Raw genomic sequence first — 142,902 nt, forward strand, 5'->3', positions numbered from 1 at the left:
TAAATCAATTGGGTCGGTGAGAAGGTTCAGCAGATAAAGGTGCCTCTTAGGACCCACATGGTGGAAGCAAAGAGTCAACTCCCATAATTTGTCCTCTGATCTCCACACATGCACTGTGGCACATATTCAAATGTACACACACACACTCTCTCCACATGTGCACTGTGGCACATCAAATGTACACACAAACTCTCCACATGTGCACTGTGGCACATCAAATGTACACACACACTCTCTCTCCACATGTGTACTGTGGCACATCAAATGTACACACACTCTCTCCACATGTGCACTATGGCACATCAAATGTACACACACACACATGATTTTTTTAATTTAAAAAAGATTAAATCACCTAAGATTTAATCAGACAACCCACATGAGGTACTTAGCATATTGCATGCCAGCCATCGTGACACAATTAGGAACTTCTTATCCACCCACTAATGTGCATGAGCAGAGACGTATTTTGGAGATGGAACAGTGATGGCTTATGGTTTATTCCTGTTTTCACAGATCTTCACATTTAGTCTAAGAACCAGTAATTAGGAAAAAAAGGAACGTGTTAAGTATGTAATTATAAACTGTGAAAGGAAATACTGGGAGCTGTAAGATTTTATAAAAAGAGCTGGAGAGATCATGGCTCAGTAGTTAAGAGCATTTGCTGCTCATCCAGAGGACCCAAACTGGATACCCAGGACTCACACGGGACTCACACGGCAGCTCACAACCATCTGTAATTCCAGTTCCAGGGGACAGCATACCCTTTTCCAGCCTCCACGCACACCAAGCACTGCGTGCACATGTTACATAGACAGCCATACATGCAGGCAAAACACTCATACACATAAAATATATATTTAAAAGCATCTATAGAAGGAATACTATGTTGAACTGGGGAAAGAGTAAGTACCTGTGGGCTGAGGAAAAGGAAAACTACGAATTTCAATTCTGTAACATAGCAAAGGTTTCATCTTGGTCTCTTACCCAGTCTGAAGTGGAGTCATTCCAATACAGCGGCCAAACACCAGTTCACAGCCTATAGGATACGCTCGCCGCTTTCAACTGTACAATAGTAACTAGCGCAGCTGCCCCCACGGTCCAGTTTTGGGATATTTACATCCCACCAAAACGATCCATGGTCCATTCCCAAACCACCAGACCCCGGTATACCTAGTTATTCACATGTACTTTATTGAGACAAAACGACCTTGCAAACTCAGGATAACTCAAATGAAAGCCAGGCTAGACTCCCAGTACACGTTTGTTCGGTAGTGCGTCAGGGTCAAACCCGGCTCGGCTTTTCTCATTCCCTGGACAAAAAGCAGCAGGCGCCTCTGTTCTCTGAGCAACTAGCACCTGAGGACCAGGCGAAGCCATGTGCGCACGCGCAGCCCCGGGGAGCCGATAAACGCAACCGAAATCTTCTCCAGACCTGTCGGGTCAACCGTTGGAACGCTGCCATTTGGAATCTGGATACCCACGCGTGATACCTACAGAACCCACACCTGGAAGGAGGCCCCTCCTCTTCTCCCCCAACTGCTGTCCCCGAGACCCCCAGGCTGCGAAGACGCTCAGGATCGCTGCCACCCTTGGCCACACCCCTAGCTGCTATATTGCATCTGGTTGGCTGAGAAAAGCTTCGGTCCCGCCCACTTGAGACAACGCCAACAGCCACGTACGCCTTTTTACGTGTCTCGCCCCCGAAAGCGGAAGTTGCGCAGTCCTGGCTAGCGCTGCGGCGGCGCCGGGCGTGTGTGTTTATATATACACACTCATATATGTCCTGTAGTCAGCTGCAGCGCGGGGGCGGCACACGGCATTAGAAGGCGCCGGAAGTGTCCGTGTCGAGGGGCGGCGGGAGAGGGGCCACCAAGGCAAGCCAGTCAGCGGAGCTGGGCGCAGCGGCGAGACTCGAGTCCGCCGCGTCCCGAGTCCCCGGCCCAGCCGGGCTTTTCTCTTCGGCCAGACATGGACTTCAGGGAAATCCTCCTGATCGCTTCCAAAGGACAGGGTGTCAACCACGTACCGGTGAGTCTCCGGGCTTGCAGTAGGAATCCCGGGCGTCAAGTTCGTATATGACGGGTGGAACTTCTAGGCGAGCGCCTATCGGTCTCGAAACTTGGACTACGCCCTCTTCTGGAGTTTATCTGGGGATGCTAAAGGGAAGCTTTTTTGGGGTTAGTTTCCGCCAAACCGTGTTCCCCCGAAAGGTGGACTTTGCGGCTTGGGGGATTTTAGAGTTGCGCAAAGTGGGTGAGTGAGCCGCGCCTGGCAGAATGCTGTCTAGCAGTAGTAACGCCTGGCTTCGAAAAAAACTTCAGCCCCTATATTGAAGACCAATATAGCCAGGAAGCTCGGGCACTTTAAGGACTTAGCACGATACAGCCTTTTGGGTCTTTTTGGTGAGTCTTATACCTAGGTTTTAGCGTATTTCTTGGAAAGGTTCTCTGGTTCGTGGCCCCACCCACTGAGCCAAAGATGTTATCACCTGCCCCAGAGAGGTCTTACGTCGGGAAGAGACGTTAGGGCCATTCAGGAAACCCAAGGCCAACTGTGAGGTGACCACGTGGGCTGCGGGTGTGTGGTAGACCTTTTATTTGCCTAAGGTGCGTGATGGATTTCCTGTTCGAGCGGGTTAAGCAAAGCCAATTTCAGCTTTCGTTTCCTAGTGGACTTCCAGATTTATAGATTCCGTTTGCACAGTTCCAGAGCAAAATGCTGAAGAGGTCCGACATCTGGTTTCTGGGGTTACAGCTGTTTTGCATAAACTAATCATTTCTGGATCATCAGAAGGTCCCTCCAACACAACTGTAAACCGATATTTCGCGTTTTGGTATTTGCGGTTTGATCATTGAAGTGCCCAACTCAAAACACCTCTCTTAGAGTCAGTCAGCTGGAATTTGAGATCTCACGTGGACTCTTCATTTCCTAGTTTTGTATATTGCAGTATTTTTTCCCCTCTCTTGCCACTTCTGGTCTAATCCAGCCTATTTTTTTACTCGTTTGAATATGTTAATCTAAAATGATTAATCTAAAAAATATTTGTATGTGTGCATATACACACATATGTTTTATATATAATATGTATATATATGAACAGCCATCTCTTATCCCGATAATAATCACTCAGAATAAGCATTCCTCTATGCCACAACTCATAAGCCTTGCAGGTTGAAACTGTGGGCACAAGCCTTTGAAACCTGGAGCAACAATACTTCATCCTTTTGTAGATTTTCAAGTCAGTGTTAGGTCCATTCATCTTTGCATAATTATTTCATCTTAGATCTTCCTGAATTTCGAAAAAGGTTTAAAAAAAGAAAAGATACTAGCTTTAATGCCCAGGATTTTGTCTTGTGGAAAAATCAGAACCTAGATTTTAAAAGCCAATAGCCGGGTGGGGGTGGCTCACCCCTTTAGTTACAAAACTGGCAGAGGCAGAGCTCAGTGAGTTCAAGACCATCCTGGTCTACATCATGAGCTCCAGGACAGCCAGAGCTATAGAGAGAGACACTGTCTCAAAAAATTAAATTTAATTAATTAAAAGCCAGTAGCTACAGGGAGAGAAGCAGACAAATAATCCAAAAATTTCAAAATACGTGGTATTTGTTGCTGTGATTGCACTAACAGGAAATAAAGAAAGGTAAATTGGTGAAGTAATTTAAAATTTAATAATTAAATAAGACACATTTTATGAATCATCTTTCTTTTCTCCCAAGTCGTAGTAAATAGAAGTTTGACTCTGTTTGCAACATTAGCTTCTTTATCTTTTATGTGGAATTAAAGTCGTAAAAAGCAGTTGGAATAAAACTAGCTAAATAGTATTAAATTTAATCCATGATTTTTCATAAACTGATTCATCTATGCATCTTAATTTTATCAGCTCAAAATAATTTGGACAATTATTAACACAGAATATTTACAAATCCATATGTACCATGCTTTCTATTTAACATCCATTAACAAGAGTTATATTTCATATGTGTATTGTTTTCATATTATTGTTTTCTCAGTGGTGGGACTGGGCTTGGGACCTCTCATGTAAGTACTCTGCAACTGAGCTTCAATTTCTGGGCTCCGTCCCCAAATCCTTTACCTGTTTCTGAAAGATGTAGCTAATATGATGAGTCTCCAAATTTGTATTTCCCTTGTTTAAGTGTTTCTTTTACTTAAACAGGTAACAATGCTTTACTTAAACAGGTAACAAGTGTAACAAATTTTTGCAAAATAAGTACCTTATCAGCTACCCCTAACCTGTGGACCACTGAAAGCCTGGACTCTTAGCACTTGGGAGGTACAAGATGATGTTCTCACCAGGTGTTCAAGATCCTTAACTACAAAGCAGTTGTAAGCCAGCCTAAGCTACATGAGCCCATGTCTCTAAATAGCTAAATAAATGCTACCGTGCAGCTCAAGAAGCATTTTGATAAACACACACACTCACACACACACACTCCACTGTGTGTCATGCATAATATGATCTACTTGGCCTAAACCTGATTAGGGACTCAAAGGACTTTGAGTAACTGACAGCATCCCTTTGTGTGCTTGGTCCTTTCCCCCCTTTAGCTATTTCTCCCCTCACCTTCTTGGATCCTATCAGAGCTTTAGAGTTCTTAGACCTACTTTTTCTGAGGAAAGCTGACCAGATTAATGATGGGTAAAAGCCAATAGGTTAACATATTGACCTGTCACAGATGTAGGTGTCTGTTGTATCTGGCTGCAGAGCTACAGTTATATATACCCTTTTCCTGGAGTACTTGGTTCTAAAAGTATTCTGCGTGTCAGATTTTTCCCCAGAATTTTGTGATATTTATATAAATATAATGAGATTTGAGGATAGGAATGGGGTCTAAACATAAAATTAATCTATGTTACATATGTATGTATATAATTATGTATTTTGGAGATATTTTTAGTTTTTTTATTCTTTGACAATTTCATACACAAATAATAATTATTGTTACCCTCCATTATCCTCTCACCCCTCTCCCACTATACCTCTTCCTCCCAAGTCCCTCTCCTACTTTCATGACGTGTGTGAGTGAGACAGAGAGAGAGAGAAAAAAAGAGAGAGATTCATTGGGTTTGAATAGGGTCACTTGCATGAGCATGGGCAGTTTACCAGAGACTCGACGTTTATTTACTACTTCAAGGAGCAATGAGCCCTGTCTTAAGTTACTTTCCTGTTGCTGTGATAAGACACGTGACCGGGCAACTTATAGAGCAGTTTATTGGTTTACAGGGTTAGAGTTCATGACCATCATGGCACAAAGCATGGCAGCAGGCAGGCAGGCAGGAATGGTGCTGGAGTAGTAGCTGAGAGCTAACTGGAAATGTCATCTTATGAAACCCCAAAGCCTAGTGACACAGCCCCACCAACTGGGGACCAAATATTCAAACATGTGAACTCATGGAGGCCATTATCATTCGAAATATCACAGATCTCATGAGCCACTCTCCTATACATGATGTTGGGTATGTCAGTTCTATCTTGTGTAGACTTTGTTCAGGTAACCAGAGCTTGAAGACTACTTTCATACAATATTTTTAAAATTTTTCCTTTTTGTTAACTTACTTTATGTGGGTGTTTTGCCTGCATGTATATTTGTGTAGATGTGCAGTGCAGTGCCCCAGAGTCTAGAAAAGGGCATTAGATCCAGTTGGTCCACGGGGATCGTGGAAAGATGGGGACAGACCACCGAAGTCTAGTAAACCAGAAGCAAACTTTATTTCAAGGAAAAAAATTAAAAAACTAAATCTCCATGGAGCACAAAAAGCTTACCAGCTAGCTGAGACCACAGCCAGAGTTCACTCTTGCACGGCTGTGACAAAGGACAGCTTCCCAACTCCTCCTTTTATAGCAAGCACTAGGCCATAATAAAAGAATTTTTACAGTCTCAAGGTAAAACTCAGATACAAATTGCCCTTCTTTGCAAATTCCATTAACAGAATTTTTCAGTTAAACTAGTGTTTGTATTTAGCCCATTGTTTTCCCTGGCATTCCCTGATGGTGTTTACCAAGGCTCTGCACCTCCCCTGACACTGCCAGTTTCTCATGGCAGGGAAGGGTATGGGAAAAACATAAAACCAAAAAGTCAAAAGTCACGTACATCTCATCATTTAAAAGTTACCTCAGCTCACATCATTGCTGGTCATGAGTGGCCAGGGGGATCTAAAAGCTGATCCTCAGTCTGCAGAGCGACCCTGAATGTGCAGAGGGCAGCTGCAGCCTCACAAATAGAGCTATGGGTTGTAAAGCGGAGTAACCCACTATTAAAAGTTAATCCTTAAGCTGCTGAGAAAGCTGCCGACAGCCTGCTCTTATTCTCCTGGGCTTACAACTTTATTTCTACTTATTTTTGGAATCTGCATTTTTATATTTTTTATTCTTATACTCTTCAGTCTCCTGGAACTGGAGTTACAGAGGGTTGTGATCCTCTGTATGTGTGCTAGGAACTGCACCTCGGTCCTTCGCAAGAGCATTAGCTATTCTTAAGCACGGAGCACCTTCGAGTGCCTCTGCATTGACTGTAACCCATGGTGTGACATTTTCACCTTGTGGTGTCCTGTTGTTAGAGGAATCAGAGTTCGAGTTGGGTGTTTTCAGATCCTTGGCCTCTTATCCAAAGAGTTGAAAATAAGGGCATGCACATACATTTGCAAAAGAAACATAATAGTTTTATTTAGCACAAAGCAATAAGATAATACTTGACAGAATAAGAGTAAAGGTACCCAGGGCCCCAGAATGCAGCCTGGGGAAAAGGGACCTGGTTTACTATGAATACAGTTAGGGTAGGTCTTTATTTTGATTGATGGATGGGTTATATAGTCATTTCTTTGCTATGCACATCCCTCCCCCTAATGCATCTAATTTTAATTCTGTCCATTCCTCCAATTATGCATAGGCATAAGATGGTAAATAGAGATTCTCCCTGGGTTACAAGACAATGCAGTTTTTCCTTACTGTGCATGCTCTCAAAACCGGTTTAAGCCCAATTGGCCCTTCTAATTGCCATACCTGGTAAACTGGAAATACTTTTAAATAAAAATTGTAAATTTGATTGTTACCAGGGGCCGGGAAAGTATACTATTGTTCAGAGTTGGGAGATTGTGTAACCCATACAAGTGAGGGATTGTGTGGTTCTGAGGTTGCTAGGTACATTGTTTGCAGTGGATATGTGTGCATAGTATGTGCAAGTAATGGAAGCAGGCTGCCAAGGGTTTGAGAATGAGCCACAACTGAGTGGGGTCTCAAATCAAGCTGTCTCCTGTGATTTTTACCTGACTTCACTATCAGTCCTCAAAACATCTCAGATTTTGGATCATGTTGGATTCTGAATTTTTGTATTAAGGATGCTCAGCTTGTACTAACATTTCTTTCCTTTACTGTTCTTGTTTTGAAATGAAACAATCATCCTAATGTTTTAGTTAAAACAAAGGTAAGATTGCACTAGGTGTGTAAGTATTAGGCACACTTCTCAGTGGAATTCTGAATACAAAAATAACAGCTGAACAAGATGATGTAACCAGTCATTGTCACTGGCTTTTTTTTTTTAAGACAGGATTTCACTCTGTAGCCTTGGTGGGCCTGTGGTACTCAATATGTAAGCCAGGCTAGCCTCAGACAGATCTGCCAACTTCTGCCTCCCAAGTGCTGGGATGGTTCCTTGTGAAGAACGGTGTGGGTTAGCAAAAGTTTTTGCTGCAGTAGTGATTGCTCTACAGAAACTGGATCTTGGCCTTCTGGTAGAGCTGACAAGACATCCCTGGTGTCTCAGACAGCTGCTCTCTAGGGTAGAGCAGTACTTCTGAACCAGTGCTTTAAGGACAGAAGCTGTCTTTAGAAACTAGGGTTCATGCTTCCCCGCAGGGGTTCTGTTGTCTCTTCTCCATAACACCTTAGAGAATCTCTTTCTAAATAATGGTGATAGCAATTAATATTCATTGTGCTGAGCCTTTGCCAGATATTGTTCTAAGCACTTCATATGTTAATTAATTCAGTCACCGTAATGAGCATATAAAAGAGATTTTACAGATGACAAACAGGCCTAGTGAGGTGAAGAAATTGCCCAAAGCCACGCAGTGAGATTTAGGATTGATTATACTGGAGGAGGAGGATCTAATCCCGCACTGTGCTTCGTAGTTCCTGCTCTTAACCCAGACTCTGTTGATTGAAGAGAATGTATTGAGTTTGTCATCTTCTGTCATAGATAGAACTCAAGTTCCTTCCTCAGCTCTTCTTTAATACAGCTTTAAGCGATAATACTGTTGGATATTTATGACGTTCTCAGTAGAAAGATGGAAAGATAATATAAAGGTCAAACCAATAGCATTTAGTAACTGGTGGACAGACCACTTGAATGGGCCCACCTGATCTTATCTGATCTCTAAAGCTAAGCAAGACTGGTACTGGTTAGTACATGAATGGAAAACTGGCTGACGAGTGATAATGGAAGTCTGTTCTAAAAGAGTAATCACTCCCCTAAAGGATGGGAAAAGAAAAGACTATAGGGAAGATCAGTTGTAGACCTACCTGTCTGGGGTAGATATGCATGGAAATTAGGGAATTCTGTTTAAGATTGAGCTGCGGGCCTGAGAAAAACAGTGTTGGAGTTAAATAGAAAGTGAAGTGTGAAAACATGTTTGGTCCTGAGTCGGAAGACCTGCATTCAACATGCATTCAGCTACAAAGCCTGTGCCTGAGCACCAAGAGAACAACTCTCCTTTTTGAAGGCCGTTTCTAACAAAGAACTCATTTGCTGTGCTGTTTATGGTAGATTTGAATAATGCACCAAGGGTTGAACCAGGGCCTCCAGCATGCCGGCAAGTTTCCTACCGAGTGTTTTATAAACCTTGTGATGGTTGATTTTGACGTTTTACATAGCCAACCTGAATAGATGCTCTGGATGTCTTATTCCCTTTTCACCATCCTGCTGAGCTAGCTTAATGCAGAGAGCCGGTTTCCTGCATTCATTCTTGACTAATGTCTTGAAAAGGTGTATAAAATTTTGTGGTGTTGATTAAAGTTAAGAATATATTGTTTGGGGGCTGGAGAGATGGCTCAGTTGTTAAGAGTACCGCCTACCCTTCCGGAGGACCTGGGTTCAATTCCCAGCACCCACATGGCAGCTAACAGTTGTCTATAACTCCAAGATATGATATGTGTGTATCACACAGAGATACATGCAGGCAAAATACCAATGTACTTAAAATAAATTATTTTTTTAAAAAAAGAATATATTGTTTGACTACTCTAACCAATAATAAGTGTTGTAAAATCATCAGAAAATTTCTATTTTCTATTACAACAGTCTTGTTTCTCCTAAGCAGTAGTTTGGGGAATGAGGGGGAGTAACCTGCTGGTCCTGACTGTGCACTTGCTGAGCAAGACTTCCAGACTGCATGCTGCTTCTTAATCTGATCTCCACAGGATGGTTTCAATGGGAGGAGTATGTTTTTAAATGGCTTGATGTTTTCTTAGCCTGTTTGTGGGCTTTAGAATTACAAAATCTTGACAAAGTCTCTGTTGCTATACTAAATGACAGTAATGCCACCAATGTGGATCATTCATGGGGTCCTACAGAGTGATGAAGTTGGCATTGCAGGATGGTAAAATGGATATGTCTAGGATAAAAGAAACGTGTCTTGCTGCTTCTCATGAAACCCAGACAATGAAGCGGTTTGGTGCCTTGGAATCAAGAGTCAGAATTAATGCGTACATCTTGGTGTGCTGTTGCTGCAGCCATCTACGACCATCTGATCAGGGAACGGGCCAAATGACTCTTCTGTCTTAAAGAGAACACAGTGTGCTCCAGCCTCAGGCTTTTTTGTTTTGTTTTCATTCTTTACTGTGAGGTGGGGAGAAATTGTCTATCAAAACAAAACATATCTTTGATCTGCTTGCATCCCTTAATTTGGATAGGTCTACTTAGTTTAGTGTTAAAATATATGATCATAGCCATGTGGTGGTGTACACCTTTAATCTCAGCACGTGGGAGGCAGAGGCAGATGGATCTCTGTGAGTTCGAGGCCAGGCTGGTCTACAGAATGAGTTCCAGGACAGCCAGGGCTACACAGATAAACCCTGTCTCCAAAAAAAAAAATACCCAAGAGAAGTTTAAACGTACATCTGCCTAAAACTGCATACAAATGTCCCAGAAGCATTTTTTATGAAGGCAAAAACAAATGGAAATCATCCAGATGGCCAACTGGTGAACAGATAAGTAATAATAGGATATGGATCTATGACCTGCAATATTGCTCAGCTATTGAAGGAGATGGAGATAGGAAGTTCACTAATGGTTGCCAGACCCATCACTTACGTGATTTCTTTTTTAGGTGGTTGCGATATCCTGAAAACCAGTGATGATTGCTGTGAAACTCTGAATATAACAAAAATCATTTCAGTTGTGGTGCTGCCTATGAGCTGTGTGACACTTGAATCAGGGGTTGTTCATATTCTTAGTATCCTGCAGGGAAAGAGCTTTCAATTCAGTTTGCGGAGATGTGGACTAACTAGGGGATCTGATTGTGTCCTAGCTTAGGTGACTAGAAAATAACTGGAACTGTTGGGATTTCTCCGTCAGGAATGAGTCAGTTGTCAACACTGCCATCATGCAGGATTTTCAGGTTGGATGAGGCCTGCCGTCTTGGCCAGCTGCTTTTTTAGTTGCCTGATTTAGTTGCAACTTGAGCTTATTTTAAGATACATTGTATCAAGATACATTGTATCAAAAGGGTGTGAAAAGGAGGGGAAGATACATTGTATCAATAGAGGAAAGAAAAGGAAAAAGATATATTGTATCTGGCAGCCCGATAGTAAGCAGATTCTTCGGCTTCCCTCTAAGGGTGGCATACACAGGATGGGAGAGCATGGGGTTAACAAACTCTCATAAGCTGGATGGGGAGATGTTGGAGTTTACAGACTGCAGGCTTTTCCCACACAGAGGACTTTCTTTTACTATCATCACAGACAAGATTTAGTACATAAAAAGGATGTCTGCCTCATTTAACAGAGGAGGGGGAACACTTTAAGACTCTTGTTTTCAGGGATGGAATGAAGTCTAGTAGTAGAGCACCTGTATGAGTGAGACTGTGTCTTCTTCAGTTCTGTAATTTAAATAAAAAAAATAGCTGGCCCATAGATTTATGTCCTATGGTCCCAGACATGGAGGATTAGCTGCTTACCGGGCTTCCTTAGTAGATACTTAAGAAATTGAAGTATTTTTTCTTTCAGGGCTCAATCATTCATTTTTCTTTATGCAGTTACTTAAAAACCAAAGTCCAGGAAAACACCATCTGTGCCTGTGATTGGTGATCTTGGTAATACGGAAACCAGTCTAATGGAACTTGTGTAGCAAATTAATATTTCACAAATTTAAATACTACAGTTAAAGATTACAGAGAACTGGGCTCTTTGTTTAGATTTCTTGTTTTTCTTACCCTTTCCTCCCTCATTTTCTGCAATACTGAGAATTGAACTCAGAGCTGGCGCACAAGCACTGGCAGACAAGCACTGAGCCACATAGACTGTATGTTGTTGGGTCCAGGGGGGTCGCACAAAGATGGGAACACCACCAAGTCTAATGAACCAGAAGCAAACTTTATTTGAGAAACTAGATTCCAGAAAAACCAGAAGCAAACTTAAAAATAAAAAAAAAAAACAAATAAAAAAAACACTGCGGGGCACAGAAGCTTATCCGCTAGCTGAGACCACAGCCAGAGATGGTGTTTGTTAGGCTGTGGCAAAAGGCCGGTTTCTGAACCCACCTTTTATAGTTGGGGCACCAAGCATTAGGTCTGAACAAAGGAATTTTTACCCCAACCCGTGGGTCAGTCAATGTAGACCCTAAGGAGGGGAGTGAGTTCTAACGGTAATGGGTAACTAGGCAGCTATCATGAAATATGTTTTAGAGTAGATTACAGTGGAAGTCACTAATTGCAAGAAAATAGGTATCTTTAGCAATTATTCAGAAAAGGGACTGCTAGTAATAGCAGAAGGTTAATAAATTAGAATTAATTGGTTCTTAGGCTGGGAACTTAGAAGATAGCAGAAAGCTTTTCATACTGTCTCTAGGTAAAACTCAGACACAGACTGCCATACTTTACATCCTCCATTATCAGAGCTCATTAGTCAAACCAGGTGTTTGCACCTTGGTCACTGTTTCTCCTGGTATCTCCAGGCAGTGTATACTGGAGCCCCATGCCTCCCCTTTAACAGTGCCAGTTTCCCATAACAGAGACAGTACCTAACCCAGAAGTCACGCATCTCTGTCTCCTAAAGGTTGACTCAGTTCATATCTATCGTTCATCAAGGATGGCCAAGACACTGCTCTCAGTTTGCAGAGAGAAGCTCAGGCCTTGTAAGTAGAACAGCCAGTTTTAAAATGAAATGACCTAAAGTGATGGAGGCTTCTTAAACCTCTGAGAAAATAGCTCACTGTGAACCATTGATCCTTGACCTGCTGAGAACTACTGACAGTCTGTTCTTATTCTCCTAGACTTATAATTTTATATTTATTTTTACATTCTTATTTCTGGAATCTACATTTTTATTTTTTTATTCTTGGACTCTTCGTATATCCTTAAAGTTGAATTGCTTATAGCTCCTATACTGCTTTTGTTTTTAGAAAAGGTACAGTTTGGCAGTGGGGCCTCCCAAGAAAGACCCAAAAGTGAAAGGTGTTCAGTCGGCAGCTGTGCAGGCTTTCCTCCGGAGGAAGGAAGAGGAGCTTAGACGGAAAGGTATGTGCTTGTGTTGTGTCGCTTCTCAGTCTCAGTGTCTGCCACCAAAGCCATCCTCAACTCAACAGTGTGTGTTTGTAAAAATGTCGAAACAGACTAATAAATTTGGGGATGATGTATGTGTGTCTCTAAGTTACCTTTCTGGACATATACATAAGTGCCTATTCATAGGTTAACTATTTGTATTGTTTTATCTACCCCTGTCCCACCCACCCTCGAGGCTTCATGGAGCCAGGCATAGTGATATTCATCTGTTGCCTCAAGTATTCACTGGGCTGAGGCATGCTGATGGTTCCTTGAGCCCATGAGCTTGAAAGCAGCCCAGACAACATAGCAAGGCCTTATGTCTTAAGGGGAGAGGTGAAAAGGCCTGGTGTAGCGACCAACTAACTCTCCATAACAAGTCTTCGTTCTTTACCTTGGTCCTGACATTGGTTTAGGTATTCATTGGTTCATTCTTAACTTCAGTGGGTGCTGGTGTTCTATTAACTTGGTGTATTTATGAGACTTTTTTACATATAAATTAAAACCAAGTCCCTTACTTGCTTACAAATAAAGAGAAGCTCATATATGACCCACTTGTGTAAAAATTTCTCAGTTTTGTTAGATGACTTCCTCATTTGACTCCTAGATATCTCAACGTTGTCTGTGTTTTGACTGTCAACGGGTGTCACATGAGCTGTCCTGAGACTTTGCAACAGTATGTTCTTGTTTTATTCCTTTCAGCCTTAGAAGAGAAAAGGAGGAAAGAAGAACTAGTGAGAAAACGAATTGAGCTCAAACATGACAAGAAAGCCAGAGCTATGGCCAAGAGGACAAAGGACAATTTTCATGGCTACGATGGGATTCCTGTGGAGGAAAAGACAAAGAAGAAGCAGATAGCAGAGAGCCGCCCGAACCCGGGAACGGACCTGGAGTATGAGGTGGAGGAGGAAGAGTTCCTAGACTACAGTCAGGATGAGTTGGAGCAGGAATTCGAGGAGGAGCAAGAGCCTCTCAAAGCTGAAAGCAAACCAAAGGCCCCCCTTAAAAGTGCCCCTCCACCCATGAACTTCACTGACTTATTGAGGTTAGCTGAGAAGAAGCAGTTCGAACCAGTGGAGATCAAGGTAGCGAAGAAAGCCGAAGAGCGGCCCATGACTGCAGAGGAACTTAGGGAGCGAGAGTTTCTTGAACGAAAGCATAAGAAAAAGAAACCTGAGATGGACGCCAAACTACCTCCGCCCGTGTCCAAAAAGACACCCTCTCATAGAGACGGTATGGGCACAAGACCCAGCAAGGGTTCTGGGGACAGGCAGCCTTCTTCCAAAGGATTGCTGTCCCCTCATGCTGAGAAGAAATCCAGACCCAGCACAGCCAGTGAAAAGCAAGTAGCTTTGTCTTCATCCAAATCCATGCCAGGAGAGAGAACCAAGGCAGGATCTGGCAGTAGCTCCCAGGCCTCACACAATAGACCTGTCTTCAATGGGGCTGGAAAGCCCCACCCCAGCACCTGTTCCCCAAGTGTCCAAAAGACTGCTGCTAGTGGGACTCAGAAACCTGCTTCTGAGCACAAAGCCAAAAAACCTCTTCCTTCTCATCCTAGCCATTCCAAACCAGGGCCCACAGTCTTCTCACACAACAAAACTAAGAGTCCAGGTCTCAGACAGACAGGCAGCAACACCGACTCAGCTTCTGGACGACCTAGCCCAGGAACAGCTCGGCCCACAGTCAGTTCTGGTGCTATGCCCAGGCGCCAGAATGGCAGCTCCAGCTCAGGACCCGAGCAATCCGTCAGTGGGATCAGAAAGCTGGCCAGCAGTCTGCATCCCTCTGGACGGACAGTCAATGGCACAAATGGTCCTGGACGACCTGCCAGCAGCTCTACTGGCTCTGGGCGACCCATCAGTGGCCCTGGTGCTTCTGGAAGACCTTTGAGCAGTTCTGGAGGTCCTAGGCGGCCTGTAAACAGTCCACATGACATTAGACGACCAGTGAGCAGCCTAGGTCCCCCTGGGCGGTCAGTCAGTGGCCCTGGGAGATCTCTAAGTGGTTCTGTTCCAGCTGGACGGACTGTCAGTTCAGGCCCTGGAAGACCAGTGAGCAGCTTAGGACCTGGACGAACAGTTAGTAGCCCAGGCCTCCCCACAAAACCCAAGTGCACTGTTGTCTCAGAAACAATTTCTTCAAAGAATATTATTAGTCGGTCAAGCAATGGACAGATAAATGGAATGAAGCCTCCCATGTCTGGCTACAGATCTGCCCCAGGTAAAATATCACCATGCCATTGGGAAAGTACCTAACTTTATATGACCAGGAACCCTGCAACCACGTCCTCGTGCCCTGTAATGTACTGACTGTTGATAGTAGAAAAGAGGCTTGTCTGGGATCCGTTGTTTACACCCCCACCTTGTTCTCTCACATGTAGCAAATTTGGCTCTGGTTTCTGAGAGAAATGGCTGGTGGTTTGGTGGATAGGATAGTGTTTTACTTGAAGACCATGAGGCTTAAAGATGAGAGAATAATTGTGAGCGTGAGCCTTGGTGCTCTGCTCAGCAGCAGATGGTCGTTGGCACCTGTTGTGCCCCAGCAGCTATTTTAGGCTGTCCTGAGTTCTGTCCTGTAGTAGGCACGGTGAAGAGCCTTGCCTCTGGTGCTTTAGGAATCTGCCATCTCCAAGTCTGGAGTCACTGATGGGCCTGCCAGCTGCTTCCTGTAGATACCGCATGCTGCATAGGTACTTGTTAAAGTCTTTGTTGGGATCCATAGAGAGGATAAAAAGAAACCAGTGCCCAAATCCCTTGCTTTAGATTCCAGAGACTAGAAGGTTGTTCTCAGACACTCTCTGTTAAGTGTCTTCTGCAAAGTTGTTCTTTAGGGGTTTTTTTTCTTTGTTGTTTTTGTTGAGGGACTGTAGAAATTAATGTTTTAGCTTGCTTTTTTTTTTTTTTTTTTTAAAGAAAGTAGCCCATGTTGGCTTGGAACTTATTGTATAGCTGAGGGTGACCTTTGATGTCTGATACCCTGTCTCTACCTCCTGAGTGCTGGGATTACAAGTGTATACCACCAGACTGGTCTTCTGTAGAGCTAGGACACAAGCCCAGGGCTTCATATATCCTGGCAGCCCTCTGCTGAGCTACATCCCCAGGTCATTTTTTTACTTTCAGTCATTAGATAAAAATACAATAATAAAATGAGTTTTTCTTGCAGTCATACTTTTAACTCTCTTTGAACAATTATAATTCTGAAAATGTTTTATACTTTGGACTTTTTCTTTTCTCAGGTATGATCTTGCTCTGTTGCCTAGAGCTTCTTTAATTAAACTGCTGGCTCAGGCTCCAAGCCCAGAAAGCTGTAGCTAAGGCATGTGCAGGACTTTGAATTTTTAAGAGAAATACAGGAAAAATAGGGAACTACTTTCAGTATCTTTATTTGGTAAAATTAAAAACTGATTCTGTGGCAGTTTGTAACAACCCAGTTCCAGAAATATTACTGATCTTTGAAGTACCAGAAGTATGTATAACTAAGTTAGAAAACGTGACAAGCAACAAGGCTCAGTCCCTCCAGATACTTCATCCAACAGGGATGTGCAACCTGTGCTGAGTGCCAACTGGATGCTCTGCTTTCAGCCGCATCTCTATTTTGGTTTTCCATGACAGGGTTTCTCTGTGTAGCCCTGACTGTCCTGGAACTCGCTCTGTAAACCAGGCTGGCCTTAAACTCACAGAGATCTGCTCATCACTGCCTCCTGAGTGTTGGGGTTAAAGGTATTGGCCACCACTACCCTGCCAAGGGTGCCATCTTACTGTTTCTCTGAACTCCAGGTGATATAGTCCACTGCAAGAAATACTTTGCCATACAATGTTCTTATAAGTCATGGCTTTGTGCTTAGGTCCTCAAAGGCTCCCCTTCCCGACTGGCTACAAAAGACCTCGAGAGTATGAAGATGATGATGATGATGATGAATATGACTCAGAAATGGATGATTTCATCGAAGATGAAGGAGAACCTCAGGAAGAAATATCCAAGCACATTCGGGAAATCTTTGGCTATGACCGAAAAAAGTAAGCTGAAGGTTTACCTAAATATCAACTTTTTGTCATTTGTAGGATTAAAAGCATGCACCACCACTGCCCAGCAACACCTTCTTTTCTTGGGTGTAATATTTTGCTACCCAGGAATGTGGACCCTGGTCACTAGTATGGGACTATCACTATTATTGATGTGTCTAGGAGCTTATGAAAACCGCAGGGTCTCGGGCCCCAACCTTAGTCCTGCTGAATGCACGTGTGTTTTATAAAGTCCCCAAGTAAGGCTTTGTGAGCCATTAATGTAAAGAAATAAAGCTTCACCATGTACACGTGCAGTAAAACACTTTGAAAATATTATCGTATGTGCATAGGACAGATGAGACCTGTCACATTTCCTCTGCCATCTTTAGAAGCCCCTCTGAGAAGCTCGGCCATCTGCATGGCATTAACATCTGGGGCACTTAGTGGGCTGAAGGTGGAGCTGGTGAGCTCAGGGCAGCCCGAGAAGCAGTGACACGTGCTTACATTTCTGGTCACACTGTTGACTGACGTGTTTACTGTTGGAAGTTCTCCTCTCCACTGGGTCATAACGGTCTGCTGAGATTAATATGTATCGATTTTCATATTGTGCTTTCAGGATTTTAACATAAGGTATTGAATGTAGCTGGTTGAAGCAGCCTTGTTAGGTTGAGTGCTTTTGTTAATGCTGGGCTCAGGAAGAGTTGCCTTGTAAGGATCTAGGGATTATTTAATGTTTTTACTGAAAAACCAACTTCTACCCATTGTCTGGCCTTCTCATTCCCAAACAAGATTGGAGGAATGCTAAAACCGAGTTGTTTAGTGTTAAGTATGTTTGGTTTGGTTTGGTTTGGTTTGGTTTGGTTTGGTTTAATGAGGATATAACTCTTTAAGAAAATTGAATTTCTTGCCAGGCGATGGTGGCACACACATGTCTTTAATCCCACCACTCAGGAGGCAGAGAAAGGTGGATCTCTGTGAGTTCAAGGCCAGCATGGTCTATAAGAACTAGTTCCAGGACAGGCTCCAAAACTACAAAGAAACCCTGTCTCAAAAAAAAAGAGAAAAGGAAAGAAAGAAAATTGATTTTTCTGTTCATTTTTTACTCTGCTTTCTTGCCAGATATAAAGATGAAAGTGACTATGCCTTACGTTATATGGAGAGCAGCTGGAAGGAGCAGCAGAAGGAGGAAGCCAAGAGGTGAGCGGGAGACTTGGTACACTATGTAATTTTATGTAAAAATGTCTGAAAGCTTGCAGCTGCGGGGTTTGGAATGGGGGCCAGACCACATGGTTCTCTGGATGACATTGCTCCTGGCTGGCTGTGAAAGCCGTAGACAAATTCCTTTGCCTTTCTAAGGTTTTCTCATTTGTAGGGATTAATATGTAGTCAAGGCGGTTGCAGTGTCTCATGTGTAATGTACACTGAAATCAGAGGCCTCTGAATCTGCCATGGACTCTGTTTTCTTGCCCATCAGACTTATCTCAGTCTTGGAACTTGTAATTTTGCTGCCTCAGGAACCTAGGGGCAGCAGATTAGATTCCCTCTACCTCTTTCTTGTGTAGCTGCCCAGTCATGAACTCCGAGAGTTTCTTGGGTAAGGATAATAAAGGATTACTTTGCTTGTAGTGTTAGTGGTTTCCTATTACAGAGAAATAATTCACCTCAGTCCCAACACAAAACAAACAGCTTTCTTTCTTTTGACCCTCCCTCCTGTAACTACATAAAATGTCAAAATAGGTATTAAGAAAGAAGAATTTGATTATTACTAATGAATGGATGTTTTCTGGGTTTTTGTACTGTGTATGTGTAGGTCAGTTATTTTTTCTTTATGTGGGTGCCAAGGACAAACTCAGATCATGAGTCTTCTTTATTTTTAAATGTTTTTAAAAAGGATAGAAAGATGACTTAGTGCTTAAGAAGGAGAACCTGCTTGCTCTTGTAGAGAACGTGAGTTCAGTTTTCAACACCCACATCAGCTGACTCAGTACTGCCTATGACTCCAGCTTCATAGAATCTGCCCAGTTCTGGCTTAGACAGGTGTCTGCATTCACGTACACAGACCTACACCTTTTTTAAACTTAAAAGATAAACAGGATCTCTGTATGTAGTCCTGGCTGTCCTGGAACTCAGAGATTCACTGCCCAAGTGCTGGGATTGAAGGTGTACACCACCTTGCCTAACTTCACAATCTTTTTTTTTTAATTTGAGATAAATTTATATTTTATTATTTTAAATGTGGATGTTAAGGCTTTTGTCATTTCTGTTGTAAAAATCTTTATTCTACATTTTGTGTCTGTAACCCCATTTTAAATTGTGTGTTGCATGTGTGTGTGTGTATGTGTATATAAATGTCTCCCTTTTACATGAGCAAACTCAGCAGCACAATCCACACGAAAGATACCAGTCTTGCTTTTTAAGGTTGTAATTTTGTGTGTATTAACAAATACCCTTTAAAACAATTTCTCCATAGTTTAAGACTAGGTATGCAAGAGGACTTAGAGGAAATGAGACGTGAAGAGGAAGAAATGAAACGTCGAAAGGCCAAGAAGCTGAAGCGACATTAGCTACTGCTGAATGTGTGAATCTGGGACCCTGCTGCAAGGATTCCTGCCTTCAGACTGAGCAAGTCCTTCCCCGTTTAGATGGACACCCGGGCACTCAGGAAGGAATGCCTACTGTCCTGCCATCTAAGTGTACAGTGCTCTCAAACAGTCCGGGGTGGGATCTGTAGTGCAGATGATACGATGCTTGCCGTGTGTGCTGATGACGGCTTTGATCATGACGAGCTATGCACGCTACTGTGGGCCATTACCAGTCAGCTGGTCTTTTATGTTCCTTTGCTACTTTAAAAGGAGGAAAAGATTGATGTGTGAGTGGGCACGACCCAGATCTCAGTCATACTTTGTCTTTAGGAAGGGCCTAGCACTTCTGTGAATGCTGCCAGCAATAAAGTGACCTGTCCCAGTCTATGTTTGAACTGAAAACCCAGGAAAAGAGTAGGCTTTATAATTATTACATGAATGTCACCCTTGTGACTTTGACATGCAAAATAGAATTATATTGTATTCAGCATTATTTGTGGATTGGATGCTAAGCATTCTTATTTATATGATTAGGTGATAAAATTTTTCTAAGTTAAAATATAAATTTTTCCAGAATAAGAAATATTCTTTTCCAGTTTTCCTTTCAGGCTTCCTGTCACATTGACCTTAGTATGAAGTAGATGAGGCCCTTACTATTCTGTTGATTGTTTTGTCTTCTTTTCTTTCTTCCTTTTATTAAAGAAAGATGGCTATTTGGATATTAGATTTGAAAGAGTAATGGTTTAAAAAATCAACAAGTGACATGTGTTGTGCCCTCTGCTCTACTCCCCATTCAAAAAGATATTGTGGGACCCTAAGGTGCCCCTGTCCCTCTTGATGTTAATAACATTGCATTTGTAGCTTAAATTTCTTAGAAAATGTTAATGACCAAAAAACCAGAAACTTGGGTATTTAGTGTATCAAGAAGAGTACCGCCTTCTCCTTTGTCCATATTGCACTTTGATTTCTAACTATGCACTGTGGTGAAAGTTTTTCCTGTTGTTGGTGATTTAGTGAGCTGTGAAACTTCTGTCCTTCTCACAAGTCAGGCCTACAGACTTTATGTCACTTAAGCCTGGAGTCCATCCAGGCTGATCTAGGGTCTGGCTGGAAGGAAGCCATGTCTCAAGGATAGTCAGCAACAGAAAAAGAGATGGGATGCTAGAGACCTGAGGGTTGGAGGCAGTCAGAATTTGCTCTGTGGGGCAATTCCACAGTGAATCTGGCTTCTTCAGCTCTTAAGCCATGAGGGATGGGGTGCTGGAGAGGCTGGTCTACAAAGAGCTCTTGCTTTTCAACAGGTCCAGACTTTATGTCTTTTGTCTATGATGTCTTCATTCTTTAAGCTTGAATATTATGAGTGATCATTTTTAGCCTTCCTTTGTGGGACCATTTGACCCAGTCCTTAAAACTTACTAGTTTTGAATTGAGTTTCAAATCAATTCAAAAGTGCAAGGATTAAATTTTAGAGGGTATATGACATCCTAACTCACCATGTAGATTTGGTTTTTTGGCTTTGTTGTTGTTGGGGTTTTTTGTGGGGGGGGGGGGGGCGGGTGTTCAAGACAGGGTTTCTCTGTGAAGCTTTGGAGCCTGTCCTGGCACTAGCTCTTGTAGACCAGGCTGGCCTCGAACTCACAAAGATCTGCCCACCTCTGCCTCCCGAGTGCCGGGATTAAAGGCGTGTGCCACCAGCACCCTATCCCACTGTTAAAGCGAGTATGATATTCTTCTTGGAACGTTATTTTACTTGCTGTCACGTGTGTGCTTTCCCCTCCATGATTTTTTTTTGGATCACCTTTCCATATTCATACTCTGGAAGCTATTACTGCAGTCCAGGTTTCTGGTGACTGAAAGCACTGCACTCAGTCACAGGGTGCAGCTTTTTGCACAGAAAGGAGCCATTACGCTAAAGTTTCAAAGCTTGGTAAAGAGTCAGGTTGTGATGTCTGTCGTGTCTGAATGCATTTCTGTTAACAGATATGCATCGACTTTTATGTTGAAAAAACACAGGAAAGAAAGACTGTAAGTCCAAATTGTGTCTTCCATTTTGCTCTTCTGTATTTCCTGACCACTGAGAAAAGCTTACAAAGCCTGGGAGGAGACAGAAGCAGGCTATTCTTTTTTCAAGGTTTACAAATTAAGTGCTTGATTTTTAATGTATGCTCTCTACTGTCTTGATTTTCAGATTTGATTCACTATTTGAAGATGTGCCTTTTATTGGGTGATGTTAATTCTCGAATGTAGTAATGTTCCACAATTGTAATGTTACATGATCATGGGTGTGGCATTCTCTAACAAATTATGTGACAAGAAAGTAGTTTTCATAAAACTTGTGGCTCTGATTGCACAGTCCCACTTGCTAAAGCAAAGGGCACTTTGTTTTAAGGCTACTTCAGAACTGGTCTTTGTACTTTCTCTGTGCAATGGACGCAGGCATGTCCATGTAGAGGCAGGGTACCACATGTCACAGGCAGCCCTGTGTGTGTGCCATGAGAAAGTTCAAAGACTTAACACAAAGTCTAAGGGAACACGGAATTTCATTTTTGTAATGGTAACCCCAAGATTTTCTCCAAGAAATAAATTATTTTGTATTTTATAACTTAGAAGCAGCTAGCAGTACATTTCTGAGATATAGCAGAAGACCAAAACATTTTGGAAAGAGAATAAATATATGCAGAGAGATTGGTTGTTTTATTTTCAGTGTGCTGATTAGACTATTTATTTTGTGAGTGGATGTGATGAAATACATATTCAGGTGTTTAGTGTATGATTAAGAGTGAAATATAGATTTCTTTGGAGTTATTAAATCCATGATGTCTTTTACATAATGGACAAATCAAATGTAAAAGAAGAAAACTTGGACATAGCTTAGCTTGTTTTCTGGTGCTGTTGACCTGCAGAAGAATATACTTTTGCATATACAGGTGAATGTTTTGCAATTTATGTATACAAGAAATTGTAGGCATTAAAATATTTTATTGATATTTTACTGGTTTTCATTCATTGATCAAAACTTGAAGCTACTCCTTATCACCTGGAACATTGTGTTAGCTGGAAACCTCTGTAGACTTGTTAGGGCCAGAGATCAGGCATGTCCCTTATACCCTTGTGACTGTTCAAGCTACACTGATTTCTCTTCCACCACCACCTAGAGGACATCAAGTTAAACTGGAAATGTGCGCGGGGCAGTGGTGACAGATGCCTTTAATCCCAGCACGTGGGAGGCAGAGGCAGGAGGATCTCAGTGAGTTCGAAGCCAGCCTGGTCTACAAAGTGAGTTCCAGGACACCCAGGGCTACACAAAGAACCCTGTTTCGAGAAAAAATAAAACAAGCATGACAAGTGAGAACTGGAGAGGTTGCCCAGTGGTTAAGAGCACTTGTTGCTCTTGCAAAGGATTCATAAATTTTAAAAAGTAACTGAAAGTGGTTAGAGCAATGAGATCTAGTTTTGTGGCTCAGGACTTTGAAGGTTTATTGAAATGGAAGAGAAACAGCAGAGCTGTATGTGATTTTCTCTTGTCAGAATTATCAGGTTCAAATCCCCTATAACAAATGAGCTTGAGGAGCTGGAGAATGGCTCAGTGGTTAGAGTACTCAGGGTACAGCCATGAAGATGGGAGTGACATATAGCACACACAACAAAATAAGTACCCCACACCCACTTGTAAGCCCAGCTCCAAGAGTGGCAGAGACAGGATTACTAGGGCTTCCAGCCTTGCCTGGAAGGAATAGGCAGAGTGATAAAGGATACCCGATACCTTCTGACCTCCCTCAGTACATGCGCTCACAGAGACACACATGGACGATGGATGTGCCCTCAGTGACGCACATGAGGTGAGGAGGGAGACTATTTAACGACCCACTGCAATGTGCTGGGTTGAGGTCATGGGAGAACAGGAAATACTAATAGTGTCTAGTTCCAAATTCCTCAGTACTGCATTTGCATTTTGGATTCATTTTCCTTTCCCTAGGAAAGATAATCTTACAGTCCAGGAGGTGGATTGATGTGTAAAGTGCTTGCCACACAAATGAGTCTGCGATCAGAGTTGCGGGTCCCCCATAAAAGGGGGGCATGGTGGCATACATCTGTAACTCCAGCACTTGGCAGCGCAGAGATGGGTGGATTCCCATGGCTCGCTGGCCGGCCAGTCTAATCAAAGTGGCAAATAACAGGTTCAGTGGGAGACTGTCTCAAAAACTAGGCTGGAGGATGCTAGAAGACACCAGACACTGACCTTTGGTCTCCACGCAGGTGAGCTCACAAACACAGTAACTGCTGCTGTAGAATCTCTTAACAAATGGTAAGAGTAAGTGTTTTCTGTGTAAACGACAGGAATGCTTTGCTGGGTACGTCTGTTCTCTTGAACAGTGGAACCATCAGTCACTGAAATACTTCTCCCCACCACCACCTCCCTCATCTCAGTTTTAGAGGGCTTAAGATATCGAAGCTCAGACTCCTGATTTATTAACTGCTTATTTTATGCTTAGGCTCCTAGCCCTGGACTTAAATTGACTGCATTCAATGTTGAGAGCTGCAGTTAGGTTTTGTTTATACGTATGTTGTCTTTAAAAAGGATCATCAGAAGTCTGAAGAGGTGGCTTGGCTTAAGAGCACAAACTACCCAAAAGCTCCTGGGGAGGACCTGAGCCCATTCCCTGCACCCGCATTGGCAGCTCACAATCACCTATAACTCACTCACTCCAGGAGAAACAGAGGCATCTGGCCTCTAAGGGCACTTGCATTCCAATGCAGACCTACACATACACCTACCTATAATTAAAAATAATTTTAAAAATCTTTTAAAAGGATCATTAGATAACTCCTTTGCTTTTAGGGTGAGGGAGATACTTAGCAAGACCGTGCTTTGACCGTTGCCTTAGCGCACAACACATAGGTGTTCCTGGAAGAAGCCTGCATCTACATCTCTGCTGTGTCCAGGTCTGTGCTGGCAAGATACTGAGCCTCTTCTCTTCGGTCACTTCAAGTGAGGCCAAGACCCAACTTCAGCAGGTCTGGATGAGGGTTAGATACCACCTAGCATCTCCCCTCTGTATTTAAATGAGCCCCCATGGGATAATTTTTACTTTTGGACTCTGGATTTGGGATATAGTATTTGGGAAGTGGGTCTAAAATTCATTACTTATGATTACCCAAGAGGGGACAATTTAAACGAGGTGTCTCAGCCTTAGAGGCTTTGACAAATAGGACCTGACCGTCACCCACTCACTCCCACCTACCAATTCACCCTCTGTCTCTGTTAGGAGAAGGTTGTCTTTGTTCATCTTAGAAAGTGTGGTAACTACACAGAATATGACAAAATAATGTGCGATTACTTTATGTGAAGCCTACAACAGGAGCTGGGCAGTTGGGTGTTCTTCACAGCTGCATGGCTTCACCAGGGTCATCTTTGTTTATTTCCAAGGGGGTCTGGGAGGGAAGAAAAAGCATATGTCAGAAGACTCTAGCATTGCTAGGCTAGGCTGTAGGGCTGAGGCAGGTGCCAAGAACTGAAAGAGGAGGCTGCCTCATCCTGTTACCCAAAGCATTTTATGCCTGCTACCAAAAAGTGCCCAGCACAGCGGGAACTGACAGTGCAGAGATGTCTGCCACCAGAACCCCACCTGGGGTTGGTGGGCTGATGTAGGAAACAACATTGAAGACTAAACATTTTTTTTAAATGCCCTTTTTTAAAGATTTTATTTATTAAGTATACAGTGTTCTGCCAGAAGAGGCACCAGATCCCATTATAGATGGCTGTGAACCACCATGTGGTTGCTGGGAATTGAACTCAGGACCTCTGGAAGAACAGCCAGTGCTCTTAACCTCTGAGCCATCTCTCCAGCCCCAGAGACATTTTTAAACATTTTGTCTGCATCGCAGACATTAGCTTTGAACTGCCAATCTTTTAAAAAATAAAGTATGTGTACGAAAACACCTGAGAAACTGAGGTGTAGTTCACATGGTAGGTACCCACATGCAGGAGGCCCTGGCTCTCACCCACAGTACTACATAAGCTCAGCAGTCAGGAGGTGGAGACGGAAGGACCAAGGCAATCTTGGCTGTATTGCTAGCTCCAGACCATCCTAGGCTGAGTGAGACATCTGCTCTTTAGAAGTACATTCTAGGAACCTGGAAATCTCCCCGTTCTAAGCAGAGTGGCTAACAGTACAAGCAGGCACGTCCCAACAACTTTTCCTCAAATATTAAAGAGAATGTTTCTAAAGTTATTCGGACTAGATTTTCATGCTTTCCGTGTTAATGCTAGGGACTGTTTAACAGTAGAGAAGTCAAAGGTACACTTACCCCTCCTGGGGGATATTTATATCCCTTCCACATCGTTCCTGCAATGAGAACCATCCATAAGACTACGATCATCGTGGGCCTTCTTGGCTGCTGCGGGCGGGGAGCGGTTGCTGGAAGGCCCGGTTCTATTCGCAGGATCCTGGGACTCTGTCTGGCTTCATTCCAGACCAGATGGTGGCTGGCCCGGCATGGCAGTTCCTGACTCTTGAACTTTGTGGTCTGTCTAAACTAAAATGGCCATTTTGGGAGGTAAAGCTCAGGCACCAATTATGACATCAGTCCCTGTGACACCGGGCCTCCAGGGTGAGAGCGTCAATAGGTTGGCCAGGACAGGTACTTTAGGATGAAAGAAACCTTAGAAGGGAGCTATTCTCAGACCTCTGTTTAGAACCTTAATAAGCCATTACATAACATACACATTGGCTTAAACGAATCAAAGGCAGAAAAAGACTTCTGTAACAAAAGCCACTGAACTTATTAGGGGAATGAATAAACTAGGTAGACAACAGCTTTATTTATTTATAAGGCTATTATTAAGCCACCTAAAGAAGTCTCATATTTTGTAAAATGGCAATCCAGCCCTCATGCCAGCTAAATCTCCTAGTACCTCCCTGGGAAAGGAACAGAAGGAAGATATCGGCTGCTTACGGCGCTCCTTCACAAGCACAAAATGACTTCTGTGGCTTAGAGTCACCTTCTGTGGCAGTGACTTGACTGAACAACTGTCACTTCTCTCACACCCAAACAGTGTGGTCGCTTTGAACCAGTGGGTTGAGGGAGAACAGAAGGCCAGCTATCGTCTCCTGCTCTTACTGTACTTGGGGCTAGGGCTACCATCCCTTGCCTTCTGGAGTAGTTTTCCCCACAAATCCTTCTGCTCTCGAGTCAGCAAATTAAGACTACCAAGAGAAGCCACATGGTGGTGGCACATGCCTGTAATCCCAGCACTCACTAGGCAGAGGCAGGTCTCTGTGAGTTCAAGGCCAGCCTGGTCTACAAAGTCAGTTCCAGGACAACCAGGGCTACAGAGCAACTGTCTTCGCAAACAAAAAGACTACCAAGAGTCAACTTCCTCTAGCAATGCTAACTCCTCTGAAATGGGTGAACTGGCAGAAGTCCAGGAGAGGGCCTCCAGAAAGGGGGTCTCCCTGTTTGCAGTGGAAGGAGTGTGAGGTGTTTGGAGGTTCAGTTTGCACCCCCACAACGAGCTGCTTGTGTGTACCCAAGGCCACCATCATCTATAAATGCTTGCTAATAGGGTCTCATTTCACTTCGTCAAATCTGTAGTTTACTAATTATCAGGGTTTGCATTGGAGACCTTACATGGATTCCCAAATGTGATATTCACAAAAAATAGTAAAAGGCCGAAATATTTCCCATTGTGCCAATGAATGAACTGATGTTCAGAGGATTTAAACCTCCCCAGTTCATGCAGTAAGTTGCAAAGTTGGGTCTTGATCTCAGGTTTCTGTTAACTCCAGCTTCCCAGTTCTCTAGAAGGGGCATTAGAAGTACTCGTCTGGAAATGGTCCATACAAGGACTCCTGACAACCGTGTGACAACGTCAATGGAAAGAAAGCATGAACTTTTTTATTAATGGCCATATTAAGAGTGGGCTTATGCCTCCAAAATGTCTCAGTGCCCAAGCTCAGGTGTGCAATGTTTTTAAAGATAAAAGCCACAGTGACATCAGTGGGGGGTGGTCACAGCCGTGAAGGATTTGGAGTGACCTAGTAACATCTGTTCTCTTGCAAAACTCGGCATGTTTTCAAGATACCACATGGCATTAGCTTTGACTTACGCTTCCTTTCAGTTATTTTAGCTTTGTGTTTGAGCGTGGACAAACATTAATGATTCTAGTTAATATGTCTGGGCCGTGGTCAGGGTGTTGCCAGATACGGCTGTTATGAAGGGGTAGAAGGCTGAGAAGTGTCTAAGCGTGCACAAAATGAGATGGCAGTGCCTCAGTCATTTCAGTCTGAGCCGTGCGTGGTGGCCCATGACTGCAACCCCAGCACTCAGGAGGCAGAGGCAGGGGGATCTCTGTGTTCGAGCGTGAGGTCAGCCTGGTTTCCTTAGTGGGCTCCTGGGGTACACAGTGAGTCCTTATCTCAAAAAAGAAGAGAAAACAGGATCTATTTAGGAAGAGAAAGGAGATGAGGGAGGAAAACGAGAATAGAGAAGAGGGGTACTGAGATCAAAGTCGGCTATACACATGGATATACATGGATATACCCTTTTAATATATGTATGTAGGATAAAATATATAATTAACATACGCTAGTATAATATAGTGTTTGTGAAATAATGGACTAAGACATGGAATTTGCTCAGAAGGAACCCTGGGAGGCATGGTTAATTACAGACAGCTGGTTCTCAGCCTACTTTCCCCAGCAGTACCCCCCCCTCCAGTCCTCTCCCCTAATACACATCTAAAGCCATCCCCTCCACAGTTGGCCTGTTTCCGGGAAGGGTGTTGGACATTCTATGGACAGGGACCCAGCCCGACAGACCTGATCTCACAGCAGCAGCTGCAGCTCATCCTCCAAAGCTTGGCTTCTTCGCCGTGCCTTGGTCTCCCAAACAGGCAACCCCTCTTTCCACTTTAGACTCGGAGGCTGAGTCATAAAAGAAAATTAGAGGTAGACGGTAGACACAGCCCCACTCATTGACCCCATGGAAAGTCAGTGTTTCTGTGTGGTGAACGGAGGAGCCGGTTCGGGAATGCCTCATCCCATTGTCCCTAATAGAAACTCCTCATCTCCTTGGCTTGAAACTCTGAAGTTAGGCATTGTGACCAGCAGAACTGTTTAAAAAAAAATGTCAGAATGCCTGGATACAAGTGACATTATCAAAGCAGGTGGAGGGGCATTAAACCCTCCAAAAAAAGGTGCCCCAAAGGGATGAGATGTTCCTGTCACATACTGACTTCCAGTTGGTAAAAACCTCAACGACTTTCCCCGTTTGGTCAGAAATCCCAGACGGGAGCATAAAGCCAAGCCCGGAGTAGCTGGGATGCAAGGCTGGTGCTTACCATCACCTCTGGAAATGTCCCCATGTAGGATGCAAGCCCAACAAAAAGCATCCAGCCCAGCACGATCATCACCAAAAGAAAATAATTTCTGAGCTACAATCACACAGTGAGAGACTGTTCGCCAAGATCTTGGCAAAGGCGCGAACTCATGAAACCTTCAGCTGATAGACGTGTCACACGCTCGTTCCATTCCTTGATTCCAAAGGATCTGAGACTCTCTGAAGTTGGAGTCTGGGAAGGCATTGTGACATCACTGGTCATGTGGCTTGGGTTTGACATGCTAGCGATACTTCCCCCAGACAGTACCCCAGCCCTGTAAGTTCTTCGTGTACTTTCCTGTATAACACTGCCACAAGGTAGGTACCATCCCTATAACCCCATTTCACTAGTGAGAAAAATCAAAAGTTCAGAAAGCCCAGATGCCTTCCACTAGGGGGCACCAGGGCACACACTAACGTGAGAACAGGTTTGAAAGGGCGTGCCACTACAACAGCTGACAACGAAACAAACTGGGGTCTAGGGAAGGGACACATCTATTTTGTTTTATTTTACTTTATTCTGAGACAGGGTCTCACGTATTCCAGGCTGGCCTCAAACTTGCTATTTAGCCAACACTGTCCTTGGACCCCTAATCCATCTCTTCCATCTACTTCTATTTTGTGCTTACAGGACCTCTCTTCCTATCTTTAAGATGGGATCCCTTTAAGAGGAGGGATACTCCCCCAAATCACTTGGTACTTACATTCTTCACCCATGGTCAGTTCTCCACTGGTCCTCTTTTTTGGTTATCAAAAGCCAGAGGAATCCCTGGCCTTTTCTCAAAAAAGCCTCCAGTTGACACAACCGTTCTCTTCCCAAGTGTCCTGTGGTCGATTTCCTTTTATGATCAAACTTCCTAGATGAGTGTCCCACACCCAAGTCCCCCCTTTACAGTCTACACCTTTCCCCATGTGTCCCGTTCTGATCTAGTCCCTAGTTTGGAATGTAGATTCTCTCTCAGACACCATCGAAGACCTCACTTTTGACAAGTAGAGCAACACATTTTGTTATGTCTGACCGTCACGCACCCGTGTTCTTCTACATACATGCAACTCCATATGTATAAATGGTCTTCTTGTGTCGTTCTGCTAAAGATGACCATACTTCGTGCATGACTGAAAAACTTGCTCCTCCCCCCCAAACAAGACACCCAAGTCATTAAAATGAGTCTTACAAACCACATGTGGTACATGCAATCCCCCAGCACTAGGGAGGTTAAGGCAGGATGATTGATGAGTTTAAACCAGCATGGTTACTTAGTAAATTTCCTTCCAGTCAGAGCTCCCTAGCAAGACCATCTCAAAATAAACAAAACCTACACTTTAAAAAAAAACAACAACAACAACAACAACAAAAAAAAAACCCCACAGTTTTGTTTAGCTCTGGTTGCCCTGAAACTCACAGAGATCCGTCTGCCTATGCCTTCTGAGTTCTGGGATTAAAGGCACGCATTATCATGTCTAGCTTTCTAGTCTAGCTTTCTTCTTTTTGTTTTTATTTTTCTTCTTTTGTTTTGCTTTATTGAGACAAGGTTTCTCTGCGTGCCCTGGCTGTCCTGGAACTCACTCAGTAGATTAGACTGGCTTTTAACTCCAGAGATCTGCCTGCCTCTGCCTCCCAAGTGCTGGGATTAAAGGCATGCACCACCACCACCCAGCGTTTTTCTTTTATTTTTCTTAATGAGAATTCTTACTGAAGTATAATCTACGTATGATAAAACTTATTCTTCCTTTTTAGTGTAGAGGAAAAACCTGCGACTGAGTGAATGACTGGAAGCATCACTCCAGCCCCTGGCCTGAGAGTTGCGTTGGTCTGGACTCCAACTCCCAGCCTGCCAAGCCTTCACTCCTCCCCAGGGAGGGTCAGGACCACTCCCACAGCTTTTTAGGCGGAGGGGGGGGGTGTAAATTACTTGGTCTCTAGGGTGTGTGTGGGCTCCTCTTCTTGCCATGCTGTCCTCGTCCACCTGAGAGTGCTGCATTTATTAAACATGGGCATTTTAATTTGGTCTAATCTGATTAATTGGAGTTATTTGCGTCGGTGGAGTAGCTTTTCTTTCTTTTTTTTTTTTTTGGTTTTTCGAGACAGGATTTCTCTGTAGCTTTATTATTTTTTTTTCTTTTGGTTTGTTTTCAAGACAGGGTTTCTCTGTAGCTGTGAAGCCTGTCCTGGAATTAGCTCTTGTAGACCAGGCTGGCCTCGAACTCACAAAGATCCTCCTGCCTCTGCCTCCCGAGTGCTGGGATTAAAGGCGTGCGCCACCACCACCCGGCCTGGAGCAGCTTTTCTTAAGATTAAACCAAACACTGAGTTTTGAAAAATACCCACCACCATCAAAAAGGAAGTGTTTCTGGGCACCTCTAAGAACTGTGCCCTCAGCCGCTGGGTTCTCGAGACCAACCATTTGTGCATTTTTGTATTTTCTTTTTTAACTTTTATATTCTATTCTACTTAATGTGCATGACTTTTTGTCTACATGTCTGTCTATATACCACTTGAATGCCTGGTGTCTACAAAGGCTGGCAGAAAGCTTTGCGCCCCCTGTAACTGCATTTACAGACAGTTGTGAACACCATATTGGTGCTAGAAATTGAACTTTTTTGTTTGTTTGGTTTTTATTTTTCTATGTATGTATGTATGTATTTCTTTATTTTGAGACAAGGTTTCTCTGTACAGTCTTGGCTTTCCAGGAACTCCCTCTATAGACCAGGCTGGCCTCAAACTCACAGAGATCCACCTGCCTCTGCTCCCCAAGTGCTGGGATTACCGGCATTTGCCACCACCTTTATTATTATATCTTTCATTTTCTCCAGATAATTTTTATGTTTTATTTTTCTTTATGTTATTTGTATGTCGCAAATATTTCAGCCTGGGTGTGTGGGTTTACACGGGTCTGAGAAATGAAAACTCAGAGACATTGAGAAAGAATTTAGCCTTTGCAACTGCAGGGGTTCAGTCTCGGTGAACTGAAGCACCTTTCCTTCTCTCAGCATCTTTTTTTTTTCTATATTTACACTTTAGCTAGTACATTCTCATATCTCAAAACTAATAGAAACTTCCAACAATGCAATGCCAGGTGCAAATACCTGATTCATGAGGTACCAAGGTTTTCCGGTTTCCTCTAAATCAAGTTTTGCATAGGTTTTGTGTCCATGGGAAACTCTCAGTCAAGATTCACAGGGGCAACAAGAGGTATTTGTAACACAAAGGAAGGCCTAGGGGCTGTGTCAGATGTAACCCAGTGGGGTTCTGTGGCTAGTGGAGGTTGCTTGCTATCCCTCTGGTGCCAGACCAGCAGGACATTATACCACACACGTGTGGGTGTTTTGCCTGTTTGTATGTCTGTATGTCTGTGCACCCTTGCATGCAGTGCCTGTGGAGGCCAGGTAAGGACATGTGATCTGGGGAACTCGAGTGTCAGAGGGTTGTGAGCGCTGGAAATCCACCATCTTGTTTTTGAGGCAGTTCTCTCACTGCGTTCCCAGAGCTCCAAGAACCCATCTGCTTCCACCTCCCCGGTACTGGTATTACAAGATCAAATTGGCAAGCCTGGCTGTTTGAAGTGGGGTTCTAGGGAATAAAGCCGGTTTCTTAGTGCTTGTTCAGCAAGCACTTAGCTGACTGGACTCTCCCCAGCCTCCACTCTTGAGTGCTTTCATTTCTGTAAGACAGGCCCCTTTGCCCCCCCCACTCCAAAAACAGGGTCCCACTGTGGCTGACCTGAAACTCACAGAAATCTTCCTGCCTCTGCCTCCTGAATGCAGGGATTAAAGACATGCACCACTATGTCCAATTTGTAAAACAGACTTAAAAGTGGGGTTTGGGGATCAAAAGCATGTCAGATTACTGGGGCTGGAGAGACGACTCGGCACTGGCTGCCCTTCCAGAAGACCTGGGTTTGATTCCTAACATTCACTGTAACTAATTCATTGCTTTCATCTCTGCAATGTTAGTAGTCTATGGGATGTCTCCGTCCAACAGAAGAATGAACTGATCTAGCTCAGAGCCATAGGGCAAATCCTGTCAATACTGAGCTTAGTTATATAATAAACAACTCTGTGTGTGTGTGTGTGTAGAAGGCCGCAGCCACATCCTCCATCATCAAGATGGCGCTGACATCCGGCTTCACCGCCAGGTGAACGCACATGTGCTCGGAATTTCCCACTGAGTCCCCGCCTACTCCCGAGGCATTCACCTGGGATTATGGACAATTGACCAATCCAAGAGTGACACGTCCGAAGCAGGGTCTGTTTCCTTTATAAGAGATGGGTTCCATCTTATCTGGGTCTCCGCCATGTTGGCTGATGCCCGCTCTCCCAAGGGGCATTAAAGCTTTACTGCAGAAGTATCCTATGTGTCCCGCGTGGTTCTTGCGGGCGAGACGGTAGCGCGGGACATGTGTGTGTGTGTGTGTGTGTGTATCAAGATGCATATATGTCATATGTCAGGGATTGCTGTTTTCTTTCTCAGGCCATTAGTAAGAAAGAGATACACCTGCCTCTGCCTCCTGAGTGCTGGGATTAAAGGCATGCAACACTACCACCCAGCTTTGACTTTTTTTTTTTAAGGATCTGCTACCCAGCTCCCAAATAAATCACACACAGAGGTTTATTCTTAGTTATGAATGTGTGGTCTAAGCTTGGCTTGTTTCTTGCCAGCTTTTCTTAACTTTTTAAAATTGTTCTGACTACCTTTTGCCTCTGGGCTTTTATCTTTCTCTATTTCTGTATACCTTTCTTTCCTTCTTATGCCGTGACTGGCTGGGTGGCTGACCTGAGATCCTCCTCTCCTTGTTCTCTGCTCCTCATTCTCTCTCCTTCCCAGACTCCTCCTTCAGTTTATCCTCTCTGCCTGCTAGCCCTGCCTATCCTTACTCCTGCCTCACTTTTGGCCATTCATCTCTTTATTAGAACCATCAGGTGTTCTAGACAGGCACAGTAACACAACTTCACAGCATAAACAAAAGTCACATACCTGAGAATAATATTCCCCAACATATGTGTGTCTGTGCTCATGAGTGCAGGTGTCCTGGGAGGCCAGATGTGTCCCACAGGCCTGGAGCCAGAGTTACAATTAACTGCCGAGTTATCTCTCCAGCCTCAGGAATTGGCATTTCCAGCAAGTTACTGTGAGTACACTATATCAGAAACAAAGATGGATTTTGCTAGCTATGAAGCTGAAGGAACCTCAGCCCCAGGACTCTACCTCAGGTGCAGCAGGGATTTTGACTCCTGCCGCACAAAAAGACTTTCAGGAGAAGTTAGAATAAAAAAGGCAGTTTATTAGGCAAAAATACAAACCACAAAATGATGTGGTTTAAGGAGGGTGGTCTATAAGACTAATTCTTAAATATGGTGGTATGATTTCCTCATAGGATTCTTCTATGGTAAGTGATATTATAAGGGGATTTATGAGGTGTAATGTGTAGGCATGGATCAAAAGAATGAAAGCCATTTTGCTATGTATAGGTTTCACAAGGTTGATGTGTTACTAGCCATTTTAATAATCCTGTGACACTTTCAGGAAAAACAACTTCATTTCTGTGTAGTTGATTTTCTGGCCCATGGGGGCCAGAAGAAGGCAACGGGGTCATAGACGGTTGGCATGTGGGTGCTGAAATCGAATTCATGTCCTCTGGAGGAGCCCCAAGGGCTCTTGTCAAAATTCTTGACTCTTAGTAGAACTTAATCAGATCCAGATAAATGAGGGGACTTTTCCCCTTACCCACGTCGTCTTGGCCTTTCGGTCTTTTTTATCATCGGCCTCACTAGCTCAGTTATCTGACGAGACTCCACTAGATTTCTCCCCATCTACCCCTATCTACTCCTAAACTTTGATTTTGAACATCCAAATCCAGCTACAGTTTTTGGTTTTGATCGTCCGTCCCCTCCGCGCCTCACCGCTCGCATTCTGGGCTGAAATCAAGTCTTCCTGGAATTTGCTTGCACCTGTTTGCTCATGAGTTCTTCCTAGCTAAGTTTCCCACAGCAAGCCGAAATGTTTTTCCGCCTGGCAGGGCGCTGCGGTCTCCGGAGCTCCGGGTTGTTTTCCATCTCCGGCTTTTGGGCTCAGAACCCGCCGGAGTCGGCTGACTGGAAGGAGGGCTCGGGGTTCCGGTGAACGCCCGGCTCCGAGCACCGCCCAGGCGTGCGTCCTGCGGGAATCGGCCAACTGGAGGTGGGGGGGGGGGGGGGGAACCGTCCTCTGCGAACGTTTGGGCCTCGGCGGCCTCCGTCCGCAGCAGGTTCGGGAGTAGGCGCGTCTGGTGCTGCAGAGGACCGCGACTCTGCCGGCCATGGAGTTCGACTGTGAGGCCGTGAGGCGGCTGCTGGGCAAGGTGCGGGCGGGCGGGCGGCGGGCCGGGCGGGACCCAGCGTCCTCCTCATCTCGCGCTGCCCCAGCTCACACCCTTCCTCGACGCCCCCCAACCCTCACCCATCTCCTTTTTTTCCCCCCAAAATCGTTGTGTTGCTTTGACACATCGACTCATGCTGTTGCCCAGGCTGGCTGGCTGGCTGGGAAGTTGTAGCAGTCCCCCTGCCTCAGCCTTCGGGAGTGGGGTCAAAGGCTGGCGGCCTCTCTTCCCCAATGAATGAGTCACTCCCTGCAGGTGACTGCTTGGGAAAGTCCCGATTATCACACTGTGGAGGCGATCGATTCTGCGCAGTGCTTCCTTCTGGACAGTCACTGACTGTGCTCTTGTTTCTGTATTGCGCTCACCTAGACTGTGGCCACAGCGTGGACGCCCACGGCAGACAGCGTGACTGTAGAAAGGTGGAGGGCTCCCCCACCGTCAGATCTCACCTGCATCCCGGAGGCCGGATGCTCAGCATTCCTGATTCCTGCCCACGGGCAGCCAGAGCCCTCTCGGTCAGAAGTTAGTTACTTTGTTAGTGGTCCTGAAAGTTCAGATTTCCGTTTGGTTTTCTTGGACGTGCGGGTGTCTCTTTGTTGGGACACTCTTTACACCTGTTAGAGTTTTCAAGCCGGGCGGTGGTGGGGCACACCTTTAATTTTCAGAGATAGAGGCAGGCAGATCTCTGTGAGTTCGAGGCCAGCCTGGACTACAGGACAGGCTCCAAAGCTACAGAAAAACTCTGTCTCGGAAAAAAACAAAACAAAAACAAAAACCCAAAAAACTTTGGTTTCCTAATTACAATACTCTATTCCCTGATAAAAAAACATAAGTTTAAGGTGAATGTTATTAATTTTTACATGTTGCCAATGTAGCCAATGAGTGTGTGTGTGTGTGTGTGTGTGTGTGTGTGTTGGTAGGGATTGAACCTAAGGCCTTGTGCATACTAGGAAGGCACTCTACCACTATATTCTACAACATTCCTTTTTTATTTTTTATTTATTTATTTTTTTGTTTTGTTTAAGGGAACAGGGTTTCTCCTTAGCTTTGGAGCCTGTCCTGAAGCTAACCAGGCTGGCTTCGAACTCACAGAAAGCCCCCTGCCTCTGCCTCCTGAGTGCTGGAATTAAAGGTGTGTGCCACCACCGGGGGCTCATTCCTTTTTTTTTTTTAAAGATTTCTTTATTATGTATACATACACCATAAGAGGACACCAAATCTCATTACAGATGGTTGTGAGCCACCATGTGGATGCTGGGAATTGAACTTAGGACCTCTGGAAGAGAAGCCAGTGCTCAATGCTCTTAACCTCTGAGCCATCTCTCCAGCTCCTCATTCCTTTTTTTTTAAAAGGTTTTATTTTTATTTATGCTTATGTGTATGTGTGTGCTTGTATATACTACTTGCTGTATGTGGGTGCCTGTAGAAGGCCGAAAGAGGGTGTCAGAACCCCTGGTAATGAAGTATAGGAGGTTTGGGCTATTTAATGTGGGTGCTAGGAACTGAAGCCCAGGCCTTATGGAAGATTGTCAAATACTTTTGATCATCTCGCCAGTCTGTATACCTGTTTGTTTTGGTTTTTGACAGGGTTTCATCATGTAACCCAGGCTGTCCTGGAACTCTTTATGTAAACTAAGCTGGCTCAAACTCACCATGATCTTCCTGCTCTGCCTCCCAAGTGCTAGGATCGAAGGCAGGTGTACACCAACACACCTGACTTGAGCATCTCTGTTTTGTAATAAGCTATATCATCTTCCCCATAGCAGTGCAGATAGGTATGGGGGAGTTTCCAGCACTTACTATTGTCTCATTTTGACTATGGCTTGTATCTTGATTATGTGGTGATTTCACCAACCTCTTTTGTTCATTTTCAAGATTATTTTGACTGTTCTAAGATAGCTGTTCTGTGTTAGTTGAAGTTTGTAGTGGAGGTGTGTGTGTGTGTTTCAGACAGAAACTAGGCCTCCTGGAGATCATAAGCAAATGCTTTATCATTCAGCTACACCTCTAGCCCAATTTTCAGACTTTTATTTAAAAACTCCGTTGGCTGGGCAGTGGTCGTGCACGTTTTTAATCCCAGCACTCGGGGAGGCAGAGGCAGGAGGATCTCTGTGAGTTTGAAGCCATTCTGGTCTACAAAGTGAGCTCCAGGATAACCAGAGCTGTTAACACGTAGAAACCCTGTCTCAAAACAAAACACACACACACACACACACACACACACACAACTAAACAAAAACAAACAAAAAAAAACCCCAAGCAGACAAAAAGCTCAGCTTAAGTTTCACTCGGGAATTTTGCTGAATCTTTTGGGAATATTACTATCTTGATGTTTTAGATCTACAAACACAGGATATCTTCCCATTTAAACAGCTTTCCATTTTACTTCTTCCCAGTGTTAAGTTTTCAACATCACTTTTGTACCTTTTTCTTCCTTTCACTTAATCCTCGTCGCATGTCTAGGGAGTGGGTATTATTTCTCTTTGCAGGGAAGAAAATGAGTTGAAAGACATGCTGTCTGCAGGGCCACAAAGAAAGGCAGTGAGAGGCAGTTCATCTACTTGTAGCAAACTCTTGCTGGTATTTCGTGTCCCCTTGAAACCCAGGATACAGGACTAGAGGTGGGAGCGAAAGCCAAGATGTCTCTGGTGACATTCAGAAGAGCGTTGGGGACGGACAGCTTGGTTAGACAGTGTTATAATCATCACATCCTTGACTTGGTCCTGAATGGTGGCAGGAAGGAACCAACTCCTGCAAACTACATTAAATCAATACATTAAAATGCAATTACGCTCTATTTGTTAAAGTAGATGTTCAATAGCGATGAGTGGTGAATCCTGTACTGTCAGCCTGGGCTGTCCCATCGGTTTCCGGGGTATTTGGAGACATATAGACTTAACTAGTCAAGGCATAGGTCGTGGGTTAAGCTTGGGGTTTACTACTTTACGTGGTGTCTGACTTAGAAAATTTCATGGATTCTCTAGATTTTATTTTATAAAATAGAGCCGCTGTAAACTCTGCTTACTCCTTAGCACCATGGTTTAAAAGAGCAGATCGGAAAGACTTGGTGATGGACACCTACATCCCTAACCTTTGGGCGGCTGAGACAGGGAGACGGCCAGCTTGAGGCCAGCCTGAACTCTAAAGAGAGCCTGTCTCAGATTAATAATGAGCCAAATACTGGCGACACCCGCACTGGTAAAGCCCTGCTCTGGGCCTGGCATCCAGCAGGCGTTAGTCTTGTTCACAGTTTTATTTTCATTCCTTTCTTGTTCCTCTCATTTCAGTACAAGTTCAGGGATCTGACTGTGGAAGAGCTGAAGAATGTGAACATGTTTTTCCCGCACTTCAGATATTCCATGGACACCTACGGTACGAGTAGCATCCTCTAGTCCTTGCTGCCTTGTTTGGATTACCGATTATTTGATCTGAAGAGCTTCCAAATTATGTTTCTTTTCTTTTTTAGTCTCAAAACTTGCCGTGTAGCCAGGGATAACCTTGAACTTCTGATCCCCAACCTCCATCTCCTGAGTGTTGGGATTATGGGCAGGCACCTTCACACCATTTTCTTTGATGATGGAGGTTGAAGCCAGGGCTTCATGAATACTGCCCAAATATTCTACCAACTGAGCTATACACCAGCCCTTTTTTGGTTTTGAAGCAGGATCAGTGTGTACCCCTGGCTAAGCTGACTTTGAGCTCATGGCAGTTCCGTCTCTACCTCTCAAGTGCTGGAGTTACAAGTGTAGGGCACCATGCCTGGAAAGGAACATGCCTCTTAAGCGGGGAAGGTGGGCTTGAACTTGGATTTCAGCGTCCAAGTTTTATGTTTTTACACCTCTTTCTTACTTCTTTATTTTTGCATAATCTGTATGTGCAGTCACACACATTGATTGCTGTTCTCTCTTCTTCTCACTGACATTTTGGAACTTTTTCTTCTAGTTTTCAAAGACACTTCCCAGAAAGACCTGCTGAACTTCACTGGTACAATTCCTGTGATGTATCAGGGTAAGTCCAGAAGCTGAGAGAATGTGGGACTTCTCAGCTCAATTCCTTAGTGCACACCACTGTTTTTACATACTCCTGAAGTTTGTCTGGACAGGACCTTACCAGATCTGGCGGGATCCTGTATAAGTCAAAGAAGGCCTAAATCAATGCTAATTCTGTTTAACATATACATGTTGAATACTGTCCACTAGGCTGGTGGAGTCTGAAGACAGAAGAGAACATGACAGATGTGACATGCACTGGGAAGAGCATCTGGTCAAAAGTTTAGTTTTCACTTAACATTGGATTTAGCTTTGGTCTTCATGGCAACCAAGACAGGCACTGATTCTTGGAAGGTGTGACCTACGTGTTTAAATCGGAAGAGCATGCAGTCTTGTCTCTCTTCCTCCAAAGTGGTTTGTTTTGTGGTAGAGGGTTAAACGAGCCTCAGATGAGCTGAGGAACTCCCAGAGTTGTGTTTAGAGCACCTGGCTGACAGGAAAGTCAGGTAATGAGAAGCCTGCAGGCAGCCAGGAGTGGACTGATAAGATCAGGCCATGAGAACAGCATCCACTGGCCTTACTTGGCCCGAGACTACAAAGAACAAGTCTACCAATAAAAATGTCTACCCTCAAAGTTCCTTTGTCAAGCCCCTGTGTCTGGGCACAGTCCCTATTCCCACAGAGAAATGGCTGTCCCTCCTTATTGTTCTAGATAAAGGACAATCCCCTCTGTTTAGGTTGGTCTCTTATTTTCATGTGGCCTTGATCAATCCTGATCTACCATAATTGCAGTGCTGGCATTTGAACCCAGGGCCTCACCAGGCAGATGATCTGCAGAGTTAGACCCATTTACTTATCTTTGACCTGTTATCATAAGCCTGTGTCTTTTCCTGAAAAGAATTTGGAGCGCTTCTAAAGAATAGTGTTTGTAAAAGACTCATGTACCATTGGGTGTGGGTGTGGGTGGTGGGGGTGTTGTTCAGAACCCTACCCTGCTCTCACTTTTGGAGTGTAGGTGTATGTTGAGTTGTTGAAAATGCAGAGCGTTTCGGCCTTCCCCTCCCTCACTAAGTTCTGGAATCTGCATGGTTTAAGTTTTGTGCAGCCTTCTGCCATGCACTAAAATTTAGGGTCACTAAGAAAAGGTGACTCAGCTTCTCTAAGTTTGGTGTGTCTAGCTCAGCTTATGGTTCATAGTACCTGTAATTACTGAGCTGCTTGAGGGCAAGTATCCGAACTACAGTCGGCTCATTTGTTCTTTTCCGTCTGTTTGTTCTTTCTTATTTATATGACAGACTTATTTGGCAGCTAGTATATTAGGCATAGTACCTGATGCTAGGGATGTAGAAACGAATGAGAGAATCCACAGTAGAAAGGCAGGCTGGGTAAGAAAATGATTTCAGGGTAGAACAAATAGGAAAGTAGAGAGGCGACGGTGTCTCTGTGTGGGACGAGCAAAGGAAACTACCCCAGAAAGATTTTGTGCTCCAAGCTTACATACAGCACATCCTGTTAATTGCTTCTGAACTGAAGAGTTGGCCACTGTTGGTTTTTCTCTGTTATGCTGGTGCTGTAGTGAGACCCTCTTCCAAATATAGAGAAAAGGAAAAGCAGGATGATTTACACCCATCCTTCACATACCGTAGGCTTGGCTACTCTTTCTTCCTTTTATCTCTGTACTTGGGACTGAACGCAGGGCCTCATGCACAGTAGGCAAAACTCTACTGGTGAACTCCATATCAGCCCCTTTTTTATTTTGAGGCAGGGTCTTGATGTTGTCTAGACTGAGTTCAAACTCAGTCTTCGTGGAACCTCCACATCCTGTGGAAGAATTATAAGCTCTTACCACTGTGCCTTGCTGCCTGTTTCTAAAATACCATCTAGCAACATTATACATGCATACGTATGTGTCATGATTGTTTATGTGTCTCAAATAGGTAATACGTACAACATACCTATTCGCTTCTGGATTTTGGATTCTCACCCTTTTGCTCCACCCATTTGCTTCTTGAAGCCAACTGCAAACATGGAAATCTCAGTTGGAAAACATGTGGATGCCAAAGGCAGAATATACTTGCCCTATCTCCAAAACTGGAGCCATGTAAGATCAGATTGGATTTTCTTTAAGTTTTATTTTCTGAATGTCTGTCTTTGATCTTGGTAGTATAAGTAAGCACACTGCATCTTCCTTTCTTATTTATTGTTGTTTTGTTTTTGAGTCAGGGTCTACTATGTAAACTGACCTTGAACTCAGAGAGCTGCTGCTTCTGCTTCCCAAATGCTGCGATTAAAGGCAGGCGCTGCCACACCAGGATAATCTTTCAATTACATTCTTCATGTGATCTTTAGAAAGAATTTGAAATTGAGCTCTCTTGAGTCTTTGACGTTACCGAAACACTGATGACATCAGCCCGTATACCTGCCTTCTCCAGGTCAGGGAGCCAGCTGGTGTTGTGCCTTGTTTTATTCTCATTTGCCACTTGAGGGGACACAGGAAAAGCTACTAGCAAAATACTGGAACTCTGTTTCCTAGTTTCTGCCTGTTAATAATTCTTATGCTATATAATTCTTATGTAGATATGTGTTATATGTAATTTTACCTGTTTTTTAACTATGTGTAAGTTCATCATACTCTATGTAATCTGTAATGTGCTTTGTTTAACTGATTGTATATGCATGCATGTGTGTGCGTGTGTGTGTGTGTGTGTGTGTATGGGTGTATGGAAAAGAGACAGAGGAACCTAGGGCCTGAAGTATGGTAGGCAAAGTGCACGTGTGTGTGTGCGTGTGCATGTGCGTGCGTGCATGTGTGTGTGTGTGTGAAAGAGAGAGAGACATAGGAACCTAGGACTTGAAATATGGTAGGCAAGCATTGTGCTGCTGAGTTTTGTCCGTGTTGGCCTTGGCCAGGCCTTGAGCTGTGACCCTTCTGCCCTTCTCTCTGAAACAGCTGTGATTATGGTTCTGTACTCCAGGCCTTACTAAGGTTTTCATTTTGCAGTGCTAAGGATTGAACCTCAGGCCTTACTCATACCAGACAAACACTATACTGCTCAATCACATCCCAGCCTGGCATTCAGTTACTTTTTTAAAAAAATTCAATTTTATATATTTATTGCACGTGTTTGTATATGTCCATATGCACGCACATGTGACATGGCACACGTGTAGAAGTCAGAGGACAACTTGTGGAAGTCAGTTTTTATCATGTGAGCTGCAGAGGTCAAACTCATGCTGTCAAGCTTAGCAGCAGGTACCTTTACCTGCCAAGTCATCTCGCTGACCCTTTTCTGTCCCTTTGTTTGTTTTTGAGACAGGTCTCACACTGAGCCCGGAGTTCTCTGATGGCTCGACAAACCTGCCATCAAGCTCTAGATATTCCCCTGCTCTGGGTTACAGTCACACACTGTCATATTAGCTTTTAAATGTTGCTGAGGATCTGATCAGGTCCCCATTCTTGCACTGCAGGCATTTTACTGACTGAGCCATTTCCTCAGCCCTGTTTCTTTGTTGAATTACCTACATTGCCATTTTTAAAAACTATCATCAAAATATGTATTGATATCTGTGCCCTCTTTAAGATTTGTTTTATGGGGGCTGGAGAAATGACTCAGCGGTTAAGAGTACTGGCTGCCATTCCAAAGGATCCAGGTTCAATTCCCAGCACCCATGTGGCAGCTCACAAGTGCTTATAACTCCAGTTCCACGGGATCTGACACCCTCACACAAAAAAAATATATAAGCAAAACACCAGAGCACATGAAAATAAATAAATTTAAAAGAACTATTTTATGTATATGAACGTTTACCTGCACATATGTATGTGAATCACATGCGTGCCTGATGCCCATGGAAGCCAGAACTGGGCATCAGATCCCCTGGAACTAGAGTGATAGGCAGTTGGGCGAACCCCAGTCTCCTGAAAGAGCAACCAATATTCTAACTACATTCTAACTGCTGAGCCATTGCTCCAGCCCTTCCTTCTTTCTTTTGTAAGGAAATACACAAGAAATGCATTAGGAAATAGACATAGGGATAAAGTGCTGTGTCCCAGCCTGGCTGGCGGATACATACTATGGCAGCTTTTCTGTAAGCTTGAAATGACTTCAAAAGAAAAAGTTTCAACCCTGTGTGTTCTGCTACAAAATATGTTTATCCTATTTTCCTACATTTGGAAGATGTTGGCTTAGCATTTTTCTGCTTGTATTGTACAGCTATGTGGAATATTTTCCATGAGATTTCCAGGGAAGTTACTTATTGTATGACAGAATTTGTGTGTACTTTTCAGTTAAGAATATTAAAACAAACCAGGCAGTGGTGGTGCACGCCTCTAATCCCAGCACTGGGGAGGCAGAGACAGGCAGATCCTTGTGAGTTTGAGGCCAGCCTAGTCTACAGAGCGAGTTCCAGGACAGCGAAAGCTATGGTGCTATTTACATGTAACCACAGTATGAACAAATATGCAGTATTAAAGCTGCATAAAGTGAGTTATACCATGTAGAGTATTATTATACCATTAAGGCGTCCTTCTGTTTCCATCATGCAAAGTTTCTCATGATTCTCTGATTATTTAAAATTCTGCATAATACTAAAAAATGACATGGGATGGCTGCCATGCATGCTATATAGTAGATGTAGCTTTCAAAGCGTGTACTATTTTTGTTATTGGTGAGGGGTGTAGCCCAGTGTAAAGTACTTGCCTAGCACACACAAGGCTGTGAGTTCAGTTCCCAGCGCTGCTGAAGGAAGGAAACAGGCAGGAGTTGTAGTGAAGACGAAGAGCAGGCTCTTAGCAGTCTGGGGGAGGCAGTATATGCAGGTCTCCAGCTGCGCATTGTTCAGGGATCGCCTGGACTGACTGACAATATAAAACTAGTATTCTTTAGAGAAATAATGTTGTGTAACTGTCCCCTTTGCCTGTATTCTTCAGCCTAAATCTGTCATTGTTGGATTAATTAAAGAAATGATCGCCAAGTTTCAGGAGGAACTTCCTCTTTATTCAGTGCCATCATCCAATGAAGCGCAGCAGGTCGACTTGCTAGCCTATATTGCAAGAATCACTGAAGGTTTGTATTGTCAGTCAGATCACCTATGAGTTAAGAAATTAGAATTTCTCACTAATATTCTGTATTCTTTGCTACTTAAATTCAATAAATAAGTATATGAATATGTATATATGTTTAATAAAAATTCCTCTATATAGTTCCAATTAAAATTTGTTAAAATATAAAAGTGTTACTCGTACATAGACAGATACAATAGTTCCTGCTTTATTCAGAGCCCCTTATAAATTGATTTTCCAGACCTTTATCATTTCATGTTTCTGTAGCTTTGATTTATTAAGTATATGAGTCCAGAGGTATATAAGTCTAAGTTTCTTATTGGTGCTAAAACCAAATATTCATGCCTAGAAATTTTCAGTAGGATTTTTGTGAATACTGAGCTCAAAGATCACTGTTGAATATCTTCCTCAATCTTTTACTGACATATAACAATTATGCATAATAGTTTCAGTGTGACATTTTCATACATGCTTACAATGTGTCTCTGGCCTATTCACCCTGTACCCTTCTTTTGTGCTTTCTCACACTTTTTTTAATGATTTATTTTATTTTTTTATATACATTGGTGTTTTGCTTGCATGTCTGTCTATGTGAGGGTGTTGGATTCCCCTGGAACTGGAGTTATAGACAGTTGTGAGCTGCCATGTGGGTGCTAGGAACTGAACTCAGGCCTTCTAGAAAAGCAGCCTGTTCTCTAAACTACTGAACCATCTTTCCAGCCCCAAATAAAAAGTTTTTAAACATTTGCTGGGTAGTGGTGGCACACACCTTTAATCCCAGCACTTGGGAGGCAGAGGCAGGTGGATCTCTGTGAGTTTGAGGCTAACTTAGTCTACAGAGCGAATGCCAGGACAAGCTCCAGAACTACACACAGAAACCCTGTCTCAAGAAACAAAACAAAACAAAACAAAAAAAAAGTTTTAAATGTTTATAATACTGTCTTTAAAAAGAACTTCTCTATGTAAAAGAACATTCAATAGAAGACCACTGTTTTTCTTGGGGCAGGAGTGCAATGTACTCGTTTGAATTACCGGATCTCAAGTAATTCTGACTGGCCTCGAATACTGTGCAGCTCAAGATCACGTTGAACTCCTGACCTTTCTGCCTTCTCTCAACGCTGGGATTCCAGGCGTGCGCAGTGCCCAGCCTCCTGCTCTTTAGACTGGGTGTCGCTATGTAGCCCCAGCACTGCCTCGGTCTCCTGGTTGCTGGGATTATAGGGCTGAGCTGCCATGCTTGGTTTCAGTCTCCTGTCCTTGCCTTCATTACTTCAGCAAGTTGGTTGGGTTTTGTTGTTGTTTTATTAATCTGTAGAATCTCTATCAGAGCTTTTTATTTTTTTAAGTTTTATTTTTAAAAAGATGCTAGAAAGGGTTTTTTGGAGGGGAGATAGGGGAGCAAGGTCATACTGTGTGATTTAGGCTAGTCTTCAACTTTCCATCTTTCTCCCTCAACTTCCTGAGTGTTGGGATTTTAAATGTATGCCATCTCACCAAGATAGGATAGATATGAAATATTTTCTCTGAATTTGTCAAATGCAAATGGACTAGACATTGTTGATGCATTTATTGCCTGTATATAGTGTATGTAGTCATTGTACTTATTGTATATAGTTTTCTTATATTAGTTATAGCCTTTTTTATTTTAGACAAAAAGGGGAAATGTGGCATTTCAATTGTAGTTTAATAAATAAATACATTTATAAAAATAAAGTTTTTAATATTATTTTTTAATTTTCGGGATAATGTTTTTATTTCATAGGTGTCTCAGACATAAATTCAAGGAGCTGGACAAATCATGAGACTAAAATACCGAATAAAATTACTGTGGTCGGAAGTGGAGATTTGGGTATTGCCTGCACAATGGCAATTTCAGCAAAGGTATGTAAGCCTAGTTGCTGGAAGTATATCTGTACTTTCATTGGACTTTAATTTTCTTTTTCCATTTTTCACTTATATGTGTATTGCACATGTGTGTATGCATTTTTTTTTTTTTGGCGTGTGTGAGAATGTGTGGGTGTGTGGGAACCTGAGGTAATGCTGGGATCGTCCACAATTGGTCTGCCACTTCGTGTATCAGGGCAGGATCTTTCAGTCAGACACAGCTGGACAGTGTGACTAGTCCCACCAGCCAGTTTACTCTGGGAACCCCTGGCTCCGCCTTCTGAGGCTGCAATTGGCGTGTGGGCTGCCATCCCCTTCCCACATTTATTTGCATGGGCTTCTGGGGATGGAAACCTGTAGTCTAGGTCATTACCAGGGTTGTGCTGTGCATCCTGTCCTACTCTTAAATAGTCTTCCTTTCTCAGCCTCCTGGGTGCTGAGATTACAAACATCGACAGCTGATATATGATTCCCCTCTGTATGTTATGAATGTTTTATTGCCATTGGTTAATAAAGAAGCTGCTCTCTGCCAGTGACTTTAACAGAGTAAAGCCAGGCAGAAAATCCAAATAGAGATGTCGAGAGAGAGTAGGCGGAGTCAGAGAGATGCTGCTGTGTAGCCTCAAAGGAGAAAGACATGAGCCGCCAGCCAGAACCTTACTGTTGGTAAAATACAAAATAATAGAAATGGGTTAATTTTAATTTAAGATGTAAGATCTAGCCAATAAGAAACTAGAGCTACTAGGCCAAGCAGTGATTTATTTAACATAGTTTCTATGTGATTATTTTGGGTCTGAGCAGCTGGGAAGCGAACAAGCAGTCTCTGCCCATGGACAGCCACACCTGGCTTTCAGAGTGTGGCATCTCCTAAGAATTGGTTAGAAATTCATGGTCTTCTGCTGAATCTCCATTTTACCGCAGCCTGGTGATCAGTGCCTCACGGGTGACCGAGTAGTCAGTAGCCTGAGCCCCTCTTCCAAAATCCCAAATTGAAATACTTCATATCTTGTTTGAAGTGAATACTTGGGTTGGTTTTCATCTTGAAGATCTATACATATCATGTCATTTTTCACATGTACTAGTACATTCATAGGATAACGTCTACAAATGAGATTAGCAGATTAATTTATTAATTTTTGAATTTTTAAAATGTTTTAAATTTTTGATAGAAATTGTTAAATTGAGTTGAGCATAAGGGACAGTGCCTTTAATCCCAGCACTCCTTGTGAGTTCAAGGCCAGCCTGGTGTACACAGAGAGTTCCAGGACAACTAGGACTACACAGAGAAACCATCTCAATTAAAAGAGAGGAAAAAAGAGTCAAATCGTCCGTATGTCAGTTGTACTAATTATTCTCACACGTTTGGATCTGTGTGTGTACTAAATGAAGATGGAAACATATACTTTCTTTGCATTTTCCTAGTGTGGTTCACAACAATAAGATAATAGCTATGCTTTAGGAAGGACTACTGCGGCTGACCCTGTGCCATATGCTTAATCTCACAAACACCTAAAATAAGGCTAAGGCCGGTGCGGTGCATAGTTAATAGATAATAAGTGGAGTGCTTCTTAGTAGGCCCCTGGGTATCTCGAGACCCAAGGGCTCCAGTTCCCCCAGACTCTTGCCGTTCACTTGCCGTCTCTTCCCGTCCGCTCATCTACTGCCCAGGGAGCCATCCTTGGCCCCGGGGAGTATTTTTCTGCGGCATCTTTGGTGAAAATACTGCATGATAGCAGGGTTTGATTAGTGGTGTGCGCTCCCTTTCTCTCTCATATTTATTTATCTCTACGTAGAAAGTGCTTGTTTATTTATGTTTGTTTTGAAGAACCTGGCATGAGTTTTTACTTTTAAGCAGGGAATGTTGTGCTAGAATAGAACCCCTGCCAATCATTTTAGACTGTTTAAGAATACGTACTAAGCTAGGTGTGGTGGTGCACACCTTTAATCCAGCACCTGGGAGGCAGAAGCAGGAGGATCTCTGTGAGTTCAAGGCCAGCCTGGTCTACAAATTGAGTTCCAGAACTGCCAAGGCTACACAGAGAAACCAAGTCTCAGAAAAACCTAAAAAAGAAAAGAACAGTAACAACAAGAGATACTATGGCGTTAAAAATCAAAACTCAAGAGGAACAGTAGCATGCCTACCATATCCCCTTTGTCATTCATTCGAATAGAAGATACAGTTTGCCTCCTGGGTAAGCCATGTTAGATCCCAGTATTCAGTAGTCAAGCCTGAAGGGTAGTGTCACCTGCGCAATGTGCACATCTTCTCTGTTGCTATTTTGTTTCTTTTCTTTCTCAAGTAGTTCAGGAGTCCTCCTTTCTCAGTGAGCTCATATTGAGTAACTGGCTGTATTGGTAGAACATTGTTCTTGTTCTAATTTTTCCATACAGGGCATTTCAGACAAGTTGCTTCTTTTAGACCTCTCCGATGGGACTAACCAAGGAACGATGGACCTTGATATCTTCAACCTGCCTAATGTAGAGATCAGCAAAGGTTTGATTATTTATTTAAAGATGGTTATGGGGGCTGGTGAGATGGCTCAGAGGTTAAGAGCACTGACTGCTTTTCCAGAGATTCTGAGTTCAATTCCCAACAACCACATGGTGGCTCATAACCATCTATAATGGTATCTGATGCCCTCTTCTGGTATTCAGGTGTACATGCAGACAGAGCACTCACATAAAAATAAATAAATAAAACTTAAAAGAAAAGTAGAAATAAAAGAAAAGAAAATGTCTGGTTAAAAGAAAATATGGTTATATTTCTTTTTCTATTGATTGAGTTTTAGATTAAGTCCTAGGTTGTTGTTGTTTTTTTTATTATTGTGCTTTTACTTTGGCTGGGAGCTGGGCACACATGTCCTGTAGCATTATATACCTTCGAGAGTTGGTTCTCTCCTTGCATTGGGTCCCGGGGATCAAACTCAGGCTATCAAGTATAATGGTAGGAGCCTTGATCCACTGAGAGTCTCTCCAGTCCAGGTCCTAGAGTTTTACGGCTGAAAAGGGACACGAAGATGGCATGTTTCAAATCCCTTGTTTTACTTGTTGAGAAAGGAAGGCTTGGAGCTAAATCAGTGGGGTTATACAAAGTCTTACACGAATTAAGACTGACTATGTTAGCAGGAGTCAGATGAGGAAATACCATTCAGACTCATTCCAATTGGTCAAAAGAATTTATTCTTTTTCTCTGAGTTTCTGTCTCTAAATAAGCATTGCCATGGTTGTTTTCTTTCTCTGCATATATTGGTTCAGAGAACTGTCTTTAGAGCTAGACAGATGCAATTAGCTCAGCCACATTATAGTCTGATATTCGCAGGTCACATAATCTCTCATTGAAAGGTTGGTTTTCAGGGCTGGAGAGATGACTCAGAGGTTAAGAGCACTGAGTGCTCTTCCCGAGATCCTGAGTTCAATTCCCAGCACCCACACGGTGGCTCACGACCACTTATAACAGTGTCTAATGACCCCCTTCTGGCCTCCAATACATGTGGACAGAGCACTCGTACATAAGAAAAGTAAATTCAGTTTCTCAGCTGTAACCGGGAATGCACTGTCTGCCGTGGTGCATAGCAGACGTCTAAGCCAAGACTAACAAAAGACGCTCAGTTCACTTTGATTGTGCTCAAACTATTCTTACCATGAGTTCTAATGAGAACAGAAAGGTTGTTGTGCAATAAATCAGATTTGAAAAATGCTATTTTAGGCAGTCGGGGGTATAGAACACTTAACTATCATATATGAGGCCCTGGATTCAATCCCACACCCACAAAAAGAAAAAGAAAAAGGTTTTGCCATCTAACCCTTTTTGTGTGTATGAGCCTCAGTCTTGCTGTTTCCCTGCTGCCCCTCCTGCCTCTCCCATTTAGTGGTAACCATAGGCATCTGCCACCAAGGCTAGGCTTCTGCCTTTTCAAAAACAGCGTCATTTTATAGTGTATGTAACATCGTATTAGTACAGATATGCTTATCTAGATAAATACCATATTTAGGGATTGCTGGGTTTAAAATATTTTACTAGGAATGCATAGATTTAAAAAGCTCACCAAGCCTGGGAGCTGACTCAGTGGATAAGAGCACATACTACTGTTGCAAGGACCCAAGTTTGGTTCCTAGCGTGCAGGTGAGGCAGCTCACAACTGCCTATAACTCTAGTTCTAGGGATTCCAACAGCCTCCATGAGCACCCACATGCATGGCACCCACACACAGATGCATGACACTAACAAATACATTTTAAAAATCAAAATATATTAAAAGCAGATCTGTGAATGAATGTGTCCCCTAAAACATGTTTACCAGTTTACAAAGAGGATCATCTTACCCATGCCGCCACAGTGCTGTGGGCTCTTTTGTCTTTCCTTAGGTCTCCTCCAACTAAGATGCACTGAGGGTGGTGGTGGTGGGGGGGTTGACTTGCCTGTCTGTTCTAAAAATAGTGTGTCACGGTTCAATAGGCCTTCAGTCCCTGGAGGAGACAATTGGCTCCTTTTCCTCCTCTGAGAGAGCACTGTAGTTCTTTTAATGGCCCCATGAGGCTCCTTGGGGAGCCTTCTCTTGTTCCAGGCCCTGAGGTTCTTAAGGGACCTTTTAACTCTTCAGATCCTGTAAGAGTACTGGTTAGTCCCCAACCCTAGAGGAAGAGACTGTTTAAGACCTAAGGAAATCCTTCTTTCCTTGCGTCTCGTTAGCCATTGATAATTGGTGAAATAATTTAAAGAGCAGAATCTTTGGGAGAAATGTACAGTACATGGTACTTGCCACCAAGCAAGGACTCAGAATTACCCATGAGGATGAGGACATTTTTATCATTCAAAGCCAAAGGAGGAAAAGGAGGAAGAGTCTGGCAAATTGGGTTGAAGCCAAGGTGTGGTGATGTAACTTGAACTGGTCACTGATTTTTGATGCTCTGTTTAAGCTTCCTGACCTCTCCCAGTACCATTTTTCCTTGGGGGGTGGGGTTAGCATAGAGTCTGAAACCAGTCTGCCTGGGCCTGAATTCCAACCCCTCTGCTGACTTACCCAAGCCCTTCACTTCGCTGCTCAGTCCTCCCGCTCTCCCCGGGCTGTAGCACAGTCACTTGGAAGGAATCCTGAGGCTCCCAGGCTCAGTACAGAAGCCAGTGGCTGCTCATTTTACCTACAGCATACTACTCATTTCCCCTTTAAGAGCTGTGAGTCACATAGAAAACTCAGTCTTTGTGTACTGGTGCTGGCTCTTTCTAACTTCCTGCCTGTCTTGTTACGTATCCCAGGCTGGCCTCCACCTTGAAGCCATTCTGCTTCTATGTCCTGAGTGCTGGATCATAACTGTGTACCCTGGGATCCGTGCTGTTGCTCTTCCGTGTTCTGACTGACAGCTGAAGGGGCGTGTGTGCCTGAAGGCTCTCTGTTCACACACTGGAGAAGCATTTTTATCATGTACTAGCACTAGTGTAGACTATCTTGAACTCAGACTGTTTCTTTTTGTTCATCAGATTTGTCTGCCTCTGCTCATTCCAAGGTGGTGATCTTCACAGCCAACTCTTTGGGTGGTTCTGAATCCTACCTTCATGCCGTGCAAAACAATGTGGACATGTTCAGAGCTCTTGTCCCAGCTCTGGGACATTACAGTCAACATGCTGTCTTGCTTGTTGCATCTCAACCAGGTAAAGGCTTTATTTCAATTCAAATGATGGTCCTGATCATCAGTATAGTTGCCATTGCTGGTTTTAAAAAGCCAAAGCACTGTTATATAAAGGAATCTTTAGTAAGACTGCTCTTACAAGGGATAGTCTGTACAACTATATACTGTTAACAATTACTACTTATAACTGTTATCACCAAGATTACAGATCACAGCTTTTCATGAAATATTGCAAGGAAACCAGCTTTCAGCAGGTCAGAGAAACTGGAGTGGAGGTGTGGCATTGGCAAAGCTGCATACACACATAGGACACTTTTCTGAGGGTCAAAGCTTAATTCTTGATTTTGTTATTTTCTTTCTGTTGCTTGTTCTGTGTAACATGATGGGGCTTGCTTGTTGGGGTATCTATCCTGCCCAGTACCCCACAGCCGGCAAGCCCCAAAGAAAATCACACAGAGGACTCCATAAGAATATAAACTGATTGGCCCATTAGCTCAGGCTACTTATTAGCTCTTATAACTTATGTTAGCCCATTATTTTTATCTGTGTTAGCCATACAGCTCAGTACCTTTCTCAGTGGGGCAGCTTATATCTTGCCTCTCCGGTGATCTGGGCAGAACTGCAGAGGGAGCGTCCTGCTTCCCAGAATACTCCCGTTCTCTTTGCTCCACCTCTACTTCCTGTCTGGTTTTCCCGCCTATACTTCCTGCCTGGCCAATCAGCATTTATTTAAAATATGATTGGCAGAATACAGACAATTCTCCCGCACCAGTTCTGTTCTGTATTTTCTCCTTATCCCTTTTATACCAACTAAAACAAAGATTTCTATGCAAGGAAAGATTACCTCATAACCACAAGTAACATATTTCCCAAAAACAAATTAAAATCTTTACGTAAGAAGGAATCACATTAAGATCACAAATTACATGTTTTTTTTAGAAGCCCACATATAGTTAAACATTTTCTTTGTACTAATTTTCCCATCATAACATCTTCACCCCAAAGCCATGATTAAATTTGCAGCAAGCCAAGTGTGTTTCAGTCGGTTCCTTTTGTCCTGGCAGGTGGCTGTTTGCAGTATCCATGGAGAAAATTCTTTGTTTGTTTTTCTCAGTGTGGTCCTGGCTGTCCTGGAACCAGCTCTTGTACACCAGGCTAGACTCGAACTCACAGAGATCCGCCTGCCTCTGCCTCCCGAGTGCTGGGATTAAAGGCGTGTACCACCACTGACCGCAATTCTTATCCTATAAAAAAATCTTGACTCAAGTGGTCTAGCTAACCATCTATTTTTCTTTGTTTTTTACACACACTTGGGTCATTTAATTTCCTTTCACAATTTTGTTTTTTCCAAGGTGCATACCAAAACCTGTGATTAATTCTGTAAGCTACTTGACCAGGGAACTCAGGCCTAACCTTGGGTGTGGGGACATAAATTGCTGTCTTTAGTCATCAGCCTGTTTTCTACAGGCAGAATTCATGGGTCTGTAATGCATGAAACTTCCTTGTTCTTCATTTTCATTTTCTGAAAATCTCACATCTGACCAAGTAAGGTAACTTCTAGCCTGTTTTTGTGTCTTTTATTGGAGCACTTAGGCAGAATAGCCTAAACCATTACCTTAGTTATCTTTACTAACGTTCCCATAAAAGACACTAGCTGTATCTTTTAGGCTAACTCAAAAAGTTTAATTAAATCATAGATTTAGCTAAGCGTCATTGCTCTTATAAAAGTCATCTTCATCATGATCTGTAATTAAATTGCCCAGTGAGGAGTGGGGTTGTCCCATGAAACAATCACAGTGGGATCCTTTTACACAGTAAATCACTGTGCCAAATACAGCAGAACAGCAGCAGCAAGGGGCATTCTAGAGACAGTTCCTCCCCAGGGCTTCAGTGCATTGAACTCTGAACGCTCCATTGTCAGCTCCTCTGACGTGGCCGCTGACAAAATGTGGTATTATTTTCCATTTGTTAGCCATACCTCCTTCAGTGAGAAAATGGTGAAAATCCCCAAGAGAAACATGTAGTGGTGTTTACGTGTAAGAACTTGAGTCTCTGGTGTTGCAAAGATGTTAGGAAGCACACTGCACATCCAAAGAAACTTCTTTCCTTGATTTTCTCTGTGAATGTGTGCACACGCACCCACTGTGAATGTCAGAGAACAGGTCTGCTTCCGCACTTTGGGTTCTGGCCCTTGAGCTCAGGTTGTCAGGCTAAATGGCAGCCACCTCACCCACCCTCACTTCATCTTCAGTGTTCTATATTTTGTAGATTGTTTAAGGAAATAAATATTTCCAAAGAGTTAGTGGTTTGAGCTCAGCTGGTGAGCTTGTGTTTGAAATGTTCCAGAGTTCTGTGTTTCATTTGTGATTGGTCTCTATATTCTGGGAGACACTTCTGTCATATAAGAAAAAGGGAGTTGTCATTTTTGTTTTTCAAAATGTTGTACTCATAATGATATATGAACTGGTATTTTAATTTAAGCCTAAAACAGAAGAAATTTATGAGTGAAATGAGATTATTGGGCTGGGGATATATCTTGGTGATAGAGTGCTTGCCTCGAGTGCATGAGGCCCTGGGTTCAAAACCCTTCACATATGTTCATGCATGTGCACACGCCTGCGCGTTCTCTCTCTCTCTCTCTCTCTTTCTCTCTCTCTCATACACTTACACACACACACACACACACACACACACACACGCGCGCACACACACCAATATTAGTGCTTTATTGAAATGAAATTATGATTTTCCTGCTTTTATGTCCAGTTTTCACCTTTCTTGCTTAACTGTTCTGGGATCTTATTTTCTACCCCTAACAACTTTTGTTTCACGAGAAAATTATATAAAAATGCTTCAACTTGGCTAGTGTTTTCAATATACTTTATAAACATACTCCCAGCCATGTTGGTGCACTTCTGAAATCCCAGTGCTCAGGAGTGGAGGGAGGAAGGCCAGCTAGGCTGTGTAACAAGACCTGCCTTGGGGAGTATAACGCTTTAGTGCATTTAAGACTTCCAAAGTCTGTAGAGACTCTGATTCCCTTCTCCAGTGAAACAGGGCTTTCCTTGTGAGCAGGTGAGAAGCATACATTTAAAAAAAAATCTTTAAGTTTTCTTTCTGTTGTATTGTTTAGTGGAAATCATGAGCTATGTGACATGGAAACTGAGCACATTTCCTGCAAATAGAGTGATTGGGACTGGATGCAATCTGGATTCACAGAGATTACAATACATTATTACGAATGTTTTGAAGGCACAGACCCCAGGCAAAGAAGTATGGGTTATTGGTGAACAGGGAGAAAACAAAGGTAAGTACAGCATTATTAATTTTTCTGCTGATTCTCTGACGTCATGACATTCGGATCTATTCAGGACCTTGAATTGTGGAGCTTAGTGAGTACCTTCTGTTAATGAGCCTTCATGAGGATTATTTGCCGTGTGTGTGTGTGTGTGTGTGTGTGTGTGTGTGTGTTAATGCATATGTGTGCATATTTGTGTGTGTGTCTGTGTGCTGATGGGAATTGAACCTAGGGCCTCAAGTGTGTTAGGCAGGTACACTACCACTGAACTGCAACTTGACCCCTGTTATACTCATATATTTGTTTTCCTTGAGCTTAAGGAAAGAACCCCTTTGTCAAGTTTTATATTTTTAATTGAATTTTGGAGTCTAGAATTAATTTAAAAGTTTTAATTTTCCATTTAAGCCTTTCAATACCTGAAGCATTTAGAAGTCCCCATTACTCTCTCCACATCCAACTTTTTTACTTTGAAGCTCAGTCTTCATTCCTAAATGCATGCTTCCTGTTTCTCTCTCTCTCTCTTTTCTTTTTCTTTTTTTTTTTGAATGAATTTTCAGCCCATGGCTTTGTTAACGAGCTATTCGTTCTCTCCCTATCACAAAAGCATAACTTCAGCTCTCTGTACGGAAACAAAAGCAAAACCCTCTTTTTCTCCCAAAAGAAGGCTTTCTGTATCTGAGATGCCTTCCTTTATGCCTTGTTCCATGCTGGGAAGCCAGGTTGCTCAGGAGACAGCACTGTGGCTGCCCTGACTTCATCTCTTCCACCCGTGTACAAAAGTGTGAGTGTTGACGCTTACTCGCTGCGTCTCTAGCTGCCATGGAAAGGGAGGTGTGGAACACAGTCTATTTTAGAGAGAAGGAAGTACCATACGTCAGCTGACAAGGTACAGGATACTCTTTGACTAAGTGTTGGTGCCTAGTCACTTACACATGCATTTGACATGCGTTGGGATTATTAGGAAAAGAAGAATACTGTTCCTATAGTACCTCGAATGATGGTAAAGGCAGTTAGGTGTTGAAAGAATGGGTAGGATTTGAATAGTTAGTATAGAGTGGTGAAAACATTCCAGGAATGGGAAGTCAGAACCAGGCAGAGGCACTAGCTAGGAACTGCCTACGGATGGCCTTAAGATATGGATGCTCGTGCATTCTCTTCAAGTATAGAATAGATCATATTGTATTTAGCAAGTCCCCCTAAGAAGATGAAGTTTTTCATGTATAATAAATATTGAGTTGAATAAGAACATTTTAAAATATATTGTATTAGGCAGTCAGTACTGTGGTTATGCCTGACCCCATCATAGTCTTTGTAGTATAGTCAATGAGCTATTCCTAACAATGACAGAATACATTCATATGTGTAACAACTTACAGAACTCACAAAGAGAAAGTATATCTTCATCTAGTATGTCTAGGTGAAGAAAGAAAAATAATTTAATGGAATTTGAGTTCTTTAAACAAGAATAACTAAAAATCTCTTTTAAAAGTACGGTTTTTTAAAAAAATAAATGGTCTTTTATCTCAAATATAGGGATTTATAGCATGCCTCTTTTTAAAATTTATTTTATGGTTTATTTAACTTTATTTTATGTGCATTGGTGTGAAGGTGTCAGATCTACTGCAACTGGATCTTCAGACAGTTGTGAGCTGCCATGTGGGTGATGGGAATTGAACTCAGGTCCTCTGGAAGAACAGTCAGTGCTCTTAACCACTGAGCCATCTCTCCAGTTCCAAATGTAGGGGTTTATTTCAGAAAGTTGTGATATTCACCTGTGTTGCCTAAGATACTATGGTGCTCACTGCTGATCCATCTCCTGGAAGCCCCTACATACCTAATAGAGCAAGCGCTCATGAATGTACCACGGAAGTAACTCATATGCCCCAGGCCATCGTCCTGCTTACTGTCTAGGAAGAATCAGTTGGCTTATTTGTTTTGTCTCTTTTAGTGCTAGGATCCATTCCAGGGATCCTTGTAATTACTTAGACAAACTCTAACCACAGAACTACACCCCTGACTCTCACCTTTGTACAGTCTTCAACTCCTGCTCATAGTGGCATATAAACATGGCTAGCTTTCCTTACATGGCCCTAAAGGCAGAAATGGATCATAGGCGCCCTCTACTGACTGCATGTAAGAAACCAACTGGTAATAATTTTTGCAAAAGTGACAACGGTAATGTAATTAAAATTGATTTTTAATTATTATCATTTTTATGGAGTACTTTTCATAAGGTTTCCTACTTAAATTTTACAAATATCCTGGTAAGGAAGAAGTGGTTTTCTCTTATTTTTATTTTATGTGCATGGTGTTTTGCCTGCATGCATGTCTGTGTGGGGTGTCGGATCCCTTAGAACTAGCGTTATGGACAGTAATGAGCTGTCATGTGGGTGCTGGGAATTAAATCCAATGTTCTTTTTTTCAAGACAGGGCTTCTTTGTCCTGGAACTCATTTTGTAGACCAGGCTGGCCTCGAACTCACAGAGATCCGTCTGTCTCTGCCTCCCAAGTGCTGGGATTCAAGGCGTGCGCCACCACCGCCTGACTGAGCGCCTGTTTTCTAAATGTATAGAAGAGGAAATACACAGCCCAGTAAGGATGAGGGAGCTGCTGAGGGTGATTTATTCAATGAGAGCTGCTCTAAATTGATGCTAAAGATGCTCTTTCTTGCTGTCACTTAATGTCACTTAAATATTTTATGCCATGCCTGACCCAGAGTAAATACTCAATGAATTGTTATTCCAAGATTGCAATGAATAAGAATCAGCAAAAGGAGACGTGAAAGAGCACTTGGAAGTGGAACAATATTAGGTCTTGGGAACAGTTATAAGAATAGAATTGTCTAAGTAAAATTCTTATCTTCTAGTTCTTTAGTGATAGCCACAGCCTAGGGAGGAGTCCGAGGGTAAATAAGACCTTTCAGCTCTATTCCCTGCTTCCTTTCTCAGCTTCAGCTGCCCTTCTGCCAGGTGTTTGGTGCTAGCCAGATGGCCACTTACAGTGGTTCACACTGATTGTACCTGCTGCTTCCTTTCCCCGACACCCATTCACTTAGCTAGTTCCTGCTTACCTCCATGACTGCATAAGTGTCTGTTCCCCAGAGCGAGGTTAGGTGAGTTTGTGCATATATTACAAGCAATAGCATGCTGTGTGCCCCTAATGTCTGTTGTATCATCATCACCATGCTATGATGCATGCTTGTTCTTCATACAATGGCCATCTCCTTCAGCTTGGAATGCTTTCCTACTTTGGATTGAATCAGTCATTTGTTCTGCACCAAGTAGGATGGTTTGCAGAACATTTGCTCAAGAGCTGCTGTCTTTAAACTCTGGTATAGAAATCATATGTAAACGCAGATCACTGCATGGCATTTCAGCAGTTTGAGGGCTGGGCCTCAGAACAGTGTGTCATCTCTTTTGGCACAGGTTTGGTTTTGTGTGTGATAGTAAAGAGCGATCCTATAGTCAGTGTTTTTACTGTCTCGTGTTCCCAGCGGAGCCTTAAGCTTGCTATGTGGCTGAGGATGACCTTTGAACTTCTGACCCTTCTCCCTTTACCTCCTTAATGGCAGGATTGCAGGTGTGTGTCACCACTCAGTACAGAGGGTCTGACCCAGGCCTTCATACATGTTGAGCAAGCCCGCTGCTGACCAAGCTACAGCCTGTGTCCCCATGGGCATTTTTCATAAAAATTTTTGGAGCCTGTTTTTGAAGATTGGGGACTAGAAGATAAAGATGATTAAATGAATTATTTTAAATAATAATTTAAAATATTTAAATTTTTTTATTTAAAAAAATGGATCTACACCAGGATGTAAAGGGTTGGGCAGTAAAACAGAAAATGAAGTAATTAAGTAAATCCTAACTTACTTTATTCTGTGATAAGCAGATTTGAACACTAAACATTTTCTCTCTTAACTATGGGTCAGGGCTTAGAAGAGAGGAAAGGTTAAAAGATGTGAGATGCACAAGGAAAGAGAGCTGGCTCAGTGGTCAAGAGCACTGGTTGCTCTTGCAGAGGGCTTGGGTTTGGCTCTGAGCACCACATGGTACACAACTGCCTGGAGCTCCAGTTTCAGGGGCTCTGAGGCCCTCTTCTGGCCTCTTGCAGCACAGCTTCCATGCACACACAGATACAGGCATAAAGTAAGGAAATCATAAAATAAAAAAGGGGCTAGAGAGATGGCTTATGGGTTAAAAGCATTGACTGCTTTTCTAGAGGTCCTGAATTCAATTCCCAGCAACCACATGGTGCCTCACATCCTGGAATAATGGGATCTGATGCCCTGTTCTGTCATGCATGCAAATAGAACACTCACGTACATAAGTAAACAAAATTTTTAAAAATATGAGTACAAAAAAAGAATAGGATATGAGATTCCTATTTTTTCATCTGCCCCATCTTAACTACGCATATTGGCAGCAATACTCATAATTTTCTGATTATTTTGTCTTCTTTATGAATCTTTTCTCATATCTATCTTGCTATTTTTATTCATCCTTTCAAAGTCTATAAAACTATATTTCAGTTACCAAGTGTTCTCCATACCCCAGTTTTTAAATATTGTTAACATATTAAAACTTAAGTAAATAATTCTTATATAACCCTTTAAAGTAGATCATTTTAAAATTCTTGGGCCCAGCATGGTGGTATACACCTTTAATCTCAGCACTCAGGAAGCAGAGGCAGGAGGATCTCTGGGAGTTGAAGGCCAGTCTGGTCTACAAAAGGAGTTCCAGGCAAGCCAGTGCTATACAGTGAGCCCTTGTCTCAAATAAAAACAAAAGAACAACAAAAACACAGTAAGAATAAATAAAAAGTTTCTTAGCCCCGCATACGTATCTATATTTTCCGTGTCGCAGTTCTTGTGTTTGTGTTCTTTTTTATTGGCAAAACGGGACTTGGGTTTTGCTGTTGTTTTGGAGGTGGAGACAAGAGTGGGTAGAGTACAGTGGTGGAGCGCCTGCCCAGAGCGAGCAGGGACCTAGGTTCAGTCCCAGCGGGGTAAGAACAGCTTGAAGCTTCCCGTGGTTGTTACCTCAACTACTACAAGTCTGTTTTGTTGTTGTCGCTGTTGTTACCAAATATAACGTTGAATGGTGTGTGGGGTTGATTGTCCTCAGCACCATAATAGAAAATATACTGGAGGGGCTGGAAAGATGGCTCAGAGGTTAGGAGCACTGGCTGCTCTTCCAGAGGACCCGGGTTCAATTCCCAGCACCCACATGGTGGTTCAAAACTGTACCTTCAGTTCCAGGGGATCTGATGTCTTTACACCAATGCACATAAAAATAAAGCTAAATAAATTATTTTTTAAAAAAAGAAAATATACTGAAGAGGACACAAAAGAGAAGCAAGTGGTCCGTGTGCCAGGGCAGCTTATAATCAGTCAGCTTGAAGAAGGGTGGCGTTCGCATATTGCCAAGTCCCTTGTGGCTGACGCCCTAAATAGTCTGTTTTTGTTGTTGTTTGTTTTTAATGAAGTTTAGAGTATGTGAATCTTAGACATAAGATATTCTCCTATAACCAAATGTATTTTTGCTTGCCTACTCTGAACAGATTTATATTAAAAGGTGTCTTTTTGTAGATGAACACTGGATGGTTCAAATGTTGCAGTTTCAGGCCAGTATTAAAAAGCAGCACAGATAGCCAGTTTGTGGGCATGCATGGCGTATGCAGAGAGAAGGTTTCCAGTCCCATCATGCTCTAAAAGCTGCAGCTTGTTTGTGCTGAGTCAGATTGTTTAATTGCCTTGTGAACACTGCGGTTAGAGGATGCATGTAGCCTGGAAGCCATTGCTTCTCCTACGATTGTAGAAATTCCATCCCAAAAGAGGTCACAACATTTTTCCTCAAATTAGTCATCTTGCTTTCCAGCAGAACAAATGTGAAGTGCTTACAGCATTTGAAAGTCTATTATCTGCAGCCACCCAAGGAAGCAGCTCTTGCTGCCTGAACAGTAGGGTGGCCCCTGTGGATCTTTGCTGCTGAGTGAGGACAGGTAAAGAAGCCACAATGTAGACTTTAGGGATCACATTTTCAGGAGATTTAGGGTCAAAATCGGCACAGAAAATTCAGTGCTGTCAATGGAAAAGTAACTGTTGTTAGGAGGGTGAGCCACTACAAAAAGATGGGTCCTTTAGTTGTCACACCATTTTTGTTTTGTAATCAGTGTTTCACTGTGTGGCCCTGGCTGTCCTGAAGCTTGTGTAGACCAGGCTGGCTTTGAACTCAAGGAGATCTGTCCTCCTGCTTCTGCCTCCTGATGGCTGCATTTAAAAGCATAAGCCATCACTCTCGGTCATTTGTCACATATCATTGGCAAAATATAACTAATTCTTTGTTTAATTTTAGTGTGCTCATGGAGTGGCGGAGACGGGGTAATGAATCATAGCTCTCTGGCACAGCTGTCCGGCAGGTAACGGTGAAAATTTTTGAATATCTAGCTAAGTCACGTGCTTCATAGCTGACATGGCAGCTGTTTACACAGCAGGTTCTTACCAGATTTCTGTACACAAGACTAAGTAACGGGAAGTCTGGAAGTACAGGGACCAGGGCGGTCGTCCTGGACCTCTAGGAGTGCTTTGCAAGCTCGTTTAGACATTTAAAGGAAAGCAATGTCCTTATTTCAAGCAATGGTTTGCCTCCTTTACGTCTAATCCAATACTAAGTTAATGGGAAAGAGGACTCGTCTCTATGAGCACCCAGAAATGGATACAGACTAAATACATATGGATACATTTGGAAATCAGTGTAAGATCAACGTTTCCCAGTCTTGTGAGAGGGGGTGCAGTGCACACACTTTATCTGGAGGCCCCCTGGGGCTTGTCCTGGCCGTTGGGTTTACACACAGATTATTTTCAGACCCCTTGTTATTCCATCATCACAAATAGTACTCCCCTCAGGTCTGGTGAGGTGGTAAAGTGTGGATTTGTAGATCTTCATCTTGTGAGGTTTAGCACATGTAGCAGCTAGAAAGAGTAGTGTGCAGGTAATGCAAGACAGCCTGCATTATTGAGTTATAACTTCTTCTGTTTTGTTGCTGTTCGGTTTAGGTTTTTGTTTTGTTTTGGTTTTGGTTTTTTGAGACAGGGTTTCTCTGTAGCTTTGGAGCCTGTCTTGTAGACCAGGCTGGCCTCGAACTCACAGCGATCCGCCTGCCTCTGCCTCCCAAGTGCTGGGATTAAAGGCGTGCGCCACCACTGCCCAGCTTGGTTTAGTTTTAATGGCACCAGAGATTAAATTAGAGCCATGATGTGCTAAGCATGTGTTTACCACTGAATTATGCTCCCTATAGTTTTTAAATGGAATAAAATGAAACAGTTTTAATTTATATACTTTTTTTTACAAGAAAGTATGCCAATTATAAACTTCAAAAACCACTGCTGTTTATAGAGAGTAAAAAACTGAGATAATTCCATCTTTTAGAAACAACCAGTTTAACATCCACATGCTCCAACTTTGTAGTATTTCTGCACATACAGTGTTTATTTTTAGTAGATTATACTATCTCTACCATCCTGCCGCTTGATTAATTGTAAAATTAAATATCCCTCTGTATTGTACATGTAAGCCTACCTTCTTTTTAAAATTTTTTTTGTTTTATATGTATAAGGATTTGCATGTATGTATGTGCATTACATGTGTGTCTGACACAGGCAGCAGTAGACAAGGATATCAGATCCCTTGGAACTGGAGTTATAGGCAGTTGTGAATCACCATTTGGGTCCTGGGCACCATCGCTCCTAGTGGACTCTTGAAGAGTACGTTCTTTATCAGCTTCAGGAGAGGTGACTTTATTTCCGTTCTGATCTTATAAAGCAGCGGGACTGCTGTGTCAGCACCAGCTTTGGTGTGAGACATGGGAGTTTAGTCTTTTAGCACATCCATGGCTCTGAGTTTAATCTCCACCGCCATCCAAACAGAACAACTCGGAGGAGCCTGTCAGTGCAGGTAATTACCTCGCTCACTGCTCCTCCAAACTGTTACATGTGCTAAAACTCACAGGCTGACAGTTTGAAATCTACCCTTTCCTACCACACCAGACTTGAGAGCATTGTTGCTGACGGTGCAATAACAAATGGTCTGAAAATAGCTGGCTCCTCCCTCCTTTTCTGTGATTTTTGTTCGTATGTAAGCATGTGTGTGTGCATGGGTGGTAGAAGAGGGCGTCTGCTTCCCTGGGGCTGCAGCTACTCACAGTTGTGAGCTACTCACCAGAAGGACTGGGTGCTGTCTTCTAGAAAAGCAGCATGTGCTTCCCAACCTCCCCGCCCTCTCCAGTGCCAGCCTTATCTTCCTGTGGTGTGGCAGGCATGTGGTAAGCTTTTCTCAAATACAGCAAGCATGCTCATATGTGTACCTTTGCACACTTGAGCCATAGGACAAAGGGTGAGGAAGGGGCTTCTAGAGCAATGCTGCCGGTTTTCCCTGACATTGCTTTGTGCTCTGAGCAGTGACTGTAGGAATGCTTTTTTCCTACAACCCCCAAAACTAGTTATAGTTCTTTTTATCATTGTCACGTTGAACTGATATTTATATGGCTGTTTGTTCAGTTGTTTTTGTTGTTAGTCCTGGCTAGCCTGGAACTCCTTTGCCTTCCAAGTTCAGGGGTTAAAAAGCATGTGCCACCATACCCAGCTGATACTGTTTAGCTATTGTTTAGTTAAATATTCAAGATGGTAAGCATCTTTTATTTATTTGTTTGTTTATTTGGTTTTTTGAGACATGCTTTCTCTGCCTCCCTAGTGCTGAGATTAAAAGCATGCGCTACCACTGCCCGGCCAGTAAGCATCTTTTTATGCTATGAGAGTATTTGTGTTTTCTCTGTGAACTGTGGCTCTCAAACCTTAGGAAAAGCTTAAGTCACAATTGTATTATTGGCAAGTCTTCTTATATTTTCTGAGATTCTCTTTCTCTCTCTCTCTCCCTTAATCTAGAGCCATGGAACTGTTGAGGGTAAAAGGTCAGAGATCTTGGTCTGTTGGACTGTCTGTGGCTGACCTGGTGGATACTATTGTAAACAATAAAAAGAAAGTGCATTCTGTATCAACCCTAGCAAAGGTAACTTATTTTCACTCACGTGTTTTCGACTTTGGTATCTTTGATATTAATATAAAGTCAGCAGCACTGCTGTGTCAGCGCCGGCAGCTTTGGGGTAAGAACAGAACGTCTTGAGTTGCTTTGCTATGGGAAGTCTGCAGCTTGTTCTTTCACTCCCATAGAATTTGGGGGATATCGCAAAGGTGTTCATATAACTTATTTTCCTGAGTCAGAGAGTCATTTCTGCTTTTTACCAGAACATAAATTTTACCCCAAACACAGCTAACATGAAGCCTAAATGCTGGGGCAGGTTTTCTTGAACACCAGGAGGGAAATAACAACATGGAAAGAAAACGTAAAATAACTTACTGTATGTGACTAGGTTCAGAGCCCATGATGTATTTCCCCAAGGACTGTATGGTCCATCTCTTTATTAGCCCTAGCCTGCTGACTATACTGCAGACAGGTAGTTTACCTCCCTGCAAAGAGGGCATCTTTGACCAGGCTCCTCCTATCAGATATTTTCTGGAGTCATAACTTGAGTTTAGAAAATCAGTAAGCAAATTAAGTTGAGCTTGTATCACTTTGTTTTTTCTGTTTGTTTGTTTTTGAGTTTTCTTTAAGATTTATTTATTTATTATGTTTATAGTGTTCTGCCTGCATGTATGCCTGCAGGCCAGAAGAGGGCATCAGATCACAACAGATGGTTGTGAGCCACCATGTGGTTGCTGAGAACTGAACTCAGGACCTCTGGAAGAACAGCCAGTGCTCTTAACCACTGAACCGTTTTCTCCAACCCCAACACTTTGTACTATAACTAGAAAAGCAAGGGAGAATTCTTTTCATTATCTTTTAAAATTTGTTTTTATTATTTTTAATTATATGGCAAGGGTTGTACATGTAAATGCAGGAGCCCATGAAGGATATGACTCCTGAAGCTGGGGTTCCAGGCAGTTGTGAGCTGCCTGACATGGGTGCTGGGAATGACTCTTATCCTATGGAAGAGTGGCCACACTCCTATCTGCTGAGCCATCTCTACAGCCCCATGATTTTAATATCTTGTATAATTCAGCTTTATTATAATCTCAACTTTTTCATTTCAGGGATGTTATGGTTTAGATAATGAAGTGTTCTTAAGTTTGCCGTGCATCCTGGGAACCAGTGGAGTATCTGAAGTCATCAAAAGCACAGCAGGAGAAGACACAATGACTGAGACACTCCAAAACAGTGGATCTTCAATCCACAGTCTCCAGCAACAGCTGAAACTCTGATGCCCGAGAGCAGTCACCTCAAGGGGGAAGCTTATTTAATTTTGCCAGCACACACAGTTTTGGCAACTTCCACAGCTTGGTATTTCACAAACAGCCCTTATAGTAGATGACGTCTTAGCTTTATAATTTGAGAACGGGAGAGGATCTGATTTCCTTGGGAGTTTTGACACACCTGAACTGTTGTTTAGAGCTGCCACTTTAGATCGCATGTCCTAACCAGCACACCTAGCACTTTAGAGATGTTCTGAAATACGTGCACGCCTGAAAGATTCTCACTGGACACTCATTCTGAGCATGGTAAGCTGAAGGTAGGATGGGCACAGAGCCTGTGGCAGGTGTACATTCAGAGACTCCTAGCTTCACGGATGTATTTGCTTCTTCTGCAACATCCCATTGATGGTAATGGCTAAGCGTTTGATTTTCCTTCTTCAAGTTCACTTACATTAGAAAGGATTTTAGTATGCATTTAAATTGGTTAAATGGAATTTTAAATATATGAAAAATAATATATGATTTAATTTCTAATGACACTTCCTTTCTGAAAATTTCTAGAATAACCTCTTCTTGGGCTAAAAGATCTCAACTGTATCTTAAAACTATATTAGTAGAAAAAGAGATATTCGTGTTTCTGTGGCCATAGGTAATGAGTAACAGCTAAGCAGTATATTTCGAAAGCAAATGTGAGGCTTTCATGAAAAACCATTGTTCTTAAAGGAGAGGGGCCTTGGTCGTCTGCTTCCGAGCGAGCCTTAGTCACCCTAGAAGAAACAGTTGTGCCTGTGCCTTGGTGACTGGTCAGTCAGTGTTAACATGTGGAGCAGCAGCACAGTGGCTGCTGTGACGCACAGGGGACAGCTCCTATATAGTGAGCTCTTTATTTGTAGAGTTCTGACATTGACTAGCCGAGGTTGGGACTGTTTATCTTCATTACAGAGGAGGAAACTGAACTTAGGTGTCTGAGATTGCTGGGTTCTAAGGAGTGTTTCTTACCTGTATAACCTCTACTTTTCTAGGTAGCGACAGAGGCTGTGGGAAGCCTAGAGGCCTAAAAGCCAAGTTGTCACAAGACACTAACTAAAGTTGAGGCTTGGGATACTATGAAAGAATTCTTTTATTGTCATATGGGGGCTTTCTTTTGTTTTTGTTTTTTTAAACAAGGTCTTTATGTAGTCCTAGCTGTCTTGAAGCTTACTACTATAGACCAGGTTGGCCTCCAGCTCACATAGATCTGCCTGCCTCTGCCTCCTGAGTTCATGGATTAAAGGCATGTACCACCACACCTGGCTATATTTTTTTAAAGTATTTTTTACAAAGATTGATTAGCCTTACCCACAAAGACTAAGCAAATAGCAGAGGTGGTATGTGCCAAAGACGGTGTTTGTTTAGTCGTTCAGCTAGTGCTTATTAGGAGCTTCTCACAAAGGAAACACTGTTGGTGAACATGCCCAGATTAGGGACAAGCCCTGGTACTTACGGATTAGCAGGGGAACACAATAGCAAAATAGCACATGAATGCAAGTGTGCTAAGTACAGTGAAATCCAGAGTGTTTGGAATCCAGGCTGCTCAGAGAGAGGAGCTCAGGGGTTTGTGAGGTAGAAAGGAGTCATGACACTGGGTAGTTACACTGACAAGCGAATGCTGAGGAAGTAGAAAAGGAACGTGCTGAGGAAGACTTCCTCCAGACGTAACTGGGTTAAACCTTGGCCATACAGGCTAGGGATGTAGCTCAAGTGCTTGCCTGATATGCATGGGGCCCTGGGTTTGGTCCCAGAACCACAAAGCTTGGGGTTGTTGAGGAGGTGAGCATTAGCTCTTTGTAGATTATTTTGGTGTTGTTTTTACTGACCTTTATATGAGATAGGAAGGTAAAGTTGAAACAATTTCTTAGGTGTTTTAGTGTTTTCTACTGGGTGATAACTAATTAGGAATTCAGTAATTCCTAAAATAGAATTTCTTTTCTCTTCATTTGTTTTTGGTTTATTTTTGTTGGTTGTTGCAGGAGGGCCACTTGTTGGTTTCCAGCTGCTCAGCCCCAAAATAATCACACAAAAACTATATTATTTGTAATACTGTTTGGCCAATAGCTTAAGCATTTTTCTGGTTAACTCTTATATCCGAGACTAGTCCATCACCATTAAGTGCATCACCACAAGGTCGTGGCCTACCAGCAGTTTCAGCACATCTGTCTCCGGCAGGCTACATGGCTTCTCTCTGCCTCCTTTCTCCCAACATTCAGTTTAGTTTTCCCTGCCTAGCTCTGTTCTACCCTATCAGGCCAAGCCAGTTTCTTTATTGACCAGTGATACTCACAGCATACAGAGGGGAATCCCATATCAGTTGGTTGATTGGTTTTTTGAGACAGGGTTTCTCTGTGTAACTGCTCTGGCTATCTTGGAACTCATTTTGTAGACAAGGTTGGCCTCAAACTCAGAGATCTTTACTACCGCTGCCTCCCGAGTGCTGGGACTGAAGGCTTTTGCTGCCACCACCTGGCTCTCTTCATTTGTTTTTGAGACTAGTCTCTAACTCTCAGCAATCATCCTGCCTGAGCCTCGTGAACGCTGGCTACCATACCCAGCAACAATTTTTGTTTTGTTTTGTTCTGTTTGTGGGGATCTAACCCAGGGTCTGGTGCATTCTAGTCAAGTCTTCCAGGTTCTGATGCATGTTAGACAAGTCTTCTAGGGTCTGATGCATTCTAGGCAAGTTTTCCAGATTCTTATGCATGCTAGGCCAGGCCTCCAGGGTCTGAAGCATACTAGGCAAGGTCTCCACCATTGTGCTTCATCTGGAACTTAGTTTCTAAAAGCTAATAACTCTCTTGAACAATAAGCCAACTGCAGGATGTTATAACAGCGAACTGCCAAGAACTGTGTTGATTATAAGGAATGCCAATACAGCAGATATTTATTGAGCACTCACTGTTATTCCAGGTATTTTGTTACAGTTTGATCTCAACCTCAAAAGGCCATAGTACAGAAATCTTTGTCTGTTCGCACATTCCTCCATGTAAGTCAGGTGGCGCCATCACCCCCACCTCACCTTGAGTTGGTGGTCAATAATCACAGTGTGTCTGTCTGGTAACTTTCATTTTCTCCACATGTTTTAATGGTTTAGATGATGTTGACTTGATTAACCTATAAATTCTGTCAGTCTGAAAACCGGGGGCAGTGTACAGTGGTTGCGTATTTCTCACCTGAGGCACAAGCACAGGCTGTGCAGTGGTGCTCACTTCCCAGGTACCACCTACCATCCCATAAGTTTCAGTCCTGCATCGTTAGAAAGCCTCATTTTTTTAACCTTATTATGTTCTGAAATTCAAGCTTTCTTGAAAAACTAGTGAAAGATGTATTTCCTCCTTTAAAAAATACTGTGTTAAGTAAAATGTTTTTTCTTGCCATCTGACAAGGAGGGGGCAACTTTCATTTTTCCAAAATCATGCAGTACCTCATGATTTTTATTGGGGCTTGGGTTAAAATGCTTTTTGATACTGTTTGGTATATTTTTCACTTTCAGATACATTGTGTTCCTTAAATATAAAAGATAATGAACAAAATAAATTTTGACTTTAAAAGGACTGTGTGATGTCTGATTAAGTGAAAGAAAATACATTCAGATTAAAGGTTTTTTTTTTTAATGTCATTCCCAGAACACTCACATCCATTATTCATTTAAGTGCAAAATGAAAAAAAATGACCTTTATCAGTTGTTTCTAAATTATATATATTAGAATATATTCTAATGTATATTATATTATATGCATTATATGATATATTAGATTATATATTAGCTATATATAATATCTATTTTATATATATATAAAATTTTAAACTTATTTAAAGTTGCAGCTTACTTAGAAGTGCCTTTAACTGGAGTGGCTGTTTCTATGACCTGGAGGAGTGCTAAACAATACACAGCTTTAGAAGTTTTCTGAACTAGGTGTGTATATATATACATACATATATATATATATATATATATATACATATATATAATTAGATAGAGAACTTTCAAAAAGAACTGGAGAGATGGCTCAGAGGTTAAGAACACTGACTACGGGCTGGAGAGATGGCTCAGCGGTTAAGAGCACTGGCTGTTCTTCCAGAGGACCTGAGTTCAATTCCCAGCATCCACATGGTGGCTCACAACCATCCATAATGAGATCTGGTGCCCTCTTCTGGCCTACAGGCATACATGTGCAGACAGAATACTGTATACATAATTTTTTTAAAAAATCCAAAAAAGAAAACATTTTTGAAACAGGGTAATGTGTTAAAGCTTATGCAGGACTTGATCTTTTGATTGTCTTGCCTAGGGCTCCCAAGGACTTCAATTATAGACTATAGATCACTACACCTAGTGATAGCAACCGGGCAAGGGGGAAGGGATGGGGTGTCAGGTCTACTGAAAATCAGGTCCGGAGACATCCCTAACTGATAAGTAAATACTGAGGGTCTGTGATTGTTGACTAACAAAGGAAATGCTAATTGTTTCTAAAAGCCTGGTGCCTGCAGGTCTCACTAGGCTAATGTCCTAGGTCTAGAACTTGTCCTGCAAAGGTGAATATCTTACTTGTGAACTTAAGATGGTAAACAAAATACAGATCTCAAAATACAGGTCTTTGCTTCCAGCAAATGATGATGGGTATGAGCGCTTTGCCTACATTGTGTGTATGTGCACCACCTGCATGTCTGATGCCCACTGAGGCCACTGGGATCCCCTGTAACTGGGAACCTAAACCTAACCCACTGCCAGATCTTCAAGTGTTCTTAACTACTGAGCCATCTCTTCAGTCACTATAACAAGCTTTTATTGGAAATAGAAATTTAGCTTATCTTGAATATCACCTCTTATATTCTACAAAGTAATTAAGATCTGAAAATTGGGCTTGTGATGAATCAGCCTACCTCCGTCTTAGGCGTGAAAGCCATCTTTTTGTTGTTGGTTTTCAAGACAGCGTTTCTCTGTGTAGCTTTGTAGCCTGTCCTGGAATTCACTGTAGGCCAGGTTGGCCTTGAACTCACAGAGTTCGCCCTGCCTCTGACTCCAGAGTGCTGGGATTAAAGGCACGCACAACCACCGTCTGGCTTGAAAGCCATTTTATAGTAAAGACAAACTAGGGTCATTCCTAGTTATAATTAAATCTCTCTTTATCAAGGATTGAGCAATAACTCACCTGTAACCTTAACTACAAATGGCTCTGTACTGTCTGGTCCAAGTTGACCACCTGTTGTGACTACCTAGTTGTGACTACCTTGTTATGACCACCTTGCAATCCCGTCTTTGTTTCACAAGAGATTGTTATGACCACTTTGTTATGCACGCTTCTATAACCCTGCCTATTTAGCCGCCAAATTTCCCATCACCCCTGAGCTATTCAAACCCTTATTTTTCATGTGTCCAAGGTCTTGAACTCCGCTTTAGGGTGAGGTAGCCAGTATACACAAATGAAAAACATTGCTTTAATTGCTTGCTTCAACTAATCTGGCCATGATGATTAGGGTCTGTGGTCCTTACATCTTTGGTATTAACTCTGGAGAGATAGCTCAGAGTTCGAAGGGGAAAATTCTTTTTAATTTGAAAATAAGCCTGCTGTCAAAGACCTGTGAGGTCGACTGCACCCTGTGTTATCTTTATTGTGGGTTCACAGGAATTATTAAGGAAATAATAATTAAATTACTGTCTGTCTTCCTGAGAAAAAGAGCTCCTTATTGCCCTGGCGAACACAGCATAAAGGCTTTTTCGAACGCATGTGATACACCAAGAGGGACGTCGGGCATCGTCGCCTAAATCAATGCCCACAAGCTAGTCAAGCGGGTGGCGCAGGACCAGGGCCTTCCGTGGGACACTGCCAAACAAGGTTTGCTAGGGACCAGCCAAAAGGCTTGTCTTCAGTATCTAGCCGGCTCGCAACTGTGGGAACTGATCCAACGCCACCCCACACACAGCTCCAGCCGCAGAGCGGCGCTCCCGGAAGTGACGCGAAGGAAGCGGAAGCACGGCGCGCCGGCTTCCTGCTTGGCGGGGGCGGGGCGGCGGCGATTGTCTGGCGGCCTGGGGCGGCCCCGTGGCGCTGACCCTCTGCCTGCGGGGACGGAGGCGCGCGCCATGGCGATGTCCGAGAGTCAGCTGAAGAAGATGATGTCCAAGGTGAGCCCGCTTTCTAATGGGCGGCCCCGCGGGCTGGGCTGCGGCTGCCTTCCCTCAGCGGAGCGGCCCTTCCCGCCTTCGCCTCCATAAACAAAAGCAGGATCGTGCCTGGCGCGGCCACTGCTGTCCGCCCGGCGCTGCTTGCGGTCCCGAGCGGCCCTGCAGTCGCCTGGTCCTGCGGGCTGGAGCCTGGCGCTGCTCAGATCCGGTCCCGCAGGTCTCTCCCCGGCCCGGCGAAGCCGGGGACTGTTGGTGAAATTGACTCGCTGAAGTAGAGTGGCCAGAAAATCTAGAATGCCAGCCCCTCCCCACTCTGGCGAACTCTGCAGTTCTGTTCCATTGCATGCATTAACTGGTTAACTCAGTTGTTCGCTTGTTTACTTTGAGTTGAACTTAAAATTCTCATCGCTTGACTGGTGTTGTGGATTTTTTCTTTCACTTTTTAAAAGGGCTTTTAAATACTTTACATATTAATCACGGGACAGCCGACTCCGGGATGCTTTCTCTAATTTGCCAAATTTAATTGAAATAAAATCTATATAATATGGTTGAGCCCTAACTCCTCCATTTCATCGAGTTGGCTTTGATACTTTTATCAAAGCAAGAAGGATAGAAATCGTAGTTTTAAGAGGTTTCCAGTTTAGAAGGAAACGCGAATAAGCTGGGCGTGGCGGCGCAGGCCTTTTAATTCCACCACTCCCAGGCCGACAGATTGTGAGTTCCAGACCAGCCTGGGATATACAGACCCTGTTTCAAAGCAAACAAAAAATGATGTTAAAAATAAATAAATAAAAATAGCCTTTTTCTAGTAAATTCATCACCATAGTCCTTGAAGGCTAAACCTCTATGTTTTCGTTGTTGTCTAACCGTATCTTTTAGGCGTCTTGATTTTTTTTTTTCTAATCCCTGTAGTTATCCCTAATAACAGAGTGGGGTTAGGGGAAACCTTATCTATGTAGTGATGTTTATCTTCATTTCTTTTTCAAAGCTCCAATTAAGCTTTTAGAGCAGTGGTTCTCTACTAGTGCTTTGACCCTTTAATACAGTTCCTTAAGCTGTGATGGTCTCCAACCATAGAATTATTTCCTTGCTACTTAAGTAATTTTGCTACTGACTCCTTAATGGCTGGTTACATAAACATCTGTGTTTTTCAATGTGGGTTATGACCCACAGGTAGAGAACCACTGTTTTAGAGGAACCTGGTGTAGCCCATTAACTTCATCTGATTGGGGAATCAGATAGTCTGGCCCATGCAGAGAGAGAGTTTTAATATTACTACAGACCATTTTTCTCCTTTGAACATTATCTTAGCTCCCGTCCTGAACAGGTTTTCATTAATACTGGTTGTGATTTTATCAATTAAGTATATTTCTACTGTAAGTCAGTTTTGCTTTACGCAAATAACTTTGTTCATACCGTCAACCTTCTGTTTCTATGCACAATATTTTGTTTACAATAGAAGATGAGTCACTACTAACTGAGTAGAAGAAAGTGGTCACATTAAAAGTTGCTATTGAACTGAATATGGCAAAGACAGGCAAATCTGAGTTTGAGGCCAGCCTGGACTTCATGGTGAGACCCTGCCTCAAAGAAAATCTAAAAAAAAAAAAAAAAAAAGGGCTCTTGTACCATAAATTGTGGGATGCAACAGTGTGAACAGTTAGACTAAAATTGTACTTCTGAACTTAATCACGTAGAAACCAACACTATCAAAGTCATAGTGATAGTGCAGGAAAGTTGACAACAGCTTTTGAGGAGAGAAAGTAGAGCAGGAAGAAATAGCCGCTGTTTTCTGTCAGGTAGTGAAGGGAGCCGTGCTATCTCAGCAGAACCTGACAGTAAAAGGAAATGAGCTTGGGAGTAATCTGGGCTGAGAACATTCTAGGAAAAGGAGAAGCAAGTGCAGAGGCTTGAAGCAGAGGTCTGTCAGCTAAAGGGTAGTGGTGTGGTTAGCTGAAGAGCAGGGCAGGACATCGAGTATCGGTGATGTGGGAGATTCGGAGGACCTTGCAGGCCAGTGTGAGGACTTTGGCATTTGATTGGATTATGATAGGAAACAATTGAAGTTTTTTTATTATTTTGTCTATGGAGCCAGATGTAGTGGCCCATGCCTTTAACAGCACGTCTTTGTGAGTTCAAGACCAGACAAAGCTACACAGTATAACTCTATCCCCCTAACCCCCCAAAGTCTTATGTATGGGTGTGTGCACATGAATGCAGGTGCACACAGAGACCGAAGGTATTGAATCCCTCTGAAGCTAGAGTTACAGGCGTTTGTGAAGCACTTAAGCATGAGTACTGGAAACTGAGCTCTGGTCCTCTTCAAGAACAGTGCATTCCTCTAACCATAAATGTCTCTAGCTTCCTCCTCCCCCATTTTGAGGATCTCATTATGTAGACCAGGCTGACCGCTAGCGGAGATCCCCCTGCCTCTGAGATTCACTGAGACTAAAGGCATAAGCCACAACACCCAGCCAAGTTGATGCAATTGGTACCAGGACTGCTCGGCGGCGGTTGCTCAGGTGTAAGAGTGGGAGGGAGACAGCATCTGCCTTTGCTGCCTCCACTGCTGCCGCTGCCTTAGACCGTGGTTGTAGCTGTGAAGGTAGAAGTCTGATTCTGAAGATAGATGTATCATTAATGTTTGTTAAAGGATTTATTTTTAAGTATACATCTGTATGTAAATGTACATATGGGTGCCCACAGAAGCCAGAAGAGGGCATTGGATCCCCCGGAGCTGGAGTTACAGGCAGTTCTGAGTCTCCCAATGTGAGTCTTGGGAACTGAACTTGGTTCCTTTGTAAGAGGAGCAGGTGCCCTTAGTCACTAAGCCATCTCGTCAGTCCAAGATTCTGGACACATTTTAAAGGTAATGCTGAGGTGGATTTCCTGTGGGTTGAGAGAGAGAGACTCAATGATAATTTCCAAGGCTTGGTACAGCTGCGAGAGTGAGGATGTGGGAAGAATAAAATTGGGAAGATGGTACGGAATTTTGTTCCTAATCAGTTTAACGTTCATTGGATATGCATCTGTTAAAATAGCAACTGGATATACACAGTACTCCCTCTTCCCCTACCCACGGGCAGTACTTTCCAAGACAAAGCAGATATATTGAACCCGTATATATTGTACTTTTTGCTATGTGTGCATCCCTATAAGAAAATTTAACTTAGCTGGATAGTGGTGGCTCACGCCTTTAATCCCAGCACTTGGGAGGCAGAGGCAGGCTGATCTCTGTGAGTTCAAGGTCAGCTTGGTCTACAAGAGCTAGTTCCAGGACAGTCTCCAAAGCTACAGAGAAACCTTGTTTCGAAACCTCCCCCCCAAAAAATTAACTTGCAAGTTAGTTACAGTAATAAATAATAACAATAAATAAATTTACCAAGGTAGAATAATTAGAAAATATATTCTAATACAATTTCTGGCATTACTGCTCTTTAACTTCAGGCCCATTGAGTAAATTCGATCTTTGAGCACAGCACTGGGGACAGTTGACCTTAGGCCTGTCAGTCACCACAGGTGGGGGTACCTATATAGTGTGGATATGCTGGATAAAGAGATGACTCACTGCCTGGGCAGGGCGGTGGAACTGGAGTTTTCATCAAGATGCCATGCTACTTAGAAATGCAATTTAGCTAGATGGTGGTGCTGCACACCTGTAATCCCAGCACTCAGGAGGCAGAAGCAGGTGGATCTCTGTGAGTTCAATACCAGCCTTGTCTGCAGAGCAAGTTCTAGGACAGCAAGAGCTACAGAGAAACCCTGTCTTAAAAAAACAAACCAAAAAGAAGAAGAAGAGGAGGAGGAGCAGGAGGAGGAGGAGAAACAACAAAGGGTGAGAAAGAAGCTTTGATACTTTAAAAAACAAATGAAGAACTTTTTTTTTAACTTTTTCATTACATTTATGTGCGTGTGTTTGTATGTGTGTTTACACACGCAACAGTGAGCATATGGGGATGAGAATATAACTTGGAGAAGTCCATTCTGTCTTTCTGCCATGGAGTCTTGGGAGATCGGATTCAGATTTTCCTGCCTTTACCTGCTGAGCCTTCTTACCAACCCATGAACACGTTTAAGAAGAAGAAATCAACTTGGTCAAATACCACTTATAAATAAAATGAAGACAGAATTGGACACAACAGACCATATAGCAGGCATTGATGACTTCAATAAGCACTTTTGATGAAGGCTGATTTTGCTGAGGCAAAAATCATGGATGCTACCCTTACGACCTCTTTTCCCACTACAGAAAATCCTACACGCTTTGTGTTCCGACATACCCAGGTCTGCTCACATCTCACTGTTTCCGTGGTGGAATGTCCACAGCTGTAGTAGGTTTAAAGAGCGACATTACACAGTGATTGCCGACACCCAGACACTTGTTTCTTCCCAGTGAAGAAGAATGGCCAACCATCTCCGCGGTGAACTTGCTAAAGAGATAAAAAGCATAAAAATCTTGACTCTCATAACTTTTAGATACAACAACTAATTTAAAGGATCATGTATGTTAAAATATACCAAGAGAGTGAAGTGAGCATCCATTTACAAATTATGGAACCTTTCATAAGTCAGGTGGACAGGTTTGCAACAAAGAAGTTCCAAGAGGTTAAACTAGCGGTGAGGCTTTCACTATCAGCTGAATACTAGGTTAAATGTGGGCTCTCGATATGATTAATATAATTTAGCAAAAAGAGTCATTACACTGATGCTTGCTTTGTGCTTGTATTAGTCTGTTGGAATAACTGATGACTTATTTATGGTTTTGTTTTGTTTTCTGTACTGAGAGAATTGAACCTAAGACTATAGACATGCTGGGTGAGCTTTCCCTCTGGGTGACATCCCCAGCAGCTAAGTGTTTTCTGCTTTTTAAGACAAGCCCATTAAGAGCTTTGCTTGGATGGAGCTTGTCAACCTGTGAGTGTCAGTGTGTTATGATCAGTTAGCTCCTGCCAGATATGCCTAAAGCAGTGTGCTCATTTAGAGTGGAGAAAAGACCAGTGGGTGAGTGATTGCTGCAGCATCATGGATCTTGACAGTGAATATTACAGAGAAAGATTTTGATAAAAGAGAAAAACACAGCATAGTTTTTGAGTAGCCTGTAATTCCCCAGCGTCTTAGGACTTGAGGCAGACCATTGTTTTGCAGCTAGATTAGTCAACAAAAAGAAACCCCATAAATTTTTTTTTATAGGAATTTTTTCCCCCCAAGACAGGGTTTCTCTAACTTTGGAGCCTGTCCTGGAACTAGCTCTTGTAGACCAGGCTGGTCTCGAACTCACAGAGATTCACCTGCCTCTGCCTCCCGAGTGTTGGGATTAAAGGCATGTGCCACCACCTCCCTGCGGGAACTTTTTTTTTTTAATGCCTGCATGTATTTCCATGCACCTGTGCGTGCCTACTGCCTGCAGAAACCAGAAGAGGGCATTGGCTCCCTTGATTCTGGAGTTACACAGTGTTGTGAACTGCCATGTAGATGCTGGGAATCCGTCCTGGGGCCTCTGGAAGAATAGCTAGTGCTCTTACCTGCTCTTAACCGCCGAGCCCTTTGGATGGGGCCTTTGAACCAGAATAAAAGTGCTAACGTAGTAGTGCGCAGCTCCAGTGAGAGTTCACGTAGGTGGCAGTAGAGGGATGAGAGCCTGGGGCCCTCGGACATCAATGTCAGTGATGACTAGGAGATTCAAGAAGACGGCAACAAAGGAAATAACAATTTCAGAAAATCCAGCCTGGTGGTGGTGGCACACGCACCACCCAGCACTTGGGAGGCAGAGACAGGTGGCTCTCTGTGAGTTGCAGAGCAGCCAGAGCTACACAGAACTCTGTTTCAAAAAAGAAAGCAAATCGGTCAATAAAGTGATGTACATTGGTTTTGAGTAAAGTTTGTACTTTTTTCTTTTCAGTACAAATACAGAGATCTAACTGTCCGTCAGACTGTCAATGTCATCGCTATGTACAAAGATCTCAAACCGGTATTGGATTCGTATGGTAAGTTAATGTATCAAGAATATCCATCACTGTGTTTGAGTTTGTTCCTTGTGTTCTTAGCTACAGTTTTCTTGTTTTCCTTTTCAGTTTGTTGGGTTTCCAACTGAAGGGTTGAACTTACGCCTAATAAAGGTGTCAGGACACAGGAGAGTATATGTCTGAAAAAAAAGCGTCTGTCGAGTGCTTCCAAGTCTAAAAAAGTGTTACCTTGACACAATACTACACAAGTTTAGGCTTGGGAGATATGTTTTTCTGTGCTGGAGATCACACCTAAAGTCTCATATGAGCATGCATACCTCCAGCCCATAGGAGGAAAACTTAAAGATAATTTAGTTTATCGTTTTCTAAGGTTTTTTTTTCCCCAAAAATATTTAAAGAAGCATGCTACAGCAAACGTGTCAGTCAGGCAACAACCTAGAGGAGTCTGTTCTCCTCTCACCGTGTCAGTTACGGGGATTGTACTCGGGTCTTGAGGCTCTGCAGCGGGTGCCCTTGCCCAGGAGTCGTCTGCCAGGCCTTTTACCAGAGTTGTAAAGACAGTTGCTAAGAGCCACTGAGGCAGTAGGTTAAAGGCAGAATTCTGTGGTTAAGTTTTACCAGTTACAGATTAAACATTACATGTGTATCCTGGAAGCATGAGCCTGTGGTCTCAGCTACTCAAGAAGCTGGAATGGGAGGATGACTTGAGCCTAGGAATCTAGGCCAACCTGGGCATTAAATGAAGTCAGTCAATCAGTCTGCCTGTCTCTGTGTCTGTCTCCCCTCGTCTCTCAGTTCTTAAAACTAGGTTTCACTGTAGCAGGATGTCTTAGGCTCATCGGTGCGCCAAAGTGCAGCCTGTGGTGAAGCTGAGAGGTGATATGCCATGCAGGGATTTACAGGATCTTAGCTCCTGATGCTCAGCACCCCCTTCCCCATAGCACCTCTTTTCAGGAGCACAGCTCACGACAACTTGGGACTAACTATCCCTTATGTTTTATAAACCTGCAAACTTTTGGTTTTTGTTTTGGTTTTGTTTTCTGAGACAGGGTTTCTCTGTAGTTTTTGAGCCTGTCCTGAAACTAGCTCTTGTAGACCAGACTGGCTTTGAACTCAAAGAGATCCACCTGCCTCTGCCTCCTGAATGCTGGGATTAAAGGTGTGAGCCACTATTGCCTGGCTGCAAAATATTTTTTAATAACGGTCTTCAGTTTTAGGTGCCAGTTTGTCTTTATTCTGAGACAAGATAAATTTGTAACTGAAGTAACACCTGGAGTATTTATTCATTTGTTTATTTTTAAGTGCAGCAGGCTTTTCTGTCCTCACGGAATGCTTCTACAGTCCCATTAGTCCCACTTTGAACACGTGAGGGTGCCAGAGCTGAGAGGAAGCCATGTTGCCTCCTGTCCACTATGAGATCCTTGGCTCAGGAGGCAGAAAACTGGGTTTTGTCACTGAGACTTTGTAAACTGCGTTCACTGCATGGCTTGAAAACAGTAGGTCCTGTGGAGAGGTGGGAGGTAACAGGGTCTGCCTTATTTCTGTCCACATAATGCATTGACTATGAAACTCCTCATGGTACCAAAATTAATGCCAAAGTGGCTCCAGTAGGCCAGGCTCTGGACTCCAACTCAAGAGATCAACGTGCCTTTGTCTCCTAAGAGATGAGATTAAAGGCGTGTGGCTTTTACTGCATGCTGAAACTGTTATTCAAAACTGATAGATTCTAACACCATCACACAGATTTTATATGGCTAAACCCAACCTAATCTATTATCAGAATACTTTTAGAGTAAACAACACTGTAAATTTAAATGTATTCCTATGTTTCAACATAGGAATATTTTTGTTTTGTTTGATTTTTAAGATAAGGTCTAATTCTAGCCTAAGATGTCCTGGAACTTACTACATGGCTCAAGCTGTCATTGAATTCACCTCCTGCCTCAGTGTCCCAGGTGCTTTCAAGAATGTATTGTAACTCTAAGATGCACAAAGTTAGACAATTGTCAGCAGAAGAGCTGGTGTCACCAGCGTAGCTGTGTGTGCTTGCCTTGTTTGTTATAGCACGTGTCAGCTTTTCTCACTGAGAGGTTCTCTGGGGAAATCCACCAACTTGCAGGAGAGGCTGTGGTTCAGTCTCGGACTTCAGTCAGTGATCTCTTGACTCCTTTCTTGTGGGCCTGAGGTGAGGAAAGCATCATGGCAGAGGGATATGGTGGAGGAAAGCTGCTCACTTGTTTAAGTAAGGGAATAAAGGAAGGGGGGGGGGGGGCCTGGCATGAGAGCTGCTCCAGCTTGGTCTACCCACTTTAGTAATGCCATCACTGTGAACACTTTGGTGATTGATTCACTGCTGAGGCTGTGGTTCCCATGGTCTGGTCACTTCTCTGGGGCCCCTCAGTAGGCAACTGAGACCTCAACACAAGAACCTTTGAAGGGTGTTTCATATTGAATCCATATGGGGGTCCCTACAAGCTTCACAACTGGCAGCAAAATGTTCTGTGGAGAGGCAAAAATGAAATTTGGTTCAGCACAGCTTAGCCAGACTGGTTCACAATTCTGGAGTCTGATGCCAGGCAGTTTATTTTTTACATACTTAAATACAGTGAAACTTTGGGAAAAAAGTTTCTTCGTGGTAATTATCACAACAAAGCTTCAGGCATGACTACATCTAAACTCCCTGGCAAAGTACTTGTCTTTTGCAGAGCACCTGGAACCTCTTCAGCAAGAATGGGTCTATTTACTGAGAAACAATGCTCAGGACAAGGGTCTGGAGAGAAAGGGTTTGTAATAAGCATAATAGCAAACTCCTGTAAAGTGCATGGGACCCCTCATGTGGTTGGGTTCTAGTGACTGAGAAACTATCTCAGAATTCTGGGGGAGTTTGGGTGAGAACTGGCTCCACAGACTAACAACAGATCATCAGGTTATCAGACAGTATCTCCTCCAGCTTTCATGTAAACAAGTGCTGCTTTCTTCTGTATGTTTAACAGTGTGGACCTTGTGTCCTACGAAGCCGTAGTACAGCCTTTGCCCTGTGTTACAGTGTTTGTTCCACACGGTCATTAAAAATGAAGCAGTCATGCAACACAAATTATGCAAAAGATAGAAAAGGCATTGAGGTTCATTTTCATTGTCGCCACCAACTCAGCAGCTTACAACTGTCTATAACTCCAGTTCCAAGGGGTCTGCCACTCTTCTGGCCTTTATGGACTCCAAGCATGTACATAGTACAGACATACGTGTCAGCAAAATAGCCATTTACCTAAGATATGGGTTTGTTTGTTTGTTTACTTATTTGTTTGTCTTAAGAAAAAAGAGAGCCAGGCTGTGTTGGCCCACACCCTTAATCCCAGTACCAGTGAGGCAGGCAGATCTCTGAATTCAAGTCTAACCTGGTCTACAGAGTGAGTTCCAGGCCACCCAGGACTACATAGTGATGAAACTCTGTCTCAAAAACAAATGAAAGAGAGAGAGAGGCAGGCAGGCAGGCAGGCAGGCAGGCAGGCAGGCAGGCAGGCATGGTAAGTGAGTTGGAGAGATGGCTCAGCAGTTAGGAGCACATACTGCTTTTCCAGAGGACCTAGGTCTAATTCCCAGCATTTGCATGACAGTCACAATAGCTTGTAACTCCAGTTCCAGGGGATCTGATGCCCTCTTCTATCCGCCATGCACACATGGTCCACTTATATACATGCAAGCAAAACACACATAACGTAAACATAAATACATGTTGAAAGAAGGTGCTTAACTGTGGAGGTGTCTCTTTTTAATACACTCTTTTAAGGTTGTTTGATTCCACCTTGAGATTGAGAATGACAGGATTTCTGTGTAAGTGAGGGTGGTCTTGAACTTCTGATTATTTTGTCTTCATCTTCCAAGCTCTAGGATTATAGGCATGTACCACCATGCCCAGTTTATGCAGTGCTGGCGATGAACTGAAGGCTTAAAGCACATAGGCACTCTTCTAACTTGGCCACAGCAAAGGGGGCTTCTAAAATGAAATGATGGTTAGCTTTTAGTATGGCATCACTAGGCAATGACTTCTTCCTCCTTTTTAGCATCACTGGGGATCAAGTCCAGGGTCTTGATTCTAGACAAGTGCTCCATTTAAAGTATACTCAGTCTTGATGATGATTTTTATTATTTACTGATATATTTATTCTTAAAATTATTTAAAAAACAACTTACTGGGAATATAATTTTGGCATAACCATAGGCATCCATCTCAGACCTACAGCCCAGTAATTTCAGAACATTATGGGTTTTTTGTTCATTTTGGGTTTTTCAAGACAGGGTTAGTCTGTGCAGCCCTGGCTGTCTTGGAACTCCCTCTGTACAACAGACTGGCCTCAAACTAACAGAGATCTACCTGCCTCTGCCTCCCAAGTGCTGGGATTAAAAGGTGTGTATCATTACTGCCTGATTTTTTTAAATTGGCTTGGAATTGTCTTAGTTGGAGACCAAAAACTTGTATTTGGGAATGTTCCACTCAGATCCATTTTCACAGGTAGCCCAAGGCTTTTTAAGCCAAGTCAACAAAGGAGTCTTATTACTGAACACTGACAAGTTAACCTCATCTCCTAGTTAACTGGCGTCTCTGAAAGAGTAGCTTACATGGTGATCTCTACAAAAATGCTCATGACTAAATTTTGTTTTTTTTCCTTTCAGTTTTTAATGATGGTAGCTCCAGGGAGCTGGTGAACCTCACTGGAACGATCCCTGTGCGTTATAGAGGTAAATGGCATTTGTGTATCTGCTGACAAGAACATGCTGCCAAGGACTTATGGCCTTCTTGACAAAAGAGCCTCTTAACTCCAGTTCTGACTCCCCTTTATTTAGCAGCAGCACCTCACAGTTTTGCTTTGTTTTAACTTTCCTGTCAGTTAGCAGCAAACAGGTGCCTCACAGTGGATGGGATTTGCTGTTTTGTGGGATCAGGACTGTAGAGGGGTCTTAGGTGTCTGCTGTTTCAGCCTGTCATTGTTCACACCTTTCTGACAGTGGGAAGCTGGACTGTGTTGTGGTGAAGTGGTGCTTTAATTTAAAATAGGGACACAGTTAGATTTGTCTTACTGCTGTGCAGTCTGAATTTTGTGACCTTGGGCGCTCACATCGTTCGAGAATAGTACCTAACTCAGGCACTGACAGTTCATAGAAGCGACACATGTAAGGCTTGGCACGTAGCCTGGTGTGTACTAAGCAAACAGTAAAAGGCACCTGTTACTTACGGCTATGTTATTGGTAATGATGACTTTGAATGACTTGTCTCTCTCAACCAGCCGATTCTCTGCTGAGTATAAGTGACAAGTGAGCATTTAGTTTCTTAAGAGCCAATTCTGCTTCGGGACAGTTATAATTTTGATAATTATTCCTTATGGCTAGCTAGGACATAAATGTACCCAGAGAGAGGGGCTGGGGCCCGGGCCAGGACCACCTTCAGAGGCCCTGCCCTAGTGACCTAGTTCTGTAACCTAGGAACCAGAATATTGCCATCATCTGGGGGAACAGGCATCACCCTGTGGGGGATATTACACAGCAGTTCTGTGATTGCAGTGCTGTGAGGTTCAAAGGGAGAAGAAGGGCACATAGGAAGATCACACTTGTCAGTCATTCTTGCCTGACATAGTCCCAGGTTAACTGAGAGCATCTGTGATGAACGTAAACTTAATTAGAACTCCCTTTACTATTGCATGGGGGAATGAGCTCCGGAGGAGGAATGCAGGTTGTGGAAGTGTGTGAATATTGATTTTATCTAAAGGAAGCCTGCTTTTCCCTCAACCATTCTTCATGAACCATAGCATACAGGTCCAAGTTACTATAGGGATTCCTCTCCCCTCCTCCCCCCCGCCATTCTCCAAAAAAGGGAATTCTAACTGTTGGTAATAAACCTAAGGCTTTGTGTATTACAATTACACATCGTAGGTGTATTTGGGGGCTGAGGAAAAAAAAAAACTTGGAAACTCCACTAACATCTGATTTCTTTAGGTGAAACATGCTTACATATTTCTTTCTGCTGGGCTTTGTAAAGGTGAAACCCATGTACTTCAGTGTTGAAATGGTTGCTAGGATATTTGAGAGCACTAAAGACTGGTTTATGCTTAATGTGGTAACTGTTGCCTCTTTTGACATCCTCCATTGAACTACGGTAGTCAGGTTTCTCAACTGAGATTCTAGTTCATAAACAAGAGGAGAGGGTAACAGCACTGATTCTGAGTAATTACCACCAAAGCTGCCACAAACATGGGTCTGGTGGAAGACACAGCAAGGCACCTGCTACCGCTGGAGGGTAGAAGCTGGCTTTGGAAGGGAGTGGGTTTGTCACTTTCCTCCCTTCCGCTTTCCCAGCCAGGCCTTCAGCTGGAATGACAAGAGTCAAGCAGCAAATGTTAGGTTGAGTCAAAAGAATTTGTCGTCAGCACTTTCACCTTCCAGGTGTGGCTTACAAACCAAAACCCCAAGAAACAGCTTAAATTTTAAATATAAATAACGCTTTTGCGGGCAGTAGTGGTGATGTTTGTTCCTTTCAACTTCATATATTATACTCCTGGAAAATAGTAAAAGTAGAGTAATTGAGATTTCTTCTTTTCTCTCAGGTAATACATATAATATTCCAATATGCCTGTGGCTGCTGGACACATACCCATATAATCCCCCTATCTGTTTTGTTAAGCCTACTAGTTCAATGACTATTAAAACAGGAAAGCATGTGGATGCAAACGGGAAAATCTACCTACCTTATCTACATGACTGGAAACACGTAAGTATCATGTGGTTCTTTGAGTGATTGTAAGTATGTTCTGCTCACTAGCACCTGTCTTCAGTTTACACTTTAGGAAGATTCCAAAGACAGTAGGTAAATTCAGACAGTGGACCAGTCACTGAACTGAGGCAGTTAGAAAAGAGTCATTTATTCCTTTGTTTGGTTTTTGGTGGTGGTGGCTTTAGTTGGTTGGTTGGTTTATGAGAGTATCATCCAGGCTGACCTCAAATATGTAGAGATCCATACTGCCTCAGTTTCCTAAGTACTAAGATGCAGACGTAAGCTACTATACTAACCAGATGGAAAGGTTCTGTAATAGAATCTATAATGCTTATTCCTCTTTTTATTTACTTGAATTAAACTTATAAAAACAGACAAGGTTCAGAGGTAGAGTTTTGTTTTTTTTTTTTTATAAAAACAGGTACACTGGGTGCTGGAGAGATGGCTCAGTGGTTTAGAGCATTGCCTGCTCTTCCAAAGGTCCTGAGTTCAATTTCCGGCAACCACATGGTGACTCACAACCATCTGTAATGACGTCTGGTGCCCTCTTCTGGCCTGCAGACATACACACAGACAGAATATTATATACATAATAAATAAATAAATATTTAAAAAGAATAGGCACACTGATGGGATCTGTTTGAGGAACTCATTCTTATTCTTGAAAATATCGCTGTCCAGGATAATATCTTGTGTTTCTGCCGATAGTGTAACTGGCAGGGCAGCATTTGCACCACAGATAACCTAGACCTGTATTGTATTGGTGTTCTCTAGAGAAACAGAACCAGTACAGTGAATATGTTACAAAGGAAGCTTTTATTTTATTTTATTTTATTTATTTTTATTTTATTTTTAATATTTTTTATTTATTATGTATACAATATTCTGTCTGCATGTATGCCTGCAGGCCAGAAGAGGGCACTAGATGGTTGTGAGCCACCATGTGGTTGCTAGGAATTGAACTCAGGACCTTTGGAAGAGCATGCAATGCTTTTAACCGCTGAGCTATCTCTCCAGCCCAGCTTTTTTATTTTTTAAGATTTATTTATTTTTATTTTTTGTGTATGAATGTTTTGTTTGGATGTGTATATGAGCCACATGTGTTCCTGGTCCCTATGGAAACCAGAAGAGAGGGTGTCAGATCCCCTGAATCTGGTGTTGGCAGGCAGTTGTGAGCTAACATGTAGGTGCTGGGAACTGAACCCAGGTTCTCTGCGCCAGTGTTCTTCACTGCTGAGCCACCTCTCCAGCCCTACAAAGAAGACTTACGAGGTTGGTTTCTGTGATAGTGCTGGGTAAACCAACAGTGGCAGTCTATACATTAGGCTAAGAACCCAATAGCTCCTCAGTCCCTGAGGATGAATACCTCAACAGTCCCAGTCTGTGCTGATGGCCTGAAGAATACGTGGAGATCCAGTGGTTTTCAGTCTGCATTAGAAAGCCAAACCTCAGACACTTGAGTTCCAAGTGGTGGTGGCAGTGGGGTAGATACACAGGTGCACTCACAAGTTGGAAGTGGAAGATGGGCAGGAAAAAGCAATGCTGCTTTGCTCTCTAATCTCCTGAGACGGAGAACTTAGAGATCGAGTGTGCTTGTGAGAGCCTGGCCTTGAGCTGGCCCAGTCCCTTCTATTGAGCTGATCCTCACTAGTTGCTGTTTCTGGAAGGCCTGTGCCTGCTCTATACTTTTTCAAAGTGATTACTACAGCAGAAGGAGAACTGTGGGTAAAAAAGATACATCCGTGTTTCCATGCTCATGTAAGCCATTGTCTGCTGTGAACATTGATGTGTTCAGGAAAATAGCTGGGGTCAGCCACATGACTTCGTGAGTATGGGCACAGGCCACACAGCCTGGTGACATGAGTTTGGTCCCTAAACTCAAGTCAAGATGGAAGGAGAGAATTAACTGCAGAGTTGTCTTCCAACCTCCGTGTGTACTGGTTGGTGTGTGTGCTCGTGCATACACGTCAAGTAATAAAAAGCCAGGAGTGAAAGAGTGTCAGACTGAGTTCAGACTTTAGTAATAACAACAACAAAATGAATGCCAAACTCTTTTATTTTACCGAGAAATAATTATTTCTGACTTAATTTCTTGTTTCACCTCTTTTTAGCCACGGTCAGAGTTGCTGGAGCTTATTCAGATCATGATTGTGATATTTGGAGAGGAGCCCCCAGTGTTCTCCCGTCCCACTGTTTCTGCATCCTACCCACCGTACACCGCAACAGGGCCACCAAACAGTAAGTATGATTGTGATTTGATATTAAATTTTGCAGAAATGAAGTGAAGCCTTGTAAAACTCTTAAAAATAATATTACTTTGCTTTTTAGCTTGTCTTGTTAGTGGAGTTTTGGGAGATATCCTGAGGCCCCATGTCCACATATACAGGTTCCTACCAAAGACTGGTATTTGGGCGTCCATCTGTGGGTAGAAATTGAAGTGTGGATGTTCTGGATTCCAGAGTGGAAGAGAAGATACCAAATGGAGCTAGAAGTTTTAAATCATGCATGCCATGGAAAAGCCTTATTTGACCACCTGGGAAGCAGGTGTAATTTGAAAGGTAGCCTGAGGTCTCTCTGAGACTCCAGGGTCAGTGTGCTAGAGAATTAATTGCAGTCAACTAGCTCATCCCTTGAGCTATTCTGGGTATACACAATTGGACATCTAGCTCTGTGGTGCTTCTCATCTATGGTACAGCCAATTTATGACTACCTTGTTGGAAGGATGAGGGCATGGGCACAGTCTGGTCCACTCCTGGGACAGCTCTGTCCCTGTTCTGTTTATGTAAACGATTCTTGCTGCTACTTCACAATCATCCTGGGTAATTAAGAGTTGGTTGTACTTAACTTGTTTTGACATTTTTGTTTTGTACTGTTTTTATTGTGTTTTAAGTTGTGATTCTGACAAACTTCTCTTTGATGACCAATTATGTGAACTTTATTTCTTTCTACCTAAAGTCATTCATTCTCTTGTTTTTAATATGTTTTTCCTGAAGAGTATCTTGATCCATGGGCAGGATAGGAATGTAAAAGAAGTGATTCCTCTCCTCTCCCTCCCCTTCCTCCCAGAGTAAACTTGGCTTTAGGACTAGTGCTTCCTGTATTAAGGATGTTAGTGATTTGTCTTAGTGAAGTCCTGTTGACTGAGGGTTTTACGTTTAAAGCACTAAATATTTCCGAGTTTGATGCCCTCATTTATTTGCTCAGATCACTTTGTTACCTCTTAGACAAAGGGAACATTTCTGTATTTCTTTCAGTTTCACATTGGCTTTGGAAATACAGTATTCCAGAAAAAAACCGCACTGGTCAATGTTGCAGTCCAGTTTTGCACTCACTGTCTCATCAGACACTGAAAAGCTAGTTTAAGTCAATCACTAAGAGACCACTGTACTGTCATCTCTTCCAGTTTTAATAGCATTTTAGACATTTAGGTAGTAGCCATCTTATCATCATGACTGTGAACAAAGGTCTGGGTTGCTCCCGTACATATCCTAAGTAATAGCCAAGAGGTTTTGATACATGTTTGAATAAATAGTTAATAGTAGAGAAATCATTGCTCAGAACATTTTTTACCTCTTCAGGGTAATTTTTGAATGATGAGTCATGTTACAAGACATTATGAAAAACAAGTACAATAGTGTGTGCCTGTAGTTCCAACGATTTTGGAAGTTTAGCCAAGAGATTGTGTGAGCCTAGGAGTTCAGGGCCTGTCTGGGCAGCATAGTGAGACACTGAGTCTGTAAAAAGTCAGCATCATGGGACTGGAGAGACAGCCCAGCAGTTAAGAACACCTGTTGCTCTTGCAGAGGACCCATATGGAAGTTTACAACTATTTATAATTCTACTTCTAGGGAATCCTTTCCCTCTTCTGAACCCTCAGATACCAGACTTGCATATGGAGCATCTAAGTAATTGCAGGCAAGACACTCAAGACACATAAAATTAAAGCCAGCATTATATCCAAACCTCAGTTTTAAAAAAAGATTTATTTTAATTGCATGTGAGTGTGTTTATGTGGGTATGTGCATATGAGGGCAGGTGCCTGAGAAGCCAGAGGCATCAGATCCCCTGTAACTGGAGTTGCGGTCATTGGTAAGCTGGCCAGTGTGGGTACTGAGAATAGGACTCAGGCCCTCTGCAAGAGCAGTACTTGCTTTTAACCTCTGAGCCATTTCTCTAGCCCGTCAAACAGTGTGTGTGTGTGTGTGTGTGTGTGTGTGTGTGTGTGTGTGTGTGTTTTGCTTCTTAACCATGCAGCCATCTCTCCAGGCCCTTCAGTAACTAGTTTTTAAGAAAAGAAATATTACTACTCTGAGATACTGGTTTGCACATTGGAGAAAGTAGCATGGAAGTGAATGATATTGACCTTGTGTGTTGCTGATACTTAACAGTGGACTCGCCTTTTCTCAGAGATCCTACTTGAAAAGTGTCTGTGTGTGAACTGGAGTTGTGACATTTGGGAACTTTTTTTGTTTTTTAATGAAATACTGAATCTCATCCTTCATTATACGTAGGCAAAGTATTACAGCATCTACTGAAACATTCTAGCAAGAAGGCTGTGAACCCTGATTTGTTGGGCTGGTAAAGGCTTCTAAGCTTCCAAGCAGCCCAGCGTACTTCTCCTACTTGCTTATATTCTGTCCTCTAGGTCATTCTTTGAAGGCTCCGTGTCTCTTTTTCTTCGCGCTTCATCTGTCATTCCTCTACTGGATCACTTTTGTTTACTCTACCTCTTAGGTTTAGATTAGCTCCTTCCCTGGATGATCCCATAGAGAGCACTCTGCTTTCCCTGTCAGCACAATTAACAGAGCGCAGCCACTTGTGACTCTGTGGCCCCAACTAGATTCCTTCTCGTCTCGTGCCTTCCCTTCTTATCATCCTCTTCTCTTCTCTTCTTTCTCTTCACCTTCCTCCATCTCCCCTTCATCAGACCCTGCTTCCTATCACATAGAAGGCAATAAAACATTTGTTTGTTGACTTAAGTGCTGATTCACTATTGGATCTAATAAGGAAAGTTTGAGTGCAGTTGGCCTCTGAAGGCGAGCCCTTTTCCATCGAGGCCAAAGCTAGCCTTCGGTACCACTGGCCTTAAGTGGGTCTGAATGAATGAAAGCTCTTGAAGACTAACGACTTTTAACTTTTTTCCCATAGTATTTCCAAGCTTTTTTTAACCGGTCTAGATGGGTGTGGATGTAAGTTTTTTATAGGATTTCTTACAGTGATTTGGGGTCTTGGGTTCTCAAACAAGCCAACAAAACCAGCTGTGCAAATCAGTCAATATGGTCTTCAATGTGCCAGGATTTCTTAGATGCAGAGGCAGGTTACTGCCTAAGGAGCAGTTCTTAGAGCAGATGGGGCCAGCGTGACCTTCTAAACTACAGATGAATGTGAGGCTGTAGAGCTGACCAGATTGACTTTCTGCCAGTCACTTCCTGTTGGGGTTTGCATGAATGTTGTCACACAGTTTAGTGACTTGAGACCTAAGTGACTTCAAAATATTTATTCCTTAAAGAACTGTTAGTTCCTTAAAGAAATACAAGTGTTGATTTTGTTTTGAGCCTGAGATTGGATTCTTGGTGTGGAATTTTGCTGTGGTTTGACAGTGATGTGTAATACTCTACAGCCTTTATATTCAGGACTGTGCATATGACTTTCAAATGTTAAAAATTATTTTTAGCCTCCTACATGCCAGGCATGCCGAGTGGAATCTCCGCATATCCATCTGGATACCCTCCCAATCCCAGGTAATGAAAATTCTATTATGTTTGGAATCAAAATAATGCTAACTGGGAAATTAAATAAGGTTAGTTGAAATTCAGGGAAAGGTTTATTGGTATTTTTGAGATAGGTCTGGCTCTGTAGATTCATAATCCTAGTTCAGCCTTGGAATTATAGGTTCAGGCTGCCATTTATGGCTTATTGGTTGTATTTTGTTGCAGATATTATGCATATAATTCCAAAAGAGTCTCAGGTTATCTAGAGAAATGCAAATTTGTTTTATTTCTAAAATAAATAAATAAATAAAAATGGGATTGGGGTTGGCAATGACAGTGATTTTGATTGGTTTGGGGCTTTGAAATACTTGTTCTTTCCTTTTTGAGAAGTTCATAGGGATTAGAGAAATGGCTTATTGGTTATGAGCACTTCCTGCTTTTCCAGAGTGACCTGAGTTTGGTTCACAGTACCCAAACTGGGAGCTCCAGCTGTAAGGGACCTACCATTCTTTTTTGTCTCTTGGCACCCACACAAGTACACCCATAAAGTAAAAATAGCTGGGCATCAGCACTCCAGAGGCAGAGACAAAGTGATATTTATGAATTCCAGGCCAACCAAGGATAACATGACAAGACCCTGACTCATTAAGTAAGATAAATAAAAATAAATCATTAGAAAGAAACTTTGGATTTTCTAGAATCTAAATTTAGGACTATTTATTAGAATACATGAATGACACAGAACTACCCAGAAACAGAAGGTTTTTTTTCTTCTTTTCTTTTCTTTTTTTTCTTTTTGTGGGGGGACAGGGTTTCTCTGTAGCTTTGGGGTCTGTCCTAGAACTCGTTCTTATAGACTAGGCTGAACTCACAGAGATCCACCTTCCTCTGCCTCCCATGTGCTGGGATTAAAGGCGTGCGCCACCACTTAACAGTTTTTTAAATTTTGTAAAGACTTGCTTTCACATTGAATGTTTGAAGGCTTTGAAGGTTACCAATAAGCCTCAGACAAATTTTAATACTGTCATTCTCTGTAGACTAGAAATCAGAATGGAAAATTGCTCTTCTGTTACTAATGGGGTCTTTTCCTTAGGAACACCTCTGTGAAGATAACCTTATATAGTCTGGGCCAAGCAAGAACGCTTGACCATTTACTATTCTTGGGTTTGTTTTTATATATATATATATATATATAGGAACTCACGTTTTTTAAGATGTATTTATTTTATGTGTATGAGTGTTTTTCTCATGTGTATATCTGTGAGTCACTTGCATACCTGGTGCCCTAAGAGGTGAAAAGAAGGTTTTGGATCCCCGAAACTGGAGTTACGGACAGTTGTGAGCGGCCGTGTGGGTGCTGGAAATTGAACCTGGCTCTTCTACAAGAACAACTGAGCCATTTCTCCAGCAGGTCTGGAACTCATCACAGCCTCCCAAATGCTGGGATTATAGGTGTGCGATACCTTCAGGTTGTTGTGTATGTTGACTTTGTTGTTTTTCAGTTTCTGAGGTAGTCTCACTTCATAACCCAAACTGACCTCTCTTTGGTTTTGAGACAGTCCTCCTGGCTCTCCTGGAATTCCCTGTGTAGACCAGGCTGGTCTCAAACTCACAGAGATCCACCTGCCTCTACCTCCTCAGTGATGGGATTAAAGGCGTGCACCACTAGCACCCCTGACTTTTTTTTTCTTTAAATGTGTATGAGCAATTTGCTTGCATGAATCTCTGTGTACCATATGAATGTGTGGTACCCACAAAAATCAGAAGAGGGTATTGAATCCCCTGGAGCTAGAGTTATGGGTAACTATGAGCCAGCATGTGGGTGCTGGGAACCAAGCCTGGGTCCTCAGCAAGAGCAGCAAGCACTCGTAACCACTGAGCCAACTCTCTAGCCCCGGCCTCATATTCTTGCCTCAGCCTCCTTCCCAGACTGTAGGTGCACACTGCCATGCTGTCTCAACAGTTTACTTTAAACCCAGTGTCATTAGTGGAATTTGCACACACTGTTCCTTGAATAAATATCTTCATCTCTAAAACTATAATTTCATTACTTAGTAATGTAATGTGTCAACTTCACCTTCTCGGTGGGGTTCTCATGGCACTCAGTGTTGAGTCATCTTCACATTTGGTATTCTTTCCTCTAGTGCCTATCCTGGCTGTCCTTACCCACCTGCTGGCCCATACCCTGCCACAACAAGCTCCCAGTACCCTTCCCAGCCTCCAGTGACCACTGTTGGTAAGTATTATGAGCATTTTATTGTTTACACAAGTCAAGGTCTCCTGTGAAAAGTGTGTTTCATTTTTACATATAAAATTTTAGAATATTCTTTCATATAGGAAAGAAAGTCTGTAGTGATCAGTGTCCCGTAATGTGATTTAACATCCTATAAATGAGCGTTCTGCCATTTAGAAGTCTAAACGTGTAGCTGATGGTTCACTTACTTTCCTGTTTGCCACATTCATACTGGTGAATCTCACATGTGTTGAGTCGGGTCTGAAGGTCACCGTCACTATTCCAGCAGGTAACAGCTAGAATAGTCCTAAAGAAAAAGCCCCCAAAGTAAGGTTAGGAGCTATTAGCAGATCGTAGGGCTTTGTGGCCTGGCTGTGTGGAAACAGGTAAGAGCACCGATCGCAGAAAGCACCCGAGTCATGCATGAAAGGGTTGCACACTGGTGCTGCCTGCTTCTTCCAGCTGTCTGTCCCCGTCAGTGTGGCTCCCTGTTGTCACACAGTCGCCTTCTGTTACTCAGCTCCCTCTGCTCGGCCTGAGGACTTCTCTGCGGGAGCTTACGTCTTCTAACTCGCGCTGGGTTACCATTTCAGCATTTCCTTTCTTACCTCGTTAAGAATACCCTAAAACAACTTGAAGCTTCAGCTGCACTTCCCTATTTGCACCACCCCATTTCCTCCGTGCAGCAAGCGTCCTTGAAACTACAGTCTGTCCTTGCTGTCTTCAGCCCTTCTTGCCTTCCCTCTACCAATCTTTTAAAACTGTTCTGTCAGAGTCATAGTGAGCTTTCTGGGTTTAAATCCAGTGGCTGGTGCCTGCCGTCTCCTCCTTGATCTGTCTTCGATGTCTGACACGGCGGGCTGCTGCCAGCTTGATGCCCTTTCCTGCGGGCACACTTGTTCTTTTCCTCCTATATCACAGGTACTTGTGCTCAGTCTCTGCGGGTTCCTCCACATAATGTTGGAATCCCTAGTTAGTTCTTGGTACTTTGACTCCTTACTCTGGTGGTAGAGCTTTAAATACCTTGTCTGTACCCACAGTTGCTGAATTATGCCTAGTCTGTACCTCTCTCCAACCTCTGCAGTCTTATATGCAGCTGCCTTCTTGCTGTCTCCACTTGATGTTAACAGACATCTTGATTTACACTCAGTATGACTCAAGTTGAACTCGTCTTTCTACACAGCTTACCCATCTCCATTGATGTCTATTCTGTAGTCTAACTCAAGTCGTCCTTGATTCCTCCAGAATCATCTTATATTCAGAATATCTGGAGTCAGTACGAGTCACCATTATCTCGTCTAAATTACTGTATGAGAACAGGCAGCCCCTGCATTTGATACTAACAGAAGCAGCCTGAAGGATCTTACTCAAACATGAGTCGGTGATGTCACTCCTGCTAGTAGCCTCATTTCATGAGTCACTATAAACGTTTTGGGCTTAGAAGGCTTTGTGGGATCCTGCCCCTCGTCGTTTCTGTTACCTTATCTCTTGCTGTTCTCAGAGAATTTGTTCATTGCTTATTTCCTTTGTATTATTGTCAGACTCGCTCTTACCAGTCTGTGCTGCCAGCTCCTCAAACAGCTGGTGTGTGGTAGCTCACCCGAATGTATTTTGCTAAGTGGTTGAATGAATACAGGATGGTGCGAGGCTGGTATTTGTTATGTTTTTTGATGTCGTGAGCTCTGATATCAGGAGCTCATGTCTGTGCCTTTGCTACCCAGACAGCGTCTGCTTCAATTGTCATCGCCTAGTAGCATAGCTTTGGTAAATTAAGATATGCTTGTCTTTCCTGTAATGTACTTCCCTTTATACAATAAACTTTTGTTTTTGTTAATTTTGAGACAGGATCTCCTTGTATAATTCACTGGCCCAGAACTAAGTTTGTAGACAGGCTAGACTTGAATTCACAGAGATCTGCCTTTCTATGCTTCCCAAAAGTGCTGGGATTAAAGGCATGTGTTCTTATGTCTGGCCCTAAACAATATAATTTAAATTACTTGAATAAGAAATTAAAATGCTAGGATATCTTTAATTCAATCTATAAGTTTAAAAGAACAAAATCAAAAAGAACAAAACTTCTAAATTTGGGACTAATGGGATGGCTCAGTGATTAAGAATACTGGCTGCTTTTCCAAGGGATCCAATGCCCTGGCCTCAAGTACCAGTCACACAAGATGTGCACAGAAATACATGTAGGCAAACATTCATACATTTAAAATGAAAATATTTTTTTAAATCTACTATTTGGGTTCAAGCAGCAGCAGAGGAATGGGAGTAGAACAGTTAGTTGCCTTGTTTCTTAGATAATTAATTCCTTTGATCTCGGTTATAAATGTTTTTGTTTGTGAATGTCTATTCTCAGCACTAGTTTGGACGCACTGGGGAATCTGTACTCTCTCCAGCACTGACTCCAGGAATTAAACTCAGGTTGTTGGGTTATTGGGCTTAGTAGATTACCTTTTGCCCATCAAAGACTTTTGTAGTTAATTCATTTCAGAACATCAACTTTGAAGAATTTTATGGCTTAGAAATTTTCCATTTATCCTCAAAATGGGCTGTTATGGAAAATGATACACTTAAAGGTAGATTTGATCTGAGATTCGAAAAGAGTAACCACTTCAGCAAATGCTGTGTTCATTTAAAAAAAAAAAAAAAGTACCGTAACCTGTGACCACCGTTTCAGCCATGAGCGCACAGCAGCTACACTGTGTCGCCTGTACTGGATCTGACTGGATCTGACCATGCTGGGCTGTTGGCACCTTAGCCTCATGCTAAATTGTTGGCTGCTTTTCAAAACTGATGATTTAAATAAATGGAGTCTCATGTGATGTATTGTTGGTAGCTTTCGTCACTTTACTGTCCCGTGGTCACCTGAGTCTGGGTTTCTGTGGAGCAGGAGTGCTATTGCTTGCACAAAGCTGGAACAGTGTTGAAGCTCTGTCTGCCTGAGTGAAAGCTGTCAGAAGCTCTGTGCCAAGTTCCAGGTTGGCACTCAGTACTCTAAAGGAAAGTTCTGTGCACGTAGTTGTTGGGAAGGTTCTTCCTACTTCAGAAACCAACTTTTTGTATTGTTATTATAAGAAGAAATAATCCTCATGGTTTGATCCACTTTCTGAGCAGATAATCTGTGATAACTCAGGCTCCGTAGTTACCATACAGTAAGTAGCATTCTCACGTATCTTTGGTTTGGGTTTTGTTTCCAGTAGTTTCTATCCACTGTTAATTTCAGTCCCTAAGTATTATTTGTCCTTTTTTTTCCCTTATATTTATGTATATATATGTACCTATGTGGTATGTGTTTGCAGATATGTGTGCACATGTGTGAAGGGAGACTGGAGGTCAACCTCAGGTGCTTTTATGTTCCATATTTTGAAACAGGGCTGAGAAGCAATTTTGTGGGCTTGGGCTAAAGGTGAAAATTCAGAAAAGTTGGAGCAGAGAGATATTTGGTGGTTAAGAGCACATGGTGCTTTTCTAAAGGACCCAGATTTGATTCTCAGCACACAGTTGATTGACAGCTGTCTGCAACTCTAGGTCCAGGAAATACGACACCCTCTTCTGGCCTCTGCAGGTACTGCATGCACGTGGTATGCAGACATATTTGCAAACAAGGCACCTATACACATAAAGTTTTAAAAATAAGATAATAAAAATTAGAAAAACTACCGTTATCTTGTTTTCTAATAGGTTAATCATAGATTCACTAATATAAAGTGGTGCCTTTTGGCTTACAGGAAGCAGTCATCAGTAAGTACTGTTAGAGAAATGAGTGGCCTTAAATCGGTATTATGTCCTACAGCACTTAAAAATATTAGCCTAATTATCTGAGGAATTATCTTCTCGGGGAGGGTATTGGTTTCCTAACGCTAGGAAAGTTGTGTTTTATTTCCTAAGGGTTAAATTTGGTGATGAATATCATCTGACATAAAGTTTTAAGAATTTATTATTGTTGTTGTTGTTATTATTGTTGTTGTTATTATTATTATTATAGTCTTTGACCTGTTTGTTTTTCGAGACAAGGTTTCTTGCGTAACAACTCTGACTCACTTTGTAGACCAGGCTGGCCTCAAACTCACAGAGATCCGCTTGCCTCTGCCACCCGAGTGCTGGGATTAAAGACGTGTGCCAACACTTCCTGGACTTTTTCTTTTGCTAATCTGGAAGTGTAGAAATCTACAGTCCTGAAAACTGACGCTGGCTCTGCCTGCTTGGAGAACTATCAGTCTGTGGGAACTTGGCTTATTGTAGTAGACACAGAGAACATATGATTTCTCTTGAAGCACTTTAAAAAATAGTTTAAAAACTGACTAAAAATTGAAATGCTTCAAACAGTTCTTTTATCTTCTTTCAGTGGCAAGGAGCACACTAAATTTTGAACTAAAATTCAGAATGTTTTGGGTTTTTTTTTAAATATTTATTTATTTATTATATATACAGCATTCCATCTATGTATGCCTGCAGGCCAGAAGAGGGCACTAGACCTCGTTACAGATGGTTGTGAGCCACCATATGGTTGCTGGGAATTGAACTCAGGACCTTTGGAAGAGCAGGCAATGCTCTTACCCTCTGAGCCATCTCTCCAGCCCTTGGTTGTTTTTTTTTTTTAAGATTATTTTTATTCGTGTATATGAGGGTATGGATGACCTCACACTGGAAGTACAGGTGGCTGTGAGCTCCATATTAATCCTGAGAAGTGAACCCAGATCTCTTGGAAGTGCAGTACATGTTCTCAACCACTGAGCTCTCTCCTGCCCCACCATTTTACTACTTCAAAAACCCATGAATTTTCTATTTTGCCTTTCAGTTTTCAGGTTGTTTTATTCTGTTTGTTTGTTTGTTTGTTTGTTGTTGTTTTTTGAGGCAGGGTCTCACTGTACCTCTGACTGTTCTGAAACTCACCATGTAGACCATGCTGGCCTCTAACTCATTGAGATCCAACTGCCATCTTTCACATTTTGATTAGAATTCTTATCCTGTATGAAAGCTTGCTGGATTTCAAGAGAGCTTGGATGTGTTTTTAGTAAAGTCTGTGTGACAAGAAGTTAGGATTGGTCTCATCCCAGCATCTGCAGCCTAACGGGGACTGTGACCTTTACAGGCAGGACTTTGCTGCCGCAGCCTGTTTCCACTCTTAAGAAGAGCCTTGGACTTGCTGCTGCTCTATAGTCTTTTTTACCTTACTTCTCAACACCGTTTACTGCTTTTATTGTGTTGATGACTAATCGGACTCGGAGAGATAGAGTCTTAGTGTGGTTTTTATTTGCATTTCCCTGTTGGGGAAAAATGTTGAACAGCTTTCATGTACTTATTGACCATTTGTATTATTTTTGAGAACTGTTTGAATTTCAGACCCTCCTGCTTTGTGTCCTCTGGTTTGTAGCATGCCTGTTAGTAAGACAACAGGGATCGAGCCCAGGGTTTGTACATTCCGAGCAAGCGCTCTCCCGTCTGAGCCCTCATGTTAGTTACTTTTCTAGTGACTGTAAAAAAATACCCGACAGAATGAACTGAAGGGTTATTTAACTCAGAGTTTGAGGCTAGAGGCCATCTTGCCAAGGAAACCAGGATAGCAAGAATGTAGGACAGCTGATCACACTGCATCTGCAGCCAAGCAGCTCAGCCCTCTTTCTACTCTTTATTCATCCTGGGCCCCTGCCCGTGGAGAGGTGTCACCCACATTTATGTCTTCCCACCATGTCTCCCAGAGTTTTGTTTCCATGGTAAGTCTAAACCCTGTCAAACTGACAAGCAAGATTGACATCACAGGTGCAGGACTAGCGAATGGCTCAGCAGTTAAGAGCACTTGCTACTCTTGGAGAGATCCTGAATTCAGCTCACAGCACCCATATTAGATGTCTCACAGCCCTGTAGTTCTAGCTAAATCCCTAGAGGATGCTCCCTTCTGGACCCCTCGAGCACCTGCACACAAGGTGAATATTGACACCCACAGCACAGAAATACACTTTTAAAAAAGATTAACCACCATAGCTACACCTACAGCCCCCTTGATGTCTAATTTTTGAAGGTCATATGGATGCTAGAGTTGACAGAGATGTTCTCCTGTTCTGTGGGTGTCCACTCTGCTGTGTAGTACCTTTTAATATGATGCGGTCCATTTGTCACTTGCTATTTCCTGAGCTGTTGAAGACAGATTCAGAAAGTCATATTCTTGGCCTTTAAGTGTTTGCACTGTTTGCCATTGGAATTTTCAGTTTAGCTCCTGTTTAGTTGATTTTTGCAGGTGAGAGACAGGTACCTAATTTCGGTCTTCTACATGGTAATGTTAGGTTTTCATGTTTCTCGTTTCTTTCGTAAAATCACATGGTAGTGGATACTTGGGGTTATTTCTGACTGTTCTGTTCTGTTTCACAGGTCTGCACGCCCACTTTATGCCAGCATTGTGTTGTGTTTATAACACCCGCACTGTTCTTTCTGCTCAGGGCGGATTGGGCTGTTTGTGATCTTTTGTATTTCTGTATGGATTTTTGTGGAGAATTCCTTGACCTAGTTTATAAGAACAATATAAATTCCAAAATTAAATGTATGTTCTTTAACACAGAAGTTGGAAATTTGGGGCTGGAGAGATGGCTCAGTGGTTAAGAGCACTGACTCCTCTTCCAGAGGACCGGGGTTCAATTCCCAGCACCCACATGGCAGCTCACAACTGTCTGAAGATCCAGTTCCAGGGGATCTGACACCTTCATAACAATGCACATAAAATAAAAGTTAAATAAACTATAAGAAATGTTTAAAAAAAAAGAAGTTGGAAATTTAAGATCAGAGTGACATGATCCATTAAACCAGATATGGTAACTTGAACCAGATTTGTTGGTATGTTTGTATACAAAAAGACCCTTGAGTTTTGTTAGCTCAGATAACTTCTACAACTCAGATAGATGGAATTGGGCACACTGTCATTGTTATTATCTGGGCACCTGACCATGGGACAAGGGCATTTTGTGTCTGACAAGCATAATAAAATTTCATATAGGTTATTAAGATTTGGGATTTTTGAGACAGAATTTCTCTGTATAACCACCATCCTGGAACTCTCTTTAGACCAGGCTGACCTTGAACCCTCAGTGATCCGCCTGCCTCTGCCTCCCAAGTACTAGGATTAAAGGCATGCACCACCATTAACCTGTAAAGAACCGGGGTCTTTTAAAGACTTTAAACTCCTATTTCTAATTCTGCTTTGTCAAAATGGGCACATAATAAGATAACCATCTTCAGTGGTCTTCTCATCTCTTGGGTAGGTTCTAACTTTTTATGCCATGCATGTTTGCTCTTGTGTGAGTTTTTGTGTACCCAGGGCATGCAGGAGCTCAGAGGGTAGAGCACCTGAAACTGGAGTGCAGGCAGTTGCAAGTGTCCATGTGTGTTCAGGGAACTGAAAGTGGAGCCTCTGCAAGAGTTAGTAAGTGCTCTTAACCACTGAGCCATCTCTTCAGCCCCTCGTCCTTGTTTAAAAAATACTTTACAAATTAGTACAGTGTAAGGAACCAGAGATTTCGATTTAGCCTTTATCCTGTCCCAATGACTGAATAGTTAAGTCCTTTTTTAAAATTAGTATTTGTGTGTGGTGTGTGTGTGTGTGTGTTTTGGTTCCCATAGTGTCCAGAAGAGGGTGTCACATCCCATGTAAATGCAGTTGCAGGCCTTTGTGAGCTGCCTGATTATGGGTGCTCCTAACCACTGAACTGCTTCTCAACTCCTGAACAGTTAATCCTTTAAGTAAAAATGAGTCTGTGAATGGAGCTTAAGAAATACACCTCTTTGATGCATTTAGCAGGAGAAGAAATGTGTCCCTGTATGTTGAATGATGGTGTATATGTGCGTGCGTATGTGTGCATGTGTGCGTTTTTCTCACCTTCCACATATTGAAGCAGGGTCTCTCCTGGTTCTGCTGCTGGCCTATGACCTTCCATCCAGCTCTTCTGTTGCTGCCTCCTTTCTCAAGAGAGGAATGCTGGGATAACAGATGAGGGCCACTGCATCCAGCTTTTAACTTGGGTCCCAGAAATTGACAACTAGGGTTGTCAGGCTTGAGTGGCAAGAGCTCAGTGGTCTCAAGCTTAGCAGCTCCAAGGCCACCTTCAGTCTAGCGTTCTGTTGAAGGATTCTCATAACTCTCTGGGAACTGTCATATTACTGGTTACAGCTGTTTCTAGCAAAAGGATACAATTACAGTTGACTTCTGAATGCTGAACACCTACACGAGCCTTGGTGTCCAGAGTCTGTGCCTTATCTCCTCAGGTCCCAGCAGAGACGGCACAATCAGTGAGGACACCATTCGAGCGTCTCTCATCTCAGCAGTCAGTGACAAACTGAGATGGCGGATGAAAGAGGAGATGGATGGTGCCCAGGCAGAGCTCAATGCTTTGAAACGAACAGAGGAAGATCTGAAGAAGGGCCACCAGAAACTGGAAGAGATGGTCACCCGCTTAGATCAAGAAGTAGTAAGTTACACATCGAAGATTTACATTTGGGGGTTTAATTGTAGCCCAGGCAAAGGATGACATGTGCACGTGGGTGTATAAAGTAAAAGTTGAGTGAGCAGCGGTGTTTTCAGACACATACGTAGCTCTCTAAGCAGAGTGGTGGTCGCACCTATAGTCTTAGTTCTCAGGGACTGGGGCAGGAGGTCATCAGGAGGACATTGAGGAAAGGAGAGACTGTAGCATCTCAGGTCTCGAGTGCAGTCACATCTGCTCTCCTGGAAAGTGGTGCTATCTGGGAAATTGCCCTTTTTCCAGGAGAAATGGTAAAGATCTGCAGGCCTCAAACTACCTAAGAGAGAATAGTATTTCTAAATGTTGTTTGAGTCACTAGTAAACGTATCTTTGAGGGGCCTGGAGTGATGGTTCCGAGGTTAAGAGCACATACTGCTTTCCCAGCACCCACATCAGGCTGCTCACAACTACCTGTTAACTCCAGCTCCACACAGTCTGACATCTGTTCCTGGCCTCCTTAATACCTGCACGCTTAGACATGTGTGTGTGCACACTTAGACATATGTGTGTGCACACACGTATCTCTGCAGTTTCTCTGGTGTCATCATCCAGAGATATCTGGGGCCTCGAGAGCTTCACATCAGTGCAGCCTGTGACCCTTCACTCTCCAGGCTTTCTCTTGTGTTTGTATAAAGTGAGCACAGTAGTAGCCAACCGTTTCAGTTCAGGACTGAACTCCAACGTAAGGTAGAGTCCGCAACCACCACACGTCTTCACACTGGAGAAAGTGTTGTAGTCCTGCACATTGAATCTTGTCCGCAGATGAGGAAGTCTTCCTGTGGGAAAGTCTTGTTTGACGGTTGTCTGTGGGAGGACTTCCTTTTGGAAAGCACCGTGTCTGACAGTTATGTGTGTCGCGTCACAGCTGTGCTCATTCCAGGGCCTGCAGCGTTCCCTCACATTTTACCATGAGCTGCTGGAAGCATTTGGTCGGCTGCTTAAAGCACTGTCTGAGGTTGGGGTGCAGATGTGTACGGCAGATGACCCTGCACAAATCAGCGTAAGTTACGTGTGGACTATTCTGTTTTCAGGCTGAAGTTGATAAAAACATAGAACTTTTGAAAAAGAAGGATGAAGAACTAAGTTCTGCTCTGGAGAAAATGGAAAACCAATCAGAAAATAATGACATTGATGAAGTTATCATCCCCACAGCCCCACTGTATAAACAGATTCTGAATCTGTATGCAGAGGAAAACGCTATTGAAGACACTATCTTTTACCTGGGAGAAGCCTTGAGGCGGGGAGTGATAGACCTGGATGTATTCCTGAAGGTAGGCATTCTTCCTCCTTGCAGGGCTTTGCTGCAGGTTCATGGCAGAGCAGCTTGAGATAAGCTCACTCCAGACTTCCTTCTTCTGCCTCCGTGGGTCAGAAGGCAGCCCAAGTCACACCATCTAAATGTGAGATTACCACCCACCCCTATTTTGTTTTGCTTTTAATCCAGTAATGTCTTATAATTGGATAATTGTAGATGAGTTTTTCCAGATCAAATAGTCCTAGAAGGAAGTGGGCTATCCTTTTAAATGTAGATTATCTTTGGCTTGCTAATACTGAACAGACCTGAAGATCTAGTAAGCTTTGTTTGTTGCTGTTTGTTGGGTCAGGGAGAATATGAGATAGTAACCGGCCACTCTGTATTTTTGACCTGGCTCCTGCTGATAGCTCAGTGTTCATGCAAGCTGGGCAGGGCACTTTGGTAAGTGGCTAGGTGTAAGCTAGAAATCACAAAGAAGGCTCTTTACCACTGTCTTCTGGCAGGGCCTCATGCCATAAGAAAAGATGTGAATAGAGAGGCAAGAGAAGTAAGCTGTTTTCTAGACATTGATGAGGGGCCAAGTTAACCCCATTTCTCCTCATCTCTTCTCTTTCTTTTCTCTTAGTCAAGAGACAGTTTGGTAACTTATATTAATCTTAAGCTTGTTGTATGTTTTCCTATAATCTTGGTGTCTTAAGATGTAGCCAGGGGCTGGGAATATATCTCGGGGTGGGGCACGTACCTGTTGTATGCCTAGGATTCAATCCCAGTATTGCAAAGCCAAAGCCTTCTGAGCTAGATCCTGCAGTGTAGTAGAGTTTTTAAAGCCGGGTGTACATGTAATAGGATAAGGGTTCCAAAGGTTGCTAAATATATTTAGGATTGATAGATGCTCTCTGACCTCATGCCTGGGTCAAAGCCATTCTAAACTGTTAACATTTTCCTCCCTCCTAGCATGTCCGCCTCCTGTCCCGTAAACAATTCCAACTGAGGGCACTTATGCAAAAAGCAAGAAAGACTGCCGGACTTAGTGACCTCTACTGACTTCTGAGCTCAACTGGAGACGGACCTCTTCGTAAAGCCTTCTTCTTTTCTTTTCCTTTCTCTCATCAGTAGGACCCAGAATAAGTTATTGCAGTTTATCATTCGAGTGTTAAATATTTTGAATCAATAATATATTTTCTGTTTTCTTTGGGTAAAGACTGGCTTTTATTAATGCACTTTCTACCCTCTGTAAGCTTTCTGTGCTGTGTTGGGACTGACTGGGCTAAATAAAATTTGTTGCATAATTTCTTTCTGGACTTGAGGAAAGATGCACAAAATCTAGTCCGAAGCCCGGATTCTCACTGGCAAACAGGGCACAGTGTCCATCTTAAGTCGCAGTTGGGTGTTCTGTAGGATGAAGATAGTTCTCCTTAGTGTGGGGCATAACACAGAAAGCTGTGTATTGGAGGATATGTATTTCTTTCAAGAGTCAACAGCTGACTCTTTAAAATGAAGAACTGTCCTGTTAACTAGGCAAAACAATCTGACCACCGTGAGGTTATCTTTTAGCTTATACGTTATCTTTTAGCTCATGTGTGGTATGGGGGGTCATAACAGAAATTTTCAAATATTTTAAATGAATTTTTTTTAAAAATAGAATATCTGGGGTAGTAGTGGCACATGCCTTTAATCCCAGCACTCTCTGACAGACAGAAGCAGCTAAGTCTGTGAGCTCAAGGACAGCCTGATGATCTACAAAGCGAGTTCTAGGACAGCCAGAGCAACAGAAACCCTGTCTTGAATACCAAAACAAATAAATTAATTAAAATGGGATGCTGTAGGGGCTGCAGAGATGGCTCAGAGGTTAAGAGCATTGCCTGCTCTTCCAAAGGTCCTGAGTTCAATTCCCAGCAACTCATAATGGCTCACAACCATCTGTAATGAGATCTGGTGCCCTCTTCTGGCCTGCAGACATACACACAGACAGAATATTGTATACATAATAAATAAATAAATAAATAAATAAATAAATAAATAAATAAATAAAAAATGGGATGCTGTAATTTGGAGCATATAGTTTTTAAAGGAAAATCAACATAGGTTGGGCATCCCTAGCCCAAAATCTGATGTGTTCTAAAGTCCAGAGCATTTGGGGAGGGGTTGGGAACTAGATTTTTAATCCATTTCAGATGAGGGCTTGAGTGGTTAAAACCTACATCAAATATTCCAAAATCTGAAAAATTCTGAACCCTGAGACAATCTAGTACTAAACATTTCAAATAAGGAATACTAAACCTACCGCAGTAAATGCCTATTGCAAAACCAGAAAGATCTGAAGTTATAGCCCAGGCTTCTACCTTAAGAAGCAACAATACATGGTGGTGGCGCATGTCTTTAATCCCAGCACTTGGGAGGCAGAGGTAGGCAAAGCTCTGTAAGTTCGAGGCCAACCTGGTCTACAAAGCAAGTTTCAGGACTGCCAAAGCTACACAGAGAAACCCTGTCTCAAAAAAAAGGCAACAATACAAGATTAGTACATCCAAGCAAAAAGAAATCAAGAAGTATATAAATTCTGGTGAAAATAAAACAGAGATAGCCGATAGAGAACATTACTGACACTAAAATCAGGTTGTTTGAAACATGAGCAGAGCTAAGAAGTCCAAACTAGGTGGAGTCTTTAAAAGATCTTGCAGTATTTGGGTGCACACCTATAGTCCCAGCATCATCTAAAGCAAGGAAAGACGAATGATCAAGATCAGGAATGAGGGGGCTGCAGAGATGACTCAGCGCTTAAGAGCATGGCCGCTTTGGCCACTCTTCTAAAGGACCTGGGTTTAATTCCCAGTACACACATGAAAGTTCACAGCTATCTGTAACCCCAATTCCGGGGTTACATCTACATGTATGGCATCTACACAGAGACATACATGCAGGCAAAACCCCAATATACATTAAAAAAAAAAAAAGATCAGGAATGAAAAAGACAACCATCATTCTTGACCTTCAAGAAAATAGGGCCCTGAGGGATACAATATAAGCCAACAAATTAGATCATCCCTGTAGAATACATCAGCTTCCAGGAAGACACTGTCAAGACTGACTCAGATGCAAGGTTGGGATGGGCCTACAACAAAGAGAGCAGTCGGTAATCTGAAAACCCTCTCTACAGCAAGTCGGAAGCCTGGCTGCATTCACTAGAGCAGTGCTCCAAACACTGAAAACAGCGGCCCCAAGCAAGTGACATGGCTCAGTGGAGTAGAGGAGCTTATTGTTAAACCCAGTGGCCCGAGTTCAATCCCTGGGCCTTGCATTGTCAGAACCAGCTTCTGCAAGCTGTTCTCAAAACCTCTGTGCAAACACGAACTTCTTGCACAAACACACACGCACGCACTCATAATGTTTTTTAAAGGCCCTCACAACGCTGAGAAAACGGAACAACTTTCCTACTTCTATGAAGCCACTGTTACTCTGATACTACAGACAGACAAAGGTGTGGTAACGTACAAGGTTAAAGGGCTGGAGAGATGGCTCAGCGCGTTTCATGTCTTAACGTGATTCTGTTAAGGTGATTTCTGTCTATTGAAATAGAACTGATAGTTTAGCACAGTGGCAGCATCAACATAAAGTCACAACCAGATCCAACGAGATGGCTCAGTGAGTAAGGCGCTTGCTCGGAAAGTCTGATGACAGGTCAGTCCCCAGAACTGGCTCAACAGAGCTGTCCCTGGCCCCCATGCCCGCACTGCACTTATTCAATAATAAGATTTTAATCTCTGTTATATTAACTATATGTCTGTGTGTCCCACATATGTGGAGATCAGAGGACAACTTACAGGAATCATATCTCTTTAAGACCTGTTGAGTCCGGGGATCAAACTCGGGTCATCAGCCTTGGTGCAAGTTTCTTAACCCATTTAGCCATCTCTCTGTTCCTTAATAGCCCATTATATTTAAGCTGCACAGTCTGAAAATTAAGAAAAGGACAATGGAGTTCAAGGCCAGCCTGGTCTACTGAGTGAGTTCCAGGACAGCCAAGGTTACAGAGAAACCCTGTCTCAAAGAGAAAAGAGAAAGACTCTTCATGATGCGCATGCAATACAAACACAGCCTAGTTCGATAAAACTGCCATCCTTGTGAGTGGGTCTTCTATCTGATACTCCATGTAACTGCCAGAACTGCAGCTAGCATCTTCCGAGTACACCTTGGATTTCCCAGCATGTGCTCAGAGGAGCTCTGAGCAGCCGTGGAGAGTCACACAGTCCCCATGGTGCTCCACTCCCCGCAAACCTTAGCATAGCCTTCAGGATGCAGACAGCACACACCAGTTTACAGACGAGCGCTACAGTCCCATGGTGCTTCCCTCTCCACAAACCTCAGCACAACCTTCAAGATGCAGAAGGCACACACCAGTTTACAGCCCTTACTGACTGCTCACAGCTGCACTGGTCACATGCAACACTGACAAAGATCCAAGGTGTTGGGGGATCTAGAATTTAATTCACAAATTCTTTGTTAAAATTAAAATTTTTGTAAAATCGCCAGGAAAATTCTTCTCTAGTTAGAGTTGACCTGGCTTGGTAGCAGTGTCTGTCTGCAGGAGGGACTGTATTGGGTAATCACAAGCTCGTTAGTTGGGTGAGGGAAACTCCATTCCTTTCCACCGCACGAGACACTGGTACGCACCTGCCATGCTTGGCCCTGGGCTGGAGCCAGCAGTGGCAATGTAATCTGAGAAAAGCTTTGAAGAAAGTGATTAGAAATCATCTGACATTTTAACACGCTTTTCTAAAACCTCAACAACCAATGTGTTTGCCAAAGAGCACCTCCTTTAAATCACCCACTATGCTCAGGGTTTTGCTTGGAACAGTCTTGCTACATTTTCCCAAGCTTTTTTTTTTAAATATGTATCTGTGTTTATATGCATGTGTGTGTGAATGTAGTGGCCACAGAGGCCAGAAGACAACATTGAATCCCCTGAAGCTGGAAATAGACAGCTGTGAGCTGCCCAATGTGAGTACTCGGAACTGAACTCAAAGCCTCTGGAAGAGCAGCAAGAATTCTTAACCAGTGGGCCATCGCTCCAAGCCGCAACATTATACAGTAATTGCTCAGCTATCTTCTCACGAGTGCCTTATCAGAACCAAGGGATCTGGTAAAGGCTGAACCTAAAGGCAAGGCTTTTTGGCATTGTTTTCTGAATAAAGTGGCTGTCCTTTGCTGTAGCTGACTCTGTTACATATTTGGGGATTGATTCCCTAGTTCAGAACAGTTTTGTGAAAACAATTTCCAACTGCCAGGCCTTGTTCCTCTCTCCGAGGTAAGCACAGAAACCTGCCTTTCTGCAGTTGTCTTTACCAGCATGCATAGAGCATCCCATTTAAGAGATTCACAGATTTCCAAGGACATAGAATTACTACCTTCCGAAGCTACAGCTCTGGTTTTACCTCAAGATCAGAACTGATAATTTAGAGGCCTGGGTCCCTACTTTGTTTCTATTGCCTAGAGCAAAACTCCAGACCTAGGCTGGTAGAAACTGCAGCATCTGGTGTATGTGCTATCTGATTGGGAACCATGACTTCTCCCTAACTGTTTACATTATTTACATAGGTTGCCTGGTTACATGGTTCTATGCATGCTGGGAGAAAAGAAGTGCACATTGATTTAAACTGTCCATGCCCTATTCATAATCTCACCAAAAATAAGCCTTTTAGTCCTTTCTAACCACCTAAAAATGTGGCATAGTGCACTAACATTCCCATCTGGAATCCAGACAGCTTGGGACTGGAGAGATGGCCTTATGGGAGCCCTAAAGTTCTAGCCTTTAAAGCTTCTGTTCAGTGTTCAATTAGAGACGTCAGAATGAGCTAAAGGGGACTAAAAATCTGAGGATAAAGAAATCTACTTATGACAGGAATCATCTATCCATGTTTCTTCTTTATTCTTCTCTCTTCAACCCATCATTTCTCATTGTTCCCCCATTACATGTTCTTGTTCTACCTTGCTCCTTGTTCTACCCATTACAAGTGTTCCCAGTCATATATACCGTTTAACCAGTAATTCCCCAGCGCTAGCAGGTTCCAGGACCGGAATTCTTAAGCCCCATTAAAAAATCAGATGAGGGTTTTCACACACACACAGAGAGAGAGAGAGAGAGAGAGAGAGAGAGAGAGAGAGAGAGAGATCCATGATACACGTCCACTGAACTCCTTAATGGAGAAAGTTAGTTAAGACAGGAATTAGATCATCGGGGAACTTTCAGTCCTCTTGCCCTGGCGTCATAAGCAACTGGGCTTGCAGGCCAATACCACTGCCCAGCTCCTAGGAAACATTTCTGGAAATGAGTACTGCTTAAAGAAAGATTAAAATGTGGATTGTCTATGAAAGAAGACTCCCCTGGACACACATGTGGTACAAGCAGACACTTGATCTTGGTGTCAAGCAAGAGCTTAGCTTTGGAGTTAGACACTTTAGGTTCCTTACTCCATCCTTCTTACCGTCAGTTCGCAAATACGTCATCTGTAAAAAAGCAGAGCTCAGGGTTTAAAGCTGTCTGAAGTGTCTAGGTCAGTGCTGGCACGGGGTGGCTACCAGCACTGTGTACGAGGAGCTGGCTCTGGTGATGTAGGATGCGTGTGCACAAAGCGCAGCCTAAAGACATCTGCACGATGTGAAAGCTCTGAGCCAGAAGCACCCAGATCTATTGTAAAAACGGAGGAAGTCTTCAGAAAGTTAGATAAAGATGACCCTCTTACTTTATTCGCATAAGAATGTTTATAGTATTAGTCTGCATTAACCTGTGCAGGAGACAACATTTGCCATTTTCATAGAAGGACCGCCATGCTGTGCATCCATCATCTTGCCATTCACGTCCAACAGCTACAAAGAGTCGAGGGGTTGAGGGATCTCTCCATGGGTAGCGCTGCCGTGCAGGCATGCAGAGCCACGTTCAGATTCCCGGCATTCACGTAAAAGGCAGCCATGTGGCATCTAATCCTAGCACTGGGTGTCAGGATGGAAGACAGGACGATCCTGGAGGCTCACTGAGTAGCCAAGCTAGCCAAAATGACAAGCTCCAGATCTAGTGAAAAGCCCACCTCCGAACAAAGGCAGAGTGTGGTAGAGGAAGAGACTTGATGTCCAGCTCAGGTCTCTAGGATCACACAGAGGCAAGCGAGGGTATCATGACACTCACAGATCCACATCATCAGCTGTACCCTAAAAGACGTCAAAGCTGAGAAAAAACCTAACAGGACCTTCACTCTGTTATTGTTGACCCTTTAGACCCTTATGTCTCTAACCCCTGGGCTACCATCCCTATTATCCCTGATAATCTTCTATCTGAAAGATGCTTACTTCTCAATACTCTTGGACGTCCACTCCCAAGACCTTTTCGTCTTCACATAGATGGATCCTGATATTCAACAATCCCAACAATTGACCTGGACTGTCCTTCCCCAGATTTAGGGGTCGTCCCCACCCTTTGGTCAGGTACTCCCAAGGATCTGGCCTGCCTCCAGCTTCTTCCTACCACCTGCTTCAGTATGTAGATGGCCTCCTCCTTTGCAGTCCTTCCGTCTCTGATAGCCAACCTGACACCACCCCACGCCTCGGTTTCTTCAGCTCCAGGGTTATAGCTCTCACCTTCCAAGGCTCAACTCCCCTCTCCCCAAGTCACCTAAGAGTCTCATGCCAACCCATAAATACCTCACTTTAGACCACCTTGCCCATCTCCACTCCTTACCTCTTCTGACATGGCCAATTTCCTCCGCTTGTAGATCCGTAAATACTCACTTCTGATACATTTTCTATACCAAGCAACTGGAATTTCTCCTTCCTCCTATCCACAACCTGTTCCTTAAACCGAAATGTCCTCATTACCACTCTGACTCCTAGATCTATACAAGCCTTTCCATCCTTACACTTCCAAAATACATAAACACTTCCCAGGGGCTGGAGAGATGGTTCAAAGGTTAAGAGCATTGCCTGCTCTTCCAAAGGTCCTGAGTTCAATTCCCAGCAACCACATCTGTAATGGGGTCTCCTCTTCTGGCGTGCAGGCATACACACAGACAGATTATTGTATACATAATAAATAAATAAATAAATAAATAAATGTTTTTTTTAAAAAAAAAAAAAACACTTCCCAGGACTGACCTTTGTTCCTGATTCTGTTGCCTCTCAGAACCTTGAGACACCACCCACAGCCCACATCTGAACTCCTTTTGTACACTCCTGTCACAGCCTCTCTGCCCATCTCTGAATCTAACAAATTAACTCTGGGATCCTCTCTCACAATCTCTTCCCACCAATATCTCCCTCAGCTTCTAAATCCCTTCCACTTTCTAGGGTTCTATCCCTCCAAACTTCTCTTTCTTTTGTGTGTGTGTTTTTTTGTTTTTTGTTTTTGTTTTTCAAGACAGGGTTTCTCTGTAGCTTTGAAGCCTATCCTGGAACTAGCTCTTGTAGACTAGGCTGGCCTCAAACTCACAGAGATTCACCTGCCTCTGCCTCCCGGGAGCTGGGATTAAAGGCGTGCGCCACCACCGCCCGGCTTCCAAACTTCTCTTTTCAAAAATTCATCACTCACACTCCTTACCTGTTCTCCCTCAATCCCTCCATACTTATGCCTTTGCTTCAGTGTTCCCAGATCCTCTACATTCCTGTCCAGAACTCTCAAAGGCCTCCTCCTCCATCCCTCCATCCCTCCCAAACACAAGAGGGTCCGTTAGCTCCTTCCACATTAGACCGCCATCCACATTAGACCCAGTAGCAGTAGAGACTATAATGTCGCCGACATGACAACAGCCTAGCCAGCCTTTTACCTCACTTCCCTTCAGGCTTCACTACTACCTAACCCAGAAAACAACTCAACCTCCTCCAACACAGGACAGTTTCCCACCCCTGTTTTGTGTGTTCATCCTCACCCTCTGCTTCCTGTTCTCTCAAGATCACCTGCTCCCAGGTCTGGCCTCTTCTCACATTCTTGTTTTTCTTCTGTGCAATTGATTGCCAGACATCCACCGTGAATTGACTCCCCTAAATTCATTAGATGTCCAGATGTCCTCAGACATCAAACTCTCTGAACAAATCCTATATTCCCAATTATAATACATAACTAAAATCAAGCCATCTCCTCTCCGACACACACGCTCTCATGGCCAAACCCTTGCTTGGGTCAAAGTCATCCAACAAACTCCTTAATGTCACTGACACCGTCCCCAGCCACTTTCTGTGCCCTCCATCAGTCGCAACCCCTCTCACTGCCGGCACCCTAATTGCCAATGCCCCACCCCCACTACTGACTGCTTGTCTCTTTAACCAGCCAAGCCCCCCTTTGGTAACCAAAGTCAAATTCTCTCAACCTATTCACACCAACCCTCAGACCTGCTACAAACCATCCTTCTCACCATTTGCCAAGAACATCTCTCATCGTTCATGTTCCTGAAATATTTCTATTTTATACCTCACCAGGACAACCCAGGAAAGGCTATTCTGATGTAACAGAGCCTCTCAAACTGTATTCTCCCCTACACAACCAGACCCTGCCTTCAGATAACAGCTGTTCCCCCAGTTAACCTTATATAGCCAATCTAAGTTTTCCTGGCTCCTCTCAAGAACCCTCAAACGGACTCCAGATAAGCTCTCCTGCCAACCAACAACGTATGTTTCCCTGCCTGTTGCCTATTCCTGAGGGTGGGACCTCTCCACCTTCCTCTGGCCTTGGGACTCCTTTTCCTGACTACCAGGGCATGAACCCAAAGTTTCAAATGTACAGCCCTAAACTCCTTAACTTTACCTCTGCTTCTAGTCTGTCCTGCCAGATTCCAAATCAACAAGATTGTTCCAGCAACGGCAGCTCCACCTCAGCTGTTTCCTTGGGATCTACAGCCTGGTCCAGACTTACAGACTGCACTTCCCTATGGTACGACTAAAACAGCCTGCTCTTCCAGGCCTTGACCAACAACCCAGCTTCTTTGGGTCCCCTAACAATGATGCCCCAATGTCAGCAGGAAGCAGCCAGAGAACAACACCCACTTACCCAATACCTCGTGACCTAATAATAGAACAAAAACATGGGAATGAAGGGGCTCTAGCTGGCTTGAGCATGGCCAACATGGCTCCCCCATTCCCTCTGCCTTGGTAAAAACCTTTAAATTATGTTCCTAAAGCTAGCCACCAAGGTCTGTCCCCTTATTAGGCCACTTCCTCCTCCTGAGGCCGACTATCAAGGTCCAGCTATGAAAGTATTGAAGTCCCGCAATCAAAAGCCTCCTTAAAATGAAACACCTCGGGGCTAACACAGGCTTTCCCCTTTACCTTAATATAACCACCATTTTCTTATGTGTCACAGCTATCTCCTCTTTACCCAGAGGCAACCAACTTCAAGGTTCCCTACAGTGTATACCTCAGAGAATTGAAAAAGTAAACTGTGTGTGCACATGTGTGCACACACATACACATATATGCTCCATGTGCATGCAGTACCCATGGAGTCCAGAAGAGGGCATCATTCCCTGGGACTAGAGTTACAGACAGTTCTAAGTGGCCATGTAGGAAACTGAACTTGGTCCTCTTCCAGAGCCATTGTTCTATCCCATTAAGTGCATAGTTTGTCTTTATTGCTATATTGTTTATATGGTTTTCCCTGCAAGAATAATGTCTTTGTGTTCTAAATTAAGCACAATCCCAATTTAGATTATTTGTCCAGTTTATCTTACTTTAATCCACTTAGCACAAGTCCAGAGCTGTACTCTTCACTTGCAGTTTTTGTTTGTTTGTTTGTTTGAGACAGAATTTCTCTGTGTAGCTTTGACTGTCCCAGAACTAATTCTGTAGACCAGGCTGGCCTCAAACTCACAGAGATCGTCCTGCCTCTACCTCCAGAGTGCTGGGATTAAAGGCATGAGCTGCCACCACCTGGCTATACACTTCTCATTTTAAACTAGATCACACTAGATTATTTTACAAACCTAAGCTGTATCTCAAGAAACAGGCGTTGCTTTGAGGGGCCCAGTGAGAGAACTGTAGCATGAATAATAAAAACCCAGAGACAGGTATCGGGGGTTCAAGCTGAAGATTAGGAAAGCAAAGCAGCCAGCCACTAAAGAGTTCTTATCTCTGCCAAGGCTCAGACAAAGGGTGATCCTTTCCTCACCATGACTGCTGTAGATTGCAATTCTCTCCACCCAACCTCAGACTGCACTGAACTCCTGTCTCCTCCTGCCTTATATACCTCTCTTTGCCCAGCCATATCACTTCTGGCTCCACCTCCCTAGTGCTGGGATTAAAGGCGTGTGACTCCTGAGTGCTGGGATCACCTTTGTGTGAGTTCTGTTTCTCTTTTTAGACAGATTCAATCTCCTGTAGCCCAGGGTGGCCTTGAGTCCTGGAATTAAAGATGTGAGCCCCCATTCCCTCGCCTCTAGTGGCTTACTGCATACTGATCTTCAGGAAAGTTTTATTTATTAAAACCCAAAATATCACTATATTTCCCCTTTTTGTCTAAAATAAAAAAGAAAATAGCTAATATAAGAATAACCATATACAATAAGTACAATAACTATATATAATATATACAGGCAATAAGTACATCAACAATGTCTAGTCCATTTGCATTTGACAAATTTGGAGAAAATTCTCTATTATCTATCCTATCTTGGTGAATCCAAAGTCTTTTACCTAATTTACTTTCTATCATAACTTTCATTACCATCTAAAACTATCCTTTGATATCTCTCAACTTTACACTTCTTTAGTGAATTTCTTTTCTGAGTCTCCTAAACAAGGAAAACTATAACTACCTGGTCTTCAACTACCTTAGAGACCCAAGAAGGAAATAATATTAACTGAGTAAGCAGGAAGTGCAAGCAAGTGACTTCCAAAAAATCGTGAGAAATGAAGGAAACAGCTGGCTGCCTGGAGACTCACCAAAGTTCCTCTGCAATGTTAGGGTGTCCATCTTCAGCCTAAAGGCCTAGCATATTCGACAGACTTTTCTGTGGTACAGGATTTTGGAAGGACTCTCCTTGCTTGTCTTGACAAGGTTTGGCAGTCACTCTTTTGTGTCCTGCTTGTCCAATTAGGACAGCACACTGTCAGCAGTCGAGGCAAGGGCACTTTCTTGCCCAGTGGCTTACTTGTGCCATAAAGAAAGTAGACTCCATGTGGAGTCTGCAGTCTGCAGTTTGAAGTTTGGTGGAGAGCTTTACAGTCTACAGTCATGCTGAGTACAAGATCACACCTTTGTTTGTCTGAGCTTTGGTAGAAGTAAGAACTCTCTAGTGGTTTGGAACTTGAACCTCAATATCTGTCTCTAGGTGTTTATCATTCATGCTACAGATAACTCTCAGTTTGGGGGGGGACATATGTTAGCATTTTAGCTGAGTGGTTTGGGCCTATTAATCTGTTTCTGGGAGGTTGAGGCATGAGAATTACAAATTCAAGGTCTGCCTGGACCAAAAAAAAAAAAAAAAAGAAAAAGAAAAAAAAGAAAAAGACCAGTCTAAACAGTTTAGCAAGACCCTGAAGCTATAGGCCAGCGGTAGAGCACTTGCTTAACATGTATAAGGCTTTTACATGTGCCTAACAAACACACACAGTCAATGTTATAGCCTAAAAGTAAAATAAGATCCATGAGGCCATATGATATAAATAATAAATAGGTGAACAGAGCCAAATACTCCATGCAAAAGAAAATACTTTTGGGAATATTCCATCCTCGAGGAAGAAGAGCAAAAGTCTCCTTAGTGTGAACAACACAGACTTCCAAGGAATGCAATAGAAATCAGGGAAACAGAACCTGCTCTAGAGATGTGGTGCCTGGGCCCAGCCTCCGTGGGGGTAAGGATGGAAGTGGCTCTTTACTGTCTGGTCTGACTACAGAAAAACACCATTCCAAGAGAGGGGGTGCTACCAGAGACCTGGCAGTTACAACAGTCAGTCATGAAGGCAGGACTCTGAACCCATCACAGCCTAGAGATATCCAAAAGATGAGGAATCCTGAGGGTTAGCATGGCTCATAAAAAGGACATTAGATTATGTGCATGTGAGTATAGGTGGCCTGCAGAGGCTGGTTGCCTCCAGAGTTGGAGTTATAGGAAGCCATGAACTCCCCAGCATGGGTTCTGGGAAACCAATCCAGACTTTCTACAACAGCAACAAGCACTCTTTGAAAAACATCAAAATACATTTTGTGAGTGTTTTTTCTTTGTCTGCATGTATGTATGTGTGCCGTGTGTGAGTGGTGCCCATGGAGGTCAGAAGAGGGTATCATATCTCTTGGAACTGTGAATTACAGATAGTCGTGAGCCAACTATGTGGGTGCTGAGAGCAGAACCCAGATCCTCTGCAAGAGCAACATTGTTAGTGCCCAACTCTTGATAGCTGAGGCATCTCCAGCCCCGGTCTTCCAGCAATTCTTTCTCTCAAACACATGCCTGTTACAATAGCCACTGTTGCGCACTCAAAGCACACCGCTAAGTGGAACAAAGTGGATCTTAAAGTAATGAAAGCTCATTATTACAGTACAATTCAATTAATTTTTGAAACATTGCTATGTCCCTACAGGGTTTTACCATAAATTTTGGCCACCCCCACTCCCCCAAAAAAACTGCTAACAAATTCCTATTGAATCCCTTCAATCAGGGAGCTTTTAGGACATCACCACTTCCCTGAAAGAATGAAGAGTCTTGGGTAGAGAGGAAGAGAAGTAAGAGGGAGCAGGTCAGGCCATGTCAGAGTCAGGGCGCGTTTTCTAAAATGCCGTGACTACAACATGATCCAGTGTGAACTCTAGGAGAGTGAGCCAGCATCATCCCCTGAAAGGTCCTACAAAACAGCAAGAGTCTTATTTGGGTCTTGAGAAAGGGCCTCACTATGTAACCCTGGCTGTCCTGGTCTCATTGTGTGGACCAGCCTTTCCTCAAACTTAGAGATCTGCCGGCCTCTTCTGGGATTAAACGTGTCCACCACCAAGACAAGCATGAGTAAGATTTGACTTCAAGCTTTTACATATATATTATCTGTCTACATAGATGCTTATGCAACTTGGAATGGTCTGTGAAAGAGATCCACATCTACTTTCTAGGGCTACTGGATAGCATCCACAAGCATGTAATCATCTCCATGCTGATTTTCACGGGTCCTCTCCATTAGTGGTAAGACCACTGCCAATAAACAGCAAAGCGCTCACAGGAAAATAGGTCATAGCAATTCAGTGAGCTGCAGGCCCAGTCACTGACCACAGCATCTAAGGAATGATTTATTTTAGGGATCATGGAGACCTGAAGTGGAGCACGATGAAACTGGAGTTATAGGCGGTTTTAAGTTGTCTGACATGTGCTGGGAACCAAACTCTCATCTTAACCATCTCTGGAGCATCTGGAGCATCTCTGAGGCATCTCTGAGGCATCTCTGAGGCATCTCTGGGGCATCTCTGAGGCATCTCTAGGGCATCTCTGAGGCATCTCTGGGGCATCTCTGGAGCATCTCTGGGGCATCTCTGGGGCATCTCTGAGGCATTTCTGGAACATCTCTGGGGCATCTCTGAGGCATCTCTGGAGCATCTCTGGGGCATCTCGGGTATCTCTGAGGCATCTCTGAGGCATTTCTGGAACATCTCTGGGGCATCTCTGAGGCATCTCTGGGGCATCTCTGGAGCATCTCTGGGGCATCTCTGGGGCATCTCTGAGGTATTTCTGGAACATCTCTGGGGCATCTCTGAGGCATCTCTGGAGCATCTCTGGGGCATCTCGGGTATCTCTGAGGCATCTCTGAGGCACTTCTGGAACATCTCTGGGGCATCTCTGGGGCATCTCTGGAGCATCTCTGGGGCATCTCTGGGGTATCTCTGGAGCATCTCTGGGGCATCTCTGGGGTAACTCTGAGGCATCTCTGGGGCATCTCGGGTATCTCTGAGGCATCTCTGGAGCATCTCTGGGGTATCTCTGGGGCATCTCTGGGGCAACTCTGGGGCATCTCTGAGGTAACTCTGGGGCATCTCTGGGGTAACTCTGGGGCATCTCTGGGGTAACTCTGGGGCATCTCTGAGGTAACTCTGGGGCATCTCTGAGGTAACTCTGGGGCATCTCTGGGGTAACTCTGGGGCATCTCTGAGGTAACTCTGGGGCATCTCTGGGGTAACTCTGGGGCATCTCTGGGGTAACTCTGGGGCATCTCTGGAGCATCTCTGGGTTATCTCTGGGGCAACTTTGGGGTAAATCTGGAGCATCTCTGGGGTAACTCTGGGGTATCTCTGGGGTAACTCTGGGGTATCTCTGAGGTAACTCTGGAGCATCTCTGGGGTAACTCTGGAGCATCTCTGGGGTAACTCTGGAGCATCTCTGGGGCATCTCTGGGGCAACTCTGGGGCATCTCTGGGGCATCTCTGGGGTAACTCTGGAGCATCTCTGGGGTAACTCTGGAGCATCTCTGGGGCAACTCTGGGGCATCTCTGGGGCATCTCTGGGGTAACTCTGGGGCATCTCTGGGGTAACTCTGGAGCATCTCTGGGGCATCTCTGGGGCAACTCTGGGGCATCTCTGGGGTAACTCTGGAGCATCTCTCGGGTAACTCTGGAGCATCTCTGGGGCAACTCTGGAGCATCTCTGGGGCAACTCTGGAGCATCTCTGGGGTAACTCTGGGGCATCTCTGGGGCAACTCTGGAGCATCTCTCGGGTAACTCTGGAGCATCTCTGGGGCAACTCTGGAGCATCTCTGGGGCAACTCTGGAGCATCTCTGGGGCAACTCTGGAGCATCTCTGGGGTAACTCTGGAGCATCTCTGGGGCATCTCTGGGGTAACTCTGGAGCATCTCTGGGGTAACTCTGGGGCATCTCTGGGGTAACTCTGGAGCATCTCTGGGGTAACTCTGGAGCATCTCTGGGGCATCTCTGGGGTAACTCTGGAGCATCTCTGGAGCATCTCTGGGGTAACTCTGGAGCATCTCTGGGGCAACTCTGGGGTAACTCTGGAGCATCTCTGGAGCATCTCTGGGGTAACTCTGGAGCATCTCTGGAGCATCTCTGGAGTAACTCTGGAGCATGGCTCCAGTCCCCACAGCTGCTACCCTTAGCACCACATGAGTATTTATGACAAAGGGGAGCAGGGCCTGAGAATGACTCAACAGTTAAGAGCACTGGCTGCTCTCCCAGAGGACCCACGTCCAATGCCCAGCACCCACATGGCAGCTCACAACCACCTGTAACTGTGGTCTCAGGGGATCTGGCACTCCCTTCTGGCCTCCACGAGCACTACATGTGGTACACATGCTGACAAACATCCATAAACATAAAGTTAAAATAAATAGATCTTTATGAATGCTTATGACATCTAGCTCTGAAAGCCAGGGCCTGTCCTTTAGGAACCACACCAATGTCAGTCTACAAAAAGACAGTGTAAAGGCGCGCTGCATTCTGTGACTAAAAGCAATGGGGGAGGGGTGCTGAAGAGGTAGCTGAGCAGTTAAGAGGGTGCCTTGGTTTAGTATTATTGTGATGAAACACTATAACCAAAAACAACTTGGAGAGAAAAGGGGTTACTTGCTTTACACTTCCACATCACTGTTCCTAAGTGAAGGAGTCAGGATAGGAACTAACAGGGCAGGAACCTGGAGACAGGAGCTGGTGCAGAGGCCATGGAGGAGTGTTGCTAAGTGGCTTAACCTGTTTTCTTACAGAACCCAGGACCACCTTCCCAGGGGTGGCACCACCCACAATTGGCTAATTAATCTCCCATCAAGCACTAACTAAGAAAATGCCCTGGGAGCTGGGAGATAGCTCAGTCTTTAAGAACACTGTCTTTTCTTCCAGAGGACCCAGGTTCATTTCCCAGCATCCGTATGACCACTCACAAGTGTCTATAACTCCAGGCTCCAACACCCTCACACTGACATACATGCAGGAAAAACACCAAAGCACATGAAATAAAAAATAAATTATTTATTATTATTATTTATTATTAGGTTTTTCGAGACAGGGTTTCTCTGTAGCTCTGGAGCCTGTCCTGGTAATTAATTATTAAGAAAATAAAGAAAATGCCCTACAGGCTTGCCCGCAGCCTAGTCTTACAGAGGCAGTCTCTCAGTTGAGGTTTCCTCCTCTCAGCTGACTCTAGTTTGTGAAAAGTTGACAGGAAACTAACTAGCACAATTGACTCCTTATCAGCTTGACACACAAACACATCACTGTTAATCTATAACCTTTTCTTTCTTGTTTATTTCCAAGATCATATATTTAAATGTCAAACTATAAAACATTACAAACTTAAAAGATTCACAGTCTTTACAAATTCAGTCACTTCAAAACTCAATCTCTCCAGGCGGTGGTGCACACCTTTAATCCGAGCACTCAGGAGGCAGAGGTCAGCCCGAGCTCCAGTTCCAGGACGGTTAAGTCTGTTACACAGAGAAACTCTGGGTCAAGAAAAAAAAAACTCAGTCTCTTTAAAACTTCAAAATCTTTAGCCCAGGTAGTGGGGCAAACTTTTAATCCCAGTACTCAAGAGGTAAAAGTAGGCAGATTTCCATGAGTTTGAGGCCAGCCTGGTCTACAGAGCTAGTTCCAGGACAGCCAAGGCTCAAGTACATGTGATAATTGTCTTTCTGTGTCTGAGTTACCTTACTCAAAATAATGTTTTCTAGCTCCATCCATTTTCCTGCAAAATTCAAGATGTCGTTATTTTTTTCTGCTGTGTATTTTTTTCCATTGTGTAAATGTACCACATTTTCCTTATCCATTCTTCGATCGAGGGGCATTTAGGTTGTTTCCAGGTTCTGGCTATGACAAAAAAAGCTGCTATGAACATAGTTGAGCACATGCCCTTGTGGCACGATTGAGCATCCTTTGGATATATACCCCAAAGTGGTATTACTGGGTCTTGAAGAAGGTTGTTTCCCAATATTCTGAGAAATCACCACACTAGGGGGCTGGAGAGATGACTCAGCGGTTAAGAGCATTGCCTGCTCTTCCAAAGGTCCTGAGTTCAATTCCCAGCAACGACATGGTGGCTCACAACCATCTGTAATGAGGTCTGGTGCCCTCTTCTGGCCTGCAGGCATACATGGAGGCTGAACACTGTGTACATAATAAATAAATCTTTAAAAAAAAAACAAAACAAAACAAACAACATCACAAGTCAGGCCTCCGTTGTCCGTATTGCTCTTAACATTCTTCTCTTCTAAGCTCCTTCGAAACAGCCGACTGAGCTCTCAACACTTGGCGACTTTTCTAGCTCTCAAGTTTCCCAGTCCTTCCACAGTCTCCCCACAACAACATGCCGCTGCGATGAGACTGTGACCAAAGCATCCTGGGGAGGAGAGGGCTTATCCAGCTTGCACTTCTGCATCCCTGCTCATCATCAAAGGTGAAAGACTCTAAATGCATTTGTAAACCCCTTCAACCCTAAAACATTTTTCTAAAACCTTACACGCACTCTCTCTTGGAAACAGGACAGTCACACCCCACACACACACATGCTGGACTGCTTCTTCTCCTGTGTCCTTGTGAATAACCTTCAAACATAACTCCATTCTGGGAATTGAGGCAAAGACAACCCACAGATGTTGTACAATACAATTCCTGATGTATTGATTTAGTCACTAGAACAAGGCCAGGATGGCCCACAGATGCTCCCCTTATCTCACCTGACCACGCAGCTATTCTCCTGCCCTGGAATAGACCAATCACTACTAGTGACCTTTTGAATAAGCCAATCCAATAAGTTGGAAAACAACCTACAGGTTCCCCCTCCTTGTGTCTGTGGCTTTTCGCTTTAAAAGATGGACTGTAACAGCTATCGGGGGGTCCTTCATATCCCGAACCTGAAGGGCCCTGTCATGACAGAATAAAAATCCTCTTGCTTTTGCATCAATTGTGATTATATGAGTAGTGTCTGGAGCAACTCCTCCCTAATGTTTGGACTTCTAATCCAACAAAGGAAGTCAGGGCAGGAACTCAAGCAGGGCAGGAACTTGGAGACAGGCACTGATGCAGAGGCCATGAAGGATCGCTGCTTACTGGCTTGCTCATCACAGCTTGCTCAGCCTGCTTCCTTATAGAACCCGGGACCACCAGACCAGAGCTGGCCCCCCTCACATCAATCACTAAGAAAACGAACCACAGGCTTTCCTACCTACAGCCTGATCTTACGGAGACATTGTTCTCAACTGAGGCTCCCTCCTCTCAGATGACCCCAGCTTGTGTGGTGTTGACAGAACACCAGCCAGCACGGACTGCACGGCTCTTGCAGAGGAGCAGAGTTCAGTTCCCAGCACCCACGTCAGCCGCTCACAACCGCCCGTTGCTCAAGTCCTGGAAAACTGAACCTTAAGCGATGTTTTCTCAGGTAGAGCCAAGTCCTTATCATAGCTAAGCTTTTTGTGTTAGTAAAATTCAGTTCCACCACTTCCCTTCCCTGTTCTCCCTTTTACATTCCCTACTGGCCCCCTCTCAAAGTCATGGCCTCTTTTTTTAAAAAAAAAAAAAAAAATTTTTTAATGTGGGCAAATGTTTGCTCGTATGAGCACCAAGTCCATGATGCAGTGCCTCCAGGTGGATCCAGGTCCCCGGAACTGGAGTTACAGCCAGTAGTGAACCATAATGTGTGTGGCTATGGGAAGCCATGACTGAGTCATCTCTGCAGCCCAGGCCTCCTCTTTTCAACCATTGTTATTACACATATGTACAAATAAAATATAAATACAACCCAATGAGTTGCTTGTATTTTCCTTTTAGGGCTGGCTGACCATTTGGGATTGGATAATCAATCAGGGTTCATCCTAACGTGGAGTTCCAATTTGGTGGAACTCTTTAAGTGGCTGGAGAAATGGTTTGGCAGTTAAGAACACTCACTGCTCTTAGGGAGGACCTGGGCTCTGGTCCCAGCACCCACATCCAGGTGGCTCATGGTTTCCTCTAACTTTACCTCTAGGAGATTCACTGCTCTTTTCTGGCCTCTTCACTTACCTGCATGCATGTGGTGCATGGACAGACAAGCAAGCACACACACACACAAAGTAAAAACAAGTCATTAAAAAAGATGAAGCCCAGCCGGATGGTGGTGGCGCACACCTTTAATCCCAGCACTTGGGAGGCAGAGGCAGGCAGATCTCTGTGAGTTCGAGGCCAGCCTGGGCTACAGAGTGAGTTCCAGGGCAGTTGGGGCAGTTACCCAGAGAAACCCTGTCCACCTTGGATGTCAATCGAAAGTGACTGACAGTTCTCCAGCATTAGGCAGCCATCATTAGTTGAAGCACCCTGAACACTGTGGCTCACTGGGACAGAGGCCTGTCATAGCACAGCAATGCAGTTAGGTGAACAAATCCTTCCTCCGCCTCCTGGGTGCTGGTGCCACCACGCCCAGCCTTACCCCACCTCAGAAGCTGTATGTTTTCTTCTGACACATATGGTCTTTTAAAAATATTTTATCATTATTTTCTGTCTACGATTCACCTCGTGTGTGTGTGTGTGTGTGTGCACGTGAGCGCGTGTGTGCACTTGTGATCAGGGAGTGCAGAAGAGGGAGTCAGATCTTCTGAAACTGGAGTTCCAGATGGCTGTGGAATGTTTGCTCGTATGAGCACCGAGTCCATGATGCAGTGCCTCCAGGCGACATCCAGGTCACCGGAAATGGAGTTACAGCCAGTCGTGAACCATAATGTGTGGGGCTATGGGAAGCCAAGACTGAGCCATCTTTGCAGCCCAGGTCTCCTCTTTTCAACCAGAGTCCTCTGGAAAGGCAGCAAGTACCTTAACCACGGAGCCGAATCTCCAGCCCCTTGATAAGTATGATCTTCTATTTTTTAGTAAAGAATGTGCTGAGACATGGGCACTGATGAAGCCACGTGAATAGAAGAAAGTTCACTGTGAAACTTCAGGGCCAGAGGAAGGATTTCCTGTGGTGTGGGAACTTCAGCTGAGCTGCAATGAGTTGGAACATGTGCTCCGGTGGAGCTGAGAGCAACTCACTCATTGGTTCCATAGAAATGTAGTTCCGCCTTGTACAGACTTCATTGCTAGGCAGACACAGAGGATTTCCAAAAGGCAGGAATTTCAGCTGGGCCTAGTGGTGCAGGCCTTTAACCCCAACTCCCTGAGGCCAGCCAGGGCTCTGGAGTGAGACCCTGTCTCAAAAGACAGGGGAGGGGAGAAACATCTTTAGAATTTATCTTTCTGATCTCAAGAGAGACTGGTGTCAGGTCACAGGCCTCCGGAATTTTGTTTAACCTTTTATTATATGGAAACACTTGCAATATGAACTATGTAATCATGTATCTGAGAAACTGTCGAATGCTGAGACTATAACTCCAGGTCCTTCTGGACGTTCCAGAGCGTTTCTGCACTCTTCCTGAGCAGGGACTCCTCCTCGGGGTTTAGGTTCACTTTCACAATGTCCGTGATGCCATTTCTTCCCAAGATACAAGGAACACTGAGAAAGATTTCTTCCTTGATCCCGTATAAGCCCTGAAACACAAGCTCACATCACTGTCTGGTTCCCTTGCCACCATGCAAGAAAGCTTCAGACTAAAAACGTGCAGGAGCCTACAGTACCAAGCCGAGGTGTGCAGAAGGCAAAGTGATCCTTGGCAGGACTCAGAGCCATCTTTGTCCTGGACCACACGGATGGCCAGTGACAAGAAGAATGTGCCAGAGGCCTTAAGCCATGTCTGAGAAAGATGAAATCTACTCCCTCAACAGATGACCTTGATGTCTAACGGGAAATGTGTGGTGCTGTCTTTCTGTGACCTTTTTATCTGGTGAAGCGCTGAGAGCATGAAACCTCTGGGTACACTGAGGGGACAGTGAAGGCTAAAGCAGGTGGTGACCAGGAAGTCTCTACTTTGTACCTTTTAATACACTGTTGAGTTTGGACAGTTGCTACAGATGGATTCTCAGGCCTCCACACGTGAAGTCAAAAAGGACAAACCCAGGGCTACCCTAACAGGCCCAGCGTAATATTTGGGGACATGTCCTTGAGATGTAACCCTGCCCCTCTGTACCCTAAGGTTAAGACTGCCACCTTTCCTAGAGATATACCCTAGGACTCTCAGGCTGGACAGGGACCTGGGAGAGGTGTACATGCGTTACTCAGCTGTGGAATTCTGGCCAGTGGCCCAGCACTCTCTCCACTCCCATAGCCAAGGCTACGGAAACAGTTGTGAGACTCCATTATAGTCTGGGCAACCCATACATCTGCCTGCATAAGCCAGCATCTACTGTCCCATACTACCTACCCCATTGCCACCCCTGGAAGACGAAATACCCAGTGAACTCTTCCCATCTTCCTGCCGCCCATCCCTCTGGGGCTGCCTTTGTGCGTGGCTGTAAACATGTCAGGTCCGAGCACTGAAGGTCGGGGTCTATAAACTCACAGTGCCCCAACCTCCCACCCATGCCCAGAATCTCACGCTCTCGGCAACTTTCCTGGGAGCACAGGGTGGGTCCCTGGCTCCTGTGTTCCTCTGATACTCCTTCCTGCAGGGAACTCTCCATCACCCGCCTCATTCTGAAGTTACTTTACACTCACCAGTAACCCAGAATGATAGACGAACATTTGCTCCGGGCATACCTTAACCAGTGTGGAAACTGGATGCACCCTCCTAAGATTCTTCAGCATTGATCCTGCCAGATCTGCCACAGAGAGCCCGATAGCCCAGGAGGTATAGCCCTTCAGTCGAAGGACCTCATAGCCACTGTGGTTGCACAAAAAAGGAAATCAAAATCAGGAGAGGTCAACAGGAAGACAACACTGCCGCTTCTGAAGTGTCTATGTGTCTGTGCCCTGCGATTCACATTTCCCTGGAGTCTTCTACAAGTGTTTATGGCTTATAATCTTTAAAGATAGATCTCAGCCAGGCACAGTGGGGCACAGGTGAATCTCTGTGAGTTCCAGTCCAGCCTGCTCTACATAGTGAGCTCTGGGCCAGCTAGAGGTACACAATAAGACTCTGTCTCAAAAAAATAAGTCGCTGGGCAGTGGTGGCGCACACCTTTAATCCCAGCACTCCGGGAGGCAGAGACAGGTGGATCTCTGTGTGTTCGAGGCCAGCCTGGTCTACATACAGTAGCTAGTTCCAGGACAGGCTCCATAGCTACAGAGAAACCCAGTATGGTGACAAATGCCTTTAATCCAAGCACTCAGGAAACAGAGGCAAGCAGATCTTTAAGAGTTCTAGGTCAACCTAGTCTACATAGAACCCCTGCCTCAAAACAAAACAGAGCAACAACAACAAAAGAATCAGTTCATCTTTACCATGAAATCAAAATACTAGGACATATGCACCACAAGACGGAATTAACTTTTACTTATTGTTTTGATTTTTCAAGACAGGGTTTCACTGTGTAGCCTTGGCTGTCTTAGAACTCGCTCTGTGGACAAGGCTGGCCTCAAACTCACAGAGACCCGCCTGTTTCTTTCTCCTGAGTGCTGAGATTAAAAGCATAAACCACCACCACCTGGTGAACTTTTAATATTTTATTGTTGCTTAACTATCTAAACATAGATTCCAATTACCTTAAAAGTTAGTATATACAACTTTCTGACCACTTTAAATGACTGGTACAGGCCTGATGTGATGGTGCACATCTTTAATCCCAGCAGTGAGGTGGATGAAGGCAGAAAATCTCTGTGGATCAGGGCCAGCCTGGATGACAGGATAATACTCTGTCTCATATATATATACCCATATATGTAATCAGACATGTCCATCTAAAAAAACTCCGAGGAACATATTAAACAAGTAACTCAAGTTATAGAGAGGTAACACAGATCAAGGCAGAGGCAGGTATGGACCACGAAGGCCTCATGTGGGAATGTCAGAAGCCTGGGGCCGCTCCTCAAGCTACAAAACAAAACTACAGGCATTTTCTATCTGAAATTAACTCCCTTAAAATTTTATTTATTTATGTGTATGGGCGTTTTGTCTGCATCTATGTATGTATGTGTATGTATGTATGTATGTATGTATGTATATCACCTATGTGCTTAATTCCCACAGAAGCCAGAAGAGGGCAGCACATTGCTGGAACTAGAGTTACAGATGGTTGTGAGCCACCATGTGGTGCTGGGAATCCAACAGGTCCTCTGAAAGAGAGCAGCCAGTGTGCTTAATCACTCTCCAGACACATGCAAAATTTATTCCATTTTTTTTTTCAAGACAGGGTTTCTTTCTCTGGGTAACTGCCTCAGCTACCCTGAAACTCACTCTGTAGCCAGGCTGGCCTTGAACTCACAGAGATCCATTTTCCTCTGTCTCCCAAGTGCTGGGATTAAAGGTGTGCACCACCAGAGCTCAACTTTAAATTTTTTTTAATTTTTAAGAGTTATTTATTTATTATGCATACAGTGTTCCGCCTGAATGCCATAAGACAGCACCAGACCTCATTTTAGATTGTTGTGAGACACCATGTGGTTGTTGGGAATTGTAGTCAGGACCGCTGGAAGGACAGCCAGTGCTCTTAACCTCTGAGCATCTCTCCAGCCCTCAAAATTTATTCTTTTTATTTGTTTTGTTTCTTGAGACAGAATTTCTCTGTAACTTTTGAGCCTTTCCTACCTAGTACTTGCTCTGTAGACCAGGCTGGCCTTGAACTCATAGAGATCCCCCTGCCTCTGCCTCCCAAGTGTTGGGATTAAATCTGCGTACCATCATCGCCCAGCCAAAATTGATTCTTAATAATGATTATTAGGGCATTAACAATCACAGAACCGCTGTCACCTTTCCACCACCTGATTGTGGATCTTTTTCCACTGTTCCTGGTCTGAGTCAGTTCCTAATGCTGGATTCAGTGACTTCAGAGGTACGCCAGCAACGTTCACACCACTCCACAAGGGCACTAAGAAAACAAAACAAAAAACAGCTCTCCTCTTTGCTCTTCTTGCCAAAAGCTGAGTCAGTTGCTTGAGTTTAGTGCTGGGGTGTTTTGCTGGGGGCAGGGGATTCTGTTCTGGTTTTGGTTTGGTTCTTTTGAGAAAGGACCCAGCTACCTTCCAATTCATATCTTCCTGCCTTTGCCCCGAGCACTGGATGGCAAGCATATGCCACCACACTTGGCTAGAGTTGACTGACAGGTTTTGTTCTCTTTATTTTAAGATTTATTTTATTATGTATACAGTGTTCTGCCTGCATGTATGCCTACATGCCAGAAGAAGGCACCAGATCTCATTATAGATGACTGTGAGCCACCATGTGGTTGCTAGGAATTGAACACAGGACCTCTGGAAGAACTAACCTCTGTGCTCCTAACCTCTGAGCCATCGCTCCAGCCACTTGTTCTTTGTTTTTAAGAAAGGATATCCTGGCTGGAGAGATCTTTGCTCAAAAACACAAAAACAACCAAAAAAGCTAAAGGCAAACAACAAGCTCACAGTGAGCCTCCTCTCTCTAATCAGAGCGGCTACTGTCAACAAAGGCCAGCAAGGCTGTGGAGAAAGGGGGCGTTCACACCTTGCTGATGGAAACGTGAGCTGGCACATCCATGTGTGGGAAAAACAACGTGGAGGTGCCTCAAACACTAAAACTGGAATTACCATACGACCCCTCATCCCATTGCTGCGCATGTTATACAGCCAAAGAAACGAGCTTGGAACACTCAAGACAACAGCTGCCCAGCCATGTTTACTGCAGTCCTACGGATAACCTCCAAGACTTAGCCAAAATTCCCTCAAAAGACAGAATGAAAGAGTAGTGCGTGCGTGCGTGCGTGCGTGCGTGCGTGCGTGCGTGCGTGATCCAATGCTGCTCAGCCTCAGAAGGAGCCAATCTTGTCATTTGTTACGACATGAATGGAACAGGAAGTTATGTTCAGCGATATAAGCCGACGTGAGACAGGGAAGAAGGGAAGTTATGAGATGCTGGGGAAGGTAGGAGAAGGGGAGGGCAAAGGGCTGCACACACTTCTGAGTAGAAGAGAGGCAAGCGCTAGTGCTCGATTGTAGAGTCAGCGGACTGTAGTCAGCGATTATGTGGGACATAGAGGCAGGGGGGAGCAAACTTCAGGGTCATTCTCAGCTAATGAGCAAGGTTCAGGCCAGGCTGATATTCAGGAGACCCATTCTCTAAAAAAGGCAAGAGTGGTTTCTGACTCGAATGAAGGCTCAGCAGGGAAGAACAGATAATGCACCCACATCAGGCAGCTCACAACCACCTGTACCCCAGTTCCAGGGGGATACAATACCTGGCTTCTGCAGGCACCTCCACTCAGGGGCACATACCCACACACAGATATGCATACGTACACGTAATTTAAAATAATAAAAATAATTTTGAAATATTGTTTATCTCAAACTAGCTAGGTTTTTTAGTGTCTCATCACAGAGAAATGATAGATTTATGAGGTGACCACAAAGCTGATTTGATCACCATGTCATATACATATGTATCAAGACACCTCAATGTACTCTCCACATATGCATAATTATGCATCAATAAATGTTTTTCATTATTTCAGACAGGGTATTGCTTTGTAGCTCAGGCTGGCCTAGAACAAGCTAGCCTCCTGATTCTACCTCTGAAGTTCTGGGATTCCAGGTAGACACTACCATGCCTAGCTCAATTAAAACAGTCGGGAAAACACACAAATAGAAAAAACATACACCAAAGAAAATAAAAAAATAAAAATGATTCTTCTATCCTGGCGAGAACGGGCCCTGAAGAGAGGTTTAATTGAACCCCAGAAGGACACTTACACCGTCATTGCTACACTCACCGCTGGAGTCGCCGTGCTCACCAAGGACCCAGCCATGGCAACTTACAGGGTGGACGCCCAACTTCTCTCCAATCAGGTAACGGAATCGGGCAGAGTCTAGGTTACAGCCACTCCCAATTACGCGAGTCGCAGGGAGGCCGCTTATCTTCCATACCACGTAAGTCAAAATATCCACTAGGAAGAACCATTTCAAGCAGCGTTAGAGAAAGATCCATAGCCATTTCTATTTACAGGCACTTTTATAAAAAGATACATTGTCTGGAGTCAAATGCAGATTCATCAGAGTTTAAAGTACAGTGTATCTATAAAGAGTAGAGATACTCGGGGCTTTCATGTAAATCGCTCGCCAGTACAGTCTTACAGCATCTTCTGAGATACTCTAAGGGCTTTTCAGCAAATAACAGGTCAGTTTCCGTCTCTTTAGCCTCCTGGATTTCCTCTTTCTATTGCCACCTGCACTATCAACATTACCTAGAACAGTGCGTGGGCACAGCCAGCGCAGGCTGCAGGTGTGTGGGCAATACAGAAAGATCACAGCAACTTGGCTTTGATGTTAAAGTTCTGTGTAAGGGGAAATGTGATGGTTAAGGCACAGTCATAAGCTGCTGAGCTGGGTCCCGAAGACACACCCAAGGAAGGAGGGCAGAAAGGATTGGGAAATTGCTTAAGGTCTTAGGCATCTAAAGAAAATTCTGTCCAGTCATTAACTGACCACTAAACAAATGCAATGGAAACTCCTGTGCCTTGTAACCGAAATCTACAGACTGCAGACTCATGAAACCCAATCTCAAGAAGCCACAGCAGCCTTGGGGGTGAGAAGGATTTGACTTGCAAATGTGGTTTTTTTGGGGGGGAGGCTGGAGGCTCAGCAATTAAGAGCACTCACTGGCTGCTCTTCCAGAGGACCCAGGTTCGATTTCCAGCACCCAAATGAAACTTACAACCATCTATAATTCCAGTCCCAAGGAATCCAACATCCCTCTTTGACAGAGGTACCAGGCATACATGTGGTGCATGGACATACATGCACACAAACACCCATGTAAATCAAAAATAAAAATAAAGAAAAATTAACAGAGCTAGGAAACACATGTGATAGTAGCAAGGGTGTCAACACACAGTATCTGGCCAGACTAACCTTCAAAAATAAGACACTGGGGCTGCACTTTGGAAATGCTGACAGTGGCCGGGCTGTGGTGGCGCATGCCTTTAATCCCAGCACTCAGGAGGCAGAGGCAGGCAGATCTCTGTGAGTTCGAGGCCAGCCTGGTCTACAATAGCTAGTTCCAGGACAGGCTCCAAAGCTACAGAGAAACCCTGTCTCAGGCTGGAGAGATGGCTCGGAGGTTAAGAGCATTGACTGATCTTCCAGAGGTCCTGAGTTCAATTCCCAGCAACCACATGGTGGCTCACAACCACCTGTGCCCTCTTCTGGCCTGCAGACACATATGCAGACAGGACACTGTATACATAATAAATAAATCTTTAAAAAAACAAAACTAATAAATGGAAGGCTGACAGGAGCAGGGCTGGTAAGAACACAGCAAACAGAGAGCTGGAGGGGAGGGAGATGCCAAGGACACAGATCTTTGGAAATCTGTGTGCAGCTTCTAACAGAGCCAAACACTTTAGAGTATATAACCCACTTGGGCCCTCCTGCCCCCATCATTTACTCTAAAGAAAGAAGACATGACCACACAGATGCTTACACACGAATATTTGCATTATCCTTAAAAGCCCTCAGTAGGGGCTGCAGAGGTGGCTCAGTGGTTAAGAGCACTGGTTGCTCTTGTAGAGAACCCAGGTTTGGTTTCAAGCACCCCCATGATGGCTCATAACTGTCTGGAACTTAGTTCCAGGGAATCTTGCATACATGTAGGCAAAACATTCATACACATAAAATAGACACCAACAAGTGGAAATAGAGTGTTTGTAACGTATAAACAGGATTGCAGAGATGGCTCAGTTGATGGAGTGTTTGGTAGGCAAGCATTAGGATCTGAGTTCAGATCCCAGCACCCACGTAAAAAGCAAGACAAGTTGGGGGGGTGGGGTGGAGTAGAGAGATGGCCCAGTGGTTAAGAGCACTGACTTCTCTTCCAGAGGACCTGAGTTCAATTCTCAGCAACCACATGGCATCTCACAACCATCTCTAATGGGATCTGATTTTTAAAAATTACATCCATAAATAGGATTAGTGATGGTTGGGATTGTAGAGACAGATAGGTCCAAGAACATAATGTCAGGAGTCAAAACTGCAAGCTTCAGATTCAGTGAGAGATGCTAGAGAGCTGTGGGGGAAGATACCAACCTCCAGCCTCCACATGAGCACGCCAGTGTGCACATGTGCACATCACACACACACACACACACACACAGAAACATAAAAAGAAAACACCAGCAATGCAAAGGCATAAAAATCCCTGACGCGGCTGGGCGGTGGTGGTGCACGCCTTTAATCCCAGCAATCGGGAGGCAGGGGCAAGTGGATCTCTGTGAGTTCGAGGTCAGCCTGGTCTACAAGAGCTAGTTCCAGGACAGGCTCCAAAGCTACAGAGAAATTCTGCCTTATAAAACAAACAAACAAACAAACAAAATCCCTGACACATCCAAGACACAGATGAACCTAAAATAACTGCTATAAAAGGGGCTGGGTAGAAAAGCTTGTACTCTCTGCGTGGTTTTGTTTTGTTTAGAAAGTTCCAGAAAATGTGTCAAACGGCCCTGCAGCGGTGACAGAGATGCTCCAGATCTTACTATGATGGCATCATGACAGCATCTATCAAAACTTGTGGCATGGCAGACTTTGAGTGGACGAAGATTATTGTCCACAAATACAACCTTAGTGGAGCTTAGAATGGAATGGTGCAGGCCAATCATCACCCCAGAGGGGATGGGGTCCTTACCTGGGTTTGAGACAATCAGGATTTTGCAGTCAGGGTTGTTTTGGACGATGCCGGGAATGATGGATTTCATGATAACAACATTGCGCTGTACCAGGTCAAGGCGCGTCTCTCCCACCTTCTGCCTGGCGCCAGCTGTGACGATAACTAATTTGGAGTTGGCAGAGACGCTGTAATCTAAGAAGGAAGCAGAGGACAGCGTTCAGATCAGGACTGACACCGTTGCGCCTGACTCGTTAAGCGTCTGTACCTCCACATCCTGGATTTGGAAAAAGACAAGACTCCCCACACTGAAGCATAAGGCCACTTCCTAATCTGCTACCCACTTTAACCAACATTCCCAGTTGTCAGAAAGCCCTGGGGCAAGGAAATCAGCAGCTCTCTGGCTTCAGGTTTTGCTTTCTTGTGTTGCTGGGAATTGAACTAATGGCCATGCCACCACTGAACTAAATTCCCAGGGTCCTGACTTTTTAGCAATACCTGATTTAGAACTCACCAGGTGGTAATGGCTCAAATTTTTAATCCCCAGCACTTGGGAGTAAGAGGCAGGAGGATCTCTGAGAGTTCGAGGCCAGCCTGGTCTACAGAGTGAGTTCCAGACTGATCTGTTACACAGAGGAACCCTGTCTCAAAAAACCAAAGAAAAAAAGTTTAGAACTCTTGGGAATTTCTATATCTGTTTTAAGATTCTAAAAGAAAGAAGAGATTTACCTCTAATTATTATAAGAAACCATATCTGAGATTACAAATAAGTCAGACCTTAATTCACACAAGTAATAAACCACCTATATTACTAAATGTAATTATCAACCTGGAAATTATTTCACTTACTATATCCAACCGCATTAAGACAAGCTTTGCTTATCATTATTATACATTATTAGATGCTTTTTCTTTTTTTTTTATATTTATTTATTTATTATATACACAATATTCTGTCTATGTGTATGTCTGCAGGCCAGAAGAGGGGCACCAGACCTCATTACAGACGGTTGTGAGCCACCATGTGGTTGCTGGGAATTGAACTCAGGACCTTTGGAAAAGCAGCCAGTGCTCTTAACCGCTGAGCCATCTCTCCAGCCCCCTATTAGATGCTTTTTCAATTAGCAATTCCTTTAAGCATCTAAGACATTCATATTCTCATTTAATTGTGTGTGTATGTGTGTGAGTGTGTCACGCCATGGAATTCATGTGGAGGTCAAAGAGCAACGTGGGGAGTCAGTACTCTATCATATGGGTTCCTCAAATTGAACTCAGGTCACCAGGCTTGGTGATAAGGGCCTTTATCACACTTTAAAAACCACCACAGTGAAAACAGGGTCTCAGGGCTGGAGAGATGGTTCAGTGGTAAAAACACTTGATGCTCTTCTAGAGAACCCAAGTTCAGTCCCTAGCACCCATATCTGGTGGCTCCCAACTTCCCCTAACTTCAGATCCGGTGATCCAATGCCTTTGGCCTCCACAAGTCCCTGCACTCATGTGCACATTACTACATGCATATGTATGTGTGTGTGTGTGTGTGACATACACATCATTTAAAAAATACTAAAAATAGGCAGGGTGTGGTGGTGCACACCTTTAGTCCCAGTATTTGGAAGGTAGGGGCAGGGAGCTCTGTGAGTGTGAAGCCAGCCTGGACTACATAGTGAGTTCCAGAACAGCCAGAACTATGTAGAAAGACCCTCAGAAAAGCAAATAATAGGGGCTGGAGAGATGGCTCAGTGGTTAAGAGCATTGCCTGCTCTTCCAAAGGTCCTGAGTTCAATTCCCAGCAACCACATGGTGGCTCACAACCATCTGTAATGAGGCCTGGTGCCCTCTTTAGGCATGCATGTAGACAGAATACTGTATACATAATAAATAAATAAATAAATAAATATTTTTTTAAAAAAAAAGAAAAGCAAATAATAGTAATAATAGAAATATAGTTGATAGATAAGATAGGTAGGTAGGTAGGTAAACAGAAAAATCAGCAAATTAACTAATAATTACAGTTACATATTTTGGGTCAATATGAAGTGTTTACGGTGCTTCTTCAGGATACTTTTAATTAAATAACTACCGTCAGTGATGGTCATTTTATGATTTACTCATTTACTATTTTATGGGCTTGAGTATTTTGCCTACATGTATGTTGGCATACCACATGAGTGCAGTGCCTCAGAGTCTGGTAGAAGACATCAGATCCCTTGGTCCTGGGGTTACAGATGGTTGTGAGACACCCCGTGGGTGCTGAGAATCAAATCCCGTCCTTTATAAGAGCAGCGAGTGTCATTAACCACTGAGCCATCTCTCCAGCCCCAAAGGGGTTTTGTATTGTTCTCCCTTCCAAATTTCCCCCATTGCAATTTAATATTCTTTTTAAAAAATAATAACAATAAGGTTTGCAAGTGTGGTGGCACATACCTTTAATCCCAGGAATCAAGAGGTAGAGGCAGTTGGATCTCTGTGAGTTTTTGGTCAGCCTGGTTGACATAGTGAGTTCTAGAACAGCCAGAGCTACATAGAGAGAATCTGTCTGAAAACAAAAGCAACAACAAACAATGAATGAATGAATGAATTAAGTCTTTACTCTGGGCTTGGTGGCACACACCTTTAATCCCAGCACTCTGGAAGCAGAAGCAGGCAGATCTATGTGAGTTTCAAGTCAATCATGGCATATGCTAAGATTCTATCTCAAAATAAGTAAATAAGTCAAACAGAAATCAGCCTTCAAATTTATGTTCTAATGACAGTGATATGTATGTATGCTAGTATTTTTTTTATTTGATTTTTTCAAGAGAGTTTCCCTGTGTAACAGCCTGAGCTGTCCTGGAACTACCTCTTGTAGACCAGGTTGGCCTCAGATTCACAGAGATCCACCTTCCTCTGCCTCCCGAGTGCTGGGATTAAAGGTGTGAGCCACCACCGCCCGGCGGATATTTTTAATTATATACTTATTGCAGTCAATTTGGTAAAATTACCTTTTCAATTTTTTTTATTATGTATACAGTTCTGCCTGCATGTATCCTGCAGGTCAGAAGAGGGCACCAAATCTTGTTGCAAATGGTTGTGAGCCACCTTGTGATTGCCGGGAATTGAACTCAGGACCTTTAGGAAGAGCAGGCAAAGCTCTCAACCACTGAGCCATCACTCCAGCCCACCTTTCTGATTTTTTTGATATGGGGTTTCAAGTACTGACCTCAAACTCAGTATGTAGCTGAGGCTGGCCTACACACCTGACCATCCTCCTACCTCCACCTCCCAAGTGTTGGGATTATAAGGTATCCAAGACATTACATACGACAAAATTGAGTACTTCTTATGAATCTTTGAAAGTGAAATTATTAGACTAAAATCAACCTTTCCCAGAGATGATTTTTGGAGTTCTGAAGAAAAGGCTGCCGTGCAGAAGGTCCAGGGTCTCTCCCTTCAGTTTGTCTGCATCAGAGTCAATAAGAGCGAGTTCATCAGCCAGATCCTAAAACACAGAAACATCACAGATACCATGGCCCAAACCTTTAGGAGACTAAGAAGGGTTCCGGGGCAGAGGGTGGAGCTTCACTGGCAAAGTGCCTGCCCTGGGTGTGAAGCCAAGCCAGATCTCCAGGACTGAAATAATAATGACAAATTGACAAATTGTTATATGGCCACTTAATAGAAGTCTGGTAGACTTTTGTTTTGTTTGGTTTTGGTTTTGTGGGATTTTTTATTTTTGTTTTTTATTGATTTTCTATTTTTTTAAGACAGGGTCTCTATTTCTCTCTCTTTCTGTGTGTGTATAGTTCTGATTAAACTAGAATTTTCTCTGTAGACCAGGCTGGCCTCAAACTCACAGAAATCTGCCTGCCTGTGCCTCCTACGTGCTAAGATTAAAGACATGCACCACCACCTCCTGGTAAAAATGATATATTTACTGAATATGCATGGAGTGACCAGAGGTCCAAGCGAACAGGCGAATGCAGGAGAAGTATCAATTGCTTTACCTTTACAAAATTGTAAGAATTTTATAGAATTGTGTCTTTACATTTTTTTAGAGATTATATTTTAGCCGGGAGGTGGTGGCACCCGCCTTTAATCCCAGCACTTGGGAGGCAGAGGCAGGCTGATCTCTGTGAGTTCAAGACCACCCTGGTCTACTGAGTGAGTTCCAGGACAGGTTCCAAAACCACAGAGAAACTCTGTCTCAAAAAACAAACAAACATGGGGCTGGAGAGATGGCTCAGAGGTTAAGAGCATTGCCTGTTCTTCCAAAGGTCCTGAGTTCAATTCCCAGCAACCACATGGTGGCTCACAACCATCTGTAATGGAGTCTGGTGCCCTCTTCTGGCCACCAGGCATACACACAGACAGAATATTGTATACATAATAAATAAAATAAAATAAAAAAAAAAACAAAAAACAAACAGGGGCTGGAGAGATGGCTCAGAGATTAAGAATACTGACTGTTCTTCCAGAGGTCTTGAGTTCAATTTCCAGCAACCACATGATGGCTCACAACCATCTGTAATGAGATCCGGTGCCCTCTTGTATACACAAATAAGTAAATAAGATCTTTAAAAAAAAAAAAGTAGCAAGTGCTCTAAACCATCTCTCCATCCATCTAGAACTGAGTCTTTAAATAACACTTTATTTTTTTAAAAATATTTATTTATTTATTATGAATACAATATTCTGTCAGTGTGTATGCCTGCAGGCCAGAAGAGGGCACCAGACCTCATTACAGATGGTTGTGAGCCACCATGTGGTTGCTGGGAATTGAACTCAGGACCTTTGGAAGAGCAGGCAATGCTCTTAACCTCTGAGCCATCTCTCCAGCCCCCTAAATAACACTTTAAACTCAATGAAAAGCAAGTGAATTCTGCCCAAGCGTTCCCACCATGTTTACCGTCAAGCCAGGCAGCAAGCTCCTGATGCTGTTGTCGCTGTGCATCCTTCTGGCCCAAACAGAAAGGAATCACCTACCCCGTCTTTACTTTGACTTGCCTTCCTTTCACACTGGCCCTACGGATGACCCTCCTTGGTAAGGAAAATCCTCTTTGGAGTGGGCACTCGCCACCTGTGCTCGCTGGTGTGCAGTTACTGTGCTGTTGTCGGGCGGGAGAAGCGAGCTGCCGAACCCGCACAGGGGGTCTCGCACGACTAGCATGGTAACTGTGAGCTCTGACAACTCTTCTGTTAAATTATAGGTATAGTATCTAACATTATCATAAATAGATCACGCCATGACATAACATGTGAAGAACAAACGGTCCCTTGCCATGTTTGAGACAGGTTCTCAAGTAGGACAGATTGGCTTCAGATCATCCATGCAGCTGGGGATGGCCTTAAACTCCTAGTCCTCGCCGCTCTACCTCCTAAGGTGCTGGGATTACAGGAGTGTGTGTCATCATGCCCGGCCTGAACACGTCTTCACCACCACATACAAAGACAGTGCCTAACAATGAAATCAATAGAGGAAAATCTATTCTGAGGCTGTGCCTTATGTGCCTGCCCTCTAGGCTGCAGGAATGCCTCAAGCTGGAAAGGTAGTCTTCAATTTCCAGTGAAGCAGACAAGTGCTGCTAATATGGTACAGGTGTGCCTCAAACGCATGATTTCCCCTGCCTCAGCCTCCCATGTATTGTGTTTACAATTCAACTACAACATACCTGGCTTTTTCTAACTCCATTTGGGTGGTCACAACCATCGATTATAGGACTATTAAGAAATTTATTCTCGGGATGAAGAGATGACTTAGAGTTTAAGAGCACTGGCTGCTCCTCCAGAGGTCCTGAGTTCAATTCCCAGTAACCACATCGTGGCTCACAATCATCTAAAATGAGATCTGGTGCTCTCTTCTGGGGTTCAAGTATGCATGCAAGCAGAACACTGTATACATAATAAAGATTTGTTTAAAAAACGAAAGAAAAAAATTTATTCTCAGCCAGGCAGTGGTAACACAAACCATGCCTTTAACCCCATCGGAAGCAGATGGATCTCTATGAGTCCGAGGGCCAGCCTGGTCTACAGAGCCCGTTCCAGCCAGCCATGGGTATCTATGGAGTGAGACTGTATTGAAAACAAAACAAACAAACAAACAAACAAAAAATGTATTCTCAGGGCTGAAGAGTTGACTCGAGGGTAAGAGCTGACTTTGCTTCTTATTTCCCTGACAAGTTTCCAACACTGATCAAAGGGACATGGGGCTGGAGAGATGGCTCTGTGGTTAAGAGCCCTGACTGCTCTTCCAGAGGACCCAGTTTCAATTCCCAGCACCCACATGGCAGTTCGTACCTGTCAGTAACTCCAGTTCCAGGGCTTCAGATGTGCACACAGGCAAAAACCAATTGGCATTACTTAAAAATCAATTATTTTTAAAAAGTTATCACAGTAACAGTGAAGCACACAGAACCGTGGCATCTGTGCTCAGACGGCCAGGGCCCAGGCAAGCTGTTCAGCCAGTACCATAGCGTGAGCTATCACACCATCTCTCCTCCTCTCCCCAAGAATTTCACATAGTCCAGCCTGCCCTCAAACCTGATCTGTAGCTATGGGTGATCTTGACCTGACCCTCTAGGCATCCACCTACCAAGTACTAGGATGACAGGCCTGCATCAACAACCACACCTAGCAAATGTTTAAATCACCTGCGCCAACAACCACACCTAGAAAATGTTTAAATTGCCAACATGACAGATTTTTCTATATTTCCATTAAGGGATCAGCCCTGCAACCCTGACCTAAGAGCTTCTTTGATTTCCTGCACAAAAGGCTTTACTGCTTACCTTCAGTAAGATACTAATAGCACACGCCATGCCAACATTTCCAACTCCAACCACGGTGATCTTACACCGGGAGGTTTTATCTTCTTGAGTTAGGTTCTGAATTAGCTGCTCCTTGACAGTGGACATGCTGAGCCTAAAGAGTAGAGGAAAACTTCAGTGGACACAGACCCTACAGCCAAGACATTGAACAACCTATTATTTTGGTGAGGGGTGGAGTTGAGGCAAGGTTTTGTATTGTATCTAGGGCTAGCCAGAAAGTCTAGGTTGGCCTTGAACTCATGACAATCCTTCTGTCCTCGTCACTCAGAGTACTGGGATTACAGGCCCGTGCCAACATACCTGGTTTAGGAGCTACCTCTTGAGTCTGCAGATCACAGGAGCCAGGGGAGGAGGGAAGCCAGAGAGTTCCCTAGCTGGAGTGTGAAAACAAAGTGAAGCCTGGTGAAGCAGAGGAGACAGGTTCCTCCCTACGTGCTGGCTCCTCCTTCCCAGCAGGCTCCTTCCTTCCCCAGAACCCACAAACGCTCTTTCCCAGGTGGATGAAGGCACTGCCCACCGCCTCTGAGGATGTAGAAGTACACCCTCCTACAGAAGAAGCACAGGTGTGACACCCAGGACCACCGTTGGGCTCAGGAGCCAAGGCTGTAACGAACGAGGAACGCGCCAGACTCTACGTCACATGCAAGCTCCGCCCTCTGCCTGCCAGGTACTTTGGTGCAAGCAAGCACGCCCACTGGTGCATCCTCAGCGTCTGAAAGAGGACCTCTACAACGTTTCCTAAGCTGCTCAGGGAAGGTCGGCATGCGTTGAGACCACACAGAAGTGGCAGTCAGCTTGGAAAGCGCCTCCTTGAAGGCCCTGCATGAATCGCGCTATCTTTCTGCTGCAAGGAAATGCAGAACTTGGAGACTGAGGGACAAACTCCATGCTTTTGCCCTTACATTTAAATAACTACTGCTCTTGGGAGATGGCTCAGTCGGCAAAGGGCTTGCAATGCAAGCCTGAGGACTTGAGTTGAATCCCAGAACACAGGTATAAAGCTGTGTGGTTGGTTCTACACGCAGTGATCCCAGCACTGGGGAGGCAGAGACAGAGGGTCCCTACGTTTCCCTAGATACCCAAGTGAGCTCTAATTAGCCAGTATCCTAGTCTCAAAAAACAGGGTGGATGACACCTGAGCGGGGAGCAAAACCTGATGTCATCCTCTGCCCTCCATGTGCACTAGCATGCATGTACACACACACACACACACACACACACACACACACACTCACACTGTATTAGTCAGGGTTCTCTAGAGCAGTGTTCTCAACCTGAGGGTCTTGACCCCTTTAGGGGCAAATATCAGATATCCTGCATATCAGATATTTAAATGACAGTTCATAACAGTAGAAAAATTACAGTTATAAAGTGGCAACGAAATAATTTTTTATTTAAGACAGGGCTTCTCTGTGTAGCTTTGGCTGTCTTGGAACTCATTCCATAGACCAGGCAGGCCTCAGATTCACAGAGCTCCTCCTGCCTCTGCCTCCTGAGTGCTGGGATTAAAGGCGTGCACCACCACTGCCTGGCCTACAATGAAATAATTTTATGATTGGAGGTCACCATGACATAACTATGTTTAAGGGTCATAGCTTTAGGAAGGTTGAGAACCACTGCTCTAAAGGAATAGAACTACCAGAATATATACATACACACACACACACACACTTATGTATATGCAAATAAACATATATACACATATACATATATATTAAAAGAAGCTATGTTAGACTGGCTTACAGGCTGTGGTCTGGGTAGTCCAACAATGGCTGTTTCACACTGAAAGAGCTGGGAATCCAGTAGCTGCTCAGTTCACAAGGTTAGATGTCTCAGCAGTCCCAAACTGCCACTGAGGATCTGGAGGAGCCCTGGCAGCTGCGCATCCTCAGTCTACACTGGCATCCTGAAGAAGCTGATTCTAATATGGGTGGCAGAATGCCACAGCAAAAGAACTGATGAAGTTGCCAGCAAGACTGACAACAAGCAGGTGAAGAGCAGTTCCCTTCTTCCAGGTTCTTTGATATAGGCTGCTACCCGAAGGCGCTGCCTAGATTAGGATGACTCTCCCTGCTCTCCCTGCTTCAAACAATCTGATTGAGAGAGTCCCTCAGACTGATCTTCAAAATATACAAAGAACTCAAGAAACTAGACATCAAAAGAACAAATAATCTAATTTTAAAAATGGGGTACAGACCCAAACAGAGAACTCTCAAAGGAGAAATCTGATGTGGGATTCTCCTTTGTATGCTATGTTACAGACCACTGTTGAATACAAGGGCAATTAAGAGTCTTTTCTTAGCTGGGTGGTGGTGGCGCACATCTTTAATACTAGCACTCAGGAGGCAGAGGCAGGCAGGTCTCTTTGAGTTTCAGGAAAGTCAGGGCTACACAGAGAAACTCTGTCTCAAAAAACAAAAGAAAGAAAAAGAAAAAAGAGAGGCTGGAGAGATGGATTAGCCGTTAAGAAAGTACTGACCCTGGTTCAATTCCCAGCACTCATGTGGCAGCTCACAATTAGTCTATAACTCCAAAACCCGACACCCTCACATAGACATACATGCAGGCAAAACACCAATGCACATAAAATAAAAGTAAACAAATTTTAAAAAGAAATAAAGAAAGAAAAATATTAAAAAATATATAAAAATTAAATATATATATAATATAAAAAATAAAGAAATAAATAAAGAAAAAAGAGTTGTTTCTTAATTAAAGCCAGCAACTGAGAGAAGGTTCCTGCCACAAGGAACTCTCAACCCAGAAGTTGGGCAGTGTAGGGTTTATGAAGCTAAAACCACAATTTCATCATGCCAGGTACAGGCTGAGGGGTTTCTTTTTTTCTTTATTCTTTTTATTTATTTTTATTTTTTTAATTGGATTAATTCATTTTTGAGACAGAGTCTTTTCATGTAGCCCTGGAACTCACTATGTAGGCCAGGCTGGCCTTGAACTCAGAGATCTGCTTACCTCTGCCTCTCAGGTTTCCAAGCAAGGAAGGAGGAACCCTTTGATTTGTTAAACATCTTACAAACATTGTTTCTCAGAAGGGAGAAACTGGTTCCTGCAATAGGATGTGGTAGCAGAGAGGAGGTGTGGAGTCAGGGTGGCCTCACAGGACTTTTTGGGGACCATTCAGACCAACTAACCCCCCCCACCCCCTCCCTCTCCGCCATCTCTGTGTTGGTAACTCTTGGGTCCAGGGGGGTCGCGCAAAGATGAGAACACCACCAAGTCTAATAAACCAGAAGCAAACTTTATTCCAGAAACCAGATCCTAGGAAAACCAGAAGCAAAATTAAAAAACAAAGCAAACAAACAAACAAAAAACAAAAACAAAAAAAACACAGCGGGGCACAGAAGTTTAACAGCTAGCTGAGACCACAGGCAGAGTTCGGGCTTCTGACACTGTGGCCCCGACTAGTTTCTGAACCCACCTTTTATAGTAAGGGCACCAAGCATTAAGTCTGGGCAAAGGAATTCTTACAACCTTGCCCTGACCCTTGGGATGGTCAGTGGAGACCCTAAAGAGGGGAGTAAGTGCTAATGTCAATGCGTAACTAGGCAGCCATCATGAAATATGTTTCTGTGGAGGTTACAACGAAAGTCACTAATTGTGAGAAAACATGTCTTTAGCAATTAGTCAGAAAGGGATTGCTAGTAATACTAGAAGGTTAATAAATTAGGATTAACTGGTTCTTAGGCTGAGAACTTAGGAGATAGCAGAAAGCTTTTCACACTATCTCAAGGTAAAACTCAGATACTGGCTGCCATACTTTACAACCTCCATTACCAGAGCTCATCAATTAAACCATTGTATTTGTCCACTGCCTCCTGGTACCTCCGGGTGTACACTGGAGTCTGATGCCTCTCCTCTGGTGGTGCCAGTTTTCCACAATGGAGACAGTGTCTAATTCAAAGGTCACATATCTCTGTCTCCTAAAGGTCTCCTAAAGTTCACATCTGTCGTTTATCATGGATGGCCAGGGCAATTTGCAGGGAGAAGCTCTGGCCTTGTAAATAAAACAGCCAGTTGTGAAATGGTCTAAGCTGACGGAGGCTTCCCAGGCATCCGAGAAAATAACTCCTGTGAATGATTGATCTGTCATCTGCTGAGAAAGCTGCTGACAGTCTGTTCTCATTCTCCTAGACTTACAACTTTATAATTTTTTATTTCTACATTTTTATTTTTGGAATCTAGATTTTTATTTTCTTATTCTTGGGACTCTTCAGTAACAAAGGCATACACCGCCATGCCGGCTGAATGTGTTTCAGTAAAGCCCACACCCCTGATGTAACTTTTCTTTCTTTCTGAGAAAATGTCTCTTAACCCCACTACCTAATCCTATATTAGATACAAGAAGTCCAACTTAGCGTCAAAGACTTTAAAAGTAAAGTGAAGCCAGGCGGTGGTGGCAGCGCACGCCTTTAATCCCAGCACTCGGGAGGCAGAGGCAGGCAGATCTCTGTGAGTTCGAGGCAAGCCTGGTCTACAAGAGGTAGTTCCAGGACAGGCTCTAAAACTGTCTAAAACTGTTTCCGAGAAACCCTGTCTCGGAAAACCCACAACAAAACTACAAAGTAGAGTGAAGCAGGCCAAGTGTGATGGCGCACACTTGTAATCACAACACTAGGGAGGTGCAGGCGGTAGAATAAGGAATTCAACGCTAT

At 43.5% G+C, this 142,902-nt stretch overlaps 5 protein-coding genes and 1 long non-coding RNA gene across 8 annotated transcripts; 4 read left to right on the forward strand and 2 right to left on the reverse strand.

Moving 5' to 3' along the window:
- Window positions 1-1,732: 1,732 nt before the first annotated feature.
- Spty2d1 (SPT2 chromatin protein domain containing 1) lies at window positions 1,733-22,347 on the forward strand. Its single transcript, XM_048427015.3, has 6 exons — window positions 1,733-2,031; window positions 12,633-12,747; window positions 13,474-14,994; window positions 16,619-16,790; window positions 17,898-17,975; window positions 19,249-22,347. Exons 1-6 carry the CDS (start codon window positions 1,972-1,974, stop codon window positions 19,340-19,342), a joined length of 2,040 nt encoding a protein of 679 aa, XP_048282972.3. The 5' UTR covers window positions 1,733-1,971; the 3' UTR covers window positions 19,343-22,347.
- A 2,338-nt stretch (window positions 22,348-24,685) lies between these two features.
- Window positions 24,686-28,925, reverse strand: Misfa (mitochondrial sheath formation associated). Its single transcript, XM_048427016.3, has 4 exons — window positions 28,704-28,925; window positions 28,183-28,287; window positions 25,670-25,707; window positions 24,686-24,793 (listed from the first exon to the last, which is right to left on the reverse strand). The coding sequence occupies exons 1-2, from the start codon at window positions 28,770-28,772 to the stop codon at window positions 28,189-28,191; spliced, it is 168 nt and encodes a 55-aa protein (XP_048282973.2). The 5' UTR covers window positions 28,773-28,925; the 3' UTR covers window positions 24,686-24,793; window positions 25,670-25,707; window positions 28,183-28,188.
- Window positions 28,066-30,745, forward strand: LOC125395578 (uncharacterized). Its single transcript, XR_007230599.3, has 2 exons — window positions 28,066-29,059; window positions 30,480-30,745. It is a non-coding gene; the product is annotated as an uncharacterized LOC125395578 (long non-coding RNA).
- A 4,221-nt stretch (window positions 30,746-34,966) lies between these two features.
- Uevld (UEV and lactate/malate dehyrogenase domains) lies at window positions 34,967-68,845 on the forward strand. 2 transcript variants are annotated; one of them, XM_048427032.3, is made up of 12 exons: window positions 34,967-35,079; window positions 38,385-38,469; window positions 39,040-39,105; window positions 41,024-41,187; window positions 44,017-44,152; window positions 45,911-46,029; window positions 48,424-48,526; window positions 51,509-51,679; window positions 54,791-54,964; window positions 61,309-61,372; window positions 63,894-64,017; window positions 65,100-68,845. In XM_048427032.3, the coding sequence occupies exons 1-12, from the start codon at window positions 35,038-35,040 to the stop codon at window positions 65,265-65,267; spliced, it is 1,416 nt and encodes a 471-aa protein (XP_048282989.3). In that variant the 5' UTR covers window positions 34,967-35,037; the 3' UTR covers window positions 65,268-68,845. The 2 variants fall into 2 exon arrangements, with proteins under 2 accessions (XP_048282989.3, XP_048282988.3); XM_048427031.3 differs by lacking the exon at window positions 34,967-35,079 and adding an exon at window positions 35,485-35,612.
- Window positions 68,846-71,277: 2,432 nt separating this feature from the next.
- On the forward strand, window positions 71,278-103,149 carry Tsg101 (tumor susceptibility 101). Of its 2 annotated transcripts, XM_048427017.3 has the most exons (10): window positions 71,278-71,418; window positions 77,318-77,402; window positions 82,053-82,118; window positions 83,978-84,141; window positions 86,256-86,382; window positions 89,819-89,885; window positions 92,000-92,091; window positions 100,345-100,547; window positions 101,633-101,872; window positions 102,811-103,149. In XM_048427017.3, exons 1-10 carry the CDS (start codon window positions 71,377-71,379, stop codon window positions 102,898-102,900), a joined length of 1,176 nt encoding a protein of 391 aa, XP_048282974.1. In that variant the 5' UTR covers window positions 71,278-71,376; the 3' UTR covers window positions 102,901-103,149. The 2 variants fall into 2 exon arrangements, with proteins under 2 accessions (XP_048282974.1, XP_048282975.1); XM_048427018.3 differs by lacking the exons at window positions 89,819-89,885; window positions 92,000-92,091.
- Window positions 103,150-123,036: 19,887 nt separating this feature from the next.
- Window positions 123,037-138,830, reverse strand: LOC125395592 (L-lactate dehydrogenase C chain-like). Its single transcript, XM_048427037.3, has 8 exons — window positions 138,533-138,830; window positions 138,194-138,326; window positions 134,790-134,907; window positions 131,451-131,624; window positions 128,545-128,718; window positions 126,555-126,672; window positions 124,406-124,529; window positions 123,037-123,300 (listed from the first exon to the last, which is right to left on the reverse strand). The coding sequence occupies exons 2-8, from the start codon at window positions 138,317-138,319 to the stop codon at window positions 123,136-123,138; spliced, it is 999 nt and encodes a 332-aa protein (XP_048282994.3). The 5' UTR covers window positions 138,320-138,326; window positions 138,533-138,830; the 3' UTR covers window positions 123,037-123,135.
- Window positions 138,831-142,902: the final 4,072 nt, after the last annotated feature.

Source organism: Myodes glareolus, chromosome 24 (genome assembly GCF_982192425.1).
Source record: "Myodes glareolus chromosome 24, mMyoGla1.1, whole genome shotgun sequence".
NCBI classification, from domain to species: Eukaryota; Metazoa; Chordata; class Mammalia; order Rodentia; family Cricetidae; genus Myodes; species Myodes glareolus.

Coding starts and splice junctions, on each gene's coding strand:
- Spty2d1 (XM_048427015.3), top strand. CDS start 1,972: ATGGACTTCAGGGAAATCCTCCTGATCGCTTCCAAAGGACAGGGTGTC. Junction 2,032..12,632: donor AGGGTGTCAACCACGTACCG/GTGAGTCTCCGG, acceptor TTTTGTTTTTAG/AAAAGGTACAGTTTGGCAGT. Junction 16,791..17,897: donor TTTGGCTATGACCGAAAAAA/GTAAGCTGAAGG, acceptor CTTTCTTGCCAG/ATATAAAGATGAAAGTGACT.
- Misfa (XM_048427016.3), bottom strand. CDS start 28,772: ATGATCGTGCTGGGCTGGATGCTTTTTGTTGGGCTTGCATCCTACATG. Junction 28,288..28,703: donor GGACATTTCCAGAGGTGATG/GTAAGCACCAGC, acceptor TTTATGACTCAG/CCTCCGAGTCTAAAGTGGAA.
- Uevld (XM_048427031.3), top strand. CDS start 35,565: ATGCTCAGCATTCCTGATTCCTGCCCACGGGCAGCCAGAGCCCTCTCG. Junction 46,030..48,423: donor CAATGGCAATTTCAGCAAAG/GTATGTAAGCCT, acceptor TTTTCCATACAG/GGCATTTCAGACAAGTTGCT. Junction 48,527..51,508: donor TAATGTAGAGATCAGCAAAG/GTTTGATTATTT, acceptor TTTGTTCATCAG/ATTTGTCTGCCTCTGCTCAT.
- Tsg101 (XM_048427017.3), top strand. CDS start 71,377: ATGGCGATGTCCGAGAGTCAGCTGAAGAAGATGATGTCCAAG. Junction 82,119..83,977: donor GATCCCTGTGCGTTATAGAG/GTAAATGGCATT, acceptor CTTTTCTCTCAG/GTAATACATATAATATTCCA. Junction 92,092..100,344: donor GCCTCCAGTGACCACTGTTG/GTAAGTATTATG, acceptor TTATCTCCTCAG/GTCCCAGCAGAGACGGCACA.
- LOC125395592 (XM_048427037.3), bottom strand. CDS start 138,319: ATGTCCACTGTCAAGGAGCAGCTAATTCAGAACCTAACTCAAGAAGAT. Junction 131,625..134,789: donor AAAAATCATCTCTGGGAAAG/GTTGATTTTAGT, acceptor CTTCCTTCTTAG/ATTACAGCGTCTCTGCCAAC. Junction 128,719..131,450: donor CCTGATTGTCTCAAACCCAG/GTAAGGACCCCA, acceptor GGTTCTTCCTAG/TGGATATTTTGACTTACGTG.